General features: G+C 45.1%; 3 protein-coding genes and 1 pseudogene across 6 annotated transcripts in view; 1 reads left to right on the plus strand and 3 right to left on the minus strand.

Annotated features, from left to right (window-relative positions):
• Positions 1 to 4,665: 4,665 nt before the first annotated feature.
• LOC307096101 (chromobox protein homolog 1-like) lies at positions 4,666 to 19,261 on the minus strand (annotated as a pseudogene). Its single transcript has 2 exons — positions 19,080 to 19,261; positions 4,666 to 5,243 (listed from the first exon to the last, which is right to left on the minus strand). The product of its transcript is annotated as a chromobox protein homolog 1-like (transcript).
• On the minus strand, positions 18,655 to 109,425 carry PCYT1B (phosphate cytidylyltransferase 1B, choline; the record flags this gene model as incomplete). Of its 2 annotated transcripts, none has more annotated exons than XM_079765754.1 (8): positions 18,655 to 22,048; positions 39,050 to 39,238; positions 42,738 to 42,880; positions 51,629 to 51,707; positions 54,133 to 54,284; positions 64,888 to 65,004; positions 83,338 to 83,437; positions 109,309 to 109,425. In XM_079765754.1, 8 exons carry the CDS (start codon positions 109,423 to 109,425, stop codon positions 21,836 to 21,838), a joined length of 1,110 nt encoding a protein of 369 aa, XP_079621880.1. In that variant the 3' UTR covers positions 18,655 to 21,835. The 2 variants fall into 2 exon arrangements, with proteins under 2 accessions (XP_079621880.1, XP_079621881.1); XM_079765755.1 differs by lacking the exon at positions 109,309 to 109,425 and adding an exon at positions 83,879 to 84,051.
• LOC307095953 (cytokine-like nuclear factor N-PAC) lies at positions 74,576 to 76,177 on the minus strand (the record flags this gene model as incomplete). Of its 2 annotated transcripts, XM_079765593.1 has the most annotated exons (2): positions 74,576 to 75,645; positions 75,889 to 76,177. In XM_079765593.1, the coding sequence occupies 2 exons, from the start codon at positions 76,175 to 76,177 to the stop codon at positions 74,588 to 74,590; spliced, it is 1,347 nt and encodes a 448-aa protein (XP_079621719.1). In that variant the 3' UTR covers positions 74,576 to 74,587. The 2 variants fall into 2 exon arrangements, with proteins under 2 accessions (XP_079621719.1, XP_079621718.1); XM_079765592.1 differs by having other exon boundaries at positions 74,576 to 76,177.
• A 31,904-nt stretch (positions 109,426 to 141,329) lies between the features above and the next one.
• The window catches only part of POLA1 (DNA polymerase alpha 1, catalytic subunit), a 320,208-nt gene continuing 317,358 nt past the window's right edge, over positions 141,330 to 144,179 (plus strand). The window contains exon 1 of the mRNA XM_079764678.1: positions 141,330 to 141,434. Coding sequence (XP_079620804.1) covers positions 141,410 to 141,434 — 25 coding nt within the window. The 5' untranslated portion in view covers positions 141,330 to 141,409. The remainder of the gene's footprint in view (positions 141,435 to 144,179) is intronic.

The following is a 144,179-nucleotide window of genomic DNA, read 5'->3' on the forward strand; positions in this document are numbered from 1 at the left end:
GACATTTGGTTAAAGTGTGAAATGTTTCCACCTGTGTTCTTGGAACTCCAAGGAGGCTAGTCACTAGAGAGAGGAAGCCGGGCGTTACTATGTGATGTCATTACCCGGCACCCACAGCGACCCTGTTTTGAGGCTGGGCTGGGCTATGGGCTGCATTTTGCACCATGGGGTCTCAGCAGCGTTGGCTGCAATTTGGTGGGCTGTCGCTCCAGGGTGGTGGCGGGGCCTGTGTCCCACTTGGGGGAAGCCAAGTGTTGCTTTCTGGGCGCCAGGTCTGTGGTGCTCTTTCTCTGTGTGTGTCATGGCAGCTCCTGCATTGAGCGTCTGCACCCTAGGTGGTCAGTGTGCATCATAGCGACTGGTCAGAAGGTGGGAAGGACACTTAGCATATTAGCCTTTTATATATATAGATACCAAATTGAATTTAATCTAACGTATTAACAGAAGCATAATACACTCTAGTAAATAGGGAATTCCAACTCGCTATATAACGAACTAAGAAGGAAGTTAATTAAACCGTTGATTTAGCTAGGGGCAAACATTGGTCACTGCCACTTAATCCCATAAATTCATGCTGTTCCACATTTAAAGGGGAAACAGAATAGGGGGGTCTCCCTGCTCTTCCCACTAGAAATGCACTGGAAAGTGGCATTACATTCACCAGGTCTACATGGAAGACACTTTAATCATAAAACAGCCCAGAGTAAGAATTCATTTGTGGAATGTGGTGAGCATGGTCATGTCCTAATTCTTTCTTGGAGTTTGGAAGTGTCACTAGTCATGTAACTATCTATAGTCAGGGTTAAAAGAGACACTATGCTGTGCCTTCCTCAGCTTCCACAGTGGATCTTGCCCCAAAGATGACTAAAAAGATGGCTCAGTATCAGGAGTAGAGGTGGGAAGGTATTGTCAACTTCAGAAAATAGTTCCACATAAATTTTTGGATTATTCTAATCCTGCAAAATATGCCATTGGCGTTTTAATAGGGATCACGTTGAATCTATAGATTGCTTTTGGTAGCATGGACATTTTAGTGTTTTAAATCTTCCTAACCATGAACCATGGTGTATGCTTCCATTTATTTGTATCTTCCTCAATTTCTTTCTTCAGTGTTGTATAATTTTCCGAGTACAGGTCTTTTAATTCCTTTGTTAAATTTATTCTTAGGTGCTTTATTTCTTTTTGGTACAATTATAAATGGGATTGCTTTCTTAGTTTCCCTTTCCAATAGTGATACTTCATTATTGGTATATAAAAATACAACAGACTTCCTGGATATTTATTTTGTATTCTGCTACTTTACTGAATTCATTTATCAGTCTTAGTAGTTTTTTGGTGGAATCTTTAGGGTTCTCTATATACAGTGTTATCTACTACAAATAATAACAGTTTTACTTCTTCCTTTCCAGTGTGGATTTCTTTTATATCTTTTTGTCTGATTTCTGTGGCCTGACTTCCAGTACTGTGTTGAATAAGAGTGGTGAAAGTGAACATCCTGTCTTGTTCCTGTTCTTAAGAGGAAGTTTTAGTTTTCCCCATTGAGTATGATGTTGGCTGTGGGTTTTTCATATATGGCCTTTATTGTGTTGAGGTATGTTCCCTCTAATCCCATTTTGCTCAGAGTTTTATAAATGGGTGCTGAATTTTATCAAGTGTTTTTCCCTGTGTTTATTGATGTGATCCATGTGATTTTTATCTTTCGTTTCATTTATTGATTTGCAGATACTTTTTAAAAATATATTTTATTGATTTTTTACAGAGAGGAAGGAAGAGTGATAAAGAGTTAGAAACATAGATGAGAGAGAAACATCGATCAGCTGCCTCCTGCACGCCTCCTACTGGGGATGTGCCCACAACCCAGGTACCTGCCCTTGACCGGAATCGAACCTGGGACCTTTCAGTCCGCAGGCTGACGCTCTACCCACTGAGCCAAACCGGTTAGGGCTGATTTGCAGATATTGTACCAGCCTTGCATTCCAGGAGTAAATCCTACTTGGTCATGGTGTATAATCTTTTTAATGTATTGCTTGATCCAGCTTGCTACTATTTTGGTGAGGATCTTAGCATCCATGTTTATCAGGGACATTGGCCTGTAATTTTCGTTCTTTGTAGTGTCTTTATCCAGTTTTGGAATTAGGATAATGCTGGTCTCGTAAAATGAGCTTGGGAGTCTTCCCTCCTCTTGAATTCTTTGGAATAGTTTTACGAGGATATGTAATTAGTTCTTCTTTGAATGTTCAGTAAGATTTACCTGCAGGCATTCACAACTTTTTTTTTAGCCTCCAACATTTTATTTTATTTTTAAATTTAATAAATCTTTATTGTTCAGATTATTACAATTGTTCCTCTCCCCCCCCCCATAGCTCTCCTCCACCTGGTTCCCACCCCACCTTTGCCCTTACCTCCCCCCCACTGTCCTCATCCATAGGTGTACGATTTTTGTCCAGTCTCTTCCCGCACTCCCCACAGCCCTTTCCCCCTGAGAATTTTCAGTCCACTCCCTTTCTATGCCCCTGATTCTATTATATTCACCAGTTTATTCTGTTTATCATATTTTTAATTCACTTGATTTTTAGATTCACTTGTTGATAGCTATGTATTTGTTGTTCATAATTTTTATCTTTACCTTTTTCTTCTTCCTCTTCTTAAAGAATACCTTTCAGCATTTCATATAATACTGGTTTGGTGGTGATGAACTCCTTTAGCTTTTTCTTATCTGTGAAGCTCTTTATCTGCCCTTCAATTCTGAATAATAGCTTTGCTGGGTAGAGTAATCTTGGTTGTAGGTTCTTGCTATTCATCACTTTGAATATTTCTTGTCACTCTGGCCTGCATAGTTCCTGTTGAGAAATCTGTTGACAATCGTATGGGTGCTCCCTTGCATGTAACTAACTGTTCTTCTCTTGCTGCTTTTAATATTCTCTCTTTGTCTTTTGCTCTTGGCATTTTAATTATGATGTGTCTTGGCATTTTAATTATGATGTGTCTTTGGATTCCTTTTGTTTGGGGTTCTGTGCGCTTCCTGGACTTGTAAGTCTATTTCTTTCACCAGGTGGGGGAAGTTTTCAGTCATTATTTCTTCAAATAGGTTTTCAGTATCTTGCTCTCTCTCTTCTTCTGGCACCCCCATAATTCTGATGTTGGTACGCTGGAAGTTGTCTCAGAGGCTCCTTACACTATCTTTAAATTTTTGGATTCTTTTTTCTTTTTGCTTTTCCGGTTGAGTGTTTTCTGCTTCTTTGTATTTCCAATCTTTGACTTGATTCTTGCATTCCTCTAGTCTGCTGTTGGGTCTCTGTACAATATTTTTTATTTCAGTCAGTGTATGTTTAATTTCTAGTTGGTCCTTTTTCATATCCTCGAGGGTCTCACTAAATTTATTGGCCTTTTCTAGGAAATTCTTGAAAAACCTTATAACCATGGTTTTGAACTCTATATCCAGTTGTTTGTTTTCCTCCATTTCTTTTGTTTGTGATCTGTTTCTTTGTCTCCGCATTTTGGCTGCTTCCCTGAGTTGGTAGGGTAGCTTTGTGTGCTAGGTGTCCTATATGGCCCAGTGGCTTGGCCTCCCCAGTTACCTGAGGTGGACACTCTTGGTGCACCCCTTTGTGGACTGTGTGTACAGCCTTGTTGTAGTTAAGTCTTGATTGTTGTTGGTATCACTGGGAGGAATTGACCTCCAGGCCAATTGGCTGTGAGGATCAGCTGTGTCTACACCAGGAGAACTTCTGTGCTGGAGACAGCCTTATGAGACAAGACTTGCCAAATTGCAAAAGCCTCTGCTCAGCTTGGATGGGGCGTAGTCTCAGGACTGAGCAGACAGTCTTGGCTTCCCGTCAGCCCTGCCCTATGAGGTCCCTGGGTCTCAGTGTCCCTCGGTAATCGCTGCAAGCACCTCTAAGAGTAAGCCGCCCTCGAGTTTCGCCCGCTGCCAGACAGTCCAGTTTCTCCCCCAATGAATCTGGATTCCCAGATTCTCGCCCACAACTGGAGTTCAGTGTAGTAGGGAGCTTCCGTTTCCTACCCGCTACAGAAAGCCAGCGGCACACTCAGCAGTCAGTCCTCTCTTCGTGCACTTGTGCGCGTGCCTCCAGACCTCTGCCTTTCGTGGCTCCCCTGAGTTTCCGCCTGACAGTCCAGATTCTCCCGTATAAGCCTGGGTCCCCAGGGTCTCGCCCGGAACTGGGGTTCAGTGCAGTCGGAACTGGGGTTCAGCGCAGTTGGGAGCTTTTGTCTCCTTCCCGCTAGGGAAAGCCAGTGGCACACTCAGCAGTCGGTCCTCTCTGTGCACACTCGCGCACACGCCTCCAGACCCCTGCCTTTTGCGGCTCCCCTGAGTTTCCGCCTGACAGTCCAGATTCTCCCGTATAAGCCTGGGTCCCCAGGGTCTCGCCCGGAACTGGGATTCAGTGCAGTCAGAACTGAGGTTCAGCGCAGTCGGGAGCTTTTGTCTCCTTCCCGCTAGAGAAAGCCAGCCAGGCACTCAGCCACCCACGCGCGTGTTTCCATACCTCAGCCTTTTGCAGCCCCTCTGATTCTCCGTGTGCTTTCCTCTTTCCTTCTAGTTGTAGAATTTCCACTCAGCCAGCCTTCCTGTGGTTCTGGATGATGTCCGTTTTGTCTTCCAGTTGTAGTTTTGAAATTGTTGTGCGAGGCAGCAGTTTAGGTGTTTACCTATGCTGCCATCTTGGTTTCTCTCTCCATTCACAGCTTTTAAACAGTCTCTCACAGTCCTTATTTAAATCGTCATAGAAGGATATGACAGCCTGAGAGCACTGGACATTAGCCTCCTTGGCTGGTACCAGGTAGGCCTCATCTGAGTTTTTCCATTTCATCAGAAACATTAATTCTCCATTGGGGTCTGTAGCTCCAATAATCCACTCCAGCCCAAACCCCAGGCAAACCCTTGTGGCTTTTCTGCCTGTTCTTTCTTCCTTGGTTTGCTCTCCTCTCCCTTGTCTTCAGAATCGGTCAGCTGTGTGCTGGCCTCCCTCTGATTTGCCTGTCTCATGTGTTGTTTTCTGCGACTGTAAAAACTCAGCACTGAAGTTGGGGCAGTCCAGGTTCTCTTCCGGCTCCAACGTGTTGTCCTCATCTGAGAACTCCTTCCACTCGAGGACTCCACTTTGCCCTTTACCACTCGATGGTTGAGAACTTTTGCCACCACATAGTCCTCTTCCTCCTCTTCTAGCACAGCCTCCACTTTCTTCTTGTCCTGCTTTTTTCCGCATAGTACCCACCAGCTATGGGGAAAAAGGGTGACGCTACTCGTTCAGCCGGCATGGCTCAGTGGTTGAGCATCGGCCTAGGAACCAGGAGGTTGCAGGCTCGATCGGCATGGCTCAGTGGTTGAGCATTGGTCTAGGAACCAGGAGGTCGCGGCCTCGATCCCCAGTGTCGGGTGTGCAGGAGGCAGCTGATCAGTGATTCTCTCTCATCACTGATGTTTCTATCTCTCCCTCTCCCTTCCTCTCTGAAATCAATAAAAAATATATATTTTTCGAAAGGGTGATGCTGCTCTCCGTGGCGGTTCCACTCCCTGGGAGGAAACAGCAAAGCCTTGGTGGACACTTTCCATTCTCTGATACCTGCCTGTGTAGTCACCTATGGAAGGTAGAGCTAAGTGTTGGAGAAAGATAGGGTGCCAGGGCGCCTTTAATCATTCCCATAGGTAGGGCCAATTTGTCTCCTTTAAATTGGCTTATTTGCATATAAATAAAAGCACCTTAGGACATCATTACTGACAGTCTCCAAAAAAAAAAAAAGGTCGGATACAGTTTAGTGCCTACATTAAAAGAAAGCCCACCCCTTTCTTGAATGAATATCCTTGCAGTGTTAATATATCCCTAACAGTGTTTGACTTCCCAACTGTGCCTCCTTTTCCCCCCAGCACTGGGGACTCTGCATGGACTACATGCTCCCCAGTGAAGTGGCGACTTCATTGTTGGGGGTGGAATCTGCATGGCTCTTGAAAATGATAAGCATCAGAGGTTGATGTCTGGAGTCCCATGGTTTATCCAGTTTGGACTATTGGGAATATTTTTTGATGGGATTATTAAAATGTTACAGAGATCTGAGTGGCAGATTTGTGATGACACTGAATCCAGGAAGCTCACAGTGAAAAGAGTATGAACTTAACCTGAAAAAACATTTCTCTGTTCTATAAATCTCTCAGTGGCATTTGGATTAATCAAGCATAATTAAATGTAGGTAGATCTTTGTCAGATTGTAGTTCAAAATAATATTCATCTTTGGAGAGGCTAATATATTCTGTAGACATTTTATTAAGCACTTTAGTTAAGCAAACACTAAGAACAAAATCAGCCTCAGGAAGGTTAATTACTAAAAAAGCACAAAATATAGTAGATTGTGTAAATCATTAAAATTTTGAATCCCATGGCTTGAGCTTTAATGTACGTAGAGAGGTATTTTGGATTTTTTCACATTATATTTTCCAAAAGTACAGGATTGCAATTACATTTTTTAAGAGTTCTCATCAAGTTTGCATAAGTTTTTCATGTTATAATTCCAAAAGTGAAGAATTACAGTGGTATTCTTTAAATGGCAACTAATCATTTTAGGATTCCACTAGTTTGTTTCCATTGTAAGAACTCTATTTTTACTTCTGTACCTGTAAAGAAGTGATCTTTTAGGACAGGTATTAGGAGAGAATGTATATAAAAGAGAGAATGTTTACAAAAGCATCCGTCTGTGCCTGGCCTTTCAAAAAATGAAATGAAATTTTTAAAGAAAGGTGAAACATAAGAGTTTAGACTATAATCATAAATCTTTATTTTTAGCAATTTCTTTAAAGGGAAAAGTAAAGAGATCACATTGGTTTTGTATGTCTAATTTTTTTGTACTCCAAGAATTACATTTTCAGTACCTTTGACTGTCTCAGGAAATAGCCTTTGATAAGAATCCCCGTGGAAATTTCTGAAACTCTCTCATGATGTGTTCAGATTTGATAGTTCTTGTCTATATTTCTTAGAGCTTCCAAAGGATTGTCACCTCAGGAACACACAATTACCCAAGAAACTTGAGCCTCGCCTTTATCACCACGCAGATTCGATGGACTTGAAGGTGTTTTTGTGAGAAATGACACCCAAATGCCCTTTGTTTAGTAGATATCAGAGATCTTTCTCATGCACATCATAGAAAAACCCCGCAATTCCATTTTCTTTAGTAATTTTGCTGCTTGGCTTTTCAGTGAGGATTCTGTTTTCTATTGGAACTGAATCCTTTTGGGATAATAACATTTCACTTGAAAGAACTTTCTATTAAATAATTCTAACTTTTGCCAACCTAAAAGTGGTCTGCTGATTTGAATTCTGTATATACCTTTTGCCAATGGGCTAAAACAGCACAAATGTCAAAGGTCATATATACTCTTAGCAATATGGTAGCAAAGCAAAGCAAAAGTTCATTCCGATTGAAAGTCAAAGGCACTGGCCATTTATTTACCCATCCGTGCTCAAGGTAGTGTGACGAGACAAGTTTGGGAAAACAGATGAGTTAAATGCTTATAATAGATCACGACACTCCTTTCGTAGAAATCCCATTTCCCTTTTGTCATTTGAACATTTATAACCATGGGAAACCTCAATCTGGACTCTGAGTAGACAGCCAAGGCAGGGTTGACCTAGGAAGTGTCAAGTATTGAATATTTAGGACATGCAAGTTGAATTTATGCAGTGTTGGGGGAATCGGGTGAGCATGCCTCTGCCTTTGTTTCTATCGTGTTCCTTGTTACCATGATGCTCTCTGCTGCTGCTGCACCGCACCAGAACTGAATGAAGGCTACACTCTGATTCAAAACCAGAGCTGTGCTTGAGTCCATTCTGCACACCACACCACGGGTTTCAGAAGGGTGGAACAGAGCACTTGAGCATCCTGCCTCATCTTGCTCTCTCTCTGCAGAATTGTTGCTGTTAGAATCACTTGAGGTTGTGATTGCTGCTTCAGGTTCCTATACACACCACCCCACCTACTGTTCTCAGTTCACATCCTCGCAGAGTATACAAGTGCTAGCCACTGAGACATTTCCCAGATTTAGGATACAAGTTGTGAATACCTAAGACTTGCTTGAACCAAATAAGAAAAGTGAATGCGGAGTAAAACGCACTGTTATGAATATTATCTAGCACTGTGTCTAAATGTAAAGTTACTTGCTTGGCCGATTTTTTTCATCATAACTCCTTACCTCCTCAAAGCAGAGTCTAACCCGGGAAAAGATAACGGATTTGACAAGAGAAGAATGCTAACTTATGTGTGAAATACAAGTTCATTACAATGTGTGTACCCACAAGTCCCAATCTGATCTGGTTCGCTCTGTGCATCTGTCAGCTTAGTTACTGTGATGAATGTACGCGTGTGTCCAGTGCTCATGAGCTGTCTTATGGTTCGTGAAATGAAGCCAGGCCCCCTTGTGCTTTGTGCTATTTTGTGGCCTGGCTGGTCCACACTGTCACGAATGAAGGATGACTTCGGTTTGAGCTCATTTGTCACTCCACGTTCTGTGGAGAAAAGTGTTTTGTTGCTGTGATTGTTGGAAAAACATGACCGGACAAGTGTGCGGCTCAGATAATGTTCCCTGTAAGTTGCAGAGCCATCCGCGATGTGTGTCATAGCCAAACTAGTCCTGGAGCACGTGGACAATTCTGTATCACAATCATCAAACAATAAAATGGTAGTTGTGATTCATTTGTGCTTCGGTGTGGTCTGTTCCTGAGCTCGGGCCAGTCGTCACCTCCCTCTCACCTGTAAGCTTCGCCTTCTACTCGCTCAGTTTCTGAAATTCAGTATGTGCACAAGCATCTTTGCAAGTTGCTGGGAATGGACTAAGGATACTTAAATCCTTATGACCCATCAAAGGAAAAATAGGTCATTTGGATTCTCTGTAGCAGGGAACATTTTCACCTGTCACTGGGCTGGGTGCTTAACGGTACTCTTGTCATTTCTAGCCGTTGTTCTCTTTGGGGGGAACTCCTATTGGCAAAATAAAGGAACTGCTTCAGGTTAAACTGTCACAGTGGTATTTTTTTTTAATTTGGCCATGGATCGGGGAAAGGGGACCAAATAATATATTGTCCAAGCCAGGACACCTTTGACAGTGAGAAAGAGCACTTCATGATGTAAACAGATGTAAACCAGACTGTCCTGGGCAAGTTGGGTTTGAGAGGCCACGTATGACCTGAAATTTTGGTTACATGCAGATTCCTGAGCTCTGCCTCAGCTCTACTGATTCTGATTCTCTGGGGTGGAGGCCTAGGCATCTGTATTTTAACAAGTGCCTTAGGGGCATGCTTTTAAAAAGTGTAAGTTGTGCCCTGGCCAAGTAGCTCAGTTGTTTGGAGTATTGTCCTGATACAACAAGGATGTGGGTCAGGGCACATACAAGAATGAACCAATGAATGCATGAATAAGTGGAACAGCACATCGATGTCTCTCTCATTCTCACTCTCTCTCTCCCTTTCTTCCTCTCTCTCTCTCTCTCTCTCTCTCTCTCTCAAAAATAAAAGTGTAAGTTGTGAGCTGTTGCTATATGGAATATGCAGAAGATAACTTGAAATTTTAAAATTAAAAGGCTATTGGTGCCCTAACCGGTTTGGCTCAGTGGATAGAGCGTCGGCCTGCGGACTGAAGGATCCCAGGTTCGATTCCGGTCAGGGGCATGTACCTTGGTTGCGGGCACATCCCCAGTGGGGCGTGTGCAGGAGGCAGCTGATCGATGTTTCTCTCTCATCGATGTTTCTAACTCTCTATCCTTCCTCTCTGTAAAAAATCAATAAAATATATTTTTTTAAAAAAAGGCTATTGGTTCCTTGATCTCTTCTGAGGAACTGGTGCCGCACCAACACCAGAACCCAGTGCCTCCAAAGACACTTGGTTGCAGCTATGTGCTTCCTGAATGTAGTCTTCATATTAGCGTCATATTTTTTTAAATATGTTCTTACTGACTTTTTACAGAGAGGAAGGGAGAGGGATAGAGAGTTAGAAACATCGATGAGAGAGAAACATCGATCAGCTGCCTCCTGCACACCCCCTACTGGGGATGTGCCCGCAACCAAGGTGCATGCCCTTGACCGGAATCGAACCTGGGACCTTTCAGGCCATGGCCCGACACTCTATCCACTGAGCCAAACGGGTTAGGGCCATTGTGTTATTCTTTTACTAAACATTCAGTGGTGAGTGGGTGTCCTTTTTATTATTTTTAAAAAATCTTTATTGTTGAAAGTATTACATATGTCCCCTTTTTCTCCTATTGACCCTTATAGCCCACCCCGCCCCTAGGCCTTCACCACCCTGTTGTCTGTGTCCAGGGGTTAAGCATACATGCATACAAATTCTTTAATCTCTTCCCACCCACCCACCCACCCCTGGGTGTGTCTTTAAAATTTGAGAGCCACATAACTATCTTGTGTATTTATCACTAAAATAAAAACAAAATTTATGTGGCTGGTGTGGCCCAGTTGGTTGAGTGTTGACCCATGAACTTGAAAGGTCACAGGTTCCATTCCCCGTCCGGGCACATGCCCGGGTTGTGGGCTCAATCCCCAGTAGGGGGCATGCAGGAGGCAGCCAATCAATGTGTCTCTCTCTGCCTCTTCCTTCTTCCTCTGAAATCAATAAAAACATATTTTTAAAATATTTTGAGCAAATTTGAGGCAAGAAACGGGTTTATATGGTTCTTGGGGGTGTGAATGTCAGGAAGTCAACATGTTTGCCTTGCTTCTGCTACCAGCTAGCTGTTAACTGTGCCTTAGTTTCCTCATCGATAAAATGTGGGAGTTGACCACGTGGTTTTGAGGTTCTTTCCAGGTCTGATGTTCTAATCTATAGCATTCTTTAGGCACTTTCTCTCTGGAGCGTGCCTGCACCTTTCCCTTCCCCTCTCCCTCCCCCCAGGCACTATGCCTTTGCCTTTCTCTCTCCTAAACTCCAAGGGCCCTTCTTTTGCTTCTAGAATTTATTTACTGAGCCCACACAGCCCAACTGGCTCACCTTTTCTACTTCTGTGACTTTCTAAAGAAACTTTCTCTTATAATTGAAAAACACACACACCTATAATGGAAAGCAATTACTAATCAACTGCTTTCATGATGTGATATGTTTTGCCCAAAGAATATAAAACCAGTGACTCCGAAAAGTGACACTGCTTTAGCCCTGGCCAGTGTTGCTCAGTGGTTAGTGACCCCAAAGGATCAGAGTTCAATTCCTCGTCAAGGGCACATACCTGGGTTGCAGGTTCAATCCCTGGCCCTGGTCGAGGTGTGTGTGGGAGACAACCAATATGTGTCTCTCACATCAATGTTTCTCTCTGTGTGTCTCTCTTCTCCCTACCCCCCCCTCTCTTTCTCTCTCCCCCCCTTTCATTCTCTCCGAAAATTAATGGGAAAAATGTCCTTGGGTGAAGATTAACTAAAAAAAAGTGACACTGGTTTTAGTTAGAATTTAAAAATTATCCATCTGCAACCAAAAGTCAGTGCTGGAATGGGGGGACGAGGACAAATATGTGATACCTTAATCAATAAAGAAATTTTTAAAAAAAGTCAGTGCTGTGCTAAAAAAGCATTCACAACTGGGCAACAGCGTTCTTGTAGCAGCTACTCCTGCCCTGTTTTGAAATTCATAAAGTAAGTACAGTTTAGACTCCCAAACGGACCCTCCAACTCAAGAGTCTATGGTTCCACGAAGCTGCCACAGAGCATTGCGCTGTAGTGGACATTTTTACTTCTGTGTCCTTCATTTCTAATTCTTTCCAATGTCTTAACAAAGGCGTGTCTACAAATGATTATCTGCTGACATTGTCAGCTGTCCGCCTCATCATTCCACATAGATGTGCTCTTTGATCACAAGAGTAAGTCACGAGGCATCATGTAGGAGATGTTGCCTCTAGGAAGGGTTTCTATAGACCATCGTCCACCACTAGAAATGATGACGAGGATGTTATCTGTGCTACCCAATATGGTCGTGACTAGCCACCTCAACAGTTAAAAATGTGGCTAGTTCAACTGAGGACCTGATTTTTAATTTAATGTGTTTTAAAATTTTTTAAAGATATATTTTTTAGAAGGAGAGATAGAAACATCAATGATGAGAGAGAACCATCGATCTCCTGCACGCCCCACACCGGGGATCGAGCCCACAGCCCGGGCATGTGCCTTGACCAGTAATCGAACCGTGACCTCCTGGTTCATAGGTCGACACTCAACCACTGAACCACACTGGCCGGGCAATTTAGTGTATTGATTTACATGTAAATAGACACCTGTGGCTAACGGTTGCCATATTGGGCAGTGAGGCTATACACGGCTATTACATATTGTTGAAGCTTTTTACATTAACATTGAGCATCCATTTTCACCTGTCACTGAGCTGGGTACTTAACAGTACCCTTGTCATTTCTAGATTTTGTTCTTCAGTGACTCCTTTTGCCCTCTGCCCATTGATGACACATCAACATAATAGTCTCTTTTGTTGTTGTTGGTTTTTTTCTCATTTTATTGATTTTTTACAGAGAGGAAGGGAGAGGAATAGAGAGTTAGAAACATCGATGAGAAAGAAACATCGATCAGCTGCCTCTTGCAACACCCCCTACTGGGGATGTGCCCGCAACCAAGGTACATGCCCATGACTGGAATCGAACCCGGGACCCTTGAGTCCGCAGGCCGACACTCTATCCACTGAGCTAAACCAGTTAGGGCATAATAGTCTCTTTTGGAATAAGAAAATAATGAAATAATATTTAGACCCTTTTCTGCCATCGCTGCAGGGCATATCAATTCTTACCTTTGCTGGAAAAGGCATTGATCATCAACCTCTTTGAATCCAGTTCTCTCAGAGGCACACTTTGTCCCGTGAGTTGAAATATTAACTACAGCCCAGAGGGTCTCAACCCAGTCACGTTGGAATCTCCCAGGCCAGGGCTCCATTTCAGATTCGCTCCATCAGGCTGTCTCTGTGAAGCTTTTTTTTTTTTTAAGAGTTCCCTAGGAGCTTCTAACATGTGACAGGATTGAAAACCACTTATCAAGTTCAAACCTGGGGACCAGCTAGAGAATAGCTAGAATGCTGGCAGCAGGAAACGCTGTCTTCTTGGCACAGAGCAGACCTACGATCCCTGCCACCTTATTGATGTTCTGTTTATCAGCTCATTGGAAAGCACTTAAAAATGAGAAGAGGCCTTGTCGATGTGGATTTGGGGCAACCAAGCAGTGCAAGAAACTCTAAGCTAAGCTGATGCTGCTTGTGTCATTTGCTGGCATTCCTGTCCAAACAGAATCCGCTAGTCCTCAAACAAAATAAACATGCTAATGCTTTCAGCAATGGTGATGGATGCAGCTTTCCACAGTTCCTTAGTAACCACTAAATATGATAGTGTAATTATTTCTGATGTTAAAGATGATTGTTGTCAGCCTAGCAGTCATTGGAACAGAACTTCCTATATGAAAACTGCTCTCTTCCTGGGCCTTCAATTGGTAACAAAATGGCAGTTAGTGAGGGCAAATAATGCCCCGTTATTCAGGTGAGAGAGGCCCTTCAGACACCCTACAATCAAAGAACCTAGGATGAGACATTGAGTGACCATCTCGTCCATAAAACAGCTCTGTCCAAATGGGAGAGTTTCAACTATTGCAGGCAAAGCTCCACTCCCGTTTATAAGGCCGTAAAGGAAAGTGTGTGCTGATGCCTCGACTTCGAGAGTCTTATTGTTCATAGGCCCGGCTAAGGGGTGGCATCGTCAGGCCCTCCAGTCAGCATTCTCAGTGAGTGGTTTCTAATAGAAAATCTACTTTTAAAAATCTGCTTTTCTGCCCTTCCTGGTTTGGCTCAGTAGATAGAGCGACGGCCTGTGGACTGAAAAGTCCCTGGTTCGATTCCCGTCAAGGGCACATGCCCGGGCTGCAGGCTCAATCCCCAGTAGGGGGTGTGCAGGAGGCAGCTGATCAATGATTCTCTCTCATCATTGATGTTTCTATCTCTTTCCCTTTCCCTTCCTCTGTGAAATCAATAAAATTTAAAAAAAATAAAAATCTTTTCCGATTTTCTCCCACTCTGGGTAAGAGTTGGTCATCTTTGCACTTTGGGAAATTTAGAGCGTCCCACCCCAAAGTGAATACTAAAATAATGTGAAATTATTTAGTAAAATCATCACACAAATCTATTTGGCAGAATCAGAAACATGCATTGTTCATCAAGAGCTCAGAAAAATCAAAGGTCAGGAGAGGCCAGACCTGAGAGTCAAGCTACTAAACTGAACTTGGGGTGGAAGGCAAGGATTGTGTCCTCTTTATTCATTGCATCCCCAGCACCTACCAGCTCACTCAAATGTTTATTGAATGGTGAAGACAAGAATGTATGCTAGACCTTAAGTTAAAATGCAGCTCAGCCCAGCTCGTGTGGCTCAGTGGTTGAGTGTCGCCCTATGAACCAGGAAGTCACGGTTCGATTCCCGGTCAGGGCACATGCCTGGGTTGTGGGCTTGATCCCCAGTGTGGGGCATGCAGGAGGGAGAGAGAGAGAGAGAGATGGAAACATCAATGATTTTCTCTCATCATTGATATTTCCATCTCTCTCTTCCCTCCCCATTTCTCTGAAATAAATTTAAAAATATATACATAGAATGCAGCTCAAAGGTCACCTTGCAAAAATAAGTTAGTGTAGAAAGGAGCATGGAGTACCTTGACACTTGATAGCTAGCAATGAACCTTAGCTTAAACTGGCTGTGGTCAATATCCAAGCACCAAAACCAACCAACCAACCACACGGGGACAGCAGGCAGGAAACAGGTTCTGATAGCCAGAGACCATCCCAGAGCTTGTTTCAGCAGGAACACGTCCAATGATCCAAGGCTGGTTAGCTACCCTTTCACTTCTTGTCTTCTTGGTGTCGCCAAATACGAATTGGGGATATGTACAGGGAACTGGGGGAGGGAAGTCCTAAACTTCCTTCTCTCCCAGCCATGGTTCTGTGATCATGAGTTAAGGATACAATACTTCCTGTCCTCATGGACCAATTCACATGTTCATTTGAGTCAGACATCTCCTGTTACACCTATTCTGTGCTTCTCTTAAGACTCAAGAGAACCCTAACCGGTTTGGCTCAGTGGATAGAGCGTCGGCCTGCGGACTAAAAGGTCCCAGGTTCGATTCTGGTCAAGGGCATGTACCTTGGTTGCGGGCACATCCCCAGTAAGGGGGTGTGCAGGAGGCAGCTGATTGATGTTTCTCTCTCATCAATGTTTCTAACTCTCTCTCCCTCTCCCTTCCTCTCTGTAAAAAATCAATAAAATATATATTTTTAAAAAGACTCAAGAGAAACATTCAGGCAGATTCCTCACAATGTAGGAATACTTCAACAGAAAACATGAATCTCTGTGTTTGCGTGAGGGTTACTGTTCCTCAGCTCTGTCAGGACCTGGGAAAAGGCTCAAGGGGTTATGACCAGCGTCTTCCGTCATCACATGGCACACAGAGTGATGTCCCTCCCCCCAAGATGTCCCTATGCTAATCCTCAGAACCTGGGAATATGTTGTATTACATGGCAAGAAGGAATTAATGTTGCTGATGAACTTAAAATAGGGATATGTGCCTGAGTTATCCAGGTGGGCCCAATATAATCACAGGGGTCCTTATAAGTAGAGGAGAGAGGCAGAAGTGCCACAGTAATGTGATGTGAGAAATACTGTTCTGGCCATTGCTGGTTCTGAAAATGGAAGGGGCCATGAGCCAAGAAATGCAGGCGGCTTCTAGAAGCTGGAAAATGCAAGAAAATCCCCTAGAGCCTTCAGACAGGGATGCAGCCCTGCCAAACACCTTCATTTTAGCCCAGTAAAGGGCCATTTTGGACTTCTGGCCTGCAGAACTTTGAAATAATAAGTCTGTATTGTTTGAAATAATCAATCTGTATTGTTTAATTAAGCCACTAAATTTGTTACAGCAATAAGAAACTAATACACACCTATTGAACATCTTTCATCTGTCCTTAATCCCTGATACGGAAACAAGTAGAAAAAGAAAAAACGCCTCCGTTGTGTTAGTTGATTTGTGGTCAGGCTAGTAAATGGTATCTTGCCAACACCTGTCCAGTGGAACAGGATTCCAGACAAGAAAGACTGGTTATATCCTCAAGTTACCGAATGAGTCAGGTCCTGCCACATGCAGAGCAGATAACAGGTTTTCTTTGAACTTGGAAATTTTACAGTGACAAGTTCATAACCAGGTGAAAGGGTCCCTGTGGAAAGGGTAAGTATCCCGATTCTTTCGGGTATGGATTCATTCATTCTTTGAAAATGGAAGGTTACCTATCAAATATTTTAGGTCTAAATGGTGCTTTTAGTAATTATGGTACAGCAATCGTGCCAATCAATTCCTTTCTCCACCCCCAAGAAAGATAATGAAGGTAAGGAGATTAAACATTGCTTGGAGGAGACAATACAAGCCAGCCCTCATTTGGTCCACGCAGCTGATATTCAGCTAATGTGGTGGATTTTCTAGAATATAAATGATGGCAGTTCACGAGGGCCTAAAGTACGGATCAATTAGTGCCTACAGATATTTATGCCTTTAATAATATTTTTCAATTTTACTGGTCATTTCTTAGCTTTTACTTGATGGTTTCTTTTTTTAAAATCTATTTTTTAATTTTAAAAAATATATATTTTATTGATTTTTTTACAGAGAGGAAGGGAGAGGGACAGAGAGCCAGAAACATCGATGAGAGAGAAACATCGATCAGCTGCCTCCTGCACACCCCCTACTGGGGATGTGCCTGCAACCAAGGTACATGCCCTTGACCGGAATCGAACCTGGGACCTTTCAGTCTGCAGGCTGACGCTCTATCCACTGAGCCAAACCGGTTAGGGCTTGATGGTTTCTTAAAGAATTTGATCACAAGATATACTTTGGTGCTTATGAACTGTCACACTTGGTTTGAAAAGCATCTCAAAAGAGTCTTTTTTTAAATCGAATAGCTCCTGCTGAATACCTAGAGAAGTTTAAACATTCAACTTCAATAGCCAACGGGGACTCTGTGTGTAAACATTTTTGATAGTGTACCCTTTTATCTCGGGTGTTGTATTTATTAACAAAGGCTATTTCTCTTTGGGGCAAATGTCAGAGTTCTCAAACATGCACTTTGTTATGCCTTACAACTGATTACGTGTTGCCCTTGAAAACATCTCTGAGGTATCATAAAAGTTGAGAACAAACCTGTCACTGTGACTCTAAATACAACTTGTCAAGAATGTTTTTGATCTGTGTGGCAGAACCAAGTAATATGGTCTGTGAATAACAGGTGTTGTCTTCTTAAATGAATTCCTTTGCTGACTACAGGCCTGGCTTTGTTGCTTCTAAAGCAGGAGTGGGGAACCTTTTTTTTCTCTTCTCTTTTTTCTGCCAAGGGTCATTGGGATATTTATAACATCCTTCACGGGCCATACAAAATGATCAACTTAAAAATGAGCCTGCTCTATTCGGTCAAGCATTTCATTAACTCACCCCTAATGCCTTGACAGGGCCAGACCAAATGATTTCGCGGGCCTTATACTGCCAGTGGGCCTGACGTTCCCCACCCTGCTCCAGAGTCTGGGTTAACATTAGAACTGTTGTTACTCTAAAGCAGGGGTCCTCAAACTTTTTAAACGGGGGGCCAGTTCACTGTCCCTCAGACCGTTGGAGGGCCGGACTACAGTTTAAAAAAAAACTATGAACAAATTCCTATGCACACGGCACATATCTTATTTTGAAGTAAAAAAACACAACGGCAAAAACACCCGCATGTGGCCCGCGGGCCGTGGTTTGAGGACGCCTGCTCTAAAGAGCTAGACCTCACCAGATGGATTTAATTCGGCTAGTGGAGGGCCTGAGCGCAATTCTCAGAACATGGGGTGTGTGTGTGTGGGGGGGGGGGGGGGTAGGGTGTAGGGGGGGGATCTGCCTTAATTGTTGACATTTGGGATCCTGATTTAGTGCCTCCACCCCCATCGTTCAGCTTCCCGCTGATCGAAGGAGCTTTTTCCCAAAGCTGGAAAAGTGGTTGACATGGCCACGCCCCCACGTTTCCGAGCAGGTAAAAAGCATTCATTCCATCAGGTGGGAGAAAGGGGGGTGGAGCCTGAGATTGTGGATCCTCTGACAAGTGAAACCGGCCAAGTGAAGGCCTCGGGGCGACCTCCCCAGCACCCCACTCCAGTGAGAGGTAAGCACTGTCTCAGGGTCACTCAGTGGCCGCCTCACAGCCGGAGAAGCCTGGGGACAAGGCAGGCTGCCTCCTCAATTTAGAGGCCTTTCCGGGCAAAGGAGACTTCAGGAACCGTTCCCTCCAACCCCTCATTCTACAAAAGCAGACACTGAGGCCAGAGAAGTGAAGTGGTTTGGCCAAGGTCACCAAGCAAGTTGGCAGGGGAGCCCACCAGCCGAAGTCCCAACCTGGGGTCCCCACGTGACTCGACTCTGCCCAGTGCTGCCCAGCGCCGAGGCCCGGCCTTCGGGGCTGGGGACACAGCTGGGCAGAGCTGGGACAGCTGCGACGCCTGGATTTTTTTGCACACTTTTGAGAAACAAGCCAAAAGGCAATTCTGTATCCCTTTATTTAGAAACAGGTGAGAAATGCTGTGTTCCGTTTGGGAGCGGGGGTGGGTTGGGAGCGGGAGCGAAAGGGTTGGGGTCGGTGAGAGGGCTGATTCCAGTAGTTTGCATTATTCAGCACCAGAGCAGATGCTTGGGCATAAGGTCGGCCTTGAACCCACGTAGTCATCGTCTAATATGTACAGCGTCGTCTCAGGTATGTATGCTCCTTATGGCTTTGTCCCGGCACACAGCGCAGTGACACAACACAGATCTCCAGTCTCGAGAGGAGGAGGTGCAGACGCTTGATGAGCTTATGGCCAAGACTGGTGCCAAGCGGGTGCCTCTGCGCTCTTGGGGCTCATCTGACGCAGCCGAGGCTGCTTCCCCATCTTGTGTCTTGCCCTGGGGTTCGGCTGGGTGCGCAAAGGAGGCCCGAAGATGGAGCAAAAGCAAATCCGTGCTCTTTCTGTCCCTCCCTCCAGGGATGGGTGGGCTGCCCGGAACTACGGCCTAAGGCGTGAAGCAAGATTGCAAGCCCGCAGCTGTGTCTCTTCCCCACTGAGCAGGCCAGAAGGTAGCACTTCAGTCTCGGGGTCACTCTTCTTGAGGTTGATTCCCTTTACCTTTGTAAGGCCCTGGTCCACGGGAGCTGGCTTTCCACCAACGGCCATTCGCTGTGACCCCGACATTACGAGCCCCCTGTGTGTTTAGCTGGTGGAAGGGTGGACATCTGATTTCAGGGTTCCCAGCAGGAGGCTGTAGTGGCTAATGGAGAAGTCCTGACATGGGGAGGCAAGGGGGCTGGGGGGGCCCACACCCCGCCATGGGTACCCGCTGACTTCGGGTGTCCATGTTGGGGGTGTGTGTGTGTGTAACACTTGACAGTGCGTGGAGAGCAACTACTACTCTCCCATCCTTACCCTCCTTCACGGAACCTGTCCCCTTGCCACCACCCCAGTGGTGTGCTCTTGTCCTCAGTCCGAAGCATCCTTCCCTTGCCGCAGCAAAAGAATCCTTCCTTGCTTTTGGTCATTTCTGTTGACCTCCCCAAGCTCGCATCATGCTTTGTACCTCCCTCACTGCAGCCTCCGCTCACTGATGGCCAGTGCTGTGGACTGGCTGGCCCAAACAGAACAGCCCCTTATCGTCCTGGGAAGGGGGAGAGGCTGAGAGAAGCTGATGGCCACAAAGCATCCAATGTTAGATTTCGTAAGCCCCCCCTCCCCCCCCTCCCTTCTCAGTAGTCTTGTCACCTTAGGAGGTGTTGTTAGCGGTCAGGAGAGGGACAAATAGTTGAGATTTAGAACCCACTTGCGGGTCATTTTGGCCCAGCTCTGGAATATCTCAAGCATGGGGCGTTTCCCGTAATTGGCAGCGACGATGGCACTGAATCTGAGTCACAGAAGTGGCACCTGTCAGTAGGGGATATGAGGCCTGCAAGCTTCTAATCAGCCCGATACATCAACCCCACACTACGTGCTCCGGAGCAGGATTCGGGTAAAAGTGGGTCTATCTGGCCTGGGCTCTCTCCAGGCACCTCTTTTCGCTTCCCTTGTTTCTCACCACCTTGTCTCGCCTACCTGGTCTTCTCTTCCCGGCTGTGAGTGGCGCCCCACTGAGGCAGTAGGCACACGTGCCCAGTTTGCCCTGAGTGCATCGCTGGAGAGAGAGACCTACTTGGTCTCCAGGCCTTGACTGCAACATGGAAATGTCTTCCCCCCAGGCCATGCTCCTGACAGCTCTCTGTCCCACAGGAGTGCTTGACAGAGTTCTTGGGGGAAATGCCAAGAACAAGGAGGTTTCAAGCCAGCTTAGCTTCATGGCGAGCAGGGAGGTAGTTCAACCCCAACACAAGGGGGAAAGACATCCACCTTCCTTCACTGGTTGCCCCACTTGTCACCCAGAAGGCCAGTCCCCAAGGCCTCTGAAGAGGGGTGTTTTTGTCACCACATGCCGGGCTCTGCCTGCAAGTTGCTGGTTCAGGCCTCTATCTCTGGCTTTACTGGGACAGCCAGGCCATGCCTCTCCTACCCCAGCATGCGCTTCTACACCTGGACTCTACCTGCTCACTTCCTCCCTGTGACGCGGGGACAGTGACTTCAAATAACTCAGCGGGAATGCTTAGGGTCGGCATCCCATTTGGCAAACCTAGGGCCAGTGGTAAGTACAATAGTGGTCTAGGGCGTACCCTAGGCCACTGAGATGCTGGGGTCAGAACTCAGGTTCCCACGGTGATCTGTGAAACTCTCGCAGAGCCTCCCTTCACTGCAAACTCTGTCTGGTGGGAGAGGCCATGAGAACCACATACGAATTTCCTGGTTGGTCCCAGGCATTTCTACAGGAATCCAGGATGAACTTTTGTCAAAGCGCCCAAGTGCCAAGGGAACCAGATGGTCCTGGAGACCAAAGGTTTCACCGGGGTTGAGAGAGTGAGAGCAGGAGAGGAGTCTTGTGTTCGGGTTGTATCTGGTCTGCACCCTGGATGGCAGGTTCGAGAACAGACACGTGCCGGTAGCACCCCCTATTGGTATACTATGTAGTTTGGTTCATCGAACTGTTGCTTGAGGTCTCTGAAACTGTGAACTGGTCAGAAGTGGGGGGGCGGGGGGAAGCCATTCCATGAGAGCATCCTTTAAGGAGAAGCTTTAGGAGATTTACCATCTGCTAACCCTGGAGCCAAGGCAGAGCAGTTCCCCTGTAACGGGGTCACGTTTCTGGGACTGGAAAGAACGGATGCATTGCAACGCTGGGTCTCAGTGGCTGCACTGAGAAGGCTGGCATTTGCCTTTGACGCAACTGTCTCTATTGGGGACAGGTGAATTCCGGCAGAGCTTGGGTGCTAGGGGGGCAACGTGCAGGGCCCTTAGGAACCGGAAGTAGCGGGTTGAGGGAACAGCCGCTTCCACACGTGGTGTACTTGGTGGGGGGGGAGGTGTAAAGACCAAAGCAGGACGCACCCCACTGGGTGCAAGTCTCCCGGGGGGGGGGGGGGGGCTCTGCATCTTCCCTTAGCAAGGCTAAAGTACAGTGATTCTACGTGATGCTAATGAAGTTTATAGGTTGTCCAACTGGAAACCTCCATGCATGGCCCAGGTGTTGGGCTGAGTGGAGACTGACGTCTCAAGACCTTCCCAGGGGCTCCCTGCTGAGCTGCAGCTTCTGCGCCTCTTACCCTTCGAACACCCACCACCCAGGCGTTCCCCAGTGTCCCCGCCCTCCTCCCCAGCCCGTGTGGTGTGGCTCGTATGGTCTGCCAGCCGCCTTTACTTCTCATCCTCATCCCCCTCGCTCAGGCTGCTGATGGAGGCCGAGGCAGCTTTGGGGGAGGAGGGAGGTGAGGTTTTGACCGGGAGCCAGGAGAAGGTGGGCGACGGGGAGCGGGAAGGGGACCGGCTCCTGGTGGGGCTGCTCACGGGGCTCTGCTTCGGGGACAGGGCCTGCAGCATCCGGCTACTCCTCTCCTGGAACATCTGCTTCTGGAGAGAAATGAGACAGAAAGCATCTGTTACTCACCTGAGATCGCAGTGAAACAGCAAGGAAAGGCAGGAAGGAGGGCCCCCCCCCCAAACGTCTGCACCCCCACATGGACTTGTACTCCAGCCCATGTTGGCCAAGACTCTCTCTGGGGAGGAGCTGCGTGAAATTCAGGCCCAGGGAGCTGCTGGTTCCCGGCACTCTCTCCTGCACGCCCTCTCCTCCGTCTACAAAAGCTAAGTGAGTGTCTGTTATTTGCCAGGCAAACAGCCATGTCCTGGATCCCGGAAGGGTAGCAGGAAAGAAACCCAAAAATCCCTGTCCTCGGGGCTATAAGGAGGCATCACACACACAAAATCAACATGAGATGAAGGATGTCAGATGGAACCATAGTCGGAGAAAAAGAAATGGACAGAGGAAGGAAATAAAAAAAGAGAGGGATGTGAGCATGGGGACAAGTGGGGTGCAGTTGCAAATGGGGTGCTCAGGGAACGCCCCCCCACCCCCGAGAAAGTGCTATTTGAGCAAAGACCTGAAAGAGATGAGGGAGGAGGCCACATGCAGGGAAATTAGAAGGAAGTGCAGTCCAGACAGAGAACCCCAAGAAGGGAGCATATACACTGAGTGGCCAGATTATTGTGATCTCTGAACTCATAATAATCTGGCCACTCAGTGTATATCCTATATAATAAAAGTCTAATATGCAAAATTTCCCCTTGACCAGGAGTTCGACCAGCAGGCAGGCCGGCCAACCACCCATGTCCCCTCCCCCTGGCCAGGCTGGCCGGACCCCACCCATGCACGAATTCATGCACCGGGCCTCTAATACACACACACACACACACACACACACACACACACACACACACACAGAGTGGCCAGATTATTATGCATTCAGAGATCATAATAATCTGGCCACTCAGTGTAGTTCACGTTCAAGGGTGAACAAGGAGGCCATGGTGGCTGGAGTGCAGTCACGTGGCTGAGGAGGGGCATGGAAAGAAGGGCATGAGGGCGAGGTCGCCAGAAAAGTCAAGGCGAACTGTGCTCTGTTGGGTCTTGGTGGCCATGTGAGAATTTCAGCCTTTACTCTGAGGAAAAGAGAAACCTCTGGAGAGTGCCTTTACCTCTGAGCAAAAGAGTAACAAACTGCCCAGCCGGCGTGGCTCAGTGGTTGAGCGTTGACCTATGAACCAGGAGGTCACAGTTCAATTCCCAGTCAGGCACATGCCCGGGTTGTGGGCTTGATCCCCAGTGTGGGGCGTGCAGGAGGCAGCCGATCAATGATTCTCTCTCATCATTGATGTTTCTATCTCTCTCTCCCTCCCCCTTCCTCTCTGACATACGGAAAAATATATTTTAAAAAAATAACAAACTGACTTTGGGTTTAAAAGGACCAGTCTGCAGTGCTGGGAGCAGACTACAGCAAAGCAAGGGCAGGGGCAGGGAGAAGAGCCGGGAGCCGCTGCAAGGAGAATCTGAGACTGAGATGGTGCCTTGGACCAGGGTGATGGCCATGAGCTTGGTTGGAGTCTCGGTATGTTCTTTTTTTTTTTTTTAATATATTTTATTGGTTTTTTTTACAGAGAGGAAGGGAGAGGGAGAGAGAGTTAGAAACTTCTATGAGAGAGAAACATCGATCAGCTGCCTCCTGCACACCCCCTACTGGGGATGTGCCCGCAACCAAAGTACATGCCCTTGACCGGAATCGAACCTGGGACCCTTGAGTCCGCAGGCCGACGCTCTATCCACTGAGCCACACCGGTCAGGGTGTTCTTTTTTATTGATGTCAGAGAGGAAGGGAGAGGAGAGAGAGATAGAAACATCCATGATGAGAGAGAATCATTGATTGGCTGCCTCCTGCACACTCCACACTGGGGATCGAGCCCACAACCCGGGCCTGTGCCCTTGACCAGAATCGAACCTGGGACCCTGCAGTCTGCAGGCCGACGCTCTATCCACTGAGCCAAACCAGCCGGAGCCCAGTATGTTCTTTTCCCATGGTATTCTTAAGGTGTCCTTTACTTAAAGTAACACTTTTTAGCATACAGTTCCGTGAGTTTCGATAAACGCCTGTAGTTGTGTGATCACCACCAAAAACCAATTCTAGGAATGTCCCGTCAGCACTCCGTTCCCTCAGGACCCTTTGTAGTCACCCCCTCCTCAGCCTCTGGCAACAGAGCTGGTTTCTGTTCTCCAGTTTGAAAGTATCACCTAAATGGAACCGTGCAGTACGTGGTCTGGCTGCATATTGAGGGCAGAACCAGCAGGACTCGCGACAGATGGGCTGTGGGGCGTGGGAGGAAGAGGCATCAAGCGACTCCAGTTTCTAGCCTGTGAAACTGGAAAGCCGGCGACGCAGGGGGCTGTGGGGGTGCGGGAGGTTTGGATGGCAAGATGGGTTTCCCAGTCTGGGACCTCAGGTGCCTGCTGCCTGGTGCTTTGGGAACTGAGTCCTTCCCTGACACTGACTTTCTGGGGAGCCCCTGCGTGCCAGGCCGCCCCGAGCTGCCCATGGATCTAACCTTCTGCGCTTTGCCTGCAGCAAGCGTCCCCCCCCCCCCCCCCGCCATCCCCAACACACATGCTGTCCACCCACTTCTGAACACCCTGCGCATGCTCTCTTCCCTCATTTCTGTCCTTTGCTCATCACCAAGACTCCGCCCCCAGCAGCTCTGTCCAGTCTTTTGATCCTAAACGGTCCCTGAGAACCAGTTCTTTTTATTTTTATTTTTTTTATTTATTTATTTATTATTTATTTATTTTTAAATATATTTTATTGATTTTTTTTTTTACAGAGAGGAGGAGAGAGGGATAGAGTTAGAAACATCGATGAGAGAGAAACATTGATCAGCTGCCTCTTGCACACTCCCTTCTGGGGATGTGCCCGCAACCAAGGCACATGCCCTTGATCGGAATTGAACCCGGGACCCTTCAGTCTGCAGGCCAACGCTCTATCCACTGAGCCAAACTGGTTAGGGCTCCTACTAGGTTATTTTAGACTTTGCTTGTTGTGTGAGTGATTCATTTTACAAACCACTACTGAGCCCTCTGGGACCAGGGGCTGTACAGGAGGTGGTCATGTGTGAGCTGGGACTTCGCTGATGCACAGGAAGGGGGGGTGGGCATGGAGGGAGCCTGTGGGCTGGGGGAGGGCTCACTGGCCAAGCAGAGGGAGCTAACTGGAAAGTACTCAATCCGATTGGCGTGGCCAGAAGCCTGAGTGCGTGTGTGTGCGTGTGTGTGTGTGTGTGTGTGTGTGTGTGTGTGTGTGTGTGACTGGAGCACCACGAGGAGGATGGATTTTTCCCCAAAAAAGCCCCTGGAAGGTTTTAGTCCAGGGAGGGGTATGATCAGATTGGTATTTTAGAAATATCTTTGGGTGTGAGGATAAAAGGAAGGAAAGAAACTATACAGGAAAGGAATTAATGTTTGGCTGTAGTAAACTTTCTGAACCTCAAAAAAAAGCCATCATAAAATAGATAAAAAGCAAAAGAAAAAAGTGGAAATTTTTTGCACCATTTAACTGCCAATTATGGATCTTAGTATATAAACAAAGCTTAAACATCAAAAAAGAAAAAGAAGGTAAAAACCTTCATAGAAAAATAAGCATATGGCATATACAGGCAATTCACAGAAGACTTAAAAAGGAACCGTAAACAATGTTCGGCATCACTAGTAAACAAACAAATGCAAAATGACTGAAGTGAGATTTCTTTTTATATATCAGACTTAAAGATTCTTTAAACCTCCCAACTTCAAACAGTTGTTTCCCAGATATAGTTGCCAGATGGCGCTTCAGAAGCTTAAGGCGTACAGTTCTGTGTTGTGGCGTCTTTTGGGGTTAGCATGCTCTGACTTCTCATCACGTTCTTACGTGTAATTCCTACAAGTTTTTCTCTTGTGGTTACATAGAATATCTTAACATTATAGCACCCTGTTTTGCACTGATGACTTCAGTGAAATTCCTAAACTTTATGCTTTCACTTCTCCTCTCCCTCACATTTTAGGTTATCGATGTTACCGTTACCATATTTTTATTGTGTAAACCAGTGGTCGGCAAACTCATTAGTCAACAGAGCCAAATATCAACAGTACAACGATTGAAATTCCTTTTGAGAGCCAAATTTTTTAAACTTCTTCTAACGCCACTTCCTCAAAATAGACTCGCCCAGGCCGTGGTATTTTGTGGAAGAGCCACACTCAAGGGGTCAAAGAGCTGCATGTGGCTCACGAGCCGCGGTTTGCCGACCACTGGTATAAACAATAGCAGGTTATTGCATTTCTGGTTATTTTTTCTACATTTGTTTTCTTTTAAATTCGAGTTGTAAGTGAGTGATGCATCACCACTATCACAATACAGAATCTAAATTTGACTAAATATTTATTGTAACCAGTGAGCTTTATTCTAGTTTCTCTTGGTTGTTGTTTGTTTTCTTTTTTTTGGGGTGGGGGGGGTTGGGGGGTGAGAGAGATAGAGGGGAGGATTCAGGGTTGTAATTTAAAATTGTTTACATTTTGCCAAAACCGGTTTGGCTCAGTGGATAGAGCATCAGCCTGCGGACTGAAAGGTCCCAGGTTTGATTCCGGTCAAGGGCATGTACCTTGGTTGCGGGCACATCCCCAGTAGGGGGTGTGCAGGAGGCAGCTGATAGATGTTTCTCTCTCATCGATGTTTCTGGCTCTCTGTCCCTCTCCCTTCCTCTCTGTAAAAAAATCAATAAAATATATTTAAAAAAATTGTTTACATTTTGTTTTTATCTATGGAGATCTCAAAAACTGGCTGCCCAACCGGTGTGGCTCAGTGGTTGAGCATCGACCTATGAACCAGTAGATCATGGTTCGATTCCCGATCAGGATACGTGCCTGGGTTGTGGGCTCGATCTCCAGTGGGGGGGCATGCAGGAGGCAGCCGATCAATGATTCTCTCTCATCATTGATGTTTCTATCTCTCTCTCCCTTCCTCTCTGAAGTCAATAAAAAATATATATACACTGAGTGGCCAGATTATTATGATCTCTGAACGCATAATTATCTGGCCACTCAGTGTATATCCTATATCAGTGGTCGGCAAACCACGGCTCGCGAGCCACATGCGGCTCTTTGGCCCCTTGAGTGTGGCTCTTCCACAAAATACTATGGCCTGGGCAAGTCTATTTTGAAGAAGTGGCGTTAGAAGAAGTTTAAGTTTAAAAAATCTGGCTCTCAAAGGAAATTTCAATCGTACTGTTGATATTTGGCTCTGTTGACTAATGAGTTTGCCGACCACTGTCTATACACACACACACACACACACACACACACACACACACACACACACACACACACTGAGTGGCCAGATTGTTATGCGTTCAGAGATCATAATAATCTGGCCACTCTGTATATTTTAAAAGACTGTGGCTGAGGTCTATAGCTTTAAGTTTGTAATCTGGGCTTATATGATATTTCCTAACTAATAGTCACTAGTGACACTAGAGAAACTCAGGCCAAACAAAACCTAGCCTAGAGACTTTGATGACATTGCAGCCATCCAACTCATTGATAAATCCTTAAAGCTTTAACCCTTCCCTCTTCCACCACCCCCCGCCCCAATTTGCAATGCCCTCCTTTTAAGAGGATGGTGGAATTACTTTGCCTTGGAAATTAATGGTATAAAGATGTACCTTCTCATATGAGTAAATGCTGATTTATCTCTATCCCTGGTCACTTGCTAGCAGTCTGCATCTCATTACTATTGCAGTAGTTATGCCTCCCAATAATAACCCTCTAAGGAGGATATGTATACCAGTGAATCTAATACCAGGCATTCATTCATATTTTTATCAGCATATAACCGTTAAGTCATCCTTGAGTGTACTGTATGTACTCCGCCCCCACCCCTCTGGCAACCATTAGCTTGTTCTTTTTATTTTATTTTAATTTTTTTTATTGATTTCAGAGAAGAAGGGAGAGGGAGAGAAACATCAATGATGAATAGAATCATTGATTGGCTGCCTCCTGCATGCCCCCTACTGGAGATCAAGCCCACAACCCGAGCATATGCCCTGACCGGGAATTGAACCGTGACCTCCTGGTTCATAGGCTGACGCTCAACCACTGAGCCACGCCGGCTGGGCAAGTTGTTCTTTATGGGTCGGTTTCTGTTTTATTGTTTTTAGATTCTACATATAAGTGAGATCATACAATATTTATCTTTCTCTAACTTACTTCACTTAGCAAATGTGACAACAGGACAGGCCCTAGGGCCTGCATGGTTTTTGTGTGGGAACCTGAACCAGGCAAGACTGCACTGAATTCCGTGACCAGATGGGGCCTCCGGTTTGGTTGTGTAGGTAGGGAGAGACGTGGGCTGAGCGCTCTGTTGAAGTGCCACTGTAGGCAGGGCTGTGGGATGGGCTATCGGCTTCCTGTGTGTCTGATTAGGTTCCCTGCTTGGGCAGGCTGAAGGCTGTGCTCAGAAATGGGCAGAACTATGAGTCAGTTTCCCTGCCTGCGCACGGTGGGACAGCCAGCTCCGAAGCCAGAACAGTTCTACCTGGTGGACTCTGGTCCAGTGTTGCTGGGCTACACAGATGGCTAGGTGTTATGGCCAGACTCTGATCAGGCCGGGCCAGGGATGACTCGGCTCTCTTGCCTGGAAGAGGCAGGCCAGGCTCCAGGGTCATAAAAACCTTTGAGTATCCAAATCGGAGCACCCTGCACCCTTCTGAGTTGCTGTTCATACTACACTCTGATTTGGCTCTGCAGATGAGCAAGTATCCTCGCTAGGACTACTACTTGGGTGCTATAGGCAGGACCTCGGTCTGCCAAGATCAGAGTGCTGACTGTTTCAAACCCCTTCCCCTTCTCTGTAAAATGAGATTCCCTGTGGGCAAGCGCTACAGATCCCCCGGGGGGTGAGACTGGAGTGGTGGCTCCCAAGAAGTGACTACAGCGATGGGGGAGCTGGATGTCCACACTGGGCTCTCTTTTTCCCCCGGAAGGAAGCATAGGCTCAGGGAGACCTCTTGGTATGGTGCTGCGCCAGCCTGGGGGAGGGGCAGTTGGTTAGCACCCAGCCACTCCTCTACCCCTTTAATGTGATCTGTCTGGGTCTCCGGTACAGGGGGGGGGGGGGGATGCTTCAGCCTGACCCATGTGATCTAGGCTCCTCCCAGGGGTGGGTGTCTTGCCCACAAATAAGTTGTTAGTTCTTCTTGTGAGGTGGGGGAGGCGGGGGAGCAAAATCAATAACGACCTATGTTGTCATCTTGGTGATGTCACTGTCCTAAGATTTTTAACAATTTGTGGTGGCCAGTGTTGGTGAGAGTTTAGTAACCAGACCGCATTCACGTTACTGCTAGCGGAAGGGTAGAATAGAACCTTTGTGAGGGGTAATTTGGAAATAGGTGCAAATACCTTTTTTCCTGAAGACATCATCAGAGATGTAAGTCAGTGTTTATTGTCTACATGGATATTCCGTGCAGTGTCATAACAGACAACACTGAAAACGCCCTAAATAGATGAGAGAAATCTTGCACAACTGAGAGGATATACTAAGCAGCTGATGCAAACAAGTCCTTAAAGAATATTTAATCATGTGAGAAAATGTTCATGAGTTGTTACAAAGTAAAATTGATTTTACAACATGATCTGCATGATCCCGATTTTGTAAAAGGTTAGATATACGGGGAGCAGGAGGGGGGGTTGGCAAGAGTAAGTTTGCAGATGTTCATATGGAAAATAATATAATAATTAATAATAATATAAGAATAAACTATGTTTTCTATACCCACAACTATAAACCTACTTTTGCATCTCATTACCATTAATATTTTTGTGATCTTGCCCCAATCTTTTTCCCATCTACATGCACTACACCCTATACATCTAGATGGGAAAAAGATTGGGGCAATACCCCGAAAATATTAATGGTAACAACTCTGGGTGGTGAGAGACTGCAGGTAACTTTCGTCTCTTTTTTAAATTATTTTCAATTGGTACGTTTATTAAAAAAAATATAGCCTAATGGTCCTGTGCTTAAATGTTGCTCCTAATCATAAGGAACTCTTCAACAAATATTTCCAGACAGAAGCAAAAAGGTCACCAGAAATGACCGACAGGACAGGACCACTGTAGACGAAATTCCCTTATAGATCATTAAAACTTGCTAGAAAATGGAGTTTGACATTATTTACAATTATACCAACATTCGTGGTGGCTGAATGTCATAGGCATTTCAGTCTCCTTTTATTCTTTATTTTCGAATAGTTCTGTAATGAACACATATTTTATCATCATACAAAAGCAATAACTGTAGGGAGAGAGAGAGAAGACTGAGGCAAGATTAGGCTGATGGGCATTGCTATAATGATATAAGTGAGAAAATGTTAAGACCTCAGGTACATCATCAGTTCCCCCAGCACTGATTTTCCTTTTATAAGCTCTAGCCCATTACTTTTTATTTTTTATATATTTTTATTGATTTCAGAGAGGAAGGGAGAAGGAGAGAGAGAGAGAAACATTAATGATGAGAGTCATTAATTGGCTGCCTCCTGCACGCCCCCTACTGGGGATCAAGCCTACAACCCAGGCATGTGCCCTGATCAGAATTGAACCTGGGACCTTTCAGTCCACAGGGCGATGCTCTATCCACTGAGCCAAATCAGCTAGGGCTAGCCCATTACTTTTTAGAATCTCAAATCTCCTCTAGCAGATACTATAATAGAGATGCTTGCTGATTGCTAAGATCCTTTCCAGATGTAAAATTCCACACTTCTACAAATACACCAATTATTCACCTTCCATTAAAGGTACTGGTAACTCTGCCGAAAGACCCAACTCCTCTCAAAATTAAACCAAAAAAAAAATGCTATAGATGAAGCCCATTTATAAGACAAAAATCAAATGCCAAAAGGAGAGAGTGGCCTATTATTAACAACAACATTTAAAAAAAAATCCTTGAACTTCGAGCATGCACTTTAAAATATGTATTTTTATTACTGTAATCTTTAAGTGTATTTTTAGTGGCAGCCATTAGCCCTCCTGCTGTTAATGGATTATCCGCATTTCCATTAGAAGCCCACTTTCTAAGGAATCTACGACTTGTCTGTTACGGTTTGACTTAAGCTCATAACTGAGAATATTCTGCCTAAGGGGATGAAATCACTTGAATCCTTAATGATAAACAATGGTGTCGCACTTCATAAAATGTGATATCCTTTGCAAAATAATTCTGGGTCTCGATTCGCAAGCTCTCTGATCTGTTACTGGTGCATTTTGAAGGGCGGTGCCCCTACAAAGAAGCTGAATTGACAGTTTGGAGACAGTTTGGAATGAGCTTCCTGGGAAGAAAAGCACTTTAGAAATATAACAAATAATGAAGACCTGGCATGGCACTTTCAAAGAGAAAGGGTATTTTAATTCAGTCTTTTACTGTATCAAGAGGTTTCCATTTATAAAGATTTCTCCCAAGAAAATGATCCCATTTATAGTCCTGTCCATATGAAAGTATTTTTCCCCTCCTACCAAGTTTTCCCTTTTAAGAAGTTCTTAACATCCACTGAGGCAGTAAATGTCATCACAAATGTCTTTAAAGATTTCAGTATTTCAGATAGATTCCGACATATCTGCCCAAAAAGGAACAAAAAATATCCTAGTTATCCTCTCTGGTTTGGATCGCTGGATAACAACAGAACTCAAGGAGAGAGTTTCAGTTGTGGCCAAATCAATAAACGACTAAGGCTTATAGTGTCTGATACCTGCCTGCCAGGCACTATTAAAGGGCTGTATATATAAAACAATTTATTCCTGCCCAGCCTGTATGGCTCAGTGGTTGAGCGTCGACCTGTGAACCAGGAAGTCATGGTTCGATTCCCAGTCAGGGCACATGCCCGGGTTTCGGGCTGGATCCCCAGTGTGGGGCATGCAGGAGGGAGCCGATCAGTGATTCTCTCTCATCATTGATGTTTCTCTCTCTCTCTCCCTCTCCCTTCCTCTCTGAAATCAATAAAAATATGTTTAAAAAATAATTTCATCCTCCCAACACCCCTGGTAGGTGACTGAGAGGCAAAGGAACTTACCCAAGGCTACCCAGCCAGAAAGTGAGCCCCTTGTCATGATCAATGCTCTGTAATTAGCCACTTACATAATAAGAAGCTTTCCATGATTATTCATGTTTTACTTAAGCATTTGTTGGAAGACAATTTTTAAAACCAGTCAAAAAGACTCATGTGGGATATCTAATTCAAATCCACAAACTAAATTTTTTATTTATTTTCTCAAGATAAAAACAGTCTTAAAAATTAGCAGTGCCACCCTAACCGGTTTGGCTCAGTGGATAGAGCATCGGCCTGTGGACGGAAGGATCCCAGGTTCGATTCCGGTCAAGGGCATGTACCTTGGTTGCAGGCACATCCCCAGTAGGAGGCGGCTGATCGATGTTTCTCTCTAATCGATGTTTCTCTCTATCCCTCTCCTTCCTCTCTGTAAAAAAAGTCAATAAAATATACTTTAAAAAAATTAGCAGTGCCATTAAAATGCTTATTATAAAAATACTAGAGCCCGGCGCATGAAATTTGTGCACGGGAGGGTGGGTGTCCCTCAGCCCAGCCTGCACCCTCTCCAATCTGGGACCCCTCAAGGGATGTCCGACTGCCCGTATAGGCCCAATCCTACTGGCCTAAACGGGCAGTCGGACATCCCTCTCACAATCCAGGACTGCTGGCTCCCAACTGCTCGCCTGCCTGCCTTCCTGATTGCCCCTAACTGCTTCTGCCTGCCAGCCTGATCACCCCCTAACCACTCCCCTGCCAGCCTGATTGCCCCTAACTGCCGTCCCCTGCTAGCCTGGTCACCCCTAACTGCCCTCCCATAAAGGCCTGGTCATTCCTAACTGCCCTCCTCTGCCGGCCTGGTCACCCCTAACTGCTCTCCCCTGCAGGCTTGATTGCCCCCAACTGCCCTCCCTTGCAGGCCTGGTCCCTCCCAACTGCCCTCCTCTGCTGGCCATCTTGTGGCGGCCATCTTGTGAACACACGGGGGCAGCCATCTTGTGTTGGAGTGACAGTCAATTTGCATATTACTCTTTTATTAGATAGGATTAAAAAACAAGTACTAGTGAGAATATAGGGAAATTAGAACCCTGTGTATTATGGTGAGAATATAAAATGGTGCAGCCACTATGGAAAATAGCATGGCAGTTCCTAAAAAACACACAAACAAAACAAAAAACAACACAAAAACGTAGAATTACCATATTATATAGCAATTCCACTTTTGGGTACAAATCCAAAATAATTGAAAGCAGGGACTTAAGCAGATATTTGTATATCCATGTGTATATTAGTACTATTCACAGTAACCCAAAGGTGGACACAATTCAAATGTCTACCAATGAATGAAGGGATAAACAAAATGTGGTAGATACAAATAATATCTCATTATAGTAGTATATGTATAGACACACACACACACACACACACACACGATGGGATTTGTTTTGTTTTGTTTTGTTTTTGTTTTACTAGCATGGTATATTTTCATGATAGAAGTTGAAAAGAAACACTTTGTTTATTACAAAGTATTATGGAGAGTTTTCCTCACATGAAAAGTCTGAAAATTGATCGTTCATTCTTTCAACAAATATTTCCTGATAGCACACTATGTATGGTTCAGGCATTAATCTAAGCCTTAAGGATACAGGAGTAAACAATAGAGAAAAAAAGTCTATGTTCACATTTACTTTTTTAATTGAAATATAATTGACATATTTCAGTTTTGGGTGTATAACATGATTCAATACTTGTATATATTGTGAAATGATCACCACAACAAGACTAGTTAACATCCATCACCACACATAGTTACACAATTTTGTGATGAGAACTTTTACGATCTACTCTCTTAGCAACTTTTAAGTATGCAATACAGTATTATATATACTCACCATGCTGTACATTGCACCCCCAAGGCTTATCTATACTAATAAAAGAGTAATATGCTAATTAGACCAGGAGACCTTCCGGACAAAGCCATGGTGGCAGGGCCAAGGCAGAGGTGGTTAGGGGCAATCACGCCAGCAGGGGAGAGCATTTGGGAACAATCAGGCCATCGGGGGAGAGCAGTTAGGGGGATCAGGCCAGCAGGGGAGGGCAGTTGGGGGTGATCAGGCTGGCAGGCAAAGGCAGTTAGGGGCTATCAGGCAGGCAGGCAGAGTGGTTAGGGGAAATCAAGCAGGCAGACAAGCAGTTAGGAGCCAGTGGTCCTGGATTGAGAGAGAGATGTCCAATTGTGGGATCGGGCCTAAACCAGCAGTTGGACATACCCTGAGGGGTCCCAGATTAGAAAGCGTGCAGGCCAGGCTGAGGGACCCCCCCCCCCCCCCCACCGTGCACGAATTTCATGCACTGGGCCTCTAGTTTATTTTATAAGTGGAAATTTGTGCCTTTTGATTCCCTTCACTCATTTTACCCACCCTTCCACCCCCTGCACCTAGCAACCACCTCCCATCAGATAAATCTGTTTTTTCTAAAACACAACATCAGTCTTTTTTTTTTTTTTTTAAGGTAATCGCATATGTCAGATGGCAAAGGCCTGTTTGGTTGGCCGACTGATTAAATTGGGGCAGAGGGAGTTTGTGGTCCAGGATAAATAGAAATTTGCACTTAAGGTCATTGTCTCCTGGTGCTCCAAGGAAAGGGTCTACGTTCACATGGTAAGATAGAATAGACCCACTTTCACTTCAAACCGGAAATGATTCTCTGTGTTCAGTCAATGAAGGAATATAGTGGCAGATCATTCCAAATAATACATGTGTTTAAAAAGCAGCACATGTGGTTTAAGTAGAATGTTTAGGTAGAATGTGTCTGCTCTGGATTCAGATACTTCAAACAAAAAACAACTTTCACTAGGAAGGCCCTATCCCAAAACCTAACTGTGAAAGCTCATTCAGCCTATCTCAGTCCTGCTCCTTGCCACTTAATACCTCGGAAGTGAATGGTGTCGCCTCCACCATGGCAACAAAGCTTCAAAATTTAACTTCTTTAAAGCCCCTCCCTTGATAGTGTCTTTCAAAGAGACACCCTCTTCCAAGAGAGGTAATACCAAATCTCTGTTGGGAAGGCTTCACTTTGGCGCTCTGCTTGGGTTACAGGCTGTGTTTTGAGTATGTCAAGAGGTTACAAGAATCAAGCACATACAGTCATGTATCACTTAATGACAAGGATGCATTCTGAGAAATGGCATAGGCAAGTTCATCATTGTGTAGGCATCATAGAGTGCACTTACACAAACCTAGATGGTGTAGCCTACTACACCTAGGCCTTATGGGATAGCCCAGGGGTGGGGAACCTTTTTTCTGCCAAGGGCCATTTGGATATTTATAACATCATTCGAGGGCCATACAAAATTATCAACTTAAAAATTAGCCTGCTGTATTTGGTCAAACATTTCATTAACTCACCCCTAATGCCTTGACAGGGCCAGACCAAATGATTTCTCAGGCCTTATACGGCCCACGGGCTGGACATTTCCCACCCCTGGTATAGCCTATTGCTCCTAGGCTACAGGCCTGTACAGCACGTTACAACAAAACACCAGAGTAAATCGAGTTCAAGAGGAAATAATGTAATCAAGAGACCCAGTAGACATGAAATGTATGAAGCTGCTGCTCGTGTAACACAGCATATGTCTATAGCAAATTTTATAAATAGAATGACTATCAACTACTGACAAAAGTATAGTATAGCAAATATATAAACCAGTAACATAGTTCTCTATTACCATTGTCAAGTATGATGTACTGTACTTAATTGTATGTGCTATGCTTTTATGGGACTGGCAGCATCATAGTTTGTTTATACTAGCATTGCCACAAACTCATGAGTAATGTGTTATTCTACAACTAGAGGCCCAGTGCACAAATTCGTGCATGGGTGGGGTCCCTCGGTCTGGCCGGTTATCGGGACCAATTGGGGCCATCTCACCCAGTCCCGATGGGGGCCGATCGGGACCTGCCAGCTGGGGGGAGGGACTGTGAGAGGTTGGCTGGCCACGGGAGGTTGGCTGTGAGAGTGCACAGACCACCAGGGGGCAGCTCCTGCATTGAGTGTCTGCCCCCTTGTGGTCAGTGCATGTCATAGTGACCGGTTGTTTGGTCGTTTGGTCACTTAGGCTTTTATATATATAGACTAGAGGCCTGGTGCACGAATTCGTGCAAGGGTGGGATCCCTCGGCCTGGCTGGTGATCAGGCCCGATTGGGGCATCTTGCCTAGTCCTGATCAGGGCCATCAGGGCTGGCCAGCCCAGGAGAGGGACCCCAATCAGGGAGGGACTGCGGGAGGTTGGCTGTGGGAATGCACTGACCACCAGGGGACAGCTCCTGCTCCCTGGTGGTCAGTTCACATCATAGCAACCCATTAACTGGTTCAGTTGTTCGGTTGCTTAGGCTTTTATATATATAGATGGCTATGACATCACTAGGTGATAGGAATTTTTCAGCTCCATTATAATCTTATGAGACCACCATCATATACATGGTCCATCTTTGACTGAAACATCTTTATGTGGTGCGTGACTATATTTAAATAATTAGGGTGGTAGGTGATGAGATTGAAAAATGATATCTTGGGCTCTGATAATCCACTAATGAGACTGAATAAATGGGAATAGATAGTCTATTCTAGCAATTGAGAAGCCGATTGCCTGCTCAAATCCTCAAATGCAATTGTGGTAGCCATCTGCCAAGATGGCCCCACCACCTCCTGGTATTCATATCCTTGTGTATTGTCCTCTCCAAGTATACCAGGATTAGTCTGTGAGGGCAAATCAATGCAGGTCTGCCTGCAAAATTTGATCCATCAAAGATCAAGTTGTAACCAAGCTTTGTATCCAGAACTATATCTATTTGTATAAATTGGTCATATAGATCGATGTAAATATGCAAGATTCTAGGCACGGCATATCCTTTGCAAATGCCGGAAGGTTCTATGAATTTTGTAACTTAAATCCTTCTATTTTCTGCCTTTTCAAGTTTGGGTTATTTGTATCAGTACTGTATTTTCAGATAATGCAGGTCCTCTATTTTAAGAAATGAGTTCCAGTCCCAAATTCACAAATAAAGAATTATTATAGTAATAGCATATTCATGAAAAGCAAATTACTTATCTTGGCGTTTAACATCCTTGTAACTATTCCTGTACTTTTAATGTCAACAGAAAAAAAGTAATGTCTAAGTCTGGCTGATACAGTAAATTAACGTTAATAACAGTTTTGACACTAATAGCAAGTTTTAAAAAGGAAAACCTCCAGTCTCTAAGCTGGGTTTCATTTCTTAAAAATCACCTCAGCTCGCTGTCACCTGACCCCCCCACCCCAGAACAATTCCAGCTACTATTCACCTTCATTGGGAGCCTGAAACGACTAGGGTCTACACAGTTTCTATGAAATGATATCCCTTCCCTGCCTTTGCTCACTCCATTATGGAGAAAACACCCACCCCCTTGAGTTGCAACACCAGGGCTTCTCAGCAGACACATTTCTGAGCCCCTATAAGCACATGAATACCTACATGGTTTCATTAACCCACCACTAGCTGTTTCTTCAGCGTTTGAAGATTAGTTGTGAAAAAGTGAACCATTAAGTTACACACTAGGTTAATAGGGAACTTCAGACTTTATGTTATGGAGACCATGGAACACCAATCCTCATGTTTTTCCCCAGGACTGTGCACACACAAGGACATTCATACTGTCCCACGAATTCAACTGACCTGAGCGAAAATGTTAACAAGCCCAAGGGAAAAGGAAAAGGAACCCAGCCCTTGGCTCCTCCTCTCTTGCCATCTCTTTCTGGAGGTCAACAAGGGTTAAAGCAGCCCCGTGCAGACTCCGCCAACAGGACGTGGTTGGCCTGCGATAACCTCCCTCTATAATCACTTAGAAACCACTAGGCTTTCAGCAAAGCGTCTCTTCCCATTTCTCAAACGTTGTTCTTTTTCTATTACTAATTGAGTGTTTTACTTTCAGCTAATCCTCTAATGAACCAGCTCAAATGAGCAGAGAGGCAGGAGTGACAACCCATCAATAAAATAATTAAACCGAAGTGGATTTTGTTAGAGACTTCTCATGTCATAATAGGAAATCTAGGCTACTTAAAATCAGGGAAATGAAATGGAATCATTTATTTTTGTTTTAAAAGGAACTTAGCTGTAAAAGTATCTCTTCCATAGAACCCTCATTAACTCTGCCGACAATGTTGGTTATTTACTCAGGAAGTGCACATACAATAGAAAATACCAAGGGAGTTCAAGGTGGCTTCCAGAATTTTCTTTTCCCTTCTCATATATTTCATTCAGAATTTTCTGTAGGATTTAGGCAAGAGACCCTTGACATTTTCTCTCTGTTTTAAGATTCAGATTGTGGCATCAGTCCCCAAAGACTTTTGTGCCAACATATACATGCCATGGAAAAAACAGGAGGGGGAAAAAGAAAAAAAAAAACACAGGGAAATCAGGGAATGATGGGTATAGATGCAGGGCCAAATCCTACCTCTTCTCTCCCTTCCAACCAATGAAAGAGGAGAGTTTCTGGTAACAAAAGCTGACCTAGGCAGCTGTTTCGTTCGCACCCTCCTCCCCTGGCTGATCCAAGAGCCGGTTAGCCTTGTCTTACAACACAAGTTCCATGATGCCACTGACTCAGTTCACCTTTATCGTCAAGCTTTGTATCATCTCCCATTGGGAACCTGAGATGAGCTACAGAACCAACCTCTGCAGTAATTACATTCAATGACCACCAAATGGCTTTAAGCTCTGGACAAGAGGTGGCTTTGGGTACTCTATTGAGGGGTAAAGCAGGAACTAAATAAGGAAGTGACATGAACTTGAAGTCACTCAGGCTGATTGATGCCCAAAGTGGAGGCCACATATTGGGCTGAGATAAGGGAAACCCTTGAGTAGTTACGTGAGAAAGAAGATACACTGAAAACACCCGTCATCGCGGGGCCAAATGAAATAATTACATACCCATGCTCCATCTGGCCCAAACAGTTCTAAGAAGTTGCCAATGAATTCCCTTGACTTCTCTTCCCACTTTTGAATTAGATCATGACTCTTTTCTTCCACTCTGTTAACAAATTCCTTCGATCTTTCCTCCACATTCTTAACTTTTTCTTTCATCTTGTCTACCTGGTTTTGAAAGCGGTATTTCTTCTCCTGGTCAAAAAGTAGAGGAGGGGAAAATGGATTTATCGGAGAGGGCATGAGAGAGATCCGTCATTCACATTAATGGTTATATTTTATTTCAACTTGTGTTCCTAATCTGAAGAGTCAGGATGTTACTATTTCCCAAGAGCTGGACTGATGGGAAGGCACATCTCTGATTAGAAAAGTCACTTGTCACCCTGGCCAGTTCGGTTCAGTGGATAGAGCGTTGGCCTGCAGACTGAAGGGTCCCGGGTTCGATTCCAGTCAAGGGCATGTACCTCGGTTGCAGGCTCCTCCCTGACCCAGGCCCTGATCAGGGCTCGTGCAAGAGGCAACCAATCAATGTATTTCTCTCATATGGATATTTCTCTCTGTCTTTCCCTCTCTCTAAAAATCAACGGAAAAATATCCTCAGGTGAGGATTGAAAAAAAGAAAAAGAAAAGGCACTTATCATTAGTCTTGTTAGATATGTACAAGTGAAGTACAACTGGTTTTAATAGTCTCTTTTTTGTAAATGTCTTAGTTGAATTCACTTATATAAGAGAAGAACAGAAATATATATTTGCTCTTTATTATGGGTAGATATTGGGCAAATACACCCCCCCCCAATTCTGCTGGGACTTAGCCAAAGTATAAATGAACATAGAATGGCCCCTTCAGAGGCTTCCTGAGTTCTCTTTCACTGAGACGTTTTGTTAAAACCAATATGGATTGAAAAAGTGGGTCATTTGCCGGACCTTAGAATCCACGTGTTATGCTAAACTTTTCATTGTAATGGTATTTTCCATTAAGCTAGCTGAACTGCATTGATTTCCTTGGTGGTGAAGAATTCTCTTATCCTGATAGCTTCTTTTGACTGGGACTTTGTCTTATAGCCTTTATGCAGCAGTGCTAATATCTGTATGCCTGGAAGGCATTGTATGTTAAGCAAGTCACATGGCACCTCTAAGCCTCAGTTTCCTCATCTGTGAAATGGGATCATTATCCCTACCTATAGGGTCGCTGCAACAATTAGATAAACTAATGCAAGAATGCGCTTTGGCACAGTCTGGCGTTTAGTAAAAGCTCAGCGTGTGTTGTCTGTTTCATCGCTATTAAGTGGCATAGGCATTTAATCCTGTTACCGGATGAGAGTGGTATGAAAACCATGAAAATAACATGAGACAGAGGGTCCTCCCCTCCATGAAATCATCATATATTTTCTCCTAAATAGGTAATAAGCTTTATTATTTTTCTTCACTACACGGGACGGCAGTTCATTTCAGATTTCAGATTTTCTCGAGGCACCTGGACTATTGCAAAACTGGGTCAGGATTCCCGGATTTAGACTTTCCAAACTTCACTGCAGCCTCAGGGTGGGGTGTGAGCTATACGTGCTGCAACTCAGCTTTTAAAAAAAAAAAAAAATATATATATATATATATATATATATATATATATATATATATATATATATATATATATAATTGATTTCAGGAAGGAAGGGAGAGGAAGAGAGGGACAGAAATATCAATGATGAGAGAGAATCATTGATTGGCTGCCTCCTGCACGCCCCACACTGGGGATCGAGCCCACAACCTGGTCATGTGCCCTGACCGGGAATCGAACCGTGACCTCCTGGTTCATGGGTCGTCGCTCAACCACTGAGCCATGTCAGCTGGGCCACTCAGCTATTTTTACTCTATGGTTACTATAACGGCTCTCAGGGGCAGCAGAGTAGTAGAATGAGCACTGGATCAGGAGTCACAAGGCTGGGAGGCCGCTGCAGCCTCCACCTCTACTTTGCAGAGGGGCCTTGGCCAGGTACCCTCTGAGCTCAGCTTTCCTCATTCCTACATGGAGGGACTTGGACAGGGTGACCCTCAGCAGGTTCCAGCCACCTCTCGGGTTCTGTGATTCACCTACACGCCCCTCCAACACATTTGACCCTCTCTCCAGGCTGCAGCCAGGTTTTTTGTCACAGAAAAGGCATGACAGCGTCCATGCCGATTGCACAGTTCCCTGAGCTCAGGGGCTTATCCAAAGGCCGCTTAAAGAGCATGAGCAAGAACTTTTGGAAATGGCTCCACGTGCTTGGATGGTTGACTGAATTCAGTTGAAAAGATCAGTTTAATTTCTTGAAAGAGCCGGGCCTTAATTCCCTAGGAGACACCCAATAATCGCGGTGACTGAATTCTTCTCAGCCACTTATTCTGGTGCCACTTGAAGCTGACGTTTTCCTCTTTGTTGCCCGGCTTGCATGAAGCCACAGAGCCTGGCCCACCAACCACCCCACCCCCCCTGGCCCCCCGTCTTGCGGGGACAACTAATAATCCCCGATTTACATTGAATGAGCCCCTCCTCGTTGTGAAGGTACCTGTGACCAACCTGTGTGAGCTGCTGGATAATTATGGCGGCGCGTGATTCTAAGCATCTAGTTTTATAGAAAAATCCCTCTTTGAAAATACAGTATCTATTTGGGGGGGGCGGGTTGAAATTCTGGATGGATGGAGAGTTCTTGTTTTAATCAACTGCCTGGGCTCCTTGGAGTCTAGGCAAATACAGTTGTCCAGACTCGCTACCATCACCTCCAGCAACTGGGCTGCCCTTTTTGCTTTTTAACAGTTTGTTTTGCTTGTTTTAAAGATTGTTTTAACAGCTACTCTATTATTAAGCTAACAGCAGCTCTGTGCGAACAATATGGCAGAAATACCCAAGGCAGCCAAAGACTTTAGGCTTTATTTAAGCAGCTGTAATTTCTCTGGACAGGAAAAAACTGTTTTTAAGGTGTCTAGTGAGCATCTGTGAGGCTGTAATAAAATGAAAATTTAAAAATGTTAGAACAAGAAAGCGTTTTCTCTGGGTCTAGCTTTCCATCCCCTCTGCCCTCCTTCCTTCCCTTTGAGCAGAAGAGAACTCTTTTTGTTGTTGTTGTTAACCCTCACCCGAGGATATTTTTCCATTGATTTTTAGAGAGAGTGAAGGGAGGGGGAGAGACAGAGAGAGAGACATCGATGTGAGAGAGACACATCCATCGATTGCCTTCTGCCTGGCCCCTGACCGGGGCTGGGGGATTGAGCCTGCAACCTAAGGTACGTGCCCTTGACCAGAATCGAACCCGGGACACTTCAGTCCAAGGGCCAACCCTCTATCCATTGAGCCGAACCGGCTAGGGTCAGAAGAAAACTCTTGCTTTTCATGAGAGCAGATCTCCCAGAAACCGTTGGCCCAGGTCTGAGAACTCTAAAGAGGAACATTAAGGGGAGGGGTAGGGAAGTGAGGTAGTTCCTTTATAAAATGTGGAGCTCACTACCTGTGTGCCTTGGTTGACTTATGTTACCCCTTTGAACATTGGTTTCTCCATCTGTAAAATAGGGATGGTAATACATCATTGGGTTGCTATGTGGATTGAATGAGACCATACATGTAAAACATCAAGAACGCTGCGTGGCATATAGTAAGTGCTCAATAAACAGCGACTGCAGTGTGATTTGGTGGTCTTCAGAGGGTACGAAGTGGCACACTTACGTTTATGAAGCTGACATTCAGTTCCTTCGCTGTGTACCCTCTCTGGAGGTTGCGGCGGGCATAAACATCATAGTCCCGGACAATTCTGGTGATGATATCTGATGTTGAGATGCCTTCCGTTCTCTGAGTTGGAACGAACATGCCTGTTCAGATAGGAAAGGGGAGATGACGAGAAAAAAGTAAGAGGGACTCGGCTGACCCATCTTCTTTACTCCTCCTCTGCAGGGCAAAGCTGCAGCTCCTGCTGTGCCAGTGAGGTTTTCACATCTGGCCCAGCTGACTCTTCCAGGCTCAGTTCTGCATCATCCCAGGGTTCATCGTCCTAGACCTGGACGCACCATGCACTCACCCAGCTCCTAGCATTTGCTCACGCCCAGCCCTTCCTTTCTGCCTTGAATCCTCCTTCCCCGCTCACATCAGCCACAGCATTCCTCCTCACCCTGCAACATCCAGCTTCAAGGTTATGCCTCTGGGAAGTCTTGACTGACACCACTGGGCAGAATCCTCAGAATCTAGGACATGCAATGGGAATGGTGCGCCCTGCAACTGCATAGCACATCTTCCACTAACGAAAGTGTTTTCAATGTCTGTCTTCTTGTAGAAAGGGAACATTCTGAAAGCACACATTATGCCTTGACTGGCTTTGCATCCCCAGCACCAAGATCAGTGCCCCTGTGTCTGGCACATGGAAGGTTGCTCAAGAAATGCAAATTAAATGAGTAAATGAAGAGAGAATAAAATGGAGTCAATGAATTAGTCAGATCATGGCAACTCCCCTTCTTCGCCAAGGAAGTCTGTGTCATGTTATACTGAAGGAAAAGAAGAAAAAGTGTTCTCTTTTTGTTTTCTCTGATCTAGAGACATGTTTGTGGGTTGCTAGATGATTTTATCTCCCTAAGACTGTTCTACTCTGGATGGTGATACCCCCACTCAAAGGCCCTTTCATTTAGAATACATGGGACCGAGTAAAAAACAAACAAACAAAAAAAAGCAGAGGATGCCAAATCGCAATAGAACTTGCTTAAAGTCCTCAGATATATATGGGTATACCAAGACAGGGCTAAAAAGAGGTCACAAATGTTATCAAAGACAAGAATCTGGTTTGTGCTTACAGGTGTCAACTGAAATGCTATGTTGGCAATTGAGATCTTTCTACCCAGTATGATTATGGCTACTCAGTCAGAGACACCAGGCATGGGATGGCATGATGGACGGAGCCTAGGGACCATGATGCTGGCTTCTTGGTTTGTAGACTTGGGCAAGTTTCTTAAGCCTCCGAAGGCAAGTTACTTAACCTCAGTCTCCAAAGCTGAGAAACGAGGTGGCTAGATAAGATGACCTTGGGCTCATCCATGCCACTTCCCTCTCCCTCACTCCTTATCCCCAATTTCCTTCCAATCACCAATCTACGTTGTAAATGTCTCCCCAACTGATGCAATTTTCTCCCTTCTCCAATTCTAAACCAATCTAATGCCATCTTTTGCCACGATTACAGCAAGAGCCTTAATACCACTCTTCAGCGATGCCATGTTTTTGGTCCCCTCAGTTAGCTCTCCCTAGAGCAAGAGCTCAGAGCAGTCTTTCAAAATGCAAGTCATATGCCTACCCAACACGCTTCATTGGCTCTCTACTGTCCTCTGTATTTAATATGTTTTTATTGATTTCAGAGAGAGAGGAAGGGAGAGGGAGAGGTAGAAACATCAATGATGAGAGAGAATCATTGATCGGCTGCCTTCTGTATGCCCCACACTAGGGATCAAGCCTGCAACCCGGGCATGTGCCCTGACTGGGAATCGAACCGTGACCTGCTGGTTCATAGGTTGATGCTCAACTACTGAGCCATGCTGGCCAGGCTACTGTCCTCTGAATTTAGATTCAAATCCTTAACCTGGCCCTGCAGCAGCTTATATTATCTCTTCCCTGTGCTTTTCTCCAGTCTCACCTCAGATGCTCTCCACCTTCTTCACTCCCTAAGCCAAGTCCCTGTGCTACACAGGGGCAGGGGGCACCATTCTCACAGCAGTCCAGGGCACTGGGCAACAGTCTGGCCCTGCCTTGGTCCAGCCACACTGAACTTCAGTGTCCTGAAAGGGCTGGCCCCCTCTCTTTACTCTGCCACAAACACACTCCACCTGGTTAATTCTTGGTCATCCATTGGGTTTCACCTTTAGCGTCACTTCCTCAAGGAAATCTCTCAACCCCTGACTGGGTCTTCCTGTTCGTTATTTCCCTACCAAGGTCCAACTAACTGCTCTTTTCCTTCAGATACCGTATTTTCCAGCGTATAAGACGACTGGGCGTATAAGATTTTCCTGGGTTAAAAAGTCGTCTTATACGCCGGAAAATACGGTATATTGGACTATATTGATGGGATTAGATATAATGGATTAGATATATTGGACTACTGTATTTTCCGGTGTATAAGACGACTTTTTAACCCAGGAAAATCTTATACACCCAGTGGTCTTATACGTCGGAAAATACGGTAGTCCAAGGTCTTTATAAAACAACTTGTTCAATAACTGCCTTCCCGACTTGGCTATAAGCTACATGAGGAAAGGAGCTGCTCATGTCTCATTCTCTTCTATAGTCTCAGCCCCAGGTGACAATTGGGCACTTATAGGGACATTTGGTGAATGAGTGACTCGATGAATATTGATCTCTAAATGCCTTTCCAAATCCAGTGTTCTCTGAAACTATCAAGCGGGGGGAGGGGTGAATTTTCTAGTCTTCTGGCCCCTCCCAGGGTGTCCCTTTGGATCTTTCTTTGGAGATCATCTGCATGTTCGCAGTATCAGCAGCAGGGTGGCACTGCTGATGTTAAAGACAACGCATCCAGTTTCTAATATTCTGTGGCTCAGAGGACAGAGTTGGGGTTCCAACTAGACCAAAAACGTCCTTTCTTCGCCTTCTAAAAAGGTGGACTCCAGAAAACCAATTGGCAGGCGGAGGATGCAAACATCTAAATGCGTGGATATAAACAGCACTCAAGTGACCCAGCTGTGCAGGGTGCTTTGGTGGGTGGGGAACTCTGAGTTGTCCCAAAGCAGGAAGAGGGGAACCTGAAAATAACACCTTGCTGAGAGCAGCAGGGAGCCTTCTGGTGAGAAGTATGTGCCATCTTTCAGCAGACAGATATTTCACTCTGCCCCTGCCTGCTGAGATGTTAAGAAGATTCTCTAGGAATTGACAGGACTACTCCAGCCATGAAGACAGAAGAGAAACAGTCCAGAGATGGAAGACGCTGAGGATGCCTTGCCATACTAGCAGTCAGCAGCTGTGCGTCACTGCAGATTGCCCAGGACCAAACTAGAGAGGGTCGGACCTGCATTACCACCATTTGTCCACCATCCAGAACTGAAATATCATCGCTGTTATGTGCACATAAAGAACTGTTGGACATAGAAATTGGGACTCAAAAGAACTGTTGGCCCAGAAAGAAACTCACTATAGACTGATTCATTTGCCTCTCAGCACAACCATTATTGCTTGTCTCATTTTCGGTTCCTATAAGTGTATTCCTAGTATCACATGAGCTCGCTCATCTAGGGGAAATGATGAACAACATAGACTGATGAACAAGAACAGCATCGATCAGACTGTCGGACCTCAGAGGGAAGGTAGGGGAGGGTGGGGATAAGGGAGATAGATCAACCAAAGGACTTGTGTGCTTGCATATGAGCCTAACCAGTGATCACGGACAACAGGGGGGTGGGGGCATGCATGTGGAGGGGTTTGGGATGGGAATTGGGGGGGGGGTGTTGAGGACAAATATGTGATACCTTAATAAAGTAATTTTTTAAAAAAAGATTCTCTAGCTATTCATGGACTTGAACACATCACTTAGACACTGGTGCCATGAGCTCATCCTTTCTTTGAAGCCACAGGGTGAGGTCTCTGTGACTGAGGAACTAAAAGTTGGCTTTGGGGAGAGATTTGCTTTGGCTGGTTGGGAGGTAGGTCTCTGAAAAAAGCCAAGCCCTCTGCTGATATAATGAGGCACCCGGCTTCCTCCACATCCTAATTATTGCTCTGCTAAAAATATTCAGTAATGAGTATGATCAGAGAACCTTTTTTATCATGCTTTTCAGAATCGCAGCGTTTGGTTATGGAGCTATTTTAAGAAGCAGCAAAGCACATGTTAATGAAGGAAACTTTCAACAGTAGTAGGCAATATTAGAAAGATGATGATGTGGACCTTACAGTCTACTTCATTTAAGCCCCATCTTTTAATCCAGCTTTGCTGCAGGGTTTTGACACGTAGCTTTGATAAGCAGAGCAGAGTACTGTAAACTTGCATTCACGCCCTTGATACCTCTGGCTTCATTTAACGTGATTTCTGACATTCAAAGTAGACCTCAAGTATAAAAGCCAAATGTGGAGGCTTAGGCCATTTCTGAGCATCTTTCTCCCACAGTGAATCCGCTGGCCTCCTCTACCTGGACCCTAAACGGATCTCTGCTGTGGGTCTTCATTGGTGAGGACTCAACAGAGCAGATCAATGGATCACAAGAATGGGTCCCTGTGCATATGAAAAGTCACATATAAGCTTATGCCTGTGCTCCCAGGGCAAGTACAATACCATCTGACTATTCAATTCGGAGATGAGAATTGTGGTGAATTAAACATGAGCACAGTTCCCATCCCCTGAAATCTGGGCAGGCCTTAGTGACTTGCTTATAACAAATTGACTGTAGTATAAATCAGCGGTTGCCAACTGGTGGTCCGTGGGGTCCAAAAGGTTGGCGACCGCTGGTATAAATGACACCAAGTGACCTCCAGTGCTAGGGCAGAAGAAGTTGGTGGCTTCTATCAAGATGTCAAGCCCTCCGGATGCCTCCTCTTAGGACGCACACTCTTAGAACCCAGTCACCACGCTCTGAGAAGCCCATACGACACAGAAGGGCCATGTGTAGGTGCTCCAAGGTCAAGCCCAACTGAACTCCCTGTGGGCAGCCAGCACCTGCTGCCAGCAACAGCTGGGCCTTTAGATAACTGCAGCCCCGGGCAACATCTGACAACAATCGTTTGAGACACCCCAGCCAAACCCTCCGATCTTTTCAGTCACTAACTGGGGGAGTCATTTCTCATGCAACCATACGGTGCTGGATAGCGTAGAGTTAGAAAAACATTGGAGCTATTCCTACACCTAAACTGCTGGAGTTGAGGTTTGACTCCCTAAGATCGGGAAAGCAACTTTTCTTAGCTCACTAGCGGTCATCCACACAGAAGGAAAACCACTACCGAGTGCTTGTCCCTACCCTAGACCGCAGCTGAGGAACTGTCACCCTGGGAAATGTTGATTCAATTAATCCTGGGGGTGATCCGGGGTGAACCAGAATCCCTGGTCTGGAGTCTCGCTACTCTAGGTGAGGTGTATAGACCTGCAGTTTCGAACAACCTGGGAGCTCATTGGAAATGGGGATCTTGGGTCTCACCAGGCCCACTGAATCCAAACCTGCCCTTTGCAAGGATCCTGCAGGGATCTGGAGGCACATTTCCAGTGGACAAGCACGGGTCTCTCTCAGATCCTTCAGAGCAGTGCTAGAGAAGGAGCAGCTGGCTCCCAGCTCAGATCTTACAAAGACTTAAACTGATGTAACTGATGCCCCAATCCGTTCCTCCCCCTCCCGGACCTGTTCCTCAGCACCCTTGTAAGTCCGACGTGTATGGGGCTTCCTTTCTTAGAACTCCTTACAAACAAGATCAGGCCTCCCATTCTTCCCCAATGCTCCTCACCACTGAGGGAGCCCTTTCTAAGAGCAGGGACAGATCTGACCCCCAGCCTCGCTGGGGGTGACCTGGAGCTTCCCCACCTCCAGAGAAGGTAGGTGGAGCTAAGAATCCAGGAGACTGCATTTCGCCTCTAAAACAGGCTCTTGTGCAGGCTCTTTTCAAAAAGAATACGTATGAAAGGTAAGGCCTTCACCGGAAAGGGCCAGGCTTTGAGGAGTACAAAAAGGGTTTTCTAAATTCCAGACGTGTCCCTTTAATTGTTAAGACCAAAGGCAGAGTGGACTCAGGTCCAGAATGTTTTACCATAAGCCCAGGAGTGGGGAAGACATGAAATTGAAAGGGGGCAGTTTCCTGTCTCTAGGAAGAAGAAAAGCCCCTCCTGGTGTTGAGGGAAAGAGCCCAGAGAGGGATGAGGAGGCAGGCAGCAAAGCCAGAGAACGTGAGCAGGACCTGTCCCTCGCCCCCCCACTCAGGTTCACAACCCTGGGACTGTCACCCTGGGAAATGTTGATTCAATGAATCCTGGGGTAACCCTAGATGAACCCGAATCCCCGGTCTAGTTTCTTAATACTCTAGGTGAGGCCTATAGACCTGCAGTTTCTAACAACCTGGGAGTCCTCAGGGGCAGGGAAGAGACCCCGAGAAAGCCCAGAGCAGAGGAGCTGGTACCCAGTTTACCTCCAAAAACTTTGGGAGGAAATGTTCTCACAGAGGCCCCATGCCAGTGGGGGGAGGGTGGGACCAACACGGGTTCAGTGCCAATGGCCCCCCAGGAACAGGGAAGGTGGCCCTGATGGCAAATGTCAGCCATGGAGGTAGCTCCAGAGTAACGTGGGGTGTATTAGACATCTTGAAATCCTTAAGTAAAGCACCTGGCAATTCATAGAGCATCGGCATCATGCCAGCTAATGGCTTAATGCACGTAGGACGGTATGCAGGGATGCACCTACAGCACCTGTCTATAGATGAGATGTATGATAGAAAGTAAAATAGCAGAAAATAAACCAAGGCATTAAACATCTACCTCTGCACCTACCTTTAGCTTAAATAACCAATTCCAGCCCACCTCTTCCTTACCCTTCCCTGTTCTCAGATTCTCATACAGCCATAGGCTGATGGGAGGTTTATGGAAGGTGGTCTGATGAAGGACAGGAGGTGGGAAAGCTGAATAATGCAGATGACTATACTACCCGCTCCATCTCGGATAGCTCTATTTTTTAGGGTCAGAAAAGCCATCTGACCCTGTAAGAGGATAGAAGTAATTACCTTTTCTCCATCTGTCTTTTTAAGCAATCCAAATGGATATAATCTGGGGAGGCAGGGGAGTTTAAAAATGCCAGCAATGACTTTGAATTCTTGGGAGATTATCTAAAAGTCTGTGACACTGCCGAAACTGGTTTGGCTCAGTGGATAGAGCATCGGCCTGCGGACTGAAGGGTCCCAGGTTCAATTCCGGTCAAGGGCATGTACCTTGGTTGCGGGCACATCCCCAGTAGGGGGTATGCAGGAGGCAGCTGGTCGATGTTTCTCTCTCATCGATGTTTCTAGCTCTCTATCCCTCTCCCTTCCTCTCTGTAAAAAATCAATAAAACATATTAAAAAATAAAATAAAATAAAAGTCCGTGACACTGACTAAAAACCTCAGCTCAGAAAAATGACAAGGATTGGATAGTGAGCATACGGCAGAGACTATTTTCCATTCTCCATTTGCCCAGAAGAACACCTACAGCTTGTGATTTATATTCTCTTGCCTGTTGTAATTATACAAGAAAAATTGCAAATTCATAGATATCATTGTAAAGATCTTTCATTCAGATCATAGTCATTTTTGAAACAAGTCAAATGGCATGCCCTTATATCTCTCACCGAGATTCTGTTGGGCTGTGAGACTATGATGGTTTAGAGTACTGTAGGCACTTTATTGCCCTGGTCTGGAACCAAACCTGAAATATCTCCGAGGAATGCCGGTAATTCTGTGGTCAGCATCTCCTTCAATAAAGGGGTGTGTGAGGGACTCAGAGCCAAGATACCAATGAAAAGCAAACAAGTTGGATGCAACAATGATCCAGCAGCATAGCAGTAGGAAGAGAGAAGTTGATGAAGGAATTAACTCCAGGGAGTCTGCAGTAGAAGGAAACCCATCTCCCCATCCCCCCAATAACTCCCTTGAGTTGACCAGAGTCTCGGACCTTAAATCTACCAGACCTGAGGCCCTGAACCTAACTGTCCCCTATACCTGGGCTCCTGAGCATTAAAGAGAAAAAAAATCAACATTATATAGAAAAATGTTAGTTACATGCAAACAAGTGGTTAGAATAAGATGGAACTTGGAGACATTGTAGAAAATAGGTCTACCTTTCATCTAGCGCCAATTAGGTACAGCGGTATAGCGGCAGATTCGGAAATTACCGAAAAATCGGAACAGCGGTCTGGTAGGGTTAACAGAAAGGCTCAGTGACAAAGGGGACAACTTCCAAAGCTCAGGCACTATGTCTGCCCTCCACGACAACACTTGACAGTTTTGGCTAGAAAATACAGGGTGGCCCCCAAAAATGTAGCCACACTTTAACAGCTGCTAGCTCCATTTAAAAAATGAAATGTATTTAATAAGCACTGCTTTTATAATTATTCAAAGTGTGTGTATACAACTTTTTTGAGACATCCTATATTTTACCGGATTCTACAAAACTTATCCATGCTTTCTGTCCTCTGCATGTGGTTCTCTGAGGATATTATTGTCACGTGACAAGATGATATACGGCAGGACTGACTTTGCAGACAAGGAGTCCAGGTGGTTAATTAGCCAGTTATCTGTCATCTTCTGGAAGGAACTTTCTTGGGAGGATAACATGATTTCATTGTGAGGACTTCATTGTGAATGAGGAAAATGATTGCCCTTTAAACCATTGGGTCCTGTGAGTTTAGTTTGATGAGGCCTTAAACCGGAAGTTGAGTACTTTGGGGCTCAGGTTAACTCCTATATAAATACCAAATGGGTGTCTGCACCATTTAGCACATGTGAACAGAGGCTTGTAAAGGCTACTTGGGAGATCTCTGAAATTCCAACTTGTAGGTCTATACTGAAGACCTATGCCAATGACACACTAAACCTGATTATTGTGCCACAGTAGACAGGGGAGCCCGGAATTCCTCACCTGCTTCCTTTATGTGCTTGTAAACATCATCTGAGCCAGCAGATGAGTACGGAATGTCATCATGGGCCACAAAGTCAATCTGTTAGAGAGAGAAGAGTGACGTCACCACTGGGGTGGATGTGCATGTCTGCGATTTGAAAAGGCCTTTTTGAAACAAAGCAGCTGTAATAAAGCAGTTGAAATAACCAGTTTATAGTGTGGCTTGGAATCCTTGACTGGAAGGTATTTCCAGCCGTCTCCACGTCTGCGAGATGATGGGAACTAGATCGGTTTCTCTCCTTCGCTAGTCCCCCTTTCTCCTACCTCTGACAGTAGGTTTTCTTGGCCTCCTGTTTTTCTGCCTCTAAACTGTGTCCTTCAGAGAATTCATTCATTCTTCACATTTGAGTCGCCGCTGCTATGATGAGGAACCCAAGTCTCCATTTCCTGTCCCATTGATGGCAATAGGCACTCACACTTAAGTGCCATCTTACACAGTACGATGGAAATGAATTTAGTCTGATGAATGGATTTAGTCTCTTTTCTCATTTGATTTTTCATAACCACATTGTGAGGTAAGTAGGGCGCATATTATTATTTCAGTTGGGACATAAGGCTGCTGAATCTGGAAAACTTATCCGATTTGCCCAAAGTCACCCTTTTCTCTCTTACTACCCCACACTGTCTCTTTAAAATCCATCTATCTGGAATTTCATTCATCCTGAAGACTGGTGCCTCCTTCCAATGGCACCTCCATTTTCCCAGTTCACCTAGGCCCTAAACACCTTGGAAGTGGCCTCACTTCCTCTCTGTTGCTACTACACTAATCCAGGGTCTGGTTACCTGATTATTGATAATAATTTGTACCTGACCTTCCTCACTACAGGCTCCTGTCCACGTCATTCCTCTGTCACATGGGGGATCTTCCTTAAACAAAATTTTCTCTTTGTCATCCTTGTGCCTGCTGACTTTACTAGTTCTATTTCCTCCTTCATCAAGTAAAACCTCCTTACCTACCTTTCAGAGCCCTTTATAACACACCTACACTCCACCTTGAGAGGTAGTTTGGAATAGCAGTTTAATTTGCATGGATATGATTCTTGCCCCACCACTTACTAGCTACATGACTTATAAATTGGTGGTAAAGATTAAATCCGGATTTCTCAACCTCAGTACCAGTGACATTTTGACCTAATCATTCTTTTGGTGGGGTGTCTGCCCTGTGCATTGTAGGATGCTTAGTAGCACCCCTAGCATTTACCCACTAGATGCCAGTAGCAACCCTCTGGTTGGGATAGCCAAAAATGTTTCCATACATTGTCAAATATCCCTTGGGGGCCAACTCGCCCCCACTTGAGAATCACTGAATTAAATGCTATAATTATGTTTAAGTGTTTAAAAATAATAACTGGCACACAGTACTCAATGTTAGTTATTATAATTCTATTCTTAGTACTCAAACTTAGTTCCTCCACCTGTCCAATATATGACAATAACAACTTCTCAGGGTAGCCATGAAATTGAATACAATTTGTGTAAGAGCAAAGCACTTAGCACAGGGCTGGGCACATAGTGAGTACTCAGGAAGTGGCAGCCATCATCACCATCATGAGTACTTCCATAATGCCTAGCACACGTTGAATATACAATAGATGCTTAGTAAAAATGTGTCCGTGATTGCTGGAAGCAAATTATATTGTAGTTCTTCCTTTTTCTTTTTATTCTTGCTGGGAAATTGTCTCCTCTGCTATTACCGATGCACATTTATCAGTGTTCTCTATTCTCTTCTGCATGGTGAATTTAAAAATAGACAAGAAAACTCTTAGAACTGCTTAATCTTATTTTTTTTTTTGTGCTGCTTATAAAAGGAAAGAATAGCTCCTAATGTGGGTCTGGTAGGGAGATACAAAGCACATAATTTGATGCAAATCAAACGAATTTTTCGTGTTTTCAACTAATACAAATCTTATATCAGTAGGAGTCTCAGGGTCACAAAATCATAGATATAAAGTTCTTTCCTTAAAGGCTGACCCCTGCCCTTCTGGATAAGATGTGTGTTCATTTGTTCCATGAAAAATGCTGCCTGTGAATCTATAAGCACAAATAATGACAGTGGTGATGGTGATCATAATGACACTTTTGGAGCTCTTGCTATGAGCCAGCCACTGTTCCAAGGTTTTCACTTAGATGAGCTCTTTAGATCCTCAAAACAGCCCCAGGAGGAAAGCACTAATATCACCCCATTTTACAGTTTAGGTGAGTTCAATATTTCGCTCAAGGTTAGGGAGAGATAGAGTCTGTAGTTGGACCTGCTGGGGTCTAGCTCCAGAGCCCACACTGAAGAAGTGAGAGGGTATCAGTCCCCAGGATCGGGCAGGAGGGAGGGGCTACATCAAGTGACACCCAATGGCCGTTCCTGAAGTGACCTCTTTTAGGAATTGGTAGAGTCTTTGGGCTTTCTGGGTACTGGCTGCAGAGCCAGACTCCTTAATTCTGCTACTTAGAGAACAGGGAAGAGTAAGTACCTTGTGTTTTTCCAAAAACTCTGGTGTGAGCGTCCATGGAGCATCTCTGATGACTTCGTCTACGTAGCGACAGTGTCTGAGAGCTTCATATCTCTCTGCTTCATTCATCACGGTAAAACCTTTGAATTTGTGGGTAAGGTCGTCGCTGCACACTGAAACAGGCAAGCGCATTAAATGCTGTTAGCTGGCCCGGGCCCTGATCACAGCCTTTAGGTACCGGCATGGCTTCTTTAGCAAGACAAAAGGCGCTCCGGCTCGCTAGGTGCTTTGCATAATCGAACTCTGTTTTCTCCGGGAACAAAGGATCAGGAAAGGGAAGGAAGCGGAAATCCAGCAGCAATCAGAATTTCATTTCAGTGCTAATTACAACTGCATTCTCCGCGGTGGCTTTTATTAAAATTATTCTCCACACTACTAATGTGGCTTTCATTTGCTTTTTATTTCCCTAGCCCATCCTTCAGTGAAAATTACTATTTAGAAATAAAATGATCAAGTGGAGAGACAGAGAAGGGAGAGAAAGGAGAGGAATCAAGAGGCCTGAAGGTTTGAATAATCAGTTCCAATTCCTTTATTAGATCATTGTACATAGTAACCCAAGTGTGACTCACGTGCGTGTGCACGTGCCTACGTGCACAGCATACTTCTGTTTCCTGGATTGAGTGATAGATCCTCCCTTCCCCCAACTGATGGACGGAGTATGACGTAACCTGTACCTGCAGCATAGACATTCCTGAGCACCTAACCGGGCACCTTATATGGACTGTACATTGAACCACCAATCAGCACCTGTTGCCAAATACCCTAAGCCCCCATTCCTAAGTCCCTAGGTCCCTAATCATGTGCCTTACATGAAACCACCAATCAGCGTGTGCCGAGTGCCCTAAGCCCCGCCCCTTCCGTTTCCTCCCCTCAAAAGGCATGTTCACCCCGGCACGTGTGCTCTTTCTCCTTGGAAGGTAGCCCGGCAGGGGTCTTCTCCTCCAATAAAGCCTGTGTCCTGGTCTCCTGGGCTCCGGCCCTCTGTCTCATCTTTCATTGAAGACCAGTCCTGACACATCCGGCCACACAATCTAGAGGAGGAAGTCATAAAATACCAAGTCTGCTCTAGCAGAGTTCATCCTTCCCACATCTCTTATCCTCTCTAGATCTCAGGTTCGTTCTGAACCCTTACATGGGGCTGGTAATAACCTCCACGATCAGCCTTAGAATGGAGTTTTTGAGAATTTACATAAAAGTGCTTTGAAACAAAGGGCACAATAAATACTATTCATTATCCTATGCAGAATATCTTTTTTGTTGGCAAAGGCAGCTTTCCGGAGCTTTACTACATACATGTCCAGGGAAAATGTCATTGTGGGTACAGTCCCTACTTACCAGTACACCCTAGTAAGAGTCTTGCTGCAGTGGTCAGATTACCCCGACTGCTGCTGCTGCTTTTTTTTTTTTTAATATATATTTTTATTGATTTCAGAGAGGAAGGAAGATAGAAGCATCAATGATGAGAGAGAATCATTGACCGGCTGCCTCCTGCACGCCCCCCACTGGGGATCGAGCCCACAACCCGGGCATGTGCCCTTGGCCGGAATCGAACCTAGGACCCTTCAGTCCACAGACCGACGCTCTATCCACTGAGCCAAACCAGCTAGGGCCAGACTGCTTTTTAAGATGAGTTTTTTTCTTTCCCCGTAAGGTATTATGAACACACAATAAATGTACAAATTTTAAGTGTATGTGATACGTTTTAAAAACAAAAAACGTTAGCCCTGGATGGGAGGCTCTGTTGGTTGGAGCATTGTCCCATACACCAAGAGGCTGCAGGTTTGATTTCCGGGCAGGACACATACCTAGGTTGCGGGTTTGATCCCTGGTCTGGGCAGGTACAAGAGGCAACCAATCGATGTTTCTCTCTCACATTGATGTTTCTCAGTCTCTCTCTCTCTCTCTCTCTCTCCTTTCCTCTCTCTCAAATCGATAAGACATATTCTTGAGTGAGGATTTAAAAAAATGTGATCGCTTTCTTGGAACCAAATTGTGATCCATATTCAGGACCAAATCTGGCGCCAGAGCCAGTACAGCCTATGGCCATGCCCGGGATCCTTGGAAAAGCTCCTGGTGCAGCCCTCCGACACTCCACATCCAAACCATCAGCAAAACTGCTGGCTGTGCCTTCACAGTGAGGCTATAAGTCATGTTCTTCTTACCACCTTCACTGCTCCCTTCCAGCCCATTCACCACCTCTCCCTATGGGTTCCTGCAGGGGCCTCCTAACTGGTCTCTTGCACACCTCCTGTTCTCATCAGCCACAATGATCCTGGTAAAATTCGTTCAACTCTGCCATTTATTTCCAGGCTCAGAACTCTCCCCATTTCCCCCAGAGTAAAAGCTAACCTCCTCCTGTGACCTACAGGCTCCTCCTATAAGAGCCACACCTTCACCCACTCCTTGCCTCTTTGATTGCATCTTTTTTTTAAAAAAAATGTATTTCTTTATTGATTTCAGAGAGGAAGGGAGAGGGAGAGAGAGATAGAAACATCAATGATGAGAGAGAATCATTGATCAGCTGCCTCCTGCACACCCCCTACTGGGGATCGAGCCCACAACCTGGGCATGTGCCCTTGGCCGGAATCGAACCTGGGACCCTTCAGTCTGCAGGCTGACGCTCTATCCACTGAGCCAAACCAGTTAGGGCTGCATCTTTTATTTCATCCCAGCCCCTGGCTTCCTTGCTGTTTCCTGAAGCCACTGGAATACTCTTCTGTAGGTCAGAGCTTCACATTTTCCGTTCCCCAAACCTGGACAGCTCCGTTCCAATTATCCATAGGGCTCACTCCCTGCCCTCCCTCAAGTCTTCCCCAACCACCCTATTCTAAACTGTGACTCCACCACTGCCACTGGCAGTCCCAATCCCCTCCCCAGTTTACTTCTTGCCATGCGCTTGTCATCATATAATTGTCTTATTTAATTTTGTTTATGGTTGGTGTTCTACTAAAATATAAGTTCCCTGGAGACAGGGACTTTTTGTCTCTTTAATTTTCTGATGGCCCATAGTAGGCTCATAACAAATATTTGTTGAATGAATTAACAGTGCCTGATATACGTATATAGACTAGAGGCCCGGTGCACTGGGGGTGGGTCCCTGAGCCCGGCCTGTGCCCTCTCGCAGTCTGGGACCCCTCAGGGGATGTCCACCTGCCGGCTTAGGCCCAACCCCCAGGCAGTCAGACATCCCCTCTAGCAATCCAGGGCTTTCACAGTCCGGGACCCCTCGCTCCTTACTGCCCGCCTGCAGCAGAGGTGGGAGAGGCTCCCGCCACCGCTGCTGCGCTCGCCAGCCATGAGCCTGGCTTCTAGCTGAGCAGCACTCCCCCTGTGGGAGTGCACTGACCACCAGGGGGCAGCTCCTGCATTTTGAGTGTCTGCCCCCTGGTGGTCAGTGTGCATCATAGCAACCGGTCATTCCACCGTTCAGTCAACTTGCATATTAGGGTTTTATTATATAGGATGCTCAATAAACGTTTACTATTATTTAAAATAATAGATGTCTATTTATCTGCAGGCGCATTTCAACACCATACATGCAAATAAGAGGCCAGTGGGTCTCTAGATACACACGTGTATGCCTATATATCTCCTATATATATTTCCTTAGATGCTGTATAGACATATATAGAATACAATAGAGAAAACAGTATAGTGGTGGTTTATATTACTGTAACACTATCAGACACATGGCTGACTTGAAAACCTCGATGAATAGCAGAACTATCTAAGGACATTGTTAAATTTAAAGATGAGTGGGCCCCACACCCCATGATTTTGACTCAGTGGGTGCTATGGTCTGAATGTGTCCTCCCCAAATTCATATGTTGAAACCTTAACTCCCAAAGGTAATGATATGGGAGGTGGGCCCTTCAGGGGTACAAAGGTCATGAGGGTGGATTAGTACCTTATAAAAGAGGCTCCAGAGGGCTCCCTAGAACCTTCTACCATGTAAGAAAACAAGAAGGTGCCAGCTATGTATCAGGAAGAGGCCTCTCACCAGGAGACCATGTCAGCGCCTTGATCTTGGGCTCCCCAGACTCCAGAACCATGAGAAATAAACTCCGGTTGTTGTTAAGCTACCCAGTCTGTGGTACCTTGTTGTAGCAGCCTGAACGAACTAAGGCAGTGGGTCTGGAGTGGGGCCCAGGCAGCTCCATTTTTCACAAGTTTCAGGGAAAATTCTGATGCATAAAACATATGAAAGCCCCTGAAGTATATTATGAACATCTTGAGTAAAGAGCCCAGCCGGTTTTTGAATCACCCATCATGCCTAGCTGTCGGGTGGGGGTGGTGTGCGGGGCAGGGAGTAGGGCCATAATGACTATGTTATGTGTATTGATTCACTGACTGTGTTAGCTTTTGATTCCCTAAATAGGAATCATTTATGAGCCAAGCTATACAATTTAAACATTGATCTAAGGCTTTAAATGTTCTTTTAGGTCTTTACTAAAATACTACCTCAAGAATCATATTGAGCAGAAATGGATTTCAGATCCATCAATTTTCTATTTTAAATAACACAAAACTAGCCCTAGCCAGTTTGGCTCAGTGGATAAAGCATTGGCCTGCGGGACTGAAGGGTCCCAGGGTTCGATTCCCATCAAGGGCACCTACCTCAATTGCAGGCTCCATCCCCAGCCCTGGTCGGGGAGCCTGCTGGCGGTAACCAATCGATGTGTCTTTCTCATACAGATGTTTCTCTCTGTCTCCCCCCCACTCCCCCACTTCCACTCTCTAAATATCAATGGAAAAATACCCTCGGGTGAGGATTAACAACAGCAAAAAAGAACATAAAACTAGGCTGGGTTATATCCCACCCCCCTTTTGAACCTGCACCTGAGCAATTTGGTATAACTCCTAGATGGCAGAGATAATGGCCTCCTGACCAAGCATAGAGAAAACAAACATCCTGTTTATGCCAACACAGGGTCCTATTTTCATACCCCAGAAGTGACCTCAAGAAGCAGCTGAACATGCTGACCAGTTATTGTCTAAACATTAATTACACCCAGAGCAGCACTGTTGTTCTTGAGTCTTGGCAAATGCACTCTGACAACCAGATGGAGAACTCGGAGGCATGGTGTTCCATGGATGAATTCACTGAGCTATCTGGGAGCTCACGCTGCAGCTAACCTATCCTGGCAGCTCACTGTACTCCAGATATTACCAGTACCCCTACACTTATTGGGTGATCACTTCATAAGATACACTGAGTAGCCAGATTATTATGATCTCTGAACGCATAATAATCTGGCCACTCAGTGTGTGTGTGTGTATATATATATATATATATATATATATATATATATATGTATGTATGTATTAGAGGCCCGGTGCATGAATTCGTGCATGGGTGGGGTCCAGCCAGCCTGGCCAGGGGGAGGGGACAACATAGGCGGTTGGCCGGCCTGCCTGCTGGTCAAACTCCTGGTCGAGGGGACAATTTGCCTATTAGCCTGTTATTATATAGGATATACACTGAGTGGCCAGATTATTATGCGTTCAGAGATCATAATAATCTGGCCACTCAGTGTATATTACTGTCTAATCGCTAATTGAAGTATAATTGAAAAATATATATTTTTTTATTTTTTTGAAAAAAGTTTTAAATTAAAAAAAATATTACCAGTACCTCTCAGGAGAAAAAATATAACATAGGGGTTGGACTTTGGATTTGCTTTGGGTTCTAATGCTGGCTCTGTTGTCCCTGGGAAAGTTACTCAAACTCTCTAAGCCTCAGTTGTCTGTCTTTAAAACATGGCAAAGTTTTGAGAAATCAATTTGATCATCTGTATGAGCTCAGTAACGTTTGCCATTTATTTATTTATTTTTAAGTATATTTGTATTGATTTCAGAGAAGAAAGGAGAGGGAGAGAAAGAGAGAATCATTGATCGGCTGCCTCCTGCACACCCAACACTGGGGATCGAGCCCACAACCCGGGCATGTGCCCTTGACCGGGAATCGAACCGTGACCTCCTGGTCCATAGGTCGACGCTCAACCATTGAGCCATGCCGGCCGGGCTGTCATTTATTAATAGTAGTAGAGATATAGGACCACTGGTGGCAATATTCATTTGTGTCTTGGGCTCTGTCTTTTCCCTGCCCCCACTCCAAGCAGGTCTCCAGCCTCTTGGTAACACCCCCTCCCCGCCATAAAAGTTGTGAAGCTCATGTTGCTGGCAGATAGCATGCCCTTCTGGCTGCTGTTTCCCTACAGCCAGAGATCCTCGGTGGGTTTCTGTAAGGAAGACACCGAGAGAAGACTCCTCCATATGAGGAGGAATTCCTCCAAAGGGCTGAGGAGCCCAAGGCAGCAGGTGCCAGCGGCAGGGCCTCTGGGAATGAGGGCCATGCTGCCCTGAGCACTGGGTTCCGCCTGGGCACCGACCACAGGTGCCTCACCTTGCCCAGTGGACCTGCTCCCTCCTAACCATTTTGTGGGCTGAAGAGTGGAAGCCCCTCTCTTGTTTCTGTAAATATTTTGAAATTTTGTTTGACTCTGGGGAGCGGAGGAGAGCCCGACAAGGACCGGACTGAATTTCCTACCAGTCAGGCAAAATGCAGTCTCAGAGGAATATTTCATTCCAATTAAAATACCATAGAGGCCCTAGCCGGTTTGGCTCAGTGGATAGAGCGTTGGCCTGTGGACTGAAGGGTCCCAGGTTCGATTCCGGTCAAGGGCATGTACCTTGGTTGCGGGCATATCCCCAGCGGGGGGGTGTGCAGGAGGCAGCTGATCGATGTTTCTCTATAATCGATGTTTCTAGCTCTCTATCCCTCTCCCTTCCTCTCTGTAAAAAAATCAATAAAATATATATTTAAAAAAATACCATAAAGCACAAACCCACATTTATGGGGCAATGTTTGTGTCTGCTGTAGTCCGAGTAGCATTGGGTTTATTATTGTCTCTTATTCCCCTCCTCTGAGGCAGAAATGGGTATTTGGTGACTCAAATCCTTAAACAATTAAAACAAACCAACAAGCTCTCCAATATAAATTTTAATTTCTTGACTTGTTTTTAAATGACTGATGTTTTAAATTAAAATGGAGAAAACAGCCCTGTCTGGTTGGCTCGGTGGATAGAGCGTCAGCCTGCAGACTGAAGGGTCCCAGGTTCGATTCCGGTCAAGGGCATGTACCTTGGTTGCGGGCACATCCCCAGTGGGGTGTGTGCAGGAGGCAGCTGATTGATGTTTCTCTATCATCAATGTTTCTAACTCTCTATTCCTCTCTGTAAAAAATCAATAAAATATATTTTTAAAGTAATAAAAAAATAAAACGGAGAAAACAGCTTTACAACGGGATAGTTTTGCTTCGCTAAAATAATACCAGCAAGATAAGCTTGCAGAAAACCATTTTCAAATTGCGTCTGTTTCTATGTATTAGGTAGATCTGCTATCTCTCCCAGTGTCGGCAGGGTGACCTTATGTGGTAGGTGTCGCGTGGGACTGAGTGGTGCAGGCTCCTTGATCCTCTAGCTGGGTGCTCCGGGAATGTCCCTTGTGTGGGTTACGTGGGCCCTCCTGTTGTAATTGAGTCTTGATTCCTATTGGCCCGTTCATGTGTGGGATCGACCCTCAGGCTGGCTGGCTGTGAGGCTCAACCCTGACCACAGTGTGCAAGCTGCTGTGTAGTTACTGACCACACTAAGTGGATTTCGCCTCAGCAGGGTCTGGTGCTTGCCAAGATCTCCCTTTGGATATGCTGTGTGTGAAGCTTATTGGATCCTGCTCTGATGGTGTCTGAGGCTGGTCCCTGGCTGTGCTGGTTTCTGGGGCCTCTTGGGAGGGACTCTGGTGCAGGCCAATGCAAGACGCTGCCTGTGACTGGTCCTTGGCAACCTGTTTGGAGCTACAAGTGATCCCCAGTTTGTGGCTGCCTCTGCTTGGCCTGGGTGCATGGAGGAAGGACCAAGCTGCACACTGCGGCTGGCTTTTACCAGCATGGGGCCCAGGGGCAAGGTCAGCAAAGGTCCCAAGGCACCCCAATATCCACCTCCACCTGTCGGCTGCCTGTTAAGCTCAGGCATTGAAAGAACCTCTGGCTGTATTCCTCAGCAGGGCATAAGCTCCATGGGGTGAGTAAATTGCTTTCAAGTAAAAGAGTAAGGGTTATAATTAAGAGTCATTTGATAAGTCTTGGTAAAGCCTTTTTTTTATACTTCCCAGAAAGAGAGAAAGCAAATAATTCTAATAGCTTGGTAGTAAATCTTTTTGTAGGTCAGGTCATTTCATATCCATTGCTTCCAAGAAAATTGAAAGGAGATCTCAATAAATTGTCACTGGACAGACCATTATAATTATTATTTATGACAATAGAAATAAATTATTTTTGTGACATTTGGAAAATAACTCATGAATTCAATAATTGAGTGGTATCATCATAGCAAATTTCTTTCATTCCCATCTAAATATTTGTGTGAACAAAATACTTCAGCACTTACATCTACAACAAGAAAATCCTATATAATAAAAGGGTAATATACAAATCGACTGAATGGCAGAATGACTGGTCTCTATGACGCGCACTGACCACCAGGGGGCAGACTCTCAATGCAGGAGCTGCCCCCTGGTGGTCAGTGCGCTTCCCACAGGGGGAGTGCCACTCAGCCAGAAGCCAGGCTCACCGCTGGGGAGCACAGCGGCCGGCGGTGGGGGGGGGGGGCCTCTCCAGCCTCTGTGGCAGCACTAAGGATGTCCTACTGCTGCTTAGGCAGGAAGTGGGCCTAAGCAGTCAGTCGGACATCCTCCAAGGGCTCCTGGATTGCGAAAGGGCACAGGCCGGGCTGAGGGACCCCCTCCCCCTCCAGTGCACGAATGTCGTGTACCAGGTCTCTAGTATAGGAATAAAACCAATGTTAAACTATGTCTCATTCTAGCAATAATAAATTCATCCACAAATAATGAGATCCTGCTCATCTCATTTAACACCAAACAGGTCAAATGTCAAAGAAAACATTTCAAAAGACACCAGAAGGGGGAAAATAAAACACCTTACCAATTAGAAGTACAAGGTTAAAAATTACATTGGACTTCTCCACAGAAACAATGCAAGCAATAAGAGAATAGAGAAATATTTACAGTGTTGAGAGCAAACAACCTACCTACCCACCTAGAATTCTGTACCCTGCAAAATTATCCTTTAAAAGGAAAGGAGAAATAAAGACTTCCTCAGACAAACAAAAATTGAGGAAATTTGTTTCCAGTAGACCTGCTTTGCAAAAAGTGTTTTAAAAAGGTCTTCAGAGGGGGAAAAAAGTTCTTCAGAGAGAAGGAAAATTGTCAGAAATTTGAATCTACATAAAGAAAGGAAGAACATTAGAGAATGAATGTTAACTTTCATTGTCTTATTCTTAATTCATCTAACAGATAACACTTTGTTCTAAATAATAACAGCAAGAATGTAGTCAATTATGTATGACATATATATGCTTATATGTAAGTGAAATGAATAACAGCAATAATTCAAGGGATAGGAGAGAGGAATTAGAAATATTTTGTTATTATAAGGAACTTGAACTACTGGTATAGTGTTATTTGAAAGTGGACTTGGCTTAGTTAGAATGTATATTGCAAATTCTATGTCAACCACTAAAAAAGTGAAAAAAGAAGTATAATTGGTATGTTAAGCAAGGAGAGAAAATAGAAGAATGCCTGGCACATAGTAGGATCTCAATAAATAGTTAACTATTTCTTTAACACACTGTGTATAAATTCAACTAATTGAATATAGGCCACTAATGTTAGTACATCATTCTCAGCACTGTGGGTCACACAAAGGAAATAGACAATGACCTTGCTTAACCTTAATCATTCTGAACCCCTTTCAGCTCTCCAAGATTTGATATCCAAATAATATTGCTTTTCTCCTAACCCTCTCAAAAATTTTAGAAACATAAATTGGATCAAGTCTCAAACACAAGAAGAAAAGCATTAATGGAAAATAGGAAGTAGCCCTAGCTGGTTTGGCTCAGTGGATAGAGTGTCGGCCTGCGGACTGAAGGGTCCCGGGCTTGATTCTGGTCAAGGGCAGTTATCTCGGTTGCAGGCTCGATCCGAATCCCTGGTTGGGGTGTGTGCAGGGTGGGGGCGGGGAGCAACCAATCGATGCATTTCTCTCACATGATGTTTCTCTCTCTCTGTCTCTCCCCCTCCCTTCCACTCTCTCTAAAAATCAATGGAAAAATATTTTCCGGTGAGGATTCATGGAAAAAAAAAAAAAGAAAGAAAGCATAAAGCAGTTACCCTGTCTCTCTCTGGGGATTAGTGATGTATAAATCACATGATATAATATCATTTCAGTTTTTGAAACCTCATTTTAAATTTCAGGCAGCAAACTTGTGAGCCAATATGGGCTAAATTGGGAGCGTTAACAATGTGAAATGTTAATAAAACTCTGAAAGGGGTCCTGTAGAGGAAGCACATTATAAAGGAGTTTTCTAGCCTTTTGCACTCGGATGTCGAGTGTGACTCGACACGGTTAGCATCGGTAGCAGCTCGTATGTCGAATTGTATTGAGTGTATCAATAATTTGAAATATAAAAAAATCCAAATAAATAAGTTTGCATGAAAAGAAACTCCAGTTTTTTATTCTACCGCCGCGCTTTGCAAAATCTGGGGTATTTGAAAAATTAAATCCCAAGTAGAATAAAGGAATCGAGAAAAAAGCAAGCGAGTGCAAAGGGCTAGACAAAGAGAAACCGCACTTCTTACCTCCTACTAGTAAGTAGCTGTTGGGAAACAGTGTCTTTGCTTGCATAAGTGCCCTGGCGTGGCCCGAGTGGAAGAGGTCAAATATCCCATCAGCATACACTCTGACGGGTCTGTCAACTGTGGGAGAAAGAAAGCATCATCAACAGAACGGCGGAATAGGAAATCCCCGAGTCTGGCAGTCTTGAATGAAGACCCCTGAGTCCTGTTCCCAGAGACAGTGTTGTGCAGGAGTAGCTATGCACCTTTAGAGAGACAGTTATGCACCTTTTTCTTTTTATTGATTTTTTACAGAGAGGAAGGGAGAGGGATAGAGAGCTAGAAACATCAATGAGAGAGAAACATCGATCAGCTGCCTCTTGCACGCCTCCTACTGGGGATGTGCCCGCAACCAAGGTACATGCCCTTGACCGGAATCGAACCTGGGACCCTTGAGTCCACAGGCCAACGCTCAATCCACTGAGCCAAACCGGTTAGGGCAGTTATGCACCTTTGTTCCAAACTCCAAGTCACACTGGCAGCCTGCAGTCAGTCTCCGTAGGAATATTTATACCGCAGAAATCAGCAAGTGCTACCAATCAGGGCTTAAGTCCCCCTGGAGGGCCAATTGTTAAGCATTTACCAGCATACTACTGCTCAAGGGTCACTCCCTAACCTCTTTGGTATCCATGAGCGATGTGGGAGGGGGACACACGAGCCCCAAAGAGCGGAGAATCGGGGTACAAAAGTTACGTGTGGGGGTGGGCCTCAGGGTTGGAGGCGAGCGACCAACATTACGGTTCTGCCTAAGGAGAAAGGACAAGAGTGAAGAGGCCACAGCAGACACTCTCACAAAGGCATACAGAGCTCTCAGAAGTACCATTCCGCCCTAACCGGTTTGGCTCAGTGGATAGAGTGTCGGCCTGCGGACTGAAAGGTCCCAGGTCAAGGGCATGTGCCTTGGTTGTGGGCACATCCCCAGTAGGGGGTGTGCAGGAGGCAGCTGATCGATGTTTCTATCTCATCGATGTTTCTAGCTCTCTATCCCTCTCCCTTCCTCTCTGTAAAAAAATCAAAATCAATAAAATATATTTAAAAAAAAAAAAAGAAGTACCATTCCATGAGGAAGAGGGACTCACTTCACCACAGCCAGGAAACTGGTAACACAGGCTAGAAAATGCAGGATGACACTTTTTAAAAATATATATTTTATTGATTTTTTTACAGAGAGGAAGGGAGAGAGATAGTTAGAAACATCGATCAGCTGCCTCCTACACACCCCCCACTGGGGATGTGCCCGCAACCAAGGTACATGTACTTGACCGGAATCGAACCTGGGACCCTTCAGTCCGCAGGCCGACGCTCTATCCACTCAGCCAAACCAGTTTTGGCAGGATGACACTTTTGTGTCATCCCAAAGACCTATCCCCTCAAATAAGAGGAAGAGGGCTATATTGGGGGTATGGGGCTTCGGTGCCAACTTTTACACCATTCTGGACTCTCAACGAAGGAACTACACAGTGAAAATATGGCAAATTACAAGATAAATATGGCAAACTGAACACACACACACACACACACACACACACACACACACACACACCTCCACTTCCTCCCAAACACAAGAATTACAGAGAAAGAATGGAAAAGGTAGAATACCCCAAGGGCAGAGGAAATAAGGAAGGCAATGACAGTGAATGAGAGAGGTCCATAACATTTTGGAAAGTTGATTTTCAAGTGCAGGGTGCCTACGGGTAGCCAGACTCCAGGGAGGGGGAGGTAGGCAAAGGGACCGCTGGTTTGTGTTTTTTATAAGCCTAAGAGTCTTATGGACTTTTTAAACTACATGCATGAATTATGTTAATGCTATAAAAATACATTTTAAAAAAGACATCAATGCAAACTTTGGTTGAGTGATCTTGAAGACTTAGATTTAAAGCTGTGATTATTTCTTGATGTGGTACAACCTCATTAATTTGGAACATAAATTAAAAGAAATGTTACATTAATAGATTCAGATGGTAAAATATTTCTAATAAATTTAATTTCTCTAATAAAAAAAACTTGAGGCTTTATGTCAGACAGGGTATTGCAATTATTTCCAATTATATACCATTTTGAACAAACAGAATTGCCTTCACAGGATTATCCTGTATCCTAAATAAGGCACAGTAAATAGAAAATGCTTTGAAATAACAAACTGCCTAATGAGGGATCCTTGGTTTCAATGCTCTTATTCAATTTGAATTCAATTGAGGAAAATTTGTTTTAAGTTGTAAACCCCAGAGGAAAGCAGATGGCAATTTTGCAGAACTTTTCCTTATTGATTCAGAGGTGATCGAGATAAATGGATTCAGGAAGCAGGGAGGAAAGAAAAGTAAAGAAAGATGATATAATTACCGAGAAAAAAGGCCATTTAGGAAATCTTTTAACGGTATTTGTGCAGTTGATTTTGCAATAAGCTCACTTTTACAACTGTAATGTGTCAGCAGTTTCCAGACTGGGAAACTACAGGACCAAAAAAAAAGGAATCCTGCCTCTTAACACATAAACTTAAAAAAAAAGAAAAAAGAAAAGAAAAGAAATGGAAGGAGGACCTGCAGATTAGAAGAAATTTAAAAGACACATCAATGTATTATAATGTATCGACATTGTTTGGATTTGGGTTCAAACAAACTATATATAAGTTATGACCTAAGACAATTGAGAATCGTAACACTGAATATTTGATGATATTAAAGCATTACTGGTAATTTTTCAGGTGAGATAATGGTATAGTGATAATGCATTAAAAAGAGTTATTTTATATACTAGTATATACTCACAACTATTTATAAATGAAATGATTGATAGGAAGCCCTATCATTCAAATAATTCAAGAGGAAGGAATAGATGGGGGCATGCAGGGGGCAGACTGGCCATGGGTTGGTGGCTGTTAGGTATGGGTAACAGACTCAGGAGGTTTCATCATATTGTTTTGTTTTTGTGTCTGTTTGAAATTCTCCATAGTAAAAATGTCAATAGAAGGTGGCTTTTTAAAGTTAGTTCCTATATTTATTTGCTTTAATCCTTTGTTTGAGGGTTCTCTGGACATCCTTTTAGGTATCTGGGGACTCTGCAGAGCATCTATGTTGGGAAATATTGGCGTGTGAAGCTGAGGGATTGGCAATTATCACAAGGCAGAGCACAGCGATTCCATGGCCGTGGCTTAGAGACCTTAAGGCGTCTCCCAATGATTCCCGCCTGCTGGTGTTTGCTCCTTTGTGTGACCTCCCCCGCTCCGTTTGGAGCATGAGTGGGATCTGTGACTTGCTTCTGCTGAGTACAATCTGGCAAAGATGAGAGATGGCACTCCCATGATGATGTTACGGTACATAACTTGGTGGTTGGGAAGAAGCGAGCTGCCAGAATGGGGCAAGATGGTTGTGGCCTAACAGGAGACTGCGTGCCCTTGTTCCCGGCCACTGGCTGGATTTACAGCTAAAATACTGTGCAGTCAGCTTAAAAAAACAAAAACAAAAAAAAAACAAGAGAAGTGCAGCTGATTGGGCATATTGTATCCGAGGAGCACTGAAGAAAAAATGTGGAGAATGGGAAGAGAAGGGGGGTCGTACGGAAAGGGGGGGACCCCCCCCCGGATCTGGTGCTCAGCTGAGAGGCTGATATTGGCTGCAAAGCTCCCCCGCCCCCGACCCCGATCCCCCGCTTGGGAGTGTGGGCTCACAATCCCACGCAGGGATCCCAAACCTGGAGCAACAGAGACCGGAAAGAGAGCCCATATGGCAGCGGGCAGAGGGAACCAGGGAAACTGTCTGCCTAGGAGGTTGGGACTTTCCCTTCCCAGTGAGAGGGCACACCTATGGCTAGCAGCCTCGGCCAGAGGGGGTCACCCTGGGCTCGGACTGCTGGGAAGGCTGCGCTGCAGTGTTTGGCTCCAAGAATAAGGGGCCTGAGGGTTGTACCCAGCAGTGACTGTGATGGACCCTCTGCTTTCCTGGAAGGCATTGTGCAGAGCCCTAGCCAGTGACTACACTGTGTGGCGTGGGGGAGGGGGAGAGGAATCTCTCACCTCAGGTGCAGGGTTGCACGGACTGCCCATCCCGTGGAGCTGGTGGCAGGGCAGATTGGGGACTTTTGACCTGCGCCGTGGAGAGGTGGGAGCACAAGTGGAGCTGGGATTCTCGACCCCCACTTTACTGAGACCAGCCATGCAGAGAGATCTGGGTCCTGTGCGGGGCTGACTTTGTAACCCCTTCTGCTTGGACCTGTGGCACGAGGGCGCCAGGTCCTCACAGAGCAGGGATATTTGGACGGTATCCCCTGGGCAGGCTTCTATTGGGGAGACAGATGAGCAAGAGCTGGGCTTTGTGACTACATCGTGGGGAGGCTGATCCGAGCTCCCTGCCAGTCCTGGGAAGGAGAGGCAGAGCAACATGTCCCCCTCCTGCAGGCTTGGAACATAAGCCCCAACAGGAGACGGTTTGGATCAGCTCTCTGAAGCCCCAGATAGCCCCACTGGTGCAGTTCGGTGCGGGGTCGGGAGAACAGCTCAGAGCAGGGCATCCCAAGAGTGAGACCTTCAGAGGCTATTGTCTGGGACCAGGAGAAAATGCTTAAACCCCTCCTGTGGGCTGTCCTGGCAACATTGTCAACTAGACCATTTTGATCAATCCCACTAAGCCCAGGGCAACTGAAACTGCTCATGCTGAAAAGGGGGCAGGCTGTACCCAACCTGCACCTGCACCAGGCCACCTTAGGGGGAACCAGGGTTGGAGTCTCTGGTAGAGACTAAGGAGTTTGGCTTTGAAGCAGAGACTAATTTCCCCTCAGAGTGCCTGACGGTGTAATCCAGGCGTCCTCAAACTACGGCCCGCGGGCCACATGCGGCCCGCCAAGGACATTTATCCGGCCCGCGGGCCACATGCGGGTATTTTTGCCGTTTTGTTTTTTTACTTCAAAATAAGATATGTGCAGTGTGCATAGGAATTTGTTCATAGTTTTTTTTTTTTTAAACTATAGTCCGGCCCTCCAACGGTCTGAGGGACAGTAAACTGGCCCCCTGTTTAAAAAGTTTGAGGACCCCTGGTGTAATCTCTAAACAGAGGGCCCTAGCTAGGCTAGCCTGGCTCCACCGAAAGACTCTCTTCGGAAGATACTGGAGGAAGACCAGGCAACCTCAGGGGGCAGGTGGAGTAGCTGACATGTGGAGGTGGACCTCAGAGAGCCACAGACCGACCACAGCTATAACAGGAAATCGGGAGCCAAACTTGGACAGCTCCTGACATTGGCTGACACAAAAGTACCTCCCAGGACGCCTGAGAGCAGCAGACAAAACAATCAGCCTCAGACAACATAATCTGCCTAGACAAACTTCACATGGCTGTCTTCTTTTTTCTTTTTTATTGCTTTGGTATTTATTATTATTATTATTAAGATTTTTTTCTCTTTTCTCTTGTTTCTTTCATATCTCTTACTGGCCTCCTTCCTTTTCTTACGCTTTCTTTCTTTCTTCCCTATTCTTTTGCTTTACTTTTCTCTCCTTTTGACCTTTGCATAACTTTTTTCTTTCTCTGTCTTCTTGTCGTTTTTTTACTGTTTCCCTTTTCCTACTCTACTCTTATTTTTTGCTCTCCATTCTTTCCTTTCAGAATCTTTTTTTCTGCCCCTTTTCTCTTCCAGTATTCCTTTTATTTTCTGTTTCTTATTTTACTATTAGTAACATTATCCTTTTCTCTCTTTTTTATTATTCTTGTTCTCTTTTCTCTTTCCTAATTCTCTTCTCTTTTGTGGTTGTTTTTGCTGTTTGTTGGGATATTTTATACTGGCCTGTTGCACAAAATTTCATGCACATTAAAAGGGAATTAATTAGAGGAAATAATTTAATATTGCTATTTGCCCTTTCTCTTTAATAGAAGTGTCAGAGATGAAAAAAAAAACACTAGTAAAATGTATATGAAAATCTTTCTCCTGTCAGAGTCTGGGGCACACCACGGGACCCAGAGTCAAGTACCCACCCACCCGTGTGCGCCTCGAAATTGCACGAGACCCAGACCCGGCCAGCCCCACCCCCATTGGGCGAGATCCAGACCTGGCTGGCCCCACCTCCGTCAAGCCCCGCCGGGTGGGGGGCACAGCCTCAGGTCCGTCATTAAGCTCTGCTGGGTGGGGGCACAGCCTCAGGTCCGTCATTAAGCTCTGCTGGGTGGGGGGTGCAGCCTCGGGTCCCCCAGCGCATGATGGGTGGGGGTGCAGCCTCAGGTTCCCCTGGCACACCTGCAGGTCCCCCAGCCCGGTGCTGGGGCGGGGAATGCGGCCTCAGGTCCCCTGGCCTGGGGCAAGGGGTGGGGCCTGAGGTCCCCTGGCCTGGTACCGGGACAGGGGGTGCACCTTGAGGTCCCCTGTCAAGCCCCGCCAGGCGGGGGATGTGGCCTGAGGTCCACTGGCCTGGCGCCAGGGCGGGGGGCACGGCCTGAGGTCCCCAGTCAAGCCCCACTGGGCGGGGGGCGCAGCCTCAGGTCCCTTGCCCCGGCCCAGTGCCACACAGCCTCAGGTCCCTCTGATCGCTCATTACGGGAACCCCACCTCCACTGTGGGCGCAGCCATCTTGTGACGGCATGAGGGTTGATTTGCATATCACCTCTTTATTATATAGGATGTCTTTGTTTGCTTCCTGTTTGTTTGGTTTGGTTTGGTTTTGCCCTGTCAGCACCTGTAAAACAGCTCATATGACCTGGTTGTGGTTGAGCCTTACAGTTAGCCAGCCTGAGAGAAGAGTCCATGCATGAACAGGACAATAACAATCAAGACTCAATTACAACAGGAGAGCCCAAATAACCAACAAAAGGGTCACTCCTAGAATATCAAGCTTAGTAGTACAAGAAGACTGCACCACTAGGCCCACAAGACATTTACTGCAAAAGTCCACCCCATTAAGACCAGGAGTCATAGCAAGTATATCTGATACAGATACAAACACAAAGAGACAACTAAAATGGAGAGATAAAGAAACAACACCCAATTAAAGAAAAGGAGGAATCGCCAGAAAAAGACCTAAATGAGATGGAAATAAGCATGTTATCAGACATAGAGTTCATAGTAATGGTTATAAAGATGCTCAAGGAACTTAGTAATAACTATAAGGAACTTAATGGGAACTACATCAGCATGATAAATGAGATAGAAACTATGAGTAAGAAACAGGCAAAAATGAAGAATACTGTATCTGACATAAAGAATATGCTGGAGGAATTAAAAGCAGGTTTGATGAAGCAGAGAATCAAATAAGCAAATTAGAAAACAAGGTAGAAAAAACAATCAGAGCAGCAAAAAGAAAAAATACTTTAAAAGCATGAGGACAGTTTAAGGGAACTTTGGGACAGCATGAAATGTATCATAGGGTACCAGGGGGAAAAGAAAGTGAGCAAGGGATAGAGAACCTGTTTGGAGAAATGATTACAGAAAACTTCCCTAAGCTGGTGAAAGAAAAAGTCACACAAGTTCAGAAGGCACAGAAAGTCCCAAGTGCCCATCAGTAGATGAGTGGATAAAAAAGCTGTGGTACATTTACACAATGGAATACTATGCAGCTGTAAAAAAAGAAGAATCTCTTACCCTTTGAGACAGCATGGAGGGACCTGGATAGTATTATGCTAAGAAATAAGCCAGTCAGAGAAAGACAAGTATCACATGATCTTACTTGTATGTGGAATCTAATGAACAAAATAAGCTGATGAACAAAATAGGTCCAGAGGCATGGAAGCATGGCACAGACTGATGGATCTCAGAGGGAAAGGGGTGGGATGGGAAGAGATTAACCAAAGAACTTATATTCATACTAGGAGCCCAGTGTGCGATCCAAATCGCGCGGTGCTGCCCACCCTTAAGTTGCTGGTCCGGCCCTGCCCCCCTCCCCGGGCCCCAAAGCAGCTGCGGCCACTGCCAGTCAAGCCCTGCCTCACTCCCGGGCCTTGCAGCAGCCACAGCTGCTGCCAGTTCGGCCCTCCCTCCCTCTCCGGCCCTTGAAGCAGCCTCAGCCACTGCTGATCAGGCCCTCCCCCAGCGCAGGCGCGGAAGCCCCTGATGCCCCACCCCCAATGCTGCGTGCACAACCTCCTCCTGTCTGGTCGACCCATTATGGTGTCCCGGTTAATTAGCATATTTCTCTATTTTATATATATATTAGAGGCCCAGTACACAAAATTTGTGCATGGCAGGAGGGGCTGTCCCTCAGCCCAGCCTGCACCCTCTCCAATCTGGGATATACCTCTCACAATCTGGGACTACTGGCTCCTAACTGCTTGCCTGCCTGCCAGCCTGATTGCCCCCTAACTGCTCCCCTGCCAGCCTCATTGATGTCTAACTGCTTCCCTACTGGTCTGATCACCCCCAACTGCCCTCCCCTGCCGGCCTGATGGCCCCCAACTGCCTTCCCCTGCTGGTCCGATCATCTGCAACTGCCCTCCCCTGCCAGCCCGATCACCCCAACTGCCCTTCCCTGCTGACCTGATCTCACACCCAACTGCCCTCTCCTGCCAGCCTGATCACCCCCACTGCCCTTTCCTGCAGGCCTGGTCACCTCCAACTGCCCTCCCCTGCTGGCCTGGTTGCCCCCAACTGCCCTCCCCTGCAGGCCTGATCGCCCCCAACTGCCCTCCCCTGCTGGCCTGATCGCCTACAACTGCCCTTCCCTGCCAGCCATCTTGTGGTGGCCATCTTGTGACAATGTTGCACGACGCCACCTAGGTTTTTATTATATAGGATATACATAGCCCATGGACACAGATAATAGTGTGGTGAAGGCCTGGGGTGGGGCAGGAACCAGTGGAGAAGGGGAAGAGGAGGTGGGGGACTTCTGTAATACTCTCAACAACAAAGTTGTTTTTTTTTAAAAAAAGCAAGCTGCCATGTTGTGAAAGGGCCTGTAGAGAGGGCCACATGGCAAGGAACTGCAGGTGACCTCTAGGAGCTGAGGGTGACCTCTCCCTAACAACCAGCAAGAAGCTAGATCCTTGGTCTCACAGTTGCAAGGAAATAAAATCTTCCAACAACCTGAGTGAGCTCAAAAGTAGACCTATGATCAGTCAAGCCTCCAGATAAGAAGTGAGCCCTGGGTGACACCTAGAATGCAGCCTTGTGAGATCCTGGGCAGAGGCCTCAGCTTAGCCAGGCTCAGACTTCTGAACCATGGAAATCATGACCTAGCAAATATGTATTGTTTTATTTTTTATTTTTTAACCAAGAAAAAAATGTTAACAAGAATTAAGACTGGCAAAAAAAGGAGTGCTTACCATTTGCAACAACATGGATGGAGCTGGAGAGCATTTTGCTTAGTGAAATAAGCCAGGCAGAGAAAGATAAATATCAGATGATCTCACTCATTTGTGGAATATAATGAACAACATAAACTGATGAACAAAAACAGATCCAGAGACAAAGAAACATCGATCAGAACATCAAACCTAAGGGAAGGTGCGGGAAGGTGGGGGTAAGGGGGAGAGATCAACCAAAGGGCTTGTATGCATGCATATAAACCTAACCAATGGACACAGACAACAGGGGCGTAAGGGCATGAATAGGGGGGGGGGGGTTGGGGGGGTAATGGGGGAATAAGGACACATGTAATACCTTAATTAATAAAGAAATTTTAAAACAAGAATTAAGACTGGAGTGGGGGGGGGGCTTAGCATACATAGGCCCAGTACACAGTAGACATGTCCTTGTCAGACTAGTCCAGTGCCTTGGCTCTTTTGTACACTTCATTGGCTGCAGCTGCCATAGGAGTTGGATGATTGACAGCATTGCCCAGGGCAATGGCTAAGCGAAGATCCTTTTGAATGTATTTCAGGTAGAAATCAGGCTCAACGTTTCCTTGCACAATATTTTGGTACTTCTTATCCAGGTAGATGCTAGCCAGTTGTCCTTGATTGAGGATGTCCAAGAATGTCTTCTGGGACTGGCCTGTCTCTTGGGCCAGGGTCAGCCCCTCAGCGATGGTGGCCATGAAGCTCCCCTGGACCATGTTCACAATCAGCATCATTTTGGCTGCATTGCCAACCTCACCGAGAAAGAAGGAGGTTTTCCCTATTGCCTGGAAGCAGCTGCTACAGTCCTCATATAAGTCTCTGTCTCCGGCTGCTAAGATCACCAACATCCCATCATTAGACTGCTGCTGGTTCCCTGAGACGGGGGCTTCCAGAAAGCGGCCCCCCCTGGACACAATCACCTGTGCCAGCTCCGTGACTGTGTCAGCATCCATTGTTGACAAGTCCACATAGCATTTCCCAGGGCGGATCCCTTGCAGCACACCACTGGGGCCCAGCACCAGATCCTTGGCTGCCTTTGGATCTGGCACACAGGCAAAGGTGATGTCACAAGCTGAAACAACTTCAGCAGGGGTTCTTCCCAGGTAGGCCCCCTCTGTCACTGCAGTCCCGTTCCAGACAGTCACCACATGACCCGTTTTTAGCAAGTTGGAGATGATGCCACTTCCCATGAGGCCGAGGCCCAAAAATCCTATCTTTTTGTTTGTGGGTGTGATGCTGCCATTCATGGCCGTGCTGTCTGCTGCCTGGATGGAGTTGGACCCAGTATCCTCTTCACATATTTTCAACTTCTTTGTAATTGTCTGGTAATAGGTATCTGGCTTCCCAGTTTGGCTGAGCAGGAAGTGGTGGAAATGAGGGTCTATGTCTTTAAGAGGCCCGCTCGCAGTCGGCTGCCACTCAGATGCTGCCATGGGTCCGGCAGTCATCCCATTCATAGTAGTAGACTCAGAATCCTTCTCTTCCTGTGGGGGCGGGGCCCGCTTCTGGGGACTCTGCTCTTGGGTTCTTTTCAGAAGGGACTTAGAGCCTCTTTCTGAAGAGCCTGCTGACACCCTCTTATTTCTTTCTCTCAGTTTTTCCCTCCGCTTCCCGTCAGACAGGCGAAGCTTGCGCTTCTCGTCACTTGAGTTCAGCCTACCTTTCTCCTCACCGGAATCATGCCGATTCTCATCTTCGGCAGAACTGTGGGATGATGTCTGGCCTTTTCCTTTGTCGGTCCCGAGGAATTCTTCCACAGCCTCCACAGCTCGCTGGAATAGCTTTCCCTTGGTCTTCTTTATCATTTCTTCCTTATGTGCCTGATACGGCTTCAACTGTTCCAGTTCAATCCAGGCATGGTCCTCCATGCCAAAAAACTTCACAAAGTACCATTTCTTTCCACGAGGTTTCTCCAGCTCCTCAGGTGGATTGATAATCTTCCCGGGCCAAGGAGGATACTGGCCGAGTTGCCCCCACACCAAATCGCCCAGCTGCAGACTGACAGGCGCCATCTCACCGATCCGGACGCACTGGCCACGGCAGGGAACCTTACGTCCGCATGGTGGCGCTCCACGCTGGAGTGCGTGGATCCAGACGCACTGGCCACGGCGGCAGAGGGAAGCTTACGTCCATGCGGTGGCGCTGCACGCTGGAGTGCGTGGATCCAGATGCATTGGCCACGGCGGCAGGGAACCTTACGTCCGCGTGGTGGCGCTGCACGCTGGAGTGCGTGGATCCAGATGCACTGGCCACGGCGGCAGGGAACCTTACGTCCGCGTGGTGGCGCTCCACGCTGGAGTGTGCCCGATCACGTGACCGGCCTGGCTGAACCTTAGCTCACCACGGAGCTGCTCATTGGAATCCACCTGACCACATAACGGGGCGGCTCAACTGTGCATTGTTTTAAGCTGCCAGATCTGTGGCAATATGTTATGGGGCAATAGGAAGTGAATACAATGGCATTATACACCTTCTGCCCACCCACAGACTATAACATTTCTAAAACATTTCAAGTAAATTCCTGTTTATTCTGAATGGTGAGAATAAGCATATTATATAAATGTGATGTTCAGGTAAAATGAAAGTCTGTATACCACACACTGATAAGCCTGTTTAAAATAAACGTAACAAACTATACATAACACCAAAATGATACTAAATATCTGCTTGAGGATCATGGATACAAATAATGAACATGGTACAGTATTGTGAGGAAAATGTGATTGTCTCAACTTTCTGGGATCTTACATTCCAAATTTTTATGAGTTATTCAGCACTTTGAAATAAATGAAATGATGAAGGGGGCTGTACTTAGCTCACATCTCACACCATATATAAAAATTAACTCAAAATGGATCATAGACCTAAATGTAAGAGCTATAACTAGCCCTGACCGGTTTGGCTCAGTGGATAGAGCGTCGGCCTGTGGACTGAGGGGTCCCGGGTTCGATTCTGGTCAAGGGCATGTACCTTGGTTGCGGGCACATCCCCAGTGGGGAGTGTGCAGGAGGCAGCTGATTGATGTTTCTAACTCTCTATCCCTCTCCCTTCCTCTCTGTAAAAAAATCAATAGAATATATATATTTTAAAAAGAGCTATAACTAAAAACTTCTAGAAAAAAAGGTGAAAATATCAGTGAGTTTGACAAAGATTTCTTAAATAGGACCCCAAACGTGTACACTATAAAGCCAAAATAAATAAATAAATTGGACCTTGTTTAAAACACTCTTCAAAAGATATTATTACAAAAATGAAAAGGCAAGTCATAGACAGGGAGAAAATATTTGCAAAAAATAACATATATATATATATATATATATATATATATATATATATATATATATTAGACATAGGACTTGTATCTCACCAAAGAAAATAAATATATGGATAGCAAATAAGCTCATGAAACGATGCTCAATATCATTTTTTAAAAACTTGACCATACCTACCAAGTATTAGTGAGGATATAGAGCAACTTGAACTCTTATACATTGCTGGTGAAAATGTAAAATGGTACAATTGTTTTTGGAAAGCCATTTGACAATTGGTTCAAAAATAAAGCATATACCTACCATATGGCCAGACAGAAGGCAATCACCAATTGCATTACCATATCTAAATTCACCATTTTGTGGGGTGTGTTATGATGTTTCTTGGTATTACTTCAGATTCAGGCAACAACAAAAGTGTGATTATTCATTTTTTATAATGACTATTAGCAAGCTACATTTAAATAATGCATTAAAAGTACGTATGATTTGCAAAGCCCATATATTTCGCTTGATCTTCACATCAACTCTGAGAGGGAGGTAGGGGAGAATGGATTTACTACCCTCATTCATAGAAGGGCAAATGGCAGCTCAGCAAAGGTAAGCAGCTTAGCCGAAACCGGTTTGGCTCAGTGGATAGAGCGTTGGCCTGCGGACTGGGGGGGTCCCAGGTTCGATTCCGGTCAAGGGCATGTACCTTGGTTGCGGGCACATCCCCAGTGGGGGGTGTGCAGGAGGCAGCTGATCGATGTTTCTCTCTCATTGATGTTTCTAACTCTATCATTCTCCCTTCCTCTCTGTAAAAAATCAATAAAATACATTAAAAAAAAAAAAGGTAAGCAGCTTACCCAATGTCACAGACCCAAACTATGACTAATCACCAGTAATTATGGTAACTAGTACTGTTTTTGGTAACTAGTACTGTTTTTGTGTACAATTGATGTGCAAAAAAGGTGGCACAAAAATTAACCTTGTAAAATCTAATAGTTACATCTTACAAAGTTTACATAGTTTTATATAAACTTTACAATTTCCCTCTACTTATAGCCAGCAATCTTATTTTCAATAAATGATAATGATGGATGTTAGCTTTTAAAATACACTAAAGTTTTTAAAAGAGTACATTAAAGAAAAGTTAAATAAATTATAATGCAAGGGGCACACAAATGAAGCAAAATTCATTAAGGTAGATTTTGAGGAAAGAATGTGGAAACTCTACACACTGTGGAAACAGAATAATATAAATCCCATTTCTGAGAAGGAAAATAGGAAATCAGAACGGAGTTTCCCTTTTGAGAAAAATGTCAGCTTTAATGAAAAGGAACCTATGAAACAATCACTTGGACTTTTCCTTTACTGCAAGACAGGCGAGTGAGACTCTGTTTCAGGACACATACTAAGCCCTGTAGATTAACAGTGCCAAGGTGGACTAGTTGAGCTAAGGTCTAAGGTGCTAATTCCATCCAGCCGGCATAGCACAGTGGTTGAGCAGCAACCTGTGAACCAGGAGGTCATGGTTCGATTCCTGGTCAGGGCACATGCCTGGGAATTTCTTTAGGTGCCTGATACGGCTTCAACTGTTCCAATTGATACCCAGTGTAGAGTGTGCAGGAGGCAGCTGATCAATGATTCTCTCTCATCATTGATGTTTCTCTCTCTCTCTCTCCCTCTCCCTTTCTCTCTTAAAGCAATAAAAATATATTTTTTAAAGGTGCTGATTCTTACTGCCCTACTGTTTATCTTGATGTTTCATTATCCTTGTAACTTCACTGATAAGGACCAGGAGGAGCTCAGAGCTACAACCAGAGTTTGTCATTACCTCTTTTAGAATTTCTATGCTAGCCCCTGTTTGGGTAGACCTAAGATTGCAAAACATATTGTAGGCAATTATATTAAGTCATAAAATAGGGCTAGTGAAGGAGCTAGTGAAGGATTTCAGTTATAACTATAATCTTGAAGCACATTACGAACCCCAAGCGGGGGTCTGTTTTGTCTTTTTGTTTTTTGGAGTTTTTGTTTTGTTTTGTTTTTTTTGTTTGTTTTAAATATATTTTATTGATTTTTTTACAGAGAGGAAGAGCTAGGGATAGAGAGTTAGAAACATCGATGAGAGAGAAACATCGATCAGCTGCCTCCTGCATACCTCCCACTGGGGATGTGCCCGCAACCAAGATACATGCCCTTGACCGGAACTGAACCTGGGACCTTTCAGTCTGCAGGCTGACGCTCTATCCACTGAGCCAAACCGGTTAGGGCATGTTTTGTCTTTTTGATGGAATGCTCAAGAAAGTGCCACAAAAGGTAATTGCTTGTGAAAAAAGTAGTCCCACAGTAAGATTAAAAAAAAAAAATGCTCTGAGCTTTTGTAGTGACAGCACAATGCTGCAACACATATTTAGGATGATCTCCCTGTCACTCCCTCCAGCCACGATCAACAGTTACTCTAAAGCAGAGGTTCTTGCCATGTGGTCCCAGGACAGGCAGCAGCAGCATCAGTTGGGAACTTGTTAGGAATGCAAATGCTTGCTCCTCACCCCAGACCTACCTCATCATAAACTGTGAAGGTGGAGCCCAGCAGACTCTTCACAAGCTTTTCAGGGGATTCAGTGTGTTGAAATGTGAGGATCACTGCTCTAATAAAGCAATGGTTATCACAGTGAGGTCTAAGACTAACACGTGCATTTGAGAAGTAACGTTTCAGTTCTCCAAGTCTCATTTGCCTCATCTGCAGAAAGGATACAGTAATATCCATCCTGCAGAGTTTTTGGAAAGACCGATTGAGACAGGAAAGAGCACCTGGCAGATTTAGAGTAAGCTGAACTTCCCTTTCCTTTCTCTAGAAAAGCAGGGTCCTTTTCTGCTTGGGCCTTTAACATTAGGTCACGTCTGTTCTTTTCATCACTACCTGCACTTCCAGTGCACCTTATGGATTTACCTGGGCTGTTCATTCAAAATACAGATGCTGGGGCCTCATCCCAGATTTAGGGGTGGGGAGAGAGAGAGCAGGAAATCTACTTCTTTACCAAACTTACCAGGTGATTCCTTGCGCACTGGAGACTGGAAACAGCTGGTTTAGCTGCTCTGAACTACTGCCCCAAGCCACTTCTTGCCTTTCTCAAAAGAAGTAACAAAAAAAGCGTACTAATTTGGCCCACTCTCCTCCTCACTTCACTCTCTCCAAGCTACAATAAGTCCTCACTTATCATCAATAGGTTCTGCGACTTTAAGTGCAACGATGTACAATGAAACCGATTTTACCATAGGCTAATGGATAGAAACAAGAGTTAGGTTCCTATGGCACCTCATCAATGTTATGACAAAACAACATGGAGCAAAACAACGTTATCTGAGAACCTGCTGTACTCTTAAAGAAGAGGCAGATTGTCATGGTTGAGAGATCAAGCTGGAACACAAAAAGGTTTGAGATCAAATCCCAACTTCACTATTGACCAAAGTGTGGTCCCTCAGCATCAGCATCACCTGGGAACTTGTTAGCCAGGCAAGTTCTTGGGCCACACCCCAGCTGGACTGAATCAGAAACGCTGGGGGTAAAGCCCAGACATCTGTGTTCTAACAAGCCCTCCAGGTGATGCTGATGCAAGTTCAAGTGTGAGAAGCACTGCCATTTGACTCCCTGAATAACCCTGTGCAGATTCACAGCTTTCTAAAACCATCATTTCCTCATCTGTGAAATACTGAAAGTACTAACCACATAAAGTTGTGACAATGACATGACACAATACATATAAAGAACTTAGTAAACAATAAATATATATTATTATTATTAAGAAAACTGTCCTTTATCCCATGGATTCTATTCAACTTGGGATGTTTGTTTCTAAGCCATTGTACATCACTCAAAGCTTAACTGCTAACTAGTCTGATTTCCTCTCCATCCCAACCAAATGGAATGCCATTCATTTACTGCTACATGGCTCTCTACCTCCATGTCTTCACTATTCCTGTTCCACTTGCCCAGAATGCCCTTCTGCCCACATTGTCCAAATCTTAACTTCTCCCAAAAAGATCAGCTGAGGTGGGCTCCCAGGTCTTGCCTGACTGCTCCAGGCCAAATGAATCTGCCTTTCATATATATATATTGATTTCAGAGAGGAAGGGAGAGAGGAATAAAAATATCAATGATGAGAGAGAATCATTGATGGGCTGCCTCCTGCATGCCCCCTACTGGGGATTGAGCTCAAAACCCAGGAATGTACCCTGACCGGGAATCAACCATGACCTCCTGGTTCATAGATTGACACCCAACCACTGAGCCACACTAGCCGGGCTAATCTGCCTTTCTTAAAACTGTCCATTTTCATCTGTGTTGCAGGATTTAACCCCTAAGCAATCAATTTTCAACCTTTTTCATCTCATGGCACACAGAAACTAATTACTGTAATTCTGCGGCATACCAAAAAATATATAGTTTGCCAATCTGACAAAAAAAATAGGTATAATTTTGATTCATTCACACTGAATAGTTATTGTTTTGTTGCCTGTCGTCATTTTTTAATTTGACAATCTAATGGACAAGAGGTCAGTGCCCCTGTCTCAATAGTCAAGTACTACATGTTTTAAAAATTCTTATAGCACACCAGTTTGCCATGACATGCTGCTTGAAAATTCCTACCCTGAACACATGCATGCATGCTACTGGTGGGTTTTATTTCTGATTGTCTTGTCCCTTTATAATGAAGCTCTTAGGCCCTAGCCAGTTTGGCTCAGTGGATAGAGTGTCGGCCTGCAGACTAAAGGGTCCTGGTTTCGATTCTGGTCAAGGGCACATACCTTGGTTGCAGGTTCCTCCCTGGCCCAGGCCCTGGTTGGGGCTTGTGCGGGAGGCAACCAATTGATGTGTTTTTCTCACATCGATGTTTCTCTCTCTTTCCCCTCTCTTCCAATCTCCCTAAAAAAATCAATGGAAAAATATCCTCGGGTGAGGATTAACACAAATATCTATATTTATAAAAGCCTAAGCGACCGTATGACTGGTCGACTAAACAACTGGTCGCTATGATGCGCACTGACCACCAGGGGGCAGACGCTCAATGCAGGAACTGCCCCCTGGTGGTCAGTGCGCTCCCACAGCCAACCTCCCATGGCTGGCCAACCTCCTGCAGTACCTCCCCGCCGGCTGGGCGGCCCTGATTGGGACTGGGCGAGATGGCCCCGATTGGCCCCAATTGCCGGCCAGGCTGAGGGACCCCACCTGCGCACGAATTTGTGCACCGGGCCTCTAATATATAATGAAGCTCTTAGGAAATAGAGACAGTACCTTATAGTTCTTTTTCAATCTCTTCCCTATCCAGCTCTGGTATATACTAAAGGAGTGAACAAAGTCCTAGAGCAGTTTAAGGCACAGGCTTTCATTTAAGGCACACTTGGAGAAACTTCTTTAAAACGCAGACTTTAAAAAATGGTAATAATTACAGTAGCTTCGGTTTGTTTAAACTTCACAGTTTAAAAAATGCTTCGGTGTTTTTACTTTTATTTTTTTTTTAATTTCTTTATTGATTAAGGTATTACATATTTGTCCTCATCCCCCTATTTGCTTTGGTATTTTTAACCGAGCCTCGTTGTCACAGAAACCTTGGGAAGTGGGTATCCTTGTCCCTGTTCACACATGAGGAAACCATTCAGATCATTCTTGTGACTAGCCCAGGCTGTAGGACTAACAAATGGTAGAGCTGAGGCTCACACCACATCTCACTGTCTCCCCCCGCCCCCCCTTGGCTACTTCGATTTGTTGAGTTTGTTCCTGGTGCTGTTATCCCTGTGCAGGGCCACCATCTCTAAATTCAACTCTCTGAAAGCGAGTGCTGCTCAAATCATGACGGGCCTTTCTGCTCCTTTGGATGTCAAGACAGGGCCCACTGGGAGAAGAAGAAGTACAGCCTCACCTGGTGTTCCTAGGCGGGCCTGAGCAATGGTCAGTTTTTCATGGGGTGCTTGGCACTGGCAGCTGACTTCGTCTGCAAATGGGGCAGGAGCAGTCAGAGTCTAAAAGGGAAAAAGAGAAAGGGAATACAGTCTAATAAACTTTCCTTGGGCACTCACTTCCCCTGAAGTTTTATATTTATGTTGGCGACACAGGTATGATCAAGAAGTAGAACATATCAGCGGCGTCTTTCAGAGAAATACGGTACTGTTAGACATAAAAACAGGGACATTGTCACTGCCTCAGAAATAATAACTCTCCAGTGTCTGCCATCTGCCAGGTACCAGATGAGGTACTCTGCATATGCTAATTCTTCCAGGCCTCACAACAAACAGCCTGCGATGGCTAGATCCTTCTCTCCTTCTACAGCAAAGGAAAACACCATCTCCATTTCACAGAAAAGGAAACTGAGGCTCAGCAGCATTAAGAAATATGCTAAGTCATGCCCTTGGAGAGTCACAGTGCTCAGCTCTGATCATTTCACCACCAGCGTTAAGACTTACCCACACCCTGGGGTACTCAGCTGGGAGGAATGCCATACTCAGTAGTGTGGCAGACATCTGTATTTCGCACACACCAGCCTGGCCAATCACGAACTCTGGCGTCTCTTCCGTGCAAAGGCCAAAGACGTTATCTGTTCCCTGGGAGGGCCTGAAAGCACAGCATTTCTGGCGGGCTGCAGATAAATTGCTCCTGTGGTAGCTCCAACGGCCACCAACGGCTGGAGGCCCCGCCCCAGGCAGCTGGGGCTAAGGCTCTGGGGAGAGCTGTGAGAGAGATGTAGGCACTTGGACGCCTGCCCAGGAAGTGGCTCTGCATTTTTTAGTCAGCGTCTTAAAATGAAAACCTCACTCTCTCCAGACAGAGGAAGACAAAAGCGAGGGGTGTTTTTGTAAACAGGGCAAATGCAATCCAGAGCCGTCTATTTGCAGTCGCTGAACCATGTCATTATCATGGTCATCACTACACCTGCTTTGCTATTTTTAAAGCCGAAGTCACTGTAAATATGACTCGTGTTGTTGCATAGATTGTTTCTTAGAGCTAGGCACAGGTGCTCTTCACCCTGATAAGACTCAACTGAATCACGATCCATGCATTTGAAGAGGGACTGTGACCCACTTCTGCCATTCATTTCTTCATTCACTCGTTCATTCATTTTTTCGCATGCTCATTCAAATATATGTCAAGCACTATCTTAGAACTGGGGATACAAATAGGGATGAGACCAGCCCCCGTCCTGGAGGAGGCCCTGTTCTCTGTGCTGCCAAGAACCCATCCTGCCCCATTCCCACCCCTCCTCCCCATTGTAGCACCTTCCGCCCTGGAAACTGGAGTCCTGCCCTAGAGTTGCTTGGAGACCTCCCAATTGCCTGAGACTCTTAACCCCCACCATCCCGTTCAGGGCTCTGAAAGCAGACCAAGATTTGGGACATGGACTCAGGAAACTTTAGTTCGTTACTAGTTCTTTTTCAGATACATTAAGGTGAACACGTGGGCCGTGCTGGGCCAGGGCAGCATATGTAATATGCCAAAGGGGTACAGTGACCAGAGCAGAGGCTCCATAGCCACAAATCTGGGGTTGAAATCCCCTTTCCAGCACTTACAGGCTGTGTATTATAATTTGGCTCTCCTAGTTGAAAGAAACCGACACCCACTAAAGTTAGCTCAAGAGATGAAGGATTCTTTGAGGGCTACCCTGGCATAGAAATGGTGCAGCGAGGATAGGAGCAGCACCTGGTCCCAGAGAGCTGTGCGCCGACCTGGCATGTGATTCTTTCTGTCCCACACCCATTCACCCCATATCCTTCCATTATGTTCAAGTCTCTGCTTGCCTTCTACTCCCCGATAAACTTCAATTTGAATGGGGCCCATCATGGCTTCCTCAACCTCCCTTCCCAACACTCATTCAGCAGCTTCTGATTGAGCCTTTCAGCCCCAGCTCCTGCTCCTACCAACTTACTGCTTCTTTCCATGGTTCCCAATTCACATTCCTAAGGGAGAATCAGACTGGCCAAGTTCATGAATTCAAACCAGGCCCCAACCAGAATTAGCCTGCATTGAATCAGGTGCCCACCATCTGTGGCTGGTGAGGGGAGGAGGAGTGGTGAGGGAGGTCATGGGTTGCCTGTCATTGCCCCTATAGCAGGTGCTGTTGTTGGGGCCAGAAATGTATTTGACCTTGTGTGCTCTTAAAAGGAAGTTGAATCTCAGTTTCACCTATAAAATGGACACCAATTTTGCAGGTTGATGCAGAAAATAGAGATAAATTATGTCAAGTACCTGGTACTCAATAAATTGTGGCAATTATTATTACTGCTATTAGTATTCATTCTTATACATAACTAGAGGCCTGGTGCATGAAAATTCATGCACTGGAGGGGGGTACCTCAGCCTGGCCCCCTCTCACAGTCTGGGAGCCCTCAGGGGCAGGAGGCGACCTGGTGATCAGGGGAAGGCGACACCCCCATCACACCTCTGCTGCTGCCACTGCCGGCAGCACAAGCCTCAACCAGCCCTAGTTACCTGAGCCTCAGGCGGCCCTAGGTGGCTGGGGGGCTGAGGGTGGGTCCGGCCACACCGCACACCTGCCCCCCCCCCAGTGGGGCTGAAAAGACTGAGGGACTCTGGCGGGGTGGAGGGGACTGGGTGCCGCCATCTTGTGGCTATGGGCGCTATCATCTTTGTGATGGCATGATGGTCAATTTGCATATTCCCTCTTTATTAGATAGGTTAATTTATAATACTTTATATTATGACATAATAATAGATAATATAGTTCCCTATAGAAACAAGCAAATGGACTATGAACTTCTAGGACACAGCCCAAATAGGTAAATGGGTTAGCAAATGGGGTTCTTACATTAATGACTCATTAGCCTTTAATATATGTGGACAGTGAATTGTTTTCACATGAACTAAAATAAATTATTATTTTGGGATATTTTATGTGCTAGTCTCAAAGCTCATTAAAGAGATAAGGTGTTGTCATTTTCCAAGAAAGGTGTATTCTAGAGGGTGTGAAATGTGGTAATTAAAGCAGAGCTAAAGAAAGTTGTAAAGCAACAATAGTACTCAAAGATGAAGAAAAGGTTTATATGCACTGTGCATTCTGTTCTTAATTATTGTGGCCTCAAAGTAGGAAAAAGGGAGAAGCAAAGAGATGGAAGGCAGAGAGAATTCATAAGAGTGTGCTTGTATGTGGATGTGTGCACATGTACATGTGTGCTTATGAGCACCTGAGCATCTTTTTTTTAAAAGATTTTTTTAAAGATTTTTTTACAGAGAGGAAGGTAGAGTGAAAGTTAGAAACATCGATGAGAGAGAAACATCGATTCAGCTGCCTCCTGCACACTCCCCACTGGGGATGTGCCCGCAACCAAGGTACGTGCCCTCGACCAGAATCGAACCTGGGACCCTTCAGTCTGCAGGCCGATGCTCTATCCACTGAGCCAATCCGATTAGGGCAGCACCTGAGCATCTTTAACAGCAGTTGACATGAAGAAGGTGTGTTTCTTGTTATGTTCCAGGCACTGTACTTGGAATGGGGAGAATGCAAAAATAAATGAGCCACAGCCTTGCTCTCCATAACACCACCTTCCTGGGTTGAAAGTCAAGGTCTGCATTCGCAAAGACCTTGGTTAAGGCCCAGCTACCATCAACCAGCCCTGTGAGCTGATGCAGTATATTTTTAGTCTGAACACCCTAGAACTACTCCTTCTCTGAGCCAGAACAAATCACTTACCAGGAATTCTATACGGCTCAGGTTCTGTCTCCTCCTACAAGGGGCAGACCAACCTCGGGACAACGGGATTAGGATAGCCAGAGGCTTCAGAGAGGTCCATCCTGGCCTCCAGGCTCTATACCAGCCAGCAGGGGACCCAGGCCCCCATCTATTCCTCGCCATTTGCCAGAGCTGGGATGGTTTCAGAGACCCTCTGGGGTAGGCATAAAACTGGGGCCCAGTAACATAACAGCTAAACCTTTGAGTGCCTGCTTAGTGTCATGCATATCCTTTTATATGCTAAGCAGTTTAACTAGATTAGCTAATTTCATTTGTGCCACAACTGGGTGAGGCAGGTTCTATCTCCACGGAACAGTACAGGACCTGTCTTCAAAAGTGACACCAGTGGCAGCAAGAAGCAACAGCAGTGGCAGATGCCTCAGACTCCGTTATCTTTTTGGCTCCCTTTGAGCTGAGGACACTTTCAGGGTTCTTACACAATTAGGATGGAGGGGCCTCGAAAAGGAGAGGCTGGACTTCTTGATAATTAGAGAAGAGGGGGCAAAAATTAATTGAAAAAAAGAAAAGCATGTGACCATATTTTTACCCAGACTTAGTGAAGTAAGTTAGATGACTTACATATAGTTACTGGCAAGCATCAGCTCAGAGTTCAAATCACCAGATCACATTGTCAAGTGTTTACTAGCACATTCTCTGTGTTTCATATGATCTAGATTGTTTGGAGGGTGACTAAACAGAGGAGATAAGTCAGAAAGGAAGGAATGGAATTGGCTTTGGGGCAGCACCCTCAAAGGTGAAGGGTGGCCGCTTTAGAATGGGAGAAGGTATTCGTTTGAAAAGGCATATTTAATGTAATTTAATTTAGCCTTAACCGGTTTGGCTCAGTGGATAGAGCATTGGCCTTCGGAATGAAAGGTCCCAGGTTCGATTCTGGTCAAGGGCATGTACCTTGGTTGCAGGCATATCCCCAGTGGGGGGTGTGCAGGAGGCAGCTGATCGATGTTTCTCTCTAATCGATGTTTCTAGCTCTCTATCCCTCTCCCTTCCCCTCTGTAAAAAAAAAAAATCAATAAAATATATTTTTAAATAAATAAATAAATAATGTAATTTAATTAATATAAAATTATTATTTGGGAAAGAAACCCTACCCTATTTAACATATAAGTCAAACAAATTAAGCCTCTGGGCAGGTAGAGATCATCATAGGATAAACTATGGGCCACTAGGAAGCCATATTCCAAATTCAGGGTTGGGGAGACACATGACATTTTTATGTTTGGCAGAAGAGAGCGAGAATTTTAAAGGGTTAAGAAGCCCTGGCTCAGCCGGAGCCGGTTTGGCTCGGTGGATGGAGCTTTGGCCTGCGGACTGGAGGGTCCCGGGTTCGATTCTGGTCGGGGGCATGTACCTTGGTTGCGGGCACATCCCCAGTAGGGGGTGTGCAAGAGGCAGCTGATCGATGTTTCTCTCTCATCGATGTTTCTGGCTCTCTGTCTCTCTCCCTTCCTCTCTGTAGAAAATCAATAAAATATATTTAAAAAAAAAAAAAAAGAAGCCCTGGCCCAGCGCCCTGGACCTCACATGCGCAGGGGCCTTGCCAGACCATGGTCGTGGAGCTAGACTGTAATATAACTGCTCTCTATCCAATTTAAGATACCCAGTCATTGCATGTGAATATGTTACCTATTTGTCCTGCAAGGTTTGGTTATGTAAACAGCACCACAGTAACATACCAAAGCCATATTCCCATCAAGCTTTTTAAAGGGGAAGACATTAGATATTTGGCATTTCATTGGCAGAGTGTGTTTAATTGGACGTTGTCAAATAGTAAAACAAAAGCTTTAGGCACTATATAAAATGTACAATGCAAACATTACCTGAGTACAAAAAATGGTCAGTAGAACCTGTACTTACGCAATGTGCATCACTGACTGACAACTGGACCAATCAGACAGCAAGCTAATCATCCAATCAGAACTTAGCAGAGTCCTGCTGATGGTGATGGCCAACCACAGAATTGCTTGTTTAAGCTAAGCTATTCTTAACTACAGTGAGGCAATCCAGTCAGATATAGTCCTGAGTTCAAATCCTAGCTTCATTATTTAATATCCATTTTATTTTTTATTTTTAAAAATATATTTTATTGATTTTTTACAGAGAGGAAGGGAGAAGGATAGAGAGTTAGAAACATTGATGAGAGAGAAACATCAATCAGCTGCCTCCCGCACACCTCCTACTGGGGATGTGCCCGAAACCAAGGTACATGCCCTTGACCGGAATCGAACCTGGGAACTTTCAGTCCACAAGCTGCTGCTCTATCCACTGAGCAAAACCGGCCAGGGCTCCATTTGATTTTTTTAAATTGGATTTTTAAGAAAAGTGTTGGTTCTTAACCCCTGTAATCTGTAATCTCTAGTATCCTCATCTATAAAAGGGGGGAGGGGATAATAAAATGATCTACCTCGTAAAGCTGTTGTGAGGAGTAAATAAAATGATTTCTGTGTGATTAATATCTTCCTTTTGCCTCTCTAGAATCCATTCTCTTCCTACCCTTCTCTACTCTTCTCTGTATGGCTTCCTGTGTGGGCTGCACCAATGGAGTCTGTTGCCTTTCTACTTCCAGTTGGGTCAGGTCCATGGAAAGCATGCAAACTGCTGGAGGGCAGGACAAGAATGAGCTCAGGGTATTTGTCTCCCTGGCTTCCTACCTGCTAGGACGCTGTATGTTGGTCCTGTTCTTTTACTGAAATTCACGGCTTTCATGAGGGGGCCCTCTTTCCAGAGCACTCTACAAAGTTCTGGTAATCAAAATCTCCCCTTGCCCCTTCACACCCTCTGAGGTTTCCTGAAACCCTGCTCATGCCTTTGAAATAGTCCCTTTATTAGACTTTCTTCAAATTTCCTCTTTAGAGTGAGCCCTCTGTCTTGACAGGGCCTTGACCAATACACTGTATGTAACAGTATGATGCCAAGCTCAATAAATGTTAACTAGCAAATGTTGAAAAGACATGTTCGAAGTGCAGAGATCAAGTGAATTACCCATAGTTAATAATCGTAACTATCTCAATAATGCCTTCCAGTAGGACAGAAGTTTATGACGACAGAACATTTTAATCAGAAGATCCATAAAGAGACACGAGCAGGACCTCAGAAAGACTCTACCTCCCCAGGTAGGCCTTCTGCCTCAGGACTCACCAGAAATTACAAAAAGACATTACAAAATCTCATCCTCAGTCTCGTGCTGTTAGGATTGCATTTACCCACCTCGGAACATCGTTTTTAAAGCCTGATTTTATTTAGGATCAGAATAATTTCATTTTTTGAAGAGAGATGGGGAAAAAGCAGATCTTATAGTTGGTCATAGGCTAACAATGAACCACTGGATTCTTAGACATTGTAATATTTATAGCCAGTCTCCCCCAATGACTATAGAAGCACCAAGAAAACAGGGACTTGGTCTGTCCTATTCATTGCTATATCCATACTTCCTAGGGCAGTACCTGGCATATAGAAGGTCCTCAATAAACATTTGTTCAATGGGGGGAATTTAAAGTCACTGGAGAGAGAATTATTATTGACAAAGAAAGGAACTGGAGAATAATAATTGATAAAGATTATACTCAAATAAATACACTTATTAATTTTTCTTATCATCATCATCATACCTATATATATAAAACCCTAATATGCAAATAGACCAAACATGGAACAACCGAAAAATTGAACAATTGGTCGCTATGATGTGTGCTGACCACCAGGGGGGATACACGGAACATGGTGGGCATCGGCAACAGGCGGCAGAGCACGGAACATGGCAGACATTGGCCACGGCAGGGTGGTGAGCAGGTGAGCAGGGGCGCCAGACCAAGACGGGCACTGGTCACTATCATTGGGGCAAGCCTCTAGTGGTTACTGAAAATTCTTTGCTCCCATGTGCCGTGGTCCTGCCTGGCACTCGCACCTGCTGCCAGTTCCGGCCCCACTCACACCCGCTGCCCGTGCAAGAGCCACCACTTGCACCCACTGCCAGTGCCCGGCTCCAGCCCCGATTGCTCGGATCTGTCAGCAGGTGCAAGAGGTGGCTGCCAGCCCCGATCGCCCCTCAGGGTTTCTCCATCTCCCCCTGCTCCTGAGGGGCGATCTGGGCTGGCAGCTGCCTCTCGCATCTGCTGCCCATGCCAGAGCCACTGCTTGCACCCACTGCCAGCACCAGAGCCACTGCTCGCACCCACTGCCGGCACTTGGTGCCTATCCCAATTGCCCCTGAGGGCTTCTCCACCTCCCCCTGCTCCTAAGGGGTGATTGGGGCAGCAGCCGCCACTTGCACCCGCTGACAGTGCTGGCCCCAATAGCTCTGTGCTGTCAGCGGGTGTGAGCGAGGCTGGTGCCATCAGCACATGGGAACAGCAGTGGCAGGACCGGGGGCCACGGCAGGCGGGGCTGGGCGGGGGCGGGGAGGATGGGCCAAGACCCGCCCCTGTGCCCACCTCAGCCTCACGGCCCACAGTTCCTTTCAAAGTGCATGAATTCGTGCACTGGGCCCCTAGTAAATGATAAAAACTAGGGAAAATAAAGAGAGGATAGCAAAATTCAACAAGAATGCCACTTCCTAAATACAGCCATTGTTAATACTTTTTCTATTTCTTTTCAGGCTTTCTGATATGTTATATATACATATTAACAACGTTGGAATCTTACTACTGCATAGAGAGTTGTTTTCACTTAATATATCATGATTACTTTATCATGTCATTTAAATATTCTTCAGCCTTACCATTTTTCCTACTGAATAGACCATTTTGGGGGGCAGATTCAGGTTCACAACAAAATGAGCAGAAGGTACAGATATTTCCCTATAACTCTCACTAATTTTGTAAAAACAGTCCACTGAATAGAAAAGCCATAATTGATTTAAATATTTATTTGTTGTTTGATATTAAGTTGTTTATGTTTTACTAATATAAATAACATTCTAAACATAATGCTAAACCTCTGACCACTACTTCCTTAGGATAGATGCCTAAGAGCTGAATTACTTAGATCAGGGGTGTGAACATTTTAAAGATAAATATTTGAAGAACATTTTAACATATATTGGTAAATTACCTTCTACAAAAGCTGCATCATTTATAGTCACATTACAATGTATAAAAGCACCTTTCTTGCTGCCATCTCAGTGGCTTTGAGTATTGTTGTTGCCAATTTTACAGACCAAAAAATGGTATCCCGCTGTTTCAATATGCATTATTTTGATTACCAGAAAGATTGAACATTTTCCCAATGTTTATGAGTCATTTGTGTTTTCTTCTGAGACTAAGCTGTCCTTTGCTCATTTTTCTATTGTTGAGAACAAGTGTTTTGAAGGTGGTTAAAAGCAAAACAATAGCACAGTTAAAAAATTATCTTAAATAGCGTTTTTAAAGTGTATTTTCCAACTTTACCTAGAGTCCCTTCATAAGAAATTCATTTTTTTAAACCAATGTGTGAACAGCTGCATCTATGTCAGGTGAGCAGTTACTGCCCTTCAGGGACCAGAATTTGTATTAGGTCCTAGGGATACAGGCCTTCTTTTTTTTTTTAATATATTTTATTGATTTTTTACAGAGAGGAAGGGAGAGGGATAGAGAGTTAGAAACATCGATGAGAGAGAAACATCGATCAGCTGCCTCCTGCACACCCCCCACTGGGTATGTGCCCGCAACCCAGGTACATGCCCTTGACTGGAATCGAACCTGGGACCTTTCAGTCCGCAGGCCGACGCTCTATCCACTGAGCCAAACCGGTCAGGGCGATACAGGCCTTCTTAAAACACTGACCACCCATAAGCCATAACCCCCTCTTCCCAATGTGGCCGCCTTCCAAAGGATTTCAAGTAGCTGGAAGAGTCTCAGTACTATAAATAACACCACAGTTCACTGATTCTAAAAGCTACATTTCCCCCCACACTTTAACATCTCTGAGACCTGGGGGAGGGGGGGAGCTTTACAAGAAATGCTGTCTTAAAATCCGTGCTGGCAATTTTCTGACATTTAACACCTCTAAAATGGAAGTTCATCTTATAACTAATGGCATCTTAGATTCATGAAATGCATACATGCTATTAACAATAGGAAATGATCATCCTTACCTAGAAATAAAAAATTCCAGACCCAAAATCAAGTTTTTCTTCAGCAAAAGGAGTTTGTTTATAATGAACATCAGTAACAACCTTATATCTTATTCATATCCCATCTCTTTCCCCAAAGTACTTGAGATGACTTTAAAAAAAAATAAAATTGGAAAACTTAAAATAATAGTCGCAAGATATGGGGGTCAGGGGTGAAATGAGCACACAGAACGGCCTATCACAGTCCTCTACATTTTGGAAAGGTTGGCTGTCGGCTCCCAGCAGTCAAAGCAAAGAGGAAGACAAAGTTAATATTGTCCTTAAGCAAAAAAAAACAAAGCAGCTATTAAGGAGAAGCACAGAATCTCCTGATGTGAATTTTATAGAAATTCCTCCCATGGTGCCTCCATCAGGGGCAGGCGGAGTGATGTGTAGTGATGTGCAGTGATACTCAACAACAAATCAAACAACATGCTCCATAACAGCCCCGGATAAAGACAATCCCGTTTGTCGTGTTTATCTCGGTCGTGCCCTCCACGCAAGGCTGAGCCCCAGAACCACAGAGCAGTTCAGTAAAGCATTTCCACCAGGAGCCAAACGTGCAGTTTGAAAATGCGGTTCTCTCCCTCACAGCTAGATCCAAGGGCAAGATTTAGAATACTGAGACCAGGGTTTTCTAACGTGGGATAGGCAGACAATCGGTTAGAGAGCAACACTTAGATTTCTTTGTCATGTTAAAAAAAAAAAAAAAACAAAAACAAGAAAGGAAGCATTACTACCACCTAATCCTAACATACAGATTCACACTGGTGCCCCACCTCTGTCAACATAAAGTCTACGAGGTGTCCTCAAGGAAGAAGGCAAGATGTAAGATAGAGAAGGAGGGCCTGGGTCCCCTGACATTTTCATTTCGTTTCATTCAGCTTATTGCAATAGAATGCAGTTCATCTGGGTCTGAATAACTACATTTGTAGATGTCTATCTACTTGTATTATCTACTAAACCAGTACTCACAAGATCAGCAGGCAGCTTACAACAGTTCCTGCAATGAAATAGGAAAGCAAAGATAACAGAGGAACAGGCGAACACCAGGAATGTGATAGAGATGACCCTTCTTCAACATCCTGTATGAGTTCTGCGTCTGCCACAGTACCAGCTGTGAAAAATGATGACCTAATCAGAGCTGACAAGAAACCCTGGCCGGGTAGCTCAATAGGTTAGAATGTTGTTACGATATGCCAAGGTGCGGGTTCGATCCCCATATAAGAATCAACCAATGAGCCGAAACCGGTTTGGCTCAGTGGATAGAGCGTCGGCCTGCGGACTCAAGGGTCCCAGGTTCGATTCCGGTCAAGGGCATGTACATTGGTTGCGGGCACATCCCCAGTGGGGGGTGTGCAGGAGGCAGCTGGTCGATGTTTCTCTCTCATCGATGTTTCTAGCTCTCTATCCCTCTCTCTTTCTCTCTGTGGAAAATCAATAAAATATATATTAAAAAAAAAGAATCAACCAATGAATGCATACATAAGTGGAACAAATCAATGTGTATTATCTGTGTGTGTGTGTGTGTGTGTGTGTGTGTGTGTGTGTGTGTCCCTCTGTGTCTCTCTCTCAAATCAATAAATTAACAAGTAAAAAAAAAAGACAGCTGAATTGAAAATTACTACAAAGAAGACTATATTTGAAATATTTGCTACCATTAGCATTAAACCTCACCTAGAGCATACACTGAGTGGCCAGATTATTATGCGTTCAGAGATCATAATAATCTGGCCACTCAGTGTATATTGGACCTTGAGAGGTTAGCTCAGTGGTCGGCAAACTCATTAGTCAACAGAGCCAAATATCAACAGTACAACGATTGAAATTTCTGTTGAGAGCCAAATTTTTTAAACTTAAATTTCTTCTAACGCCACTTCTTCAAAATAGACTCGCCCAGGCCGTGGTATTTTGTGGAAGAGCCACACTCAAGGGGCCAAAGAGCCGCATGTGGCTCGCGAGCCGCGGTTTGCCGACCACTGGGGTAGCTAATCATGGCATGAAACTATTGTAATTACCGTGATACTTAAAAAGAAAGCACCCCAAACATAAAGACAAGCCTCTATGGTTTTTTCAGCAAGGTTTCAAGACATGTGATACTCAGTCCCATAGTTCGCAAAATACTGTTACATGTAATGATAAATGTGTAGAAGCCTTTTTCGAGTCATGCCACAGTAAAACTGGCTGCTCCAATGTGTAGAAAATTTGATGTCAAGCTAAAATGCATTCCTTTGTCAGCAAATATATTTAGAAGACATATAGATAACATTGCGGAAGATGGGAAGAAACAAGAATTAGGATAAATTATGCAGTGTGGGAGGTTTGCTATACAGTTGGATGGAAGCACAGATATTTCTAACATGTCTCAGCTTGAGGTATTTGCTAGATGCTATTTCAATAATAAAACCTTCTTTTCTGAGCCACCAAAGAAAAGATATTCCAAAGAAGGAAGATTTTCCAAAGAGAGATGGTCCAAAGAAGATTGACTCTGCAAAATAGTTTCTTTAATAAAAACTACTTTACAGAAACATTGTACGTCTAACTACCAGTAAGGTGATTGCTTTGCTCTTGGACCTGGATCCCCTACCTACTTGAGAAATACCTGTCTTCATGACCCTTCTGCTATTGGCTCTCTAAGTGTCACTCCTAGGGGTTCCATCCTGGAATATTGTAGATTAATTTAACCAGGTCTCATAAAGAGATAGGCAAGTATAGGGAAGGTTCTAATAAATAGTTTTAATTACAGCTCTTCTATTTTTCTTTAAAAACCTGATAGGATGTTTTGGGACAAGCTATTTTCTAGAATTTGCCTTATACCAGGATTATCCTGGTCCACTCTTGCTAGCTAACCAATTCCATCCACTTCCTTCTGAGTCTAGAGCAATGGTTCCCAACCTTTTTTTGGCCACGCCCCACCTAAGCATCTCTAAAATCACGATGCCTCCCCCCACCTGTGACATATAATTCTTATTATTTAAAAAGTGAACTCTCTATTCACATGGAGGAAGCCTAAAAGACCATTCACTTGGTCTAAACAAGCTTCCAAAGAGCATGGCGTCCACGAAAGAGAAAAACAAAAGAATGAAAGGACAGTTGAAGTACTGAGGAAGAAATCACTAAGAAATTGTTAAAATAATAATATCCTATCTAATAAAGAGGGAATGTGCTAATTGACCCTCACGCCGTCGCAAAGATGGTGGTGCCCACAGCCAATAAGGAGGGAATATGCTAATTGACTGTCACGCCCTCAAAGAAGGTGGCGCCCACAGCCACAAGATGGCAGCGCCCAGTCCCCTCAGCCCCGCTGGGGTGGCAGGCATGCGGCAAGGCTGGGCCCGCCCCCAGGCAGGCCTGGCCACTCTGCGTGCCTGCCTCCAGAGTCTCCCAGTCCTCTCATCCCCCCAGCTGCCCAGGGCTGCCTGAGGCTCAGGTAACCAGAGCCGGCTGAGGCTCGTGCTGCCTGCAGTGGCAGCAGCAGAGGTGTGATGGGGCGTCACCTTCCCCTGATCGCTGGGTCGCCTCCCGCCCCTGAGGGCTCCCGGACTGTGAGAGGGGGCAGGCTGGGCTGAGGGACCCCGCCTCCAGTGCATGAATTTTCATTCACCGGGCCTCTAGTGAAGTGATATGAAAAAATAGCAAATAAAGTTTCAAAGCATATAATAGAGAACTGAAATACATAAATATGTCACAATACATATTTATATACTGTATATGAGGCCCCTAGAACCATAAGATGCAAAAAATTCACTATTAATAACTCATTCTCAAGTTGCTTCCCTTAAAAATTAAATTGTACCCCTGTGGGGCATGTGCCCCATTTGGGAACCACTGGTCTAGACACTGACTTCCAGGCCAGGCCGCTGTTAGAAAAAGCCTATAGTTTGGGCACCATGAATTTTAATTCACAGATTACCTGATTAGGGCTTGACTAGTCCTAGAAATAAGGCAAGTTTAGTTCAGGGGCTCACATAAGCTCTCGTTGGGGCTGGATATATTGACCCCTGGAAGGCCTGAGCACATTAAAGCTCTGTTAGTGGCCAAGAGCTATAATTTTAGGTAGGATCTGACACCATTTCTTAGTGTTACCTATCACCGTGGTCGGCAAACTGTGGCTCACGAGCCACATGCGGCTCTTTGGCCCCTTGAGTGTGGCTCTTCCACAAAATACCACGGCCTGGGCGAGTCTATTTTGAAGAAGTGGCGTTAGAATAAGTTTAAGTTTAAAAAATTTGGCTCTCAAAAGAAATTTCAATTGTTGTACTGTTGATATTTGGCTCGGTTGACTAATGAGTTTGCCGACCACTGTACTAGAGCATAACATATAGAAACCTGCACATATCCTAAGTGTGTGGCTCAATGGACTTTCACAGGCTAAACACATACAGCAGCCAGATCAAGTAACCAACCACTGCCAGCCTCCATCTTTTGCTCCTTCCCCTACCCGGACTCCTAACATCATAGATTAGCTTTGCCTACTTTAAAATATTGTATAGAAATGGAACCGTGTAGTGTGTATTCTTTTTTTTTTTTAATATATTTCATTGATTTTTTACAGAAAGGAAGGGAGAGGGATAGAGAGTTAGAAACATCGATGAGAGAGAAACATCGATCAGCTGCCTCCTGCACACCCCCCACTGGGGATGTGCCCGCAACCAAGGCACATGCCCTTGACCGGAATCGAACCTGGGACCTTTCAGTCTGAAGGCCGATGCTCTATCCACTGAGCCAAACCGGTTTCGGTGTGTGTATTCTTTTGTATCTGGCTTACTTCATTCAATATTATGGTTGTGAGACTGATCCATACTTTTGCATGTGGTTGTAGATTCTTTTTTTTTTTTAATATATATTTTATTGATTTTTTACAGAGAGGAAGGGAGAGGGACAGAGAGCTAGAAACATCGACCAGCTGTCTCCTGCACACCCCCTACCGGGGATGTGCCCGCAACCAAGGTACATGCCCTTGACCGGAATCGAACCTGGGACCTTTCAGTCTGCAGACTGACGCTCTATCCACTGAGCCAAACCGGTTTCAGCTGGTTGTAGATTCTTCATTCTCACTGCTGTGTAGCATTACATTGGGTGAATATACCACAATTTATCCATTCTACTTCGGCGAGGCATTTGGATAGTTTCCAGTTTGGGGTTATGAATAATGTTGCTAAGAACATCCTAATATTGATTTCTGTTGGCCATATGTACAAATTTCCTAGGAGTAGAAGCGCTGGGTCAAAAATATTTACTTTGCATTTCTAAATTCACTACAAAGAGCCTGGGCATCTGACTTGTTTATACTCCTGGTCCTGAAAGCAGAAAGTGTGACATGGGAGAGCTGAATGCAGTGTTTCTCCAAGTGCATCCAAGCACGTCTGGCTCCTGAGCCACCTGGGAGCTTGAGCAGGTGACTCTGCTCACTGATGTCGGAGGACTGTGTGTAGGGGAAGCAGGGGGCTGTAGAAGTCAAACAAACCTAATTTTAAATCCCAGCTTTATCAGTTTGTATTCAATCTTTGAGGAATTACTGAATTATTGGCTTCCTTGCTCATAACATGAGGAATAGTAATTCCTATTTCACAGGTCTGCAGCCCAGTGTAATGAAATAACACACATAAGGTATTCAGCACAGTCCCCAACGCAGTTTGCGCTATAAATAGTTGTTCCAGCCCGGCTGGCATGACTCAGTGGTTGAGCATCGACCTGTGAACCAAGAGGTCATGGTTTGCTTCCCAGTCAGGGCCCATGCCCGGGTTGTGGGCTCCATCCCCAGTGGGCGGGAGGGCGGGGGGCGTGCAGGAGGCAGTCGATCAATGATTCTCTCTCATCACTGATGTTTCTATCTCTCCCTCTCCCTTCCTCTGTGAAATCAACAATAAAAATCTCTTTAAAAAATAAATAGTTGTTCCATTCCTCCATTTGCCCACAGGGGAAAAAAAAGTGAGACCTCTAGCCTTGAACCCAGTGTAGAACAATTAACCTTATAACTAAACAATATGGACATAAGATAGACTTTAGTATTATATGACTGTGCCTCCAGTCAATATCAGGCATAATAGAAATGAACCACAGAAGCCTTTGTGTACCAGGAACAGGCTTTGGCATCATTTGGTTGGCAATAGGCTGTGCACATCGTTCATGATGCTTCTATTAACCTATTATTGTTGTTGTTGTTGTTGTTACTTTTCTAAAATGCCAGTTTAAATAACCCTCAGCATTCTTTTACATTGATGTCAGGTTTAATTGGCACGGATTACTGAGTGGAAAACCAAAAACGCCAAGTCAAAGACTTTGGCGGGAGGGAGGAGGTTGTATGAAAATGGATCCCGCTCTATGGGCTGGCCTCGTGTGGCCCTGCACATTATTACACAGGCTCTCGCTACCAGGGCTCGCTGCTTTATTTTCTAATCACTGTGTTTTCAAGTGTGCCTTCAAGATTGTTGAGAGCTAAACGGTCTCTTTATCCCCAAGCAGGGTCAGCTTCCCCAGCCTCGCATACAACCTGGTTCATGCTGGGATAAAGAGGAAGGTAGGAATGTTAAAACAATAATGCTATGGTCTGAGGCCAGCAACGGGTAATCAGATCCTAGCAAGGTAGAGGCTGTTACCTGGGAGATTATTGGAAGAAAATAGGCCTAGCTTGCAAGGACTTAGTTTGTTCCTACCTTCCTTGCTTTCTCCTTTTCACCCTGCCCCGGGTGATCAGACAAAATAAATCTTTTTTCTGTATTTATTTCACTAAGAGGCATCGAGAAGCTTTGTGTGAGCACCAGTGAAATATGCCACTTTCAGGACTATGGCCTGACTCACTGTCGGACTTTAACCCCAAGCTTAGACGGATAGCATTAGTTAGAGAAGGCACCTGTAGTTCAATGCCATACTGCCATGCCTCAAAGAAAACCCAATACAGACATACCTCACTTTATTGTGCTTTGCTTTATTGTACTCCACAGATGTTGTATTTTATTTTATTTTTTTACAAATTGAAGGCAAGACCCTCCACCAGCCAAAAGATTATAATTCGCTTTATTGTGATACTTGCTTTATTGCAGCGGTCTAGAACCAAACCTGCCATATCTCCAAGGTATTTTGAACTTCAGTATTATGAAATAGATAAATTAGGAGGCTAATGCTCATATTAAAAAGAGATTCGACCTAGGTTTCTTTGGACTGTAACTAAAACATTCAACATCTGATTCAGCATACACTCAACCTTTCTGAAGAAGCATCTGAAGAATAAAGCAGAAGACACCAGAACTGATTTATACAACAGTGTTGTAAAGTTCCCAAGTAGTTTGTGATCATTTGTGATTCATATCTAGCCAATGTGTCTTACCATAAGATCATTCAACCTGTTTTTACCCCGAATGGATAAAGGCAACAGGAAGTAAGGAGTTGGGTAGCTCTGCGTTTTGATAGGAGCATCAGGTGAGACAGAATACACGATGGTAGACAATGTCCTATGGCTATGGAAGCTACACTCACAGTCTTGGAACTGGAAAAGATCATCTATTCAACCCATTGTGGGTGATAGACTTGAGGCTCAGAGAGAAGTGATTTGCTTAAGCCCACATGATAATTCAATGGCGACGCTGAGGTTGAAATGAGACTGTAAGCTCCAGCGAGCAGAGTCCAAGCTGCCGCACAGCTGTCTTGCCAGGCCCCAACCCTTTTGCTGTGGGCCAGTCCAGTTCTCCCTGGACCTCCAGATCTGAATTTGCCTTGACCTTGAGGGTTGGTGTGGAGTCCCAGACGCCAGAAAGGGACAGGCCCATTTCATCTCATTACTACCATGTCTCATCAGAAACCACTCAGCCTTTCTACCTTTCCCTACCTCCCCCTCGCCCAGAGGCCCCTGCACCTGCCAAAAGCAAACCACCGTGACTTTCCCTCCACCTTCACAGAGAAAACAGATCCTATCAGATAAGAGAGGCTTTCAACTTTCAGTAGCCTTCTATTTATAAATTATTTCTTACCCAAAACATCCTTGCCAGCTTCCTCAGCGCCACAGTGGGAGAGCTGTCTCTTTTCCTACCTGACGCCAATTCTTCCCGTGTGCACTGGAGCTCAACCTCTCCAGCTCTTTGGGTTATTCCTTTCAACAATCTTCCCCCTCACTTTCACCCTCGCCCACTGGCCCACTCCCATTCATACTTATGTGCAAGTTGCTACCATCTTAGAAGAATGAGCCAACCAAAAGTTTTGGCATATTGAATGAATGGAAGGAAAGAAGGATGGAACAAAAGAGGTTAGAAAGGAGAAAAGCTAGCCTCTCTCAACCCTAAGCCCTGATTTAGCCACCTTTGGGGTCCTATACATTCTATATGCCCCCCCCCCTCAGTCGACTTCTACTTCCCTGCCTCCTAAAGGCTCCTCAACCTATTGCCATCTGGCTTCTGCTCCCACCACTTCATTGAAACATCACTATTGACTTCTTTCTAAATCCAAAGGAGACTTTTTCTTCTTATCTCATTTGCTGTCTGCTGCATTTGATTCTTTTTTTAAATTTTTATTGAATTTATTGAGACATTGATTAATAGAATTACACAGTTTCAAGTGTCCAATTCTATAATATGTCATCTGTATATTGTATTGTGTGTTTACCACCCCAAGTCAAGTCTCCTTCTGTCACTATTTATTCCCTTTTTACCCTCTTCTATCACCCGCACCCCCCTTTCCCTCTGGTAATCACCATACTGTTGTCTGTGTCTATGAGTTTTTCTTTGCTTAATCTCGTCACCTTTTTTACCCAGCCTCCCAACACCCCTCCACTCTGACAGCTGTCAGTCTGTTCTCTGAATCTTTTCTATCTTGTTTGTTACTTTATTTTGTTCATTAGATTCACTTGGACATTCCCTTCATGGAACTTACCCTGCCCTTGGCCCCCTCAATCTCTCGAATATTTGAGAAATACCTCTCTGTCTTCTTTTCACAATCCTTTCTCTATTGACCCTTTAAATGGTGTCCCTCAGGGTTCCATCCTGGAAAGCTTCTGGGATAAAGTAGATTAATTTAACCAGATATCATGTAGAGACAGGCAGATATAAGGAGCCTTCTAATAGCTTTAATTACAGCTCTTCTCTGTTCCCCCTGATAGGATGGCTCGGGGTCAGTTATTTTCCAGAATTACCCTGTAGTAGGATGATCCCGAGGCACTCTTGCTAACCATTTCTATTCAGTTGCTCTAAGTCCAGAAACTGTCTTGACTCAATTTTGCTCCCCTCAATTTCACTACCTCAATTTTCCTACCCTTTCCTCCATACCGGTGCCTCCCAGATCTATGTCTCCAGCTCAGAACTCTCTCTTGAGTTCCCAAATCCAACATTTACTAGACACCTCCAAAGGGAAGTCCCCACGGTATCTCTAACAGAACTCTCACAGACTGCTGTCACCGGATGCTCCCATTCCAGTGATGGCACCCACTCACTGGATCCAGAAAATTGAGTCTTCCTGAATACTGTCCCACCCTCAGACAGCTATCAAATCCTGGGGCATTTACCACCTAATGTCTCCCATATCCATCCAGTTCTCTCCTTCTCTACTGCCACATCCATAACTTCCAACATTCTCATTTAGATTCCTGCAACAGCCTCCTAACCAAAACAGAATAGGATAGCATAGAAAATATGAGTGTGCCCAGCTGGTGTGGCTCAGTGGTTGAGCATTGACCTATGAACCAGGAGGTCATGGGTTCAATTCCTGGTCAGGGAATAAACCCGGGTTGCAGGCTCAGTCCCAGCAGGGGGCATGCAGGAGGCAGCCAATCAATGATTCTCTCTCATCATTGTAGTTTCTATCTCTCCCTCCCTCTCCCTTCCTGTCTGAAATCAATTAAAATGTTTAAAAAGAAAATATGAGTACAAGATATAAAGTAAAGGAAAGTGGGGTTTTTTTAGTTGTGAGTAAATATATGTATGTACTATGCAACATACATATATCATTGTGGCTTCTCAGAGTTCATCCTCCACAGGCCTGGGCAGGTGTCTGAGCTCCGTCTAAGGCCACATGTGGCTGCTGCACACTTGAAATTGGCTAGCCTAAATTGAGACGTGTTGCAACTATAATGTACACACCGGATTTCAGACTTAGTATGAAGAATATAAAATACCTTTATATTAAATAATAAACATTAATCCTTTTATATGGATGACATGTTGAAATACTCATATTTTGGATACATCAGGTTAAAGAAGTCAAACACATAAAAAGCTCTCAAGGGCCCTGGCCGGTTTGGCTCAGTGGATAGAGCGTCGGCCTGCAGACTGAAAGGTCCCAGGTTCGATTCCGGCCAAGGGCACATACCCGGGTTGCAGGCTCGATCCCCAGTGGGGGGCGTGTGGGAGGCGGCCAAACGGTGATTCTCTCTCATCATTGATGTTTCTATCTCTCTCTCCCTCTCCCTTCCTCTCTGAAATCAATAAAGAAATATATATATATTTAAAAAAAAAAAAAGCTCTCAAGGGATTTCAGCATCCTGGCACGCTTCCACATCCCGAACTACTGCCTTCTGTTCAATGGAAATGATCTTCAAGGGCAGGGGCTGTGGGTTACTTCTTTCGTTTCCCTCCACAGCACCTGACGCATTGCTGTACATGGAAGCTGATAACCAACTGGCTAACTGGGGATCCTGTTGGTGGGGGACTGAGTTTTCTCTCAGTTATCGTCCAAAGCTCTGCATCACTGAGTACTTTCATTCCCCACCCCCTGCCTGAATGAGGACACACGCACCCTGTTCATTTCCACATGCTCAGGCACCAAAATAAAACAAAGACCCTACCTATCTTCTTACATTTGATTTAGACTCATTTGTTCCATAAGGAGTTCAGCATTCAGCAAATGGTGGGGTTGGAGGGGTAGTGAAAGAACACATTTAAAATGGAAGAAACGAATTCATTGATTCCATGCTTAGTATGCCTGACTATGATCAATCTGCAAGAAATGAAGGTTGCATTTGAACTGAGAGCAGCAGGAAAATGTCTAATAATAACCTTGGGCAGAATTCCAGTAGACCACAGTAAATGCCCAGGGAAGCCCATGTTTGTTTACTTTCACTAACACAGCGCATTAAGGGTCTTGCTTTTAAAATGCATGCTGCTCTAAGTGGCTACATAGATGGTGATACCTAGTAAAGGAAGCCACTGATGTCTCTGGAAATCCAGCATCTTTTTGGAGCACCAGCCGGTGAGCATCCTACCTCTCAGCTGACATAATGCACCTTCTGCAAGACAGCAGTCTCTTGGCCCTGCTCCCCTTGGAAGTAAAACCTGAAATGAACTCCTGCTAAAGTGGCATATTGAACCAGCCCCATTTTATTTCCAAGGCCTTCTCAGTTGATTCGTGGCACATCCATCTTCATGGAAGTGCCCACTGCAGGCTAGAATTACAACTTCCTTCTGATAGCAGAATGTACTCCTACAAGAACTTGACCAAGGTTGTTAACTAAATCCTTCAGCAGACAGCTTTCAGGGTGGCTGGGCCTTGTTAGAAAGGGTTAGTGGAACACCTGCTGGGCGCACAGGATTTGTCTAGGCAACATCTGAGGGTTGGGGAGATAAGAGGACACAGTCCTTGCCCTCAGGGAGTCCTCATCCCTCAGGAGTTGGGTCTACAAGGAAGGCTGTTACATCATATCGCCCGAGGCTACTCAGTGTCTCTTCTTGACAGTCAAGCTTAAGAGTCACCTTGCATCATGTTCAAGCAAGAAAATAACAAATAACAGAAATCAAATCAAAGATCAAGAATAAACACTGTAGTAATGGAAAGAAGAAACATCTCAAACCCATGCAGCATAGTAGAGTAGCCAGTGCAATAAGATTACATTCCTAAAATACACTGAGTGGCCAGATTATTATGATCTCTGAACGCATAATAATCTGGCCACTCAGTATATATATATATATATATATATATATATATATATATATATCCCAGTGCATGAGCGGTTGGCGGGTCAAACTCCTATTCGAGGAGACAATTTGCATATTAGCCTTTTATTATATTGGATATATACTGAGTGGCCAGATTATTATGCGTTCAGAGATCATAATAATCTGGCCACTCAGTGTATAAGATCTATCTTAAAACCTAGGTCATGTTCTGTTCTTTCTTAATTTCTTGTTAATATTTTTAAAATATTATTTTTTTTCTTGATTCTTTTTGTTGACACTATTACAGATGTCCCCATCCCCCCTTTGCCTGCTTCTACCCTGCCCCCTCCCTTCCTTCTGGCCATCACCACACTGCTGTCTGTGCCTAATTTCTTTATCAGTGTTATTTAATTCTACTTACTCCTCTCCTTTCTTATACTTTCTTCCAACGAAAAATAAGGCAGGGTGGAAAGACTACAGGTATACCTTTCAGAAAAAAATTTCCCCTTGAACACGATTCCACCGTATCCTCAATATCCCTATCAATTTGCTCCTTACAAGGATCTAAAATATAGATTGCTGTAAAATCCTCTTTATTTAGGTATGCCAACTTCCCACTTCATTTCCTTAAAGAACTACGCCAGGCTGTGTATTAGAGACCAGAGATACAGTGATGACAAGACAGGTTTCTAGTCAACATCCCTGTGGCAAACTTGGACTCGCTCTCAAGGAGTTCACTACTCTCCTTTCTGTCCCCACTGCACCCGGTAACACAACTCTTAGCATGCTGTGCCCTTATCAACCTGTATGGAAACTATCTGTTTATGTTTCAGTCTCTTCTCGACTCTCTAGATCACAAAGTACTTGAGGGCTCAGACCTTAGCACGTAGTGGGTACTCCATCAATGAGGGCTGAGTTCAACTGGATCATAAAAGATAACGTTCACTGTAAATAATATAGAGACAAACACATGTAGACACGAACACTGTACACACCTTCTCTGGTGCCATGCTAAATAGAGAGCCCAATTCATGACCAAAAAAAAAAAAAAGAAGAAGAAGAAGAAGAAGGCATTTTACACAATTGCTGAGATTTAAATAAAATCTGCATTTACTGACAATAACGTTTGGTGACATAAGTTCACATTCTGGAACTTGTAGTAAAGCTTTATAGCCCTTATATACTCAGAAATTTCCTTTTCCATTATTGCCAGGTAAAATTAGAGTTTGGGGAGCCAGTGCGTGCATCAGCTAATACAATGACAACCACTCTACCCTAGCCAGTTTGGCTCAGTGAGTAGAGCATCGGCTGGAGGACTGAAAGGTCCCGGGTTCGATTCTGGTCAAAGACACGTGCCTCGGTTGCAGGCTCGATCCCTGGCCCTGGTCGGGGGCCCGTGCAGGAGGCAACCAATCGATGTGCCTCTCTCACATCGATGTTTCTCTCTCTGTGTATCTCCCCCTCCCTTTCACTCTCTCTAAAAATCAATGGAAAACAATATCTTCAGGTGAAGATTAACCAAAAAAACGTAAAAAAAAAAAAAGGACATGACAACCACTTTGGTAATTGCTACTTTTTAAAATATGATGTTTTATTATTGAGTCCTGTTTTCCCTAAACGGTATGCAGTCAAGTTTGGTGACAAGTGGGAATTTTGGACGATGGTCCTGGCTACTGGGAAAAACCCAGAATTTATATAATTTGAAATGTGAAGATATCCGCAAAGCTAAAGATCAACAGAAACTGCTAACACCTTCCAAAGAAATACGAATTCAGCATTTTCAGTTGCCATTCATTCTCTTCACGAACAAACTTTGTTACTAAGTAGTTCACACGTGCCTGCATGGTTAAAGTAAGATCCTCAGCAAAGGAAAGTTGGGCTCTGAAGTGTAAATCAAAATTTAGATATACCCCTACGGTGATCAAAGTTTGCTGATCAGAGAAAAGGTGCTTCGAAGAATTGAGTGCAGTGGTTTACAAATTGGTTGCGGTCCCTATTTAAACAGAGCCCGTTTTCAGCAGATCATGATAATGATGGACATGGAACATTTTTATCAAAAGTAAAACAAAGCAGCCCTAACAGGTTTGGCTCAGTGGATAGAGCATCAGCCTGCAGACCAAAGGGTCCCTGGTTCGAATCCAGTCAAGGGCGCATACTTCAGTTGCAGGCTCCTCCCCAGCCAGGGCCCTGGTAGGGGCTTGTGCAAGAGGCAACCAATCGATGTGTTTCTCTCACATCAATATTTCTCTCTGTCTTCCCCCCCCTCTTCCATTCTCTCTAAAAATCAATAGAAAAATATACTCAGGTGAGGATTTAAAAAAAATAGAACAAAGCAGTCACTTTAACAGTGGAACTGTTGTATATCCTTCATACTTCATACACACACACACACACACACACACACACACACACACACACTTGAAGCCAGAAGTGCCAAAAAGATGGGAAGGGGATGTTTCTCACCTAAGAGTGTGTTGCAGGGGAAAAATCTTCCACTTTGTAGAGCTCTGGGTTCAAATCCCAGATCTACCCCTTCAAAGCAATGTGACTTTGGGGAAGTCACTTACCCTCTCTGAACCTCAGTTTCCTCATTTCTAAAGCAGCGGGGAGATGGAAGTATAACATTGCCAGCTTTGCATGGTTCTTGGGAGTTAACTCCAGGCTGAGCTGTTACAAGTGAAAGTGAAAAGTACTTGAACTTGCTTCCTTCCCTTGATTTCCTCTGCCCACCCTCTCAGGCAGAAGCAAGCAAGGGAAAGAATAGCTAAAAGGCAAAAAGAGAAGGAAAAGAAGTTGGCACAAGAGACTGAACCGATACACAAACTGGAACTGGATGCTGCTTTTCTCTCCTCTACCCTTTACCTACCTGTCAGCAGGTCTGATGTAAATTGGAACACTGGGTTTAACTTTTAAAAATATTTTGGGTGACACGTTTTTAGTGGTCAGTTTTTATTCTATGCTAAAACAAGAGATATTTAGTAGCTCAAAGGAATCCCTTATTGGGATGGTTTGTATCTTTTGAGAACATAGGTAAAACGTTTATGTATGACATTCAGTAAGTGGCTTAAAGTGCTGGGGAGCAGTTAATATCAAATTGCCTTAACAAAATATATTTTAAAAAACAGAAGCACACTGAGCAAAAGCTCCTTTGTTTTCATGTATTAGGAAGTTGTCCTAAGCCTGCCTTTGAACCCTTATGAAGAAATAACAGTTTCATGATGGGCTGGCTTTGGAATCTGTAAGCCCTCATTGGGGTAGTTCACAGAAAATACTACATCACAAAATCCTTAAAAAAAAACAATTTAAAAAACCCCTCTTCCCAGGGTCAAACTCCACAGCCAATCAAAATATTGTACCCATTAACTTGAGGGAAATGCTAGAGAGAAAATATAGCTCTAAACAGTGTATGGCTTGGATCTGAGGGTGCAAAGAGAGGTCTCCCCAAGTTCCACAAGACTTCAGGCCACCAAAAACCCGCTACCCATTTGTTGTTTTTGATTCAGTTAATGAGAAGGAAGGAAGCTCTGAGCGCCCCATTTGCACTTATTAAAGGCATGCAGCCCCTTGCTAAGTAAATGTAGGTTCCCCAGGTTTTCGGAAGAGAAAACCTGACAGCAGACCCGGAAATGCTTGCAATTCATTTAAGATACACATTATTTCTAAATACATCATCGAGGGACTCTTTTGCTTAGTTATTTTGACATTTTCAAGCGAATGGGGAAGTTTGCTTCCATGTCGTTTTCATTTCCCCCAAACTGGCATTAGACACGAACATTAGTTGAAGACCGAATCATTCCTTACCTAGAATCGAGAACTTAACGGACTCGTCCCAAGCTTTGCGAAAAGAATACCATTTTGTAAATTGCACTGTGGCTTTTTTTTTTTTTTTTAATCTTCAGACGAGAACACACTTACAAGGAAAAAGGCCATTCCCTCCTCCCAAGCACAAAAAACACAGCAGAGCCCAAGCAGCCTGTTTCCTACCCAGCCGGTACAATAATGCTTTGTAAGCGGAGAGCAGCGCCGGGTAGAGAAGCTAAATATAAACAGCTGAGAAGGATTAGGCGGTAGCTCCATTCTCATTTACATGAAAATCCTCAGCATCTTTTTCCTCGCTGGCTGCGGGCGCAGAAGGAATTCTTTTGTGCCATAGCCACGCATACATTTGCATCCTTTGTCTTTACTTACCAGTCGAGGCTGTGGGCATGTATGCTCTATTTCCTCCATGGTTTCTGAGGGAGGCTCATTGGAAAGGGATTTTGGGATACCTGTTTCTGACTCAGCATCAGTGGTAAGTACTGGCATGGCCAGTGAATGCTCCCTCCAAGCTCTACACCCCGTCAGTCTCCTCCCAGGCAGAGAATGTTTTCTTTCTCAGGTATTTTTCTCTTCCTTACCCATCCCCCTTCTTCATCACTTCTTTCTGTCTATCCTGGGGGAAGTAAAGAGGTTACCCCCCCTCCCCCGCCCCTTTCGTTCTGGGAGAAGCAGAGAGGCAAGGCCTCAGTTTATCACTAGAACGAGCAGATGGCACTGGAGCTGCGGTGCGGGATACAGTACCTCATTTGCATGGAGCGCGCTGATTGGCTACTGTCATCATAGTACCACTCCGCTAGGGAGCGGCCGCGCCCATTGGCGGCCTGCCGTGCGCTCGGGGCCGAACTTGCCGCTTTTGTTTCTTTTCTTTAATTCAGTTGCAAAGGTCTCAGTCCACTCCGGGCAAGGGACCGGGCTGCATTACCCAGATAAGATAAAAAACGTTTCCGGAGGCGGGGACAGGACGCCCCGAGAAAGAACACTGTAGACCTCTGCTAAAAAAGGAGCATGTCCCTGGCGCGTTTGATGTGGTCCAGTCAGAAATTTGCCAAACAGGAGTCACTTTGAAGACAAAGCCACTTTTGAGCCCATAACCCCCTGTGCCCGAAATTGTCCGCTAACCCCAGAGGGCTTCTCAGGGCGTTTATTGTGAGCACCTGAGTGTTCACCCCTTGACTGCAACAAGAGCAGGACAGATCCCCTGAGGCCTGGCTTCGCCTCCTGGAGCCTAGCCCTGGGGGGAGTGAGGGAGCGACTTTGAAGGAGGTAAATTCTTTTCGATAACTTGCCTCTTACCCCTGACTGCTCTCTCCAATTGCTTCCTCCCTCAGCCATACTTCCCCTGGTTCCCTAGCCTGTTTCCTCAGTAAAGTTGCTGTTGTTTGCCCTTCCATACTTTGCTCCACATGCTGGTTTCCTCTGCTCCACCTCCTAAGCACCCAGCTCTCAGCAAATGCTCATGGCAATCACACAAACATCCCAGATGGGGTGTTAAAGAGGAAGTGACAATGTCTGAATCAGTCAGGAATACTCCCCTATTTTAAGAGGGAGACACACTCTAAAGAACTTACGAAGGTATTCATTCTAGTGAAATATCGAACTTTTAATAATATTAATAAAAGTCATGGTAATTGCTAGCATTTATTAAGCACAGGCACAGTGCTAAGTACTCTTTACCTAGATCTTGTTTAATCTTCATAAGAACCCAAAGAGGTTGATCCTATTGTCCCCATTTTCCAGGTGAAGAAATTGCAATTTAGAGTAACTGCTCAGGGCCTCAAACTCATAAGCAATAGAACTGGAATTGAAAGGATGGGGTGTGGGCCAGGGACGCAGCAGGTGTACAAAGAGCACCTAGATAGGAAACCTCTTAAGATAAGTCCCTGGGCTTCTAGATCTTTCATTTTAATCTATAGCAGTGGTTTTCATCCAAGTGTGGTCCAGGACCAGCAGCACCAACATCAGCATCACTTGGAAACTTGTTAAAAATGCAAATGATTGCCCCCCCCCACACACACACACTGAAGATTTTGATTCAGTAGGTCTGGGGAGGGGCCAGGATTCACAGTCTAGGTGACACTAACGCTGCAGGTCCTGGGACCATACTTTGAGAACCAGGAGTCCAAAGGATGGGATAAAAATACCTGCTCTGCCCATCAGCAGATGAGTGGATTAAAAACTTAGGCACATCTGCACAATGGAATACTATGCTGCAGTAAAAAGGAAGAAACTCCTACCATTTGCAACAGCATGGATGGAGCTGGAGAGCATTATGCTAAGAGAAATAAGTCAGTCAGAGAAAGATAAATATCACATGATCTCACTCATTTGTGGAATATAATGAACAACACAAACTGATGAACAAAAACAGATCCAGAGACAGAGAAGCATCGATCAGACCGTCAAACCTCAGAGGGAAGGTAGGGGAGGGTGGGGGTAAGGGGGAGAGATCAACCAAAGGACTTGTATGCATGCATATAAGCCTAACCAATGGACACAGACACGGGGGTGGGGGTGGGGTGAGGGCATGAGTGGGGCCGTGGGGGGACAATGGGAGGATAAGGACACATTTGTAATACCTTAATCAATAAAGGAAAAAAAAAACCTGCTCTGCCTCCCTCACAGAATTTGGGAGATCAAATAAGATATCATGTGAAAGCACTCTGTAAATGAGAATGTGCTATACTAATGTAAGGGATCATTATTTTTTATTACTCTTCAAAATAAGCAAAGAGAGTTACCTTAAAAGAAGAAGAAAATGTCTGCAGCAGAGATTGACAGTTATAGAGCCTACCACTTTAAATCAGAATGACGTCACTTGACATCTCAGTTATTACCAACTAGAGGCCCAGTGCATGAATTCGTGTATGGGTGGGGTCTGGCTGGCCCAGCCCGAATTGGGGCAAATTGGGACAGATCAGGGCTGGGCCTGTTGGGAGGAGGAGATGGCGGGAGGTTGGCCAGCTGACCTGCCCCAATCAGGGCCAGGTCGGCTGGGGGGAGGGGCCGAGGGCGATTGGCTGGCAGGCCCTGCCCCCGATTGGGGTTGGGGGGTCAATTGGGGGCAGGCTCAGCCATGGGGAGGGGCTGTGGGTGGTTGGCCAGCTGGCCCTGCCCCCTATTGGGGTGGGGGCAATCAGAGGTGGGGGTGGTGAGGGGGAGGGGCTGCAGGAGGTTGGCCGGCTAGCCCTGCCCCCTATGTGAGTGGGGGCCCATCAGGGGTGGGGCCAGCCATGGGGAGGGGCCGCAGGAGGTTGGCTGGCTGGTCCCACCCCCTGATCAGCCGGTTTGCTGGCCACAGTGGGTGTCATAGCGACCAGTCATTATGGCGTTACAGTCCCTGGCTTTTTATATATAGAGATGCTTGAGAAAACTCCAATGATGCAAGAATTCCAGTGACACTTGGGTCATCCGAAAAGAGGTCTTCCCGCCCACTTCCTCCCTCCTCATCCTCCCCATTTTCATCAAACCAAGACTGCCTCTGCCTAGGATGAGTATCTGTCACCCAAGTCAGACCCTTACCTGTCAGTGCCACTATGGTAAATACAAGTCACACTTGACACATATTCAGCCTAAGTAAGTCCTTGAACCTCGCAATTTAGACTTCTGTCTTCTGTCTTGAGGGTCAACTCTGTAACTACTACCAATTCCATTCCTATTCCATCCAGCCTTGTCTTAGCTTCCTCTCATCCCTCACCCCACAGACCAGAGGTTGAATCTCTGGCTGGCCCAGCCCCCTATTGGGGGGGGGGGGTAATCAGAGGCGGGGCCAGCCAGGGGGAGGGGCTTCAGGAGGTTGGCTGGCCAGCCCCGCCCCCTAGGACTGTATGTTTCACAGTCCTAATGTGTAGAAATAGACACTTTCAGGCACTTCTCTTAGAGGGTTCCTTACCACATCCACTTACTCTAGGGACAGAGTCTTGACTGCTATTGCAACCCTAAACCTCTTTGCTGTGTGTGTGTGTGTGTGTGTGTGTGTGTGTGTGTGTGCCCTTGACCAGAATTGAACCTGGGACCCTTCAGTCCGCAGGCCAATGCTCTATCCACTGAGCCAAACCAGCTGGGGCTAAACATCTTAATAATACCTAAATGGGTTATTTTAACTTGAGGACTTCATAGTGCTATCAAGATAATTAGTTGAGAATGGTCAGTTAATTTCACAAAATGGAACGAAATATTCCATAACCTAGGGGTTATGTGGGGGGAAGGGATTGTTCAAATCCTGATGATAGCAGAAGGGAGGTTACTGGGGTGAAGGGATTGTTCAAATCCTGATTATGGTAATAGTTACACAAATCTATACAGGTATTAACATTGCTAAAAACTCCATAGGGCACATTTGTCAGTACACACTAACAGACTTTAATATATTTTTATTAATTTCAGAGAGGATGGGAGGGAGGGAGAGATAGGAACATCAATGATGAGGAAGAATCATTGATTGGATGCCTCACGCACGTCCCCCACTGGGGATTGAGCCCACAACCCCAGCATGTGCCCTTGACCAGACTCAAACCTGGGTTGCAGGCTCGATCCCCAGTAGGGGGCGTGCAGAAGGCAGCCGACAAATGATTCTCTCTCATCATTGATGTTTCTCTCTCTCTATCCCTCTCCCTTCCTTTCTGAAATCAATAAAAATATGTTTTTTAAAAAGTTGTCGAAAATATCATTTCCAAAGATCTGCAGGGAAGAGCTAAAAGAATCTCTTCGGAGCAGAGGCTGTCTGAGCCCTAACCCAGTGGTCGGCAAACGCATTAGTCAACAGAGCCAAATACCAACAGTACAACGATTGAAATTTCTTTTGAGAGCCAAATTTTTTAAACTTAAACTTCTTCTAACGCCACTTCTTCAAAATAGACTCTCCCAGGCCGTGGTATTTTGTGGAAGAGCCACACTCAGGGGGCCAAAGAGCCTTATCATTGTGGTGAACTGACCCAGTGCCAACTGTCAGCACCTGCATCTCTCTGCCTGAGGGCTTTCTCGGGCCATGGGAAACACGTGTCCCCTTCACCCACACCACCATTGAGGCAGGACCTACCCTCTCCCTCCCCCAAGCTCTCAACCAATGACTTACAGGAGTGAATGTACAAAAACCCAAGTCCTCTAAAGGACTCCAGAGTTCCCCAGTGGCATTAATTTCCACTCACCGTGGTGGTAGCCGGCTTGATTAGCTCACTCATCCACTCTCCTGAGGGTGTTTCCTGGGTTCACTTCCTAGATCAACTACTTGAACTTGACTCCTTGTCTCAGCTTCTGGGGGATCTCCAACTAGGGCCCTATTTCAGCGTCTCATCACAAAGTTTTAATATGATCTGTTTCTTATGGTGAAATACCTTTCATATCATTACATGTGGATGAAAATGAGTCAAAACCTGGCATATGAAAGTCTATTTTTAAGTAGGCATTCCACGGAAGGCTTTTCTTTAAAAATACCCTTCCCTTTTATTTTTCAATTTTTAATCTAGTCATGCTGCTAGACATTGTAGATCCATTGTATAAAAATATTAGGCCAGGTATACTGAAAATTTTAAGTGATTTAGCTACAGTTGGTATGCCGCTACACATATTACACAGCTCTTAATATTATCAAAGCCACAGGTAAAGCCTCCTTTCTTCCAACTCCTCCCCCCTTACCGTTACTCTAGGCATCACTCTTTCCTTCATGTCTCCTTTCTCTTCTTTACTCATTTTTCCTCGCTGCCCCAGGTTCACCACAGAAGGACTTGATCAAAAAGAAAGAGGCTGGGAAAAAGAAAGGTAAAGTTGACCGAAGAATTCTAGGTTACCCGGAAACCATTATTACCTGCTATGGAATTTTGTTTCTTTCATGGTTCTAATTTGAGCCACTCCCCCAGTTTTCCATATGTGGCTTGTGGTTTGGGCCTAAAACCTGACATCAGCCAAAAAAAAAAAAACACACAAAAATTCCACTATACTAAGTAATGAAACCCCTGCATAAATCATTTTCACCCATGCCGGGAAAATTATGGTAATATTTTTTTTCATTATAAAGCATTTCACCCCTCACTTGGTGCTTTCATACATTGAATTGTATCATAATGGCACTCTGAGATTGACAACTATTAATCATGAAAAATTTTAAAGGAGTAAATAGATTTAGAGAGGTTAAGTGACATGAGCAGGGTCACATAATAAGTGGCAGAAGTATCATTTGAATCCAGGTCTCTTGAATCAAAGTTTATTTTTCACCACACACCTCACTCTTTTTTAAAAAATATATTTTATTGCCGAAACCGGTTTGGCTCGGTGGATAGAGCGTTGGCCTGCGGACTCAGGGGTCCCAGGTTCGATTCCGGTCAAGGGCATGTACCTTGGTTGCAGGCACATTCCCAGTAGGGGGTGTGCGAGAGGCAGCTGATCGATGTTTCTCTCTCATCGATGTTTCTAACTCTCTATCCCTCTCTCTCCCTCTCTGTAAAATATCAATAAGATATATTTAAAATATATATATATATATATATATATATTTTATTGATTTCACAGAGAGGAAGGGAGAGGGAGAGAGTTAGAAACATCAATGAGAGAGAAACATCGATCAGCTGCCTCCTGCACACCCCCTAGTGGGGATGTGCCCGCAACCAAGGTACATGCCCTTGACTGGAATCGAACCTGGGATCCTTCAGTCCACAGGCCGAAGCTCCATCCACTGAACCAAACCAGTTAGGGCTCACTCTTTTTTTAAATTGATTTCTTTATAGAGAGATAAAGGGAGATCTTTTTTTAATTAATTGATTTCTTTATAGAGAGATAAAGGGAGAGAGAGAGAGAGAGAGAGAGAGAGAAGAGAAACATCAATGTGAGAGACACATGGATTGTCTGCCTCCCACATGCACCCCAACTGGGGATCGAGCCCACAACCTAGGCACGTGCCCCAACTGGGAATTGAACCTGCAATCCTTCGGTGCACAGGGTGGTGGTGGTGCTCCAACCAACTGAGCCACACCAGCCAGGGCACTGCCTCACTCTGTGATATAGCTGGATTTGCTCTGTTAACAAGGTTGCTAACTCATGCACATCTCATCATCGAAAATAACCCTTCACTCCTCTTCTACTGAATTCATATAACATGAAGCACTCTTCACTTGTATTTATTCGGTTCATTTCATATTTCTGAAACCATAGACCTGGACTCATTGTTGGTGCTTGAATTTACTTATGACAGAAAAATAAACACAGATGCTTTGCCAGATTCACTGGTAGGTCAAGAGCCAAGCTGATACAAGTCTACGACCTCTAAGGGCCATTAGGGGGCGGAAATAACGGTCAGACATAAAAAGTAGTCAGAGCTTCAAAACTTATTTTTTGAAAAACAAACTCAAGAAGATAAAATGAAAGTACTTTATTCTTCACATGGATTTTCTTCTTTTTCCAGCTTCCATAATAATAAAAAAAGAGTTAACTTTCATTCATTCATTTGACCCAAATTTATTGAGTTTAAGGATGGTTGTATAAGGTGCTGGGGAGCAACTGCACAGACCCAACATGACCAACCTATTGCATGAATGCAAATGGCACTCATGAAATGTCATCTTACATCTTATATTTAAAGCAAATGAATATTTGACATGAGTTAGAGAGATGATCAGTAAAGAGCTCCAGTTCTTAGCACTCAAAGACACCATACCATAATGGTTGTGCCTGTGTTTGAGAAGGTCCTAAAAGAGATGAGTTGTTTTAATCAAAATAAGATGTATTTAGAGATGATAAAATCTGTATGATGTATTTTGTTTTGCTGTAGCAAAAACGGATATGTTAACAGCTTTTAATTTTGCATAAATTAAGGTTGCCCTTCGCTGGAATAAATAATTCTTATTGACATTACAGCTGTGTAGTCAGTAAAGAATTATTGTTGCTATTACTTGGTGGTATTTATAAACACTTTTATTTTCTAAGTGCTTTACAATCACTTATTGTCTAATTAATATCTAATCTGTTTACAAGTAATAATCACACATGTAGTGCAGTATAATCAAAACTCCAAATGCAGCCACCATCATACTCAAGAATGTTGTGTAAATTTTGGTTCCTCCTTGATGGGGTTTGGGTCCAGACATATGGCTGAAACATAATACAAGAGAACAAAAATGAATAAAGATTCCTCACTTGGATTTGAGCATAATTTGGATGCAAACTTTTGCGTGCCAAATATATTAGCTGAATGTCAGTGGATAAGTAAGACCATAGGTAATTTTCAACACTTAATGGCTCAATTACACAGACATATAATATTTTTAATTTATTTCAGCCACAAAATTGGATAATAGTTTATAATAAATGTTCAAGGGCAGGCACCAACTTAACATTGGAACTCTTAGTCACAATCACCATTTCAGTGATTTTCATGAAAAAGATCAAATGTAGCAAAGGTGACTCAGGGACTTTTGAGGTTAATCTAACCAGGTTCAAGTCTAGACCAAGCTATGGCCAGTACAAATACCTGCCAGTCTTAATTATCCAATGTAAATGGATGTACTGCTCTTGTTCTTCGGTCTCCCTAAGTGTTATTCCATAAGCAATTATGGGGACCACAAAAGGGTTTTTTAAGCAGGTGACCAATATGCATACTAATCCCCTAGAATTAATTTTCCTACACGTAGAATTGCTGAGTCAGAGTACTTGCATTTTTCAGGTTTTATATGCGTGTTTTCTGCTACTATTATCTATTTGTCCTCTAGAATAGTTGACCAAATTTACGTGTCTGGTATTCCTAAAGAGTTGTCCTTCCTGGTTATTGATGTGCCATAACCAGCTCTCTTCTTTGTTGCTCTCCCACCAGGCAGTTTCCCGGCACTGCAGCAAATACTGCAGTCTTGAGGAGCGTGCCTGAGACCTCAATGTGATACAAATGTGCTTGACAGTCCTAGCTTGTTTGGCTCAGCGGCTAGAGCGTCAGCCTGCAGACTGAAGGGTCCCAGGTTCGATTCTGGTCATAGAGCACATGCTCGGGTTGTGGGCTTGATCCCCAGTAGGGGGCGTGCAAGAGGCAGCGGATCAATGATTCTCATCATTGATATTTCTATCTCTCCCTCTCTGAAATAAATAAAAAACATATTTTAAAACAAACAAAAACAAATGTGCTTGACTGGCAAGTAAGTAATCAAGACCTTGATGCTGGGATGGATAAGTTTATTAACAAGTAAACTATTATTACAATCCTTAGACGTTATACTACTCTATTATGAATGGCATGGAGTCCAAAGTGAAATCTTCATCTTGCAAAATCTGTACTCAGAATCTTTAGATTCTCAAAGAGAGATTTAGTTTAATCTTCTGTGTTAGTTTCCTATTGCTATTGTAACAATTTACCACAAAAGTAGTGGTTTAAAACAACACACGTTTATTATCTTAAAGTTCTTGGGGTCAGAAGTCTGAAATGGCCAGAGCTGGTTGGGCCTGCCATGTGCCCCCCACCCCGAGCGTGTCCGCTTTATCACATAGCCCAGGCCCGATGAAACACGAGTGGAACCGCAGTTCCAAATGCAGACAGGTGCCCTTGACCCCCATGGGATGAATTCGCCAAGGCAGAGCAACCCTGGGGGCTGTTTATGGCATTATTTACACACAGAGAGGCAGCTTGGGACCACTGGGAGGAACTGAGTGAGGGCCAAACCCTCCCTGTTGGCAGGGGCCTCTTCTCTCTGCTCTTTACCAGCACGGTAATGCAGGGAGTTACCTTCCTTTCCTTGAACCTTAGTTTCTTCATCTGTAAAATGGATCTAATAGTACCAATATTGGAGATATGGGGTGAGAAGTGGGCTAAAATCAAGGTATCAGCAAGGTTGCATTTCTTCAGGAGGTTCTAGAGGGAAATCCGTTTCCTTGCCTTTTCTAGCTAGAGCTACCCGCACTACTTGGCTCATGGCCCTCTCCCTTTCATCTTTAACGCCAGCAATTGTCTCATTCCAGCCTCTGTCTGCGTCAGTAGTCACATCTTCTCTAACTCTCCGGCATGCCTCTTTCACTTGAAAGGACCCTTGTGATCACATTGGGCCCACCTGGTCGGCAAACTGCGGCTCGCGAGCCACATGCGGCTCTTTGGCCCCTTGAGTGTGGCTCTTCCACAAAAATACCACGGCCTGCGCGAGTCTATTTTGAAGAGGTGGCGTTAGAAGAAGCTTACGTTTAAAAAATGTGGCTCTCAAAGAAATTTCAATCGTTGTACTATTGATATTTGGCTCTGTTGACTAATGAGTTTGCCGACCACTAGGATAATCTCTCACATCTTAAATTTTTATTTATTTATTTATTTATTTATTTATTTATTATTGTTTAAAATATTACATATATTAGTACATATATCTCCTTTTTTTCTCCATTGACCTTCCCCCAGCCTCCCCTACCCCCTGTCCCATGCCCTCATCCCACCTCCCCAGTGTCTTGTGTCCATTGGTTGTGCTTATATGCATGCATACAAGTCCTTTGGTTGATCTCTTTCCCTCCCTCCCCAACACTCCCCAGCCTTCCTGCTGTAATTTGACAGTCTGTTCGGTGCTTTACTGCCTCTGTATCTATCTTTTTATTATCTTAAAATTTTAAATTACATCTGTAAAATCCCTTTTGTCATGTAAAGTCACATATACCCAGGTTCTAGGAATTAGAATGTAGACGTCTTTCGGGGTGGGGGGGGACCATTATTCTGCCTACCACACCTTCCTTAGCATGAGCTGGACCTGGTATCTCATCTCAGATATTCAAACAATATATCGCCTGTAATTTTCTTTTTTTTAATTTAAATTTAATTTTTTAATTTTTTTTTTATTGATTTCAGAGAGGAAGGGAGAGGGAGAGAGAGATAGAAACATCGATGATGAGGGAGAATCATTGATCAGCTGCCTCCTGCACACCCCCTACGGGGATCAAGCCTACAACCCGGGCATGTGCCCTTGACTGGAATCAAACTCGGGACCCTTCAGTCCGAAGGCTGATGCTCTATCCACTGAGCCAAACTAGCTAGGGCTATAATTTTAATACTTAGTAATTTATGAAACCCTCCTCTATGTCAGGCACAGGCACTGTGCCAGGTTTGCAGATAGAAATCGATGCTTAGAGAGGTTAAGTAATTTGCCGAAGGTCAGTTTCAAACTCAGGCCTGTTGAACTTCAAAGCTCCTGCTCCTGCTCCTGCTCATTGTATGCTGCCCCTGAAGCTCGACATTTCCCATGCTCTGTTCAGTTTATTCTCTTTGGATAGCCTTCATGTTGAAAGCTTTTCATTTGGTTTGACGTTTAATGATACAAAACCTTCTATTAAGCCCCTATAAATCCCATATTTGACTCACTCATAGGTGCCAGTAGACAATATCATCATGAAACACTCATTCAAGATAATGTCTCCACATCCTCTAATAAATTTTCCAAAGAGTAGCATTTGATGGGTTCTTCCTACATAACACGAGCAGAAGTGGATTCACTAGGTTATGTTCTGTGTGAGTGAAATCTCTAAATGATACCAGGTGGTGCCAGTGAGAAATGATCATTCCAAAGGCCCACAAGTCTATCAGATATCTTATTCTTGAGAAAACAGAGCCTAACACTTTAGGGGTCAAAGTTCATGCCTTAAAGTCTCTCATCATCTCTGCTTCACTTCACAAGTTTCTCAACCTTGGCTGCCATTAGAATCACCAGGGGAGCTTTCAAAACCACTGAGGCCTGGTTCCCACTTCCTAGAGATTCTGGCTTCATCAGCCTGGGCACAGTACTAGGACTTTTAAAAATGCTGAACAAAAAACCAAACCAAAACAAAACAAAAAACAGCTGAAAACCACTATGGTAAAGCAGAGATGACAAGAGACTTTATTAAGACATTAGAGGCCTGGTGCACGAAATTTGTGCATAGGAGGGGAAGGGTTCCCTCAGCCCAGCCTGCACCCTCTCCAATCTGGGACCCTTGGGGCTTGTCCGACTGCCGGTTTAGGCCCGATTCCCCGGGCCTAAACTGGCAGTCAGACATCCCTCTCACAATACTGGACCGCTGGCTCCTAACCGCTCACCTGTCTGCCTGCCTGATTGCCCCTAACTGCCCCTCCCTGCCAGCCTGATCACCCCTAACCAACTCTGCCTGCCGGCCTGATCGCCCCCAACTTCCACCCCCACCAGTCTGGTCACCCCTAACTGCCCCCCATGCTGGCTTGGTCACCACTAACTGCCCGCCCCGCCGGCCTGGTTGCCCCTAAAGGGCCCCCTCTGCTGGCCTGGTCACCCCTAACTGTCCCCCTCTGCCAGCCTGGTTGCCCCTAACTGCCCCCCCTGCCGGCCTTGTCACCCCCAACTGCCCCCCCCCCAGCCGGCCTGGTTGCCCCACACAGGCTGCTGTTCAGTTTTTTGGTCGTCCCTCACTAAGCCCCCTGCCAGCCTGGTCGCCCCACGCAGCCTGCTGCTCAGTCGTCTGGTTGTCTCTCACTAACACCCCTGCTGGCCTGGTTGCCCCATGCAGCCTGTTTGGTTGTCCGTTCGGTTGTTTCAGTTGCGACGGTCGCTTAGGCTTTTATATATATACTAGGGGCCCAGTGCACGAAATTCGTGCACAGAGGGGGGTTGTCCCTCAGCCCAGCCTGTCCCCTCTCTAATATGGGACCCCTCGAGGGATGTCCGACAGCCCGTTTAGGTCCGATTCCACCGGGGCCTAAATCCAGGACTGCTGGCTCCCAACTGCTTGCCTGCCTGCCTTCTTGATTGCCTCTAACCACTTCTGCCTGCCAGCCTGATCACACCCTAACCATTCTGCTGCCAGCCTGTTTGCCCCCAACTTCCCTCCTCTGCCAGCCTGGTCACCCCTAACTGCCCTCTCCTGCAGGGTTGATCACCTCCAACTGCCCTCCCTTGCAGGCCTGGTCCCTCTCAACTGCCCTTCCTTGCAGGCCTGGTCCTTCTCAACTGCCCTCCCTTGCAGGCCGGGTGCCTCCCAACTACCCTCTCCTGCTGGCCATCTTGTGGTAGCCATCTTGTGTCCACATGGGGGCAGGATCTTTACCACATGGGGGCAGCTATATTGTGTGTTGCAGTGATGATCAATCTGCATATTACTCTTTTATTAGATAGGATAGAGGCCTGGTACAGGGGTGGGGGCCAGCTGGTTTGCCCTGAAGGGTGTTCCGGATCAGGTGGGGGTTCCCTTGGGGCATGGGGCGGCCTGAGCGAGGGGCCTGTGGTGGTTTGCAGGCTGGCCATGCCCCCTGGCAACCCAAGCGGAGGCCCTGGTATCTGGAATTTATTTTCCTTCTACAATTGAAACTTTGTAGCCTGGAGTGGAGCCAAGCCTGGGGCTCCCTCCGCGGCCGGCAGCCATTTCTGTTGGGGTTATAACTGAAACTTTGTAGCCTTAAGTGGGTGGGCCCGGCCAGGGTGTGCGGAAAGCTTTGCTTTCCCTGTTGCTGGCAGCAACCCTGGCCTGCTCTCTCAAGCTCCATCCTGCTGCCATTTGTTTGAATTTGTTTACTTTCTATAATTGAAACTTTGTAGCTTGAGTGGAGGCTTAGGCCTGGCAAGGGCAGGCAGAAAGCTTGGCTTCCTCTGTTACCTAGGAAACCTTGCTCTCTGTGGCTGTAGCCATCTTGGTTTGGGTTAATTTGCATACTCGCTTTGATTGGATGGTGGGCGTGGCTTGTGGGTGTGTCGGAGGTATGGTCCATTTGCATATTTGTCTATTATTAGGTAGGACTAGGGGCCCGGTGCACGAAATTTGTACACTGGGGGAGGGGTCCCTCAGCCCAGCCTGTCCCCTCTCACATACTTGGAGCCCTCAGGGGATGTCCTACTGATGGCATAGGCCCGTTCCCCGTTGGGAGCAGACCTAAGCCGCAGTCTGGCCTCCCTTTGCAGGAGGCAACTGGGCTGATTAGGGGAAGGCGCCAGCCCCATCACCCCACTGCTGCAGCCGCCAAGGTATTTTCATCAACACAGACTCCAATCCCTTCACCATGAAAAAATGACAACTTTCTTTAAGCATTTTCAAGATGTGTCTTTCATAGGATATGACATTTCTGTCTTTATTTTTCTTTTTATCCTCACCTGAGGATATGTTTCCCTTGATTTTTTCCCCTCACCTCCAATCGCAGGCTCGGCCCCTTCCCATGCCTAAAGCCTCTGCCCAAGGCTTTAGGCTTGGGAAGGCCGCCCCCCGCCCCTTCGATGGCCAGCTGGGAGTGACCTGGGTGCCGAGGAGGTTCCCAGGACCTAGGTATGTATGCAAATTAACCGCCATCTTTGTTGGGTTAATTTGCATACTCACTCTGATTGGTTGTGGGCTTAGTGGAGATACGGTCAATTTACATGTTTCTCTATTATTAGGTAAGATAGGTGGGTTTTGACCCCCAAAATATTAATCTCTCTTTTTTCCCCAAAGATCTCTATTTGTTTGCATTGAAAGAAATAAACCCTATAAGTGTGTGTGTCCCATGAAGCTGGCTATGTAAAAACCTTCAATATGTCCAAAAGCAATCACTTTAAGCATCTAGTCTACTTTAGTGCCAGGTAAGGAGCTATGTCAAATGACTGACTAATGGTACTTGAGAGTAACTATATATAGTCAATGTGCTCTTAGATAAGCACATCCTTGCTACAAGAAGTTCTCTTGAATAAGCAAGTAAACAAGCACAGGAAAGCACACTTTCAAATAAAATAATTCTTTATTTCTGCAAAATAGTCTGGATAAGATTCAAGTGTAGGAACTCAAAGGAACAAAATCACTAGCATTAAACCATGGTGATCCCTAGCACATATAACACCACTATTGCTCAAAACATTTTGGCATACTCCTATTGAAATTTTCATCATGGCAAGTTTATAAGGCCCCTTATGAAAATCAGTTATTACATAATCAAATAGGAATTTTAGGATCCAAAGAGGTATTAACCAGATTTTTCATTCACCTATTAGAGGCCCAGTGCACAAATTCATGCACGGGTGGGGTATGGCCAGCCTGGCCCCAATCGGGGCAGATCGGGGCTGGGCCTGTCAGGAGGAGGAGAGAGTGGGAGGTTGGCCGGCAGGCCCTGCCCCTCTTGGGGTAGGGGGAGTGATCAGGGGCGGGCTGGCCTGGGGGGAAGGGACTTCAGGCCAATCGAGGTGGTGGGAGCCCATCCGGGGCAGGGCAGGCCAAGGGGAGGAGCTGAAGGAGGTTGGCTGCTGGCCCCACCCTTGATTGGGCCAGTTCGCTGGCCGCAGTGGGCATCATAAGTTCTGGTCGTTACGGCGTTACAGTCGCAGGCTTTTTATATATACAGACTAGTGGCCAGGTGCATGAAATTTGTGCACAGAGGGGGGTTCCCTCAGCCCAGCCTGCACCCTCTCCAATTGGGGACCCCACAGGGATCAGGCCTAAACCGGCAGTCGGACATCCCTCTTGCAATCTGGAACTGCTGGCTCCTAACCGCTCACCTGCCTGCCTGCCTGATCGCCCCTAACTTCCCTCCCCTGCCGGCCTGATCTCGCCCCCAACTGCCTCTGCCTGCCTGATCACCCCTAACTGCCCTCCCCTGCTGGCCTGATCTCGCCCCCAATGGCCCTCCCCTGCCAGCCTGATCTCACTCCCAACTGCCCTCCCCTGCAGGCCTGATCTCGCCCCCAACGGCCCTCCCCTGTTGGCCAATTTGGTTCTGATTGGTTGGTTTCTATGCCAGTCAGCGTCAAAAGCTCCACCTCCTAGGCAGCCATTGGCTCCTCTGGGAAATCCAGAATGGCCCCGCTACAGCTGCCTCTCTCTCCGGGCCTATCTCTGGGCCTGATCCGCAGCCTCTGCCGCTGCTGCGGATCAGGCCCTGCCTCTCTCTCTGGGCCTCTCTCTGGGCCTGATCCGCAGCTGCAGTGACAGCGGCGAGGTTGTTATGTCTCTCTTTTTTAAAAAATATATTTTTATTGATTTCAGAGAGGAAGGGAGGGGGATAGAGAGATAGAAACATCAATGATGAGAGAGAATCATTGATTGGCTGCCTCCTGCACACCCCCAACTGGGGACCGAATCCGCAACCCAGGCATGTGCCCTTGACCGAAATCGAACCTGGGACCCTTCAGTCCGCAAGCTGACGCTCTATCCACTGAGCCAAACCAGCTAGGGCTCATTTTGCCTCTTGCCTGGCCGCAGGGCTGTGGTGTAGAGGCCAGGCCTCTCCACTGCAGCCCTGCCCCCGGGCCAGAGGTGTAATGACCTCACCACACCCACCTCACTGCGCTCACCTGCCCGCCACCCTGCCCGCCTGCAGGCCGCCAGCCTTGCTGTGATAGGAGCCTGTGGGCCACAGGGGAGGGACCAAGAGGTGCTCCATGCACTTCCTGGTGACCGTTTGTTTGGTTGTTTTGGTCGTTATGGCCATTGGCCTTTTATTATTTAGGACTAGAGGCCCCATGCATGGATTTGTGCTTGTGGGGGTGAGGGGAGGGTCCCTCAGCCTGGCCTGTGCCCTCTCACAATCCGGGACGCCTCGGGGGATGTCCCACTGCTGGTTTAGGCCCGATCCCTTAACCCGGCAGTGGGACATCCCCCAAGGGATGTAGCAGTGCACCAAGTGGCAGGCAGCCAGGGAGGAGCCCGAGCCGAGGCCGTGCGCTGCACCGCTCATGCTTATCTTGGCCCGCTGTGCCTGCTGCCATCACTCACCTGCCACCTCCACTCATTAGCACTGCACAGAGTTGGGAGAGGCTCCTGCCGCTGCAGCTGCACTCGCCAGCTGGTGAGCCAGGCTTCTGGTTGAGCGGCACTCCCCCTGTGGGAGCACACTGACCACCAGGGGAAAGCTCCTGCGTTGAGTGCCCCTGGTGGTCAGTGAGTATCATAGTGACTGGTTGACTGGTCATTCCGGTCATAATGGTCACTTAGGCTTTTAAATACATATAGATATATAGATTATCTTTGCTTTACCCCTGTCCAGTGTGTGCAGTGGTTAGAGCATCAGCCCGCTTACCAAAGGATCACAGGTTCCATTCCCAGTCAAGGGCACATACCTGGGTTGCAGGTTTGATCCCCAGCCCCAGTTGTGGTGCATGCAGGAGGCAACCACATCTCTCTCACATCGATATTTCTCTCTCTCTCTCTCTCACTCTCTCTCCCTCTCTCCTTTTACCTCCCCTCCTTTTCTTCCACTCTCTAAAAGTCAATGGAAAATAATAATATCCTTGGGTGAGGATTAACAAAACAATTATTTTTGCTTTATTCTTTTAAAAGGTTAGGGCAGTGGTCGGCAAACTGCGGCTCGCGAGCCACATGTGGCTCTTTGGCCCCTTGAGTGTGGCTCTTCCACAAAATACCATGGCCTGGGTGAGTCTGTTTTGAAGAAGTGGCGTTAGAAGAAGTTTAAGTTTAAAAAATTTTGCTCTCAAAAGAAATTTCAATCGTTGTACTGTTGATATTTGGCTCTGTTGACTAATGAGTTTGCCGACCACTGGGTTAGGGGAATACAAAATTGTAAAAAAAAAAAAAAAAAAAAAGAACAAAGCCCTAAAGTCCTTATAACTAGTGATCACTAACACTGTCAACATTTCATGTACTTCCTTCTTCTGTGCTTAGATTTTCCACCCTCAGCTGTGGAAAATATTGGTCATGAGTTGATCATCATTGAAGCTAGATGAGGAGTACATGAACAGCACAAATGGGAAGACACTGTTTTGCCTAATTTTGCATATGGTTGCAATTCTCCATAATAAAAGTTATATTTTTTAAAAAATATGTTTTTATTGATTTTAGAGTGCGAGGATGGGAGAGGGAGAGAGAGAAACATTGATGAGTGAACCATGGTTCAGCTGTCTCTTGCATACCCTCTACTGGAGATGGAGCCCACAACTAAGGCATGTGCCCTGACTGGGAATCGAAGCAGTGACCTCTGGGTGCACAGTACAATGCTCAACCAACTGAGCCACACTGGCCAAGGTTAAAAGTTTTCTTTTTAGAAAACATAAAAATCAGTCTCCTTGTTTTATTAAATATCTATCACTTTAAGTGCATATACTGAGGCAATATGCATAAATGCCCGATCTTTGCCTTCAGACTTCTTTCTAGCTCCACTACCAAATTATGACTGTGTCTTATTGAGCAAATGACTTAGACTCTTTAAGCCTCAGTTTCCTCACCAACAAAATAAGGCTAATAATGCCCCTGAGGATTTCATAGGAATTAAATATAAGTAAAGCGTTTAGCTAGTGCCTTAAATAAATACCTTTATTAGAACTTCTTTGTTCTTTTTGTCTGCCACTTTTTTTTTAATATATTTTATTGATTTTTTACAGAGAGGAAGAGAGAGGGATAGACAGTTAGGAACATCGATGAGAGAGAAACATCGACCAGCTGCCTCTTGCACACCCCCTACTGGGGATGTGCCCGCAACCAAGGTACATGCCCTTGACCGGAATCGAACCTGGGACCCTTGAGTCCGCAGGCCGACGCTCTATCCACTGAGCCAAACCGGTTTCGGCTGTCTGCCACTTTTTAATACAGAAATGCAAAGAGCCCTTCTTATTAGGGGAACAAGTAACTTTGATATAGTCAATTTCTTTTCAAATAATTCCCTGGAAAATGTAGATGGCCCTGGTTTGGTTCTCAGGGTTTAAAACAGCAAAACCTGGAGTGAGAAGGAATGTATGTGGTTGATTCAATAGTTCTCAACCTAGGGTGATTTTGCCCCAAAGGGGTCATTTAATAATATCTGGAGACATTTTTGGTTGTCACGACTTGGGTGGGGGGGTACTACTGGCATCTCCTGGTTAGAGTCCAGGGATGCTGCTAAACATCCTATATAATAAAGAGGTAATACGCAAATTGACCCTCACGCCCTTGTGTCACAAGATGGCTGCCCACACGTTGTCACAAGATGGCCACCCCATGTCATCACAAGATGGCTGCCCCCCACATTGTCACAAGATGGCCGGCAGGGGAGGGCAGTTGGGAGGGGAGAGACCAGGCCTATAGGAGAGGGCAGTTGGGGGGGGTCCAGGCCTGCAGGGGAGGGCAATTGGGGGGGACCAGGCCTGCAGGGGAGGGCAGTTGGGGGGGACCGGGCCTGCAGGGGAGTAGTTAGGTGTCAATCAGGTTGGCAGGGGAGCGGTTAGGGGGCTATCAGGCTGGCAGGCAGAGTGGTTCGGGGCAATCAGGCAGCCAGGCAGGCAAGTGGTTAGGAGCCAGCAGTTCCAGATTGTGAGAGGGATGTCCGACTGCCGGTTTAGGCTCAATTCCGCTGGCAGTTGACAACCCCCGAGGGCTCCCAGATTGGAGAGGATGCAGGCTGGGCTGAGGGACACCCCCCCCCTCAGTGCATGAATTTCATGCATTGGGCCTCTAGTCTTACTATATGCACAGGATTGCTCCCCACAATGAAGAACTATCTGGCCCCCAATATCAGTAGTCCCAAGGCTGAGAAACCCTGAGCTAATGTAACCAAAACTCCTTGATGAGGCTTTTCCTAAGTAATTAACTTTGCCTTTTTTTGTTCTTACCTAACACATACAGGTTATTAAAGGCATGCTCAGGAGAAATCATTCAAAATGTGATTACTCTAGCTCTGTGGCCCTATTTTGTTATTCATTTCTTTATGAGAAAAAAAAAATCTGTGTAGTGTTCTGATTTCATTGCCTTTGAGTTTCAAATAGCAAACTCAACACATGTACGGATTGCCTTCTTAATTAATAGATGGTGAAGGGTGGCATCACTTTATTAACTTGTGGGAAGGATGTATCATCTTCCAACATCTCCGTCATCTTTATTCCCAACTGTTACACCAGTGGGGGAGGACTGGAATGAAGGGAATTCAGACACTACTCCCCCCGCCAGTGTGATCACCCCTAACTGCCTCTGCCTGCCAGCCTGATCGCCCCTAACTGCCCCCCTGCAGGCCTGGTCACCCCCACTGCCCCCCTCTGCCAGCCTGGTCACCCGTAACTGCTCCCCCGCTGGCCTGGTCACCCCTTAGTGCCCCCCTGCAAGCCTGGTCACCCCCAACTGCCCCCCCTGCCAGCCTGGTCAACCCCAACTGCCACCCTGCCAGCCTGGTTGCTCCTAACTGCCCCCCTGCCAGCCTGGTCACCCCTCACTGCCGCCCCGCTGGCCTGGTTGCCCCTCACTGCCCCCCCTGCTGGCCTGGTCGCCCCCAACTGTCTCCCCTGCCGGCCTGGTCGCCCCTCACTGCCCCCCCCCCTGCTGGCATGGTTTCCCCATGAAGCCTGCTGGTCAGTCATTTGGTTGTCCCTCGCTAACCCCCCTGCCGGCCTTGTCGTCCTATGCAGCCTGCTGTTCAGTTGTTACTGTGAGGGCGTCATGACCAATTTGCATATTACCTTTTTATTAGTATAGATTACTGTTTATCTCATAATGTTCCCTATGTCTCAGTTGTAACCTTGATATTAATCTCTCATAAAATAAATATTGGGGAGATTAGTTCACACCCTCAGGTCCATCCACTTTCTTGTCTCATCCTCAACCCACTTAGATAAACTTCTCCAAAGAAGACATACAAATGGCCAATGAACACATGAAGAAATGCTCAACATCATTAGCCATTAGGGAAATGCAAATCAAAACCACAATGAGCCCTAGCTGGCACAGCTCAGTGGTTAGACCATCAGCCTGTGCACTGGAGGGCCTCAGGTTTGATTCCTGATCAAGATTTGATCCCTGCCTCTGATCAGGGCTTGTGAGGGAGGCAACCAATCAATGTGTCTCTCTCACTCTTCTCTCTCTCTCTCTCTCTCTCTCTCTCTCTCTTCCCCCCTTCCATTCTCTCTCTTTAAAAATTAATGGAAAAAATATCCTCATTCCTTGGAGGAGGATTTAAAAAAAACACACAATGAGATACAACTTCACACCCACTAGAATAACTATAATTTTTAAAAATGTAAAATAACAAGTGTTGATGATATGGAGAAAATGGAACCTCCACACATTGCTGGAGAGGAAGGGAGCAGGATAGAGAGATAGAAACACCAATGGGAGAGGAACATCATCGATTGGCTGCCTCCTGCACAGCCCCTACTGGGGATTGAATCTGCAACCGAGGTACATGCTCTTGACCAGAACTGAACTCGGGATCCTTCAATCCACAGGCTGATGCTCTATTCATTGAGTCAAACTGGCCAGGGCTGGTGTGACCTCTTTGGAAAACAGTTTGCCATTTTCTCAAAAAGTTAAAAATAGAGTTAATCTTTGACCTAGCAACTCCACTCCTAGGTATATACCCAAGAGACTTGAAAACATATGTCCACAAAAAACCTTGTAGACGAATGTCATATCAACATTATTCACAATAACTAAGAAGTGAAAACAACCCAAATATCCATTGATTGATGAATGGAGAAACAAATTGTGGTATATCTATACAGTGGAATATCATTTGGCCATTAAAAGGAATGAAGTACTGATACATGCCACAACCTTAATGAACTTTGAAAACATATGCTAAGTGAAAGAAGCTAGACATAAAAGACCACATATTGTATGATTCTGCTATACGAAATGTCCAGAATAGGCAAATTCATAGAGACAGAATGTAGGGGTGTTGAGGGGGAATGGAAGCCCTTATCTCACCATGAAGATTTTTCAGCAAAGAATGGTAAAGAGGAAAGAAGAAATGGGAGACGGTTTTCATTTGGATCCATGAATTCACTATAGAAAATTGGAGTCCACTCCAATAAATGGCATCTTGGAAGAACTATCTCTGTCATTCAATCAGTAGTTAACTATCAAACCCCTACTATGTGCCTCGTTCTCTGGGGGGCCCACAGAAGTGCTCCTTTCAGGGAATCCTGGGAGATCATGGAAGAACCAAGAGCTTTGGAATTAGATCTTGAGCTAGTAAAAATTTCAGCGTGAAAGTATTTTATGTTACAAATTTATGATCCAAAGGAACAGAGGAAGGTAAATCAGTAGTATAAAATAATTCTACATATAATTAAAAATAGCAGAAGGGTTGCTAGAAAGAACTAAGTTAACCACATTATTTCCTACCAGGGCACCTTAGGGGATCCCTGTTTTAATGAATAAATAAAAATGATGTGTAATTATCATATCAATTGCTTGCATCTAAGTGAGTGCTTCTGAAATTATTTGATGGTGCTTAAAAAGCTTTGGTCTCTGAAGTGCATTTAGAGTCTCCTTGACTCTTATCTATATTATTAATTTGCAGATCAAAGTTAACTTGGTGCTATGCAAATGAGGAGACTTCAAATAAATGAGATTTTACTGTAAAATTTTAAATCCATATTACTTGTAACAGAACTGCAATATATTTTGAGAACGTGTTAACATATCTAAAAGAGACATTACAGCTTAAAGCAGTGTTACTTGAAAATGAGAGAAACATAATATTTTCCTCACCGGAACTGGGGCAAGATGAATTAAGATATGTTCAGGCATTCTCCTATTTCCAAATAAGTGCCAATCAAGTACCAAAGTTAAATATGTGGAAAGTGAATAACCAACTCTCCCATTTAAAGGGAATTTGTATTCCTTGAGAGATTAAAAATATTATTAAATTCATAATTATCTTCAGCATTCAGATACAATATTTAATGACAATGCTTGTAACTATCGGCTGGTAAACAGCGCCATTAGCAATAGTCAGAAATGGTCATGTGTCAGCTTGGGAGTACCAATGTATAATGCACATAAGGGCTGGCAGTCAGAAAGTTCAGTTTATAAAAGTCGAGAGGTCAGTTTGTGTATGAAACGGATATTGAGAACTGAAAATCATGATTAAAATGTTAACGCAATCACTTCTTTATTATTGTTACAGTTAATAATGTAATTCATCTTGATTGCCCAACGAGGTTGAATGAATCCATTCCATTTAACTAGGGAAAACTGAGGCACTGATTAGCAAAATATGCTAGTTATTAGGAGCTTGAACACTTTCATTGAATGTAATCACACGAAATAAGGCATGTCAGGTACTTAGCACAGGGCATGCCACCTACTAAGGACTAAAAATGGCAGCTGTTATGGTAATAAGTGACAAAAGATGGTATTGGGAGATTCATGAGATTAGAATCCATTGGCTATTTTTTAATTAACAAAAGGTATAAGAGTATAGAGTGATGTTTGCACAGATTTAATTTTACATGACTGGACCTAGAAAGATAATTTCAGTTGTACACATCTGCACCAGTCAGAAGCTGAATTTAGTTGTTTTGATACCACTTAAAATCTGTTTTTAGAATGATGAATGAATGAATGAATGAATAAAATGCCTCCTGATTCCCCCCTTAACTCAATAAAATGAGCTGGTAAAACTCATGAGTCTTCAACACACAAATGTAAATCTGAGATAATATGGAGGCAAATGGGAAAGACCGAGTGTGTTCTACCAATCATAGATCAAGTGCTTGTGGATATGGACCTATGCTACTTTCTGGGGCATATGGTGCTTTAACCAGCCATCCACAACCACTCCATGGGGTATGTGAAGGTTCTGAAGGGGTGCTGGGACAGAAAAGAGCAGGGCCTGTGTCCTGAGACCTGAGAAGCCACTCTCAAGGAAGTGACATGAAACCAGCTTTACCATGAAGCAGAGAAATGACAACATTGCTCGGCAGCTTTCCCCGGTCCTAACCTCTTCTTCACATAACTTGGTGAAGACCTGGGGTCGTGGGAACCGGGTGGAGGGGAAAATATGGAGACACCTGTAATACTCTCAACAATAAATATTTTTTAAAAAACAAACAATCAATCAATCAAAACAAGGCTCCACTAAAATGCACATTCCGCTAAGCACCTCCCCGCAATAAATAAAAGATCACGCAAGATGATCCCACTTATGTGCTAGTTGCATTGCAAAGAATCCAGAAGTGGGTGTTGTAATCAGGATTTTGTGACCTTTCTACGAGGAGAATTTCTAATTGTATAGATCATGAATATTTTGCTAAAACATTCTCCATCATGCCCAGCTGGCGTGGCTCAGTGGTTGAGTGTCAGCCTATGAACCAGGAGGTCACGGTTTAATTCTCGGTCAGGGCATATGCTTGGGTTGCGGGCTCGATCCCCAGTGTGGGACGTGTAGTGTTTCTTATCTCTCCCTCCCTTTCCCTTCCTCCCTGAAATCAATAAAAAATATATTAAAAAATAAATAAAACATTCTCCATCACCCCCAGGCTCCCACGACATCATTCTTCCCCTTAAACTACCTACATTTCCTTGTCCTGATTTGACTTTTTTTTTTCTTTTAGAAAGAGAATTCGTTCCTATCATCTAACTCTATGGGGAGCTTGCATACTCTGTAAGGGAAATAAATAAACATTAGCCATATTTTTTCTTTTGTATCACCTTAAGAAGGAGAGGGTAATATTTCCATTCTGAGTGTGACTCTTATTCATTCGTACAGGTCCATTCCACTTGCAGATACATAGGCCTTGACTTTTTGAAGCTACTTGGATACTCAAAGGGGCAAAAGTCAACAAACAAGCATGTACAGTACCTTGTGCCAGAACTTGGGAGTGCAATTGTCCCTGCTGTTTTCTTCCATGGTGCATTTCTGGTGGCCCACCATGTCTGCGCCTGTCCTGCTTCCTCTTTTTTCTAGTGTCCTTTCTTGGGAGTTCTTTTGAGTCACGGGGGAAATTTTTCTTTCTCTGGGCTTACTGGAGCGCTTGAGCAAAAGTTAAGCTCAAAGACAAGCTCAGAGGGCTAGTCGTGTCCCCGTGACTGAAGAAGCAGAGATCCAAGTTGCTGGGGGTTCTTGCTTTATTTCCCGCAAGCTTCCTCTTGTCTCTTCTGGGCTGTTGTTCAGGGACAATTGCCGCGCCCTGGGCTGGCACTATGATGCCCTGTTGTGCGAGGACAGGCAGGTTGTGGTAGGAAGCTGCACTTGTGAAAAAGGCCATTGTTTAATGTACTCTGTGCCTCACTGGAGCTATGGCAGCAAATGCCATTGGTGAATTAACTATGTCATTGTGTGCTGCCTCAACTGATTATGCTCCTGGAATGACAAACATTTTCTCTCTTTGTTTTTTTGTGTTTTTTTTTTTTCAAGATAAAACGTGGTCAAGACCTTGAAGCATTAATATACAATGAAGCGCTTTATTTAAATGGGAGAATAAAGATAGAGAAAAGAAATCTCTCACATGTACTTAGATTCTAATAAGTATTTTCTCTTCTACGGAGCTACTCTAAGCACCACTGATAAGAAATGTGTACATTTTAACCATATAGGGTCTTTATAATTTGTATTGAGGTAATTTCTCCTCAGATACCACTGTGTGGTAAAAGAACTCAACCGAGGATTAACAAAATCAAATTTCCCATTAATTTTTAGAGACAGTGGAAGGGAGGGGGAGAGACAGAGGGAAACATCAATGTGAGAGAGACACATCAATTAGTTGCCTCCTGCACACGTCCGAACATACTGTATTCTTAGCACAGACGTAGGTCAACAAATTAAGCCACCCACCTGTGGATTATGAAGATGTCTATTATCTGAACACTTAATGGTGGTTTTCTGGGAGCTTCTCTACTTTTGAGAATCTCATGAGTGAAAATGGTCTCAGGGGATCCCTCTGAACAATTCTCTGTGGTCTACCACAAGGGGCGCTCCGGAGCTCTGAGAGTTGTCAATGGATGGAGCCTAGTCACGCAGGCCCACCGAGTTAGAAACAGGTCAGCAGCAGATCTCAGCTACCCTATAAAGCACCTTGCGTGAACTTGAAAAGGGTGCTCCTCTGGCTCCAAGCAGCCCCACTTGGTGAACAGAGGGAGGGGTGGATTTCAGCCCCTATTCTCCAACTCTGTGGCAAGCCCTTGCAGCCCCTGGCCCTCAGAGAGAAAAAAGCATTGTCGGGGAAGCAAACTGTGCCAGCCCCATCACAGGAATTCAGGGGATGAGTATCCTCATGGCCCAGGAGGTGTGGATGAAAAACTAGGTCTCAGCTCCAGAGCTGCTAAAACCACCCTTCTTTTTTTTTTTTAATAATATATTTTATTGATTTTTTACAAAGAGGAAGGGAGAGGGATAGAGAGTTAGAAACATCGATGAAAGAGACGTCGATCAGCTGCCTCCTGCACACCCCCTACTGGGGATGTGCCCACAACCAAGGTACATGCCCTTGACCGGAATCAAACCTGGGACCCTTGAGTCTGCAGGCTAATGCTCTATCCACTGAGCCAAACCAGTCAGGGCCCACCCTTCTTTTGCACGAATTCCTCAGCAGCATTCTGTTGACCTTACTAGACCTCACTAGTGGGCAGGGATCATTGCCTTGGCTGCCATGTTTAAGAGGACTGATACACTTGTTTTTCCAAACCATATGAGGGCTGTTAGGAGAGAATCCTCAACATGGGAGGAGTTTAGAGCGCAATAGGGAGACAACCCCGTGGAACTTGTGTCTAGAAGCGACTGAGAAACTCAAGAAAATAGGTGCTATATTTGTATCGGACCTCTTCCCACAGTTCCTTATAGCCCTCACCCTACAAAGCTTCTTTTCAGATCCAAGCATTTTTGCAGGTACCTCTTCCTCTGAGGAGTCCATGTGGCCATGGGACCCCCCCACATATGCACTCCTGGATATCCTCACCCCTCCCCCTTCTAGAACACTTTGGAGTTTTCTTCCCAAATGACCACAGCCTGCTTCCAGAGCCTTTGTGACCTCTTCCTTAGGGCCAATCTCCTGGGGGTAAACTTACTGTAGAGTTGCATATCCCTAGGTTAGTGGTCGGCAAACTGCGGCTCTGTTGACTAATGAGTTTGCCCACCACTGCCCTAGGTATAAGGGGTGGTCGAGCATGGGCTTTTAGCAGGAAAATGTGGACAGAATCTGGATATCTGGGTTGGCACATCCTGTGGTGTGGCACAGAGGAAGGGCTCTGGCTGTGGCATATCCTATCTAATAAAGAGGGAATACGCAAATGGACCATCACGCCTGAACAAAATGGCTGCGCCCACGGTGGAGGCAGGAATTCTGTAACACAAGATGGCTGCGCCCACAGCAGAGGCGGGGATCCTGTAACACAAGATGGCTGCACCCACAGCGGAGGCCAAGTTCCCTTAAGGAGCCTTAAAGAGCAATCAGCAGGGACCTGAGGCTGCTTGGCACTGGGCTGGGGCAGGGGACCTGAGGCTGCGTCCCCCCGCCCTGGCACCAGGCTGGGGAACCTCAGGCCGTGCCCCCCACCCAGCAGGGCTTGATGGGGGACCTGAGGCCACACCCCCTGCCCCGGCACCGGGCCAGGGAACCTGAGGCCGTGCCCCGGACCCAGCGGGGCTTGATGGGGACCTCAAGGCATGCCCCCCTGCCCCGGCCCAGGCCAGGAGACCTGAGGCCGCGCCCCCCCACCCGGCGGGTCTTGACAGGGGTGGGGCCGGCCAGGTCTTGGTCTTGCACGATTTTAAGGCACATGTGTGGTGGGCACCGGGTCACTAATATATATAGTATATATATATAACTAGTGTATATATATATTATATATATATAGTATATATATATAGCTAGTGTGTATATATATATTTTTTTTGGGGGGGGGTTCCCCGTGAAGCAGTACAAAACTCAGAAGCTCCACTAGGTGAAACAAACATGGATATGATGCTAAGCAACTCTAGTCCTTTCCAGAAAATGAATAAGATTTAAGTTTGACAGTATAGTAAACCTTAAAGCAGCAATTCTCAAATTTCAATACAGCCCCGTATATTGTTAAATAAGCAAGGCTAGATTGAGTTATAGAGTTTTTGTGTTTAATAATGCTAGTATATTGAGTGAGATAGCAATGACATGAAGTGATCTGAACAAAGGTGCATTGGTAAAATATTGACGCCATAACCAACTCATATGGCCCACAGTTTCACTAAAGATGACGACTAGATTCTCTGGAGGATGAAAGGGTGACTTTTGCCACAGATGTCAGAAGCTGGCCCAGGTAGAGGTATTTTTAAAAAAAATATATATATTATTGATTTTTTACAGAGAGGAAGGGAGAGGGATAGAGAGCTAGAAACATTGATGAGAGAGAAACATCGATCAGCTGCCTCCTGCACACCCCCAAATGGGGATGTGCCCACAACCAAGGTACATACCCTTGACCAGAATCGAACCTGGGACCTTTCAGTCTGCAGGCCACGCTCTATCCACTGAGCCAAACCGGTTTCGGCCCCAGGTAGAGGTATTTTAAGTTACAGTAGAAATGAATGGCTTAATTAGCACTTTGTTATTTTAATTACAGTTAATTACAGGTAGTTTGTCGTCAAAAGTCTGAGGATGGAGTTTGGATCTGAAGAATACCTAGTGTCAAATAAAAATAGATGCACAGAGAAACTGTAGGGAGCAAGGAACTTGGGAATTTATAAGCTTTCTTTTTAGGCACACAGGAGTTTTAATTTGCAGAAACTTGCTGAAAGAGCTAAGCTCCACACGAAGACACACATGTATCCATCCTTCGGGCCATTAACAAAACTTCTCTAAGATGTCAGAGTGATAAGCCAAGTAACAGAAACTGTTTTCTTCTCCTCACCTCATAACAATTAGTTTAATGGATTGCTGGGGTTTTGTAGGCATTTTTCTCCCTAACAGAAAAACTGACCTTGTATGTGTAACTGACTTGGAGGAAAACTGAACATGATACATTTTGTCATTTTCTCTACATCTTTCCCAGGGTTTTTGCTGTTTGCCAGAAGCCCTTTCATGATGCCAAATGTCTGCGCTTGACCAGAGAACCCAGCTTGTTGTTTCTCCTCCCTTTCCTCTCTCCCATCCATTTTCTCACCAACCAAGGCAGAAGGGAGTCCTTATCTTCAACTGGGACCCTTCAAGAAGTTACTTTGTGGGTGAGGCCACAAGTTAAAGGATTTCTAAGAACTTCTCCACCTCCAAATTCCTGACGGTGGATAAAGCATCTGCCTAAATTGGTGATTGTAAGAGAAACACACTTACATGTCTTATGAAAAGCTACAAAGGAAAAGAACAACATATAATTTTTCCAAACTTCTGATTTAAGAAAATGGACTTTAACGTCACGAAATAAATCTAGGCAGTTAAGACACTTTGTGCCAGGGTCTTGAAATTAAAACCAAGGAGCCAATTTAAAAATGCCTTTGCTCCCAAGCTCTATGCCGGGTTCCAAAGGAAAACAAAATGTTGGGTGGCTCATTAGTAATGCTCCATACTCTTCTCTGCATAAGGGACAATTCAGCAGAAATGCCAAAGAAATAAAATTATGTTCCCACAGTTGTGCCACCTGCCCTAGTTGAGTGAAGAGAAAGCTGGTTATCTGTTTTGGGCTGGCATTAAAATCTTAGATGGCAACAAACAATTGGAAAATGAAAATTTAAAAAACAATACCAATTCAAAGCAGCATCAAAACATGAACGACTTAAGGATAAATTTAATGAAACATGCGGAAGTTGTGTCCACTGAAAACTTAAAAGACTGCCAAGAAAAAGGAAAGAACGCGTACAAAAAGGGAGACATATACTGTGTTCATGGGTTGGGAGACTCAAAATCACTAAAAATATCCATTTTCTTCAATTTAATCTATAGATTCAATACAAACCCAGTCCAAACCCCAGCAAACTTTTTGGTAGCAATTGACTACCTTATGCTAAAAATGATATGAAAATATGAAAGACTTAGATTAGCCAAAATAATTCTGAAAAAAATAAAAGAGCATGTTGGAAACTCAGACTCTCTGATTTGAAGACACTGTAAAGCTACATTAGTCAAGACATATTAGCATAGACATATAAATGGGACAAAATAGAAAAATCCAGGAATAGACCCACATGTATATGGTAGATTGATTTTTTATAAAAGTGCCAACACAATTCAATGGCAAAAAATTTTGCCTTTATAAAGAACATGCTGCCCAGCTAGCAGGGCTCAATGGTTGAGCATCAACCTATGAACCAGGAGGTCACAGTTTTCTTTTTTTTTTTTTTAAGTATTTGCCAGATGATCATAGCTATTTTATTTTATTTTATTTTTTAAAAATATATTTTATTGATTTTTTACAGAGAGGAAGGGAGAGGGATAGAGAGTTAGAAACATCGATCAGCTGCCTGCTGCACACTCCCCACTGGGTATGTGCCCACAACCAAGGTACATACCCTTGACTGGAATCAAACCTAGGACCCTTGAGTCCGCAGGCTAACGCTCTATCCACTGAGCCAAATCGGTTAGGGAGAGGTCACAGTTTTGATTCCCAGTCAGGGCACATGTGACCCAACTGGGGGTTGTGCAGGAGGCAGCTGATCAATGATTCTCTCTCATCATTGATGTTTCTATCTCTCTCTCCCCCTCCCTTCCTCTCTGAAATCAATAATATATATATATTTTTAAAAAGAACATGCTGTCCATAGCAGTATTATTCAAAATAGCCCAAAGCTGGAAGCAAGCCATGTGCCTTTCCCCGACTTTTAAACACCTTTTGTTTTGAGGATGATTTTTTGAAGTAGTGCTGGCCTTACATAAGAGTCTTTTAGGTAACCCAGATATCATCTGATTCATAGGAAGCTACAATACTAAATGCTGTAAGATACTAAAGAGTGAAAGTCTTTAGGACAGATGGGAGATGAGCCCTCTTTCCTCACAGAAAAAGGTGTATCCAGGTATAAGTGATCACATATTGTTTAACCTGATATTTATGTCCAGGGTAGCCATCCTGCAGATGACTCTAACAGGTAAGGCAATTACTTGTCTAGATTCCTTGTTCTTGACTTTAGCTGCACATTGGAATCCCATCCTAAGAAATTATGATTTAATAGCTGGGGGTGGGGAAAAGTGGGCACTTAAACTTTGATAAACTACTCATATGATTCTAATTTGCAGCCAATGTTGAGAACTACAGCTCTAAACTTTATAAACTTTATGGCCATATGTAAATTAAGAAACCTTCATGCTGCCATCCTTGGCTAAAATCCACTATTGACTGACTATATGACTAGTGTTCTAACTCATAATTCTGTTTTTTTAAATGAGAGACTTTTCTTTTAAATACAGAGGTGCTTTATTTTTGTTGTTAATCCTCACCCGAGGATATTTTTCCACTGATTTTTTTTTTTTAGAGAAAGTGGAAAGGAGGAAGAGAGACAGAGAGAGAGGAAGAAACATCGATGTGAGAGAGACTCACATCCATTGGTTGCCCTGACCAGAGGGCCGGGGATGGAGCCTGCAACCAAAGTATGTGCCCTTGACTGGAATCGAACCCGGGACCCTTCAGTCTGCGAGCCGATGCTCTATCCATTAAGCCAAACTGTCTAGGGCTCATAATTCTTTCTTAACTTTGCTCCAATACCTTTAATAATTCACAGGTGGATTCTGGTTTTCTATTTCCAAGTGTGACTTCATGCTGCTGGTTTAGAAGGTCCCAAAGCATTAGTATAGAGCTGTTTGTCTTTGGGACAGGTTTTATTCACCATAACACTGCATATTTACATTATGATCCAGGGCTCAGTCATCACAAAAGATTTGCCCATTGGTCAATAATTCATGTTGAATTACTTGAGGGCATGGATCTAACATTGCTCTCTAGGGGGATGGTGCCAAGAACATTATGCACTAATGAGTTTGAGAAGAGGCCTTGATGGCTAAAATTACTTCTACATAAAATGGTACTCAAAGATGGTTAATTCTCATTCTAAGTTCTTGGCTTAATTAGTGTTCTCTTGTTAAGATATACATGCAGATGTTTCTGTTCTTATTGTTTGTTAAACAATAAAGGAGATACATACATTGCATGCTTTGTACCACACACAAGAATCTAAAGCCCTTTTTGTTTTTCATAGCATTGACATTCTGCAGGAGTCCAGGCCAGATGTCTTTTGCCCTATGCTTTGAATAGATCTGATTATTTCTTCATGATTCTATTCAGGTTAAACATTGCTTTGCAAGAAGACTACTGTATATAGGTGATGCTCCTTTTCCCAAGTGCATCACATTAGGAGGCATATGATTGATTATCTCTTATTGGTGATGCTACTTTTGGTCGTTTGGCTAAGATAGTGCACATACCTTTATGTGGTTATATGTGTATATGTGTGTGTGTGTGTGTGTGTGTCTCACAGCGACTGTGTTCACTCTCTGAGAAGCTAAGCATCAGGCCAGACTCTGAGTGCGCAGCAGGAGGCAGTCGCTTTCCCAGGCTCCTGGGAAACCGGTCCAACCACGCCCATCGTACTGCCCGCCCGCGTTTCTTTTCCGCGAAAATCACCTCTCAGAACCAGAAAGCCCTTGCTCCAACGCACCCATATCTTTTCCCATCAGTATGGGTGCGCCTGCGCAGTGAGTCTCAGGCGGCTCTTTTCCAGCGCCCGACCGCTTCTTTTTCCAGCTCTCCTCCCCTCCCGCTCCGCTAGAGCGATTTCCCCCGCAGGGGTCAACCACGGGTCCCCCAACGCGCGCTCGCGGGAAGACCTGGGGCGGGGCCTGGCGCGGCGCGGTACGTCAGAGGCCTTCCGGGCGGAAGTCCGCAGCCTTCAGAGCCGCTGATTGGCTTTCAGGCTGGCGCCTGTCTCTGCCCTCCTTCCAGTTTCAGGCTGGTTGGCGCGGAATCCAGAGACTCCCGGACCATGGCGCCCGTGCACGGCGACGACTGTGAGCTGGGGCCACGCGGGGTCCCCGGGTTGGGAGTGCGGGGACCGTGGCATGATTGTGGGTGGTGGAGGCTAGAGGATGGGTCTCTTTTCATTTTTCCTGAAGGAGGCGCGCGCCCCAGTCGTCCCGCGGGTCTGTTTGGGCGCGGACCTTGGTCGCCCAGGGCTGGGACTTTTCTGGTATAGGACGGGGCTTGCCTGCTGGGCCCTCTGCTCCTGGCAGCCCCCTCCTGCGGGGCATTTTGTTTGGGAGGCTGCGTCACCTCGGTCGCTGCGGGTCTCCACACTCTCCACTAGCCTGCCTTTCTTTTCTTTTTTTCTTTTGGTGAGTCGTGTGCCACGGCGGGGCACAGTTTTGACAAAGTATTTCACTACTACCACCCCAACTATGCACTTGAGGGCTACGATGTATGTCACCCCCCTTTATAGAAACTCCCAGGGAATTGTCAGACCTTGTAAAGAAAACTTTGAAGTGCTGTCACCAGAGCATACAGACGCATTTTGTCTTTCTAGGTACTGGGTTTCTACTTTATGCATTAACCATTTTTCTTTCAAATTCTATGGAAGTTGAAGTATTGCACTGAAATCGTGTTCACAATCTAGTCTTCTCTGATGAAGCTTTAAAAAAAAAGTATCAGTTCAGCAGCATTTCAGATGTCCTGTACCACTCCGTTTTCAGTGGTAATCTTTTTATTTCAAAAAATAGAGCACAAAAATGCAAATGGCTTTGTCTGATCTCTGATTTTTTGAACAGTGTTCAACTAAAGTGTGGCTTAAGTGAACTTCTAACTTAAAATCAGATGCTTCACTTTCTTAGCGGAAGCGTCACACATCTCCTGTCACTCAAATGCATCACTGTTAATGAGAACTTGCTTCCAAATCAGCTTCCTTTGCCTTCACCTAGATGCGAATCAGAGATTTCAATTTATTCTTCCAGCCTTTTGTCTTTTAGGACAATTTATTTTAGGCAGTTGACTAGCCTGCATTACAAATGGGATGTAGGATGTGAGCACATTCACAGCCTTTGCAGCCCTACATCAGTGATTTGCCACTAAGCTGTTTGTTCACCCTAAAAACTGTGCAACATCTGTGAACATCAAGAAATCACTCTTTGGAGGGTACTGTGCAATCTTGAGACCCTTCTTAAGTCATGGTGTTGATTAAGTGTTGCTGGGGACTTGTGACTGGAATTTTTCCTCCAGAGCAGACTGAAAGATTGTCACCTGAAAGACGGTTGCAGGCCATTATTTGTCTGCTTTTGGGAAGGACGGGGGTACTTCAGATGGTAATTTTGAACCATGTATTAAATTTTTCTAACTGGATTTTTTTTCACGCTTATTCTTTTTTGCTAACTTACTATGTGAAGCATTGGAGACATTCCAAAACTGGAAATCTAGGCCTTTTCCCCTCAAGTATTAGGTGGGGCACCTTGACAATGGCAGTGAAAAGTGAAAGGTCTGTAACTAGCTTTATATATGAAAAAGGATCAGGGAGAATTTAATGATTAAATAAAGCATGTACAGTGAGTGGTTCATTTTTTCATTCAGCAAATATTTATTCTGCACCTACTAGGCATAGGCATTCTGCCAGCCTCTAGAGGTAACAGTGGTAGGTAAGCTGGACATGCTTTTTGTTTTCATGGAGTTGAGATTGTAAACGCCTAATTTTAAAAAAAATATATGTTTATTTCAGAGAGGAAGGGAGAGGTAGAGATAGAAACATCAGTGATGAGAGAGAAGCATTGATTGGCTGCCTCCTGAACGCCCCCTCCTGGGGATCGAGCTCACAACCCCCGGCATGTGCCCTTGACCGGAATTGAACTGGGACCCTTCAGTTCGGAGACCGACGTTCTGTCCACTGAACCAAACGGGCTAGGCCTAAACGCCTAATTTTATGCACTGCTATATTGAAGCTTCCCTGAAAACACTGCTTTGTTATATTTTTGTTTTCTAGACACTAGACCATGTTACTGCTAAGTAGTGTGTTTGTGTGTGTGTGTGTCTACCCTGCATCTATACACACATGCAATGAGCTTCTCTTTTTTTTTTTTTTAAATATATATACCTTTATTGATTTCAGAGAGGAAGGGAGAGGGAGAGAGAGAGATAGAAACATCAATGATGAGAGAGAATCATTGATCAACCACCTCCTGCATACCCCCTATGAGAGATGGAGCCCACACCCCAGGCATGTGCCCTTGACCAGAATCGAACCCATGACTCTTCAGTCCACAGGCTGACACTCTATCCACTGAGCCAAACTGGTGAGGGCCAATGAGCTTCTCTTATATTGCTGAGTACAAAGCCAAGTATCTTCATTTAATCTGCAACAACTTTATGACAGACATGATTAGCCCCATTTCAGAGATGAGGACCCTGAGGCTCTGCATTAGTCTGAGTCCTTAGGTGTAAGCTATGGAAACCAACTCTAGCTATTTTTTTTTTTACAATTTTATAATTTTATTGACCATTGAAAAATAAAAAAAAATAAAAACAAAAAAGAAAACACAATAAGCCATTGCCAATTATTTTTCCATTTTTGAAGTCTAGCTAATTTAAACAGAAAAGGAATTTATTAGAAGGATGTTGTGTTGTTCGCGGAAACTCCAGGAGGACTGGAGAGTCAGCCTGGGGGTTGATTAGCCAGGAATAGTGATTAAAATCATATCACAAAACTGTTCCAGTGAGGATGTCGTTGCCAACCATGGCCAAGTACTTGAGGTTATAGCTTGTTATAGCTGTAGTTA

This window comes from Cnephaeus nilssonii, assembly GCF_951640355.1.
Source record: "Cnephaeus nilssonii genome assembly, chromosome: X".
Classification (NCBI taxonomy): domain Eukaryota; kingdom Metazoa; phylum Chordata; class Mammalia; order Chiroptera; family Vespertilionidae; genus Cnephaeus; species Cnephaeus nilssonii.